The sequence below is a fragment of the Dunckerocampus dactyliophorus genome, chromosome 2, assembly GCF_027744805.1.
Source record: "Dunckerocampus dactyliophorus isolate RoL2022-P2 chromosome 2, RoL_Ddac_1.1, whole genome shotgun sequence".
In the NCBI taxonomy this organism is placed as follows: Eukaryota; Metazoa; Chordata; class Actinopteri; order Syngnathiformes; family Syngnathidae; genus Dunckerocampus; species Dunckerocampus dactyliophorus.
In genome coordinates, this window is record NC_072820.1 from 3,395,755 (window position 1) to 3,534,315 (window position 138,561).

At 42.3% G+C, this 138,561-nt stretch overlaps 9 protein-coding genes and 1 long non-coding RNA gene across 21 annotated transcripts; 7 read left to right on the forward strand and 3 right to left on the reverse strand.

The window, feature by feature from the left end:
• Window positions 1-3,344: 3,344 nt before the first annotated feature.
• LOC129177909 (1-phosphatidylinositol 4,5-bisphosphate phosphodiesterase delta-1-like) lies at window positions 3,345-26,036 on the reverse strand. Of its 5 annotated transcripts, none has more exons than XM_054769520.1 (15): window positions 25,778-26,036; window positions 21,339-21,497; window positions 19,108-19,336; window positions 16,430-16,559; window positions 16,103-16,331; window positions 13,426-13,627; window positions 11,933-12,077; window positions 11,707-11,859; window positions 11,468-11,620; window positions 11,235-11,394; window positions 9,570-9,686; window positions 7,893-8,071; window positions 7,261-7,393; window positions 5,649-5,798; window positions 3,345-3,569 (listed from the first exon to the last, which is right to left on the reverse strand). In XM_054769520.1, exons 1-15 carry the CDS (start codon window positions 25,887-25,889, stop codon window positions 3,478-3,480), a joined length of 2,343 nt encoding a protein of 780 aa, XP_054625495.1. In that variant the 5' UTR covers window positions 25,890-26,036; the 3' UTR covers window positions 3,345-3,477. The 5 variants fall into 5 exon arrangements, with proteins under 5 accessions (XP_054625495.1, XP_054625497.1, XP_054625496.1 ...); XM_054769522.1 differs by lacking the exon at window positions 25,778-26,036 and adding an exon at window positions 23,915-23,993; XM_054769521.1 differs by lacking the exon at window positions 25,778-26,036 and adding an exon at window positions 21,588-21,753.
• LOC129177912 (piggyBac transposable element-derived protein 3-like) lies at window positions 20,871-31,671 on the forward strand. Of its 2 annotated transcripts, XM_054769528.1 has the most exons (3): window positions 20,871-20,952; window positions 21,219-21,320; window positions 21,392-31,671. In XM_054769528.1, exon 3 carries the CDS (start codon window positions 26,804-26,806, stop codon window positions 27,971-27,973), a length of 1,170 nt encoding a protein of 389 aa, XP_054625503.1. In that variant the 5' UTR covers window positions 20,871-20,952; window positions 21,219-21,320; window positions 21,392-26,803; the 3' UTR covers window positions 27,974-31,671. The 2 variants fall into 2 exon arrangements, with proteins under 2 accessions (XP_054625503.1, XP_054625504.1); XM_054769529.1 differs by lacking the exon at window positions 21,219-21,320 and having other exon boundaries at window positions 20,872-20,952.
• A 2,068-nt stretch (window positions 31,672-33,739) lies between these two features.
• LOC129177914 (zinc finger protein 37-like) lies at window positions 33,740-38,202 on the forward strand. Its single transcript, XM_054769531.1, has 2 exons — window positions 33,740-34,033; window positions 36,065-38,202. The coding sequence occupies exons 1-2, from the start codon at window positions 33,838-33,840 to the stop codon at window positions 36,820-36,822; spliced, it is 954 nt and encodes a 317-aa protein (XP_054625506.1). The 5' UTR covers window positions 33,740-33,837; the 3' UTR covers window positions 36,823-38,202.
• Window positions 38,203-41,449: 3,247 nt separating this feature from the next.
• LOC129177910 (gastrula zinc finger protein XlCGF57.1-like) lies at window positions 41,450-46,164 on the forward strand. Its single transcript, XM_054769526.1, has 2 exons — window positions 41,450-41,728; window positions 43,317-46,164. The coding sequence occupies exons 1-2, from the start codon at window positions 41,533-41,535 to the stop codon at window positions 44,789-44,791; spliced, it is 1,671 nt and encodes a 556-aa protein (XP_054625501.1). The 5' UTR covers window positions 41,450-41,532; the 3' UTR covers window positions 44,792-46,164.
• Window positions 46,165-52,304: 6,140 nt separating this feature from the next.
• On the reverse strand, window positions 52,305-62,489 carry LOC129177911 (gastrula zinc finger protein XlCGF57.1-like). Of its 3 annotated transcripts, none has more exons than XR_008569700.1 (3): window positions 62,201-62,489; window positions 56,676-59,410; window positions 52,305-53,926 (listed from the first exon to the last, which is right to left on the reverse strand). XR_008569700.1 is itself a non-coding variant. In XM_054769527.1 (2 exons), the coding sequence occupies exons 1-2, from the start codon at window positions 62,394-62,396 to the stop codon at window positions 58,272-58,274; spliced, it is 1,335 nt and encodes a 444-aa protein (XP_054625502.1). In that variant the 5' UTR covers window positions 62,397-62,489; the 3' UTR covers window positions 52,305-58,271. The 3 variants fall into 3 exon arrangements, 1 of the variants encoding a protein (XP_054625502.1); XR_008569699.1 differs by having other exon boundaries at window positions 55,035-59,410; XM_054769527.1 differs by having other exon boundaries at window positions 52,305-59,410.
• A 9,147-nt stretch (window positions 62,490-71,636) lies between these two features.
• LOC129177913 (gastrula zinc finger protein XlCGF8.2DB-like) lies at window positions 71,637-74,593 on the forward strand. The gene is made up of 2 exons (XM_054769530.1): window positions 71,637-71,759; window positions 73,133-74,593. The coding sequence occupies exons 1-2, from the start codon at window positions 71,645-71,647 to the stop codon at window positions 74,185-74,187; spliced, it is 1,170 nt and encodes a 389-aa protein (XP_054625505.1). The 5' UTR covers window positions 71,637-71,644; the 3' UTR covers window positions 74,188-74,593.
• Window positions 74,594-82,392: 7,799 nt separating this feature from the next.
• LOC129177361 (zinc finger and SCAN domain-containing protein 31-like) lies at window positions 82,393-89,894 on the forward strand. 2 transcript variants are annotated; one of them, XM_054768427.1, is made up of 4 exons: window positions 82,393-82,683; window positions 84,139-84,474; window positions 85,530-85,594; window positions 87,253-89,894. In XM_054768427.1, the coding sequence occupies exons 1-4, from the start codon at window positions 82,488-82,490 to the stop codon at window positions 87,316-87,318; spliced, it is 663 nt and encodes a 220-aa protein (XP_054624402.1). In that variant the 5' UTR covers window positions 82,393-82,487; the 3' UTR covers window positions 87,319-89,894. The 2 variants fall into 2 exon arrangements, with proteins under 2 accessions (XP_054624402.1, XP_054624401.1); XM_054768426.1 differs by lacking the exons at window positions 85,530-85,594; window positions 87,253-89,894 and having other exon boundaries at window positions 84,139-85,200.
• LOC129177362 (uncharacterized) lies at window positions 84,638-105,065 on the reverse strand. The gene is made up of 3 exons (XR_008569618.1): window positions 104,892-105,065; window positions 85,523-85,583; window positions 84,638-85,402 (listed from the first exon to the last, which is right to left on the reverse strand). It is a non-coding gene; the product is annotated as an uncharacterized LOC129177362 (long non-coding RNA).
• On the forward strand, window positions 91,259-99,821 carry LOC129177360 (gastrula zinc finger protein XlCGF28.1-like). 2 transcript variants are annotated; one of them, XM_054768425.1, is made up of 2 exons: window positions 91,259-91,397; window positions 95,476-99,821. In XM_054768425.1, the coding sequence occupies exons 1-2, from the start codon at window positions 91,283-91,285 to the stop codon at window positions 96,783-96,785; spliced, it is 1,425 nt and encodes a 474-aa protein (XP_054624400.1). In that variant the 5' UTR covers window positions 91,259-91,282; the 3' UTR covers window positions 96,786-99,821. The 2 variants fall into 2 exon arrangements, with proteins under 2 accessions (XP_054624400.1, XP_054624399.1); XM_054768424.1 differs by lacking the exon at window positions 91,259-91,397 and adding an exon at window positions 92,087-93,182 and having other exon boundaries at window positions 95,476-99,819.
• A 15,001-nt stretch (window positions 105,066-120,066) lies between the features above and the next one.
• Window positions 120,067-132,830, forward strand: LOC129170266 (zinc finger protein OZF-like). Of its 3 annotated transcripts, none has more exons than XM_054757640.1 (3): window positions 120,067-120,349; window positions 121,310-121,648; window positions 131,820-132,830. In XM_054757640.1, the coding sequence occupies exons 1-3, from the start codon at window positions 120,154-120,156 to the stop codon at window positions 132,326-132,328; spliced, it is 1,044 nt and encodes a 347-aa protein (XP_054613615.1). In that variant the 5' UTR covers window positions 120,067-120,153; the 3' UTR covers window positions 132,329-132,830. The 3 variants fall into 3 exon arrangements, with proteins under 3 accessions (XP_054613615.1, XP_054613625.1, XP_054613606.1); XM_054757650.1 differs by lacking the exon at window positions 131,820-132,830 and adding an exon at window positions 122,926-123,577; XM_054757631.1 differs by lacking the exon at window positions 131,820-132,830 and having other exon boundaries at window positions 121,310-123,572.
• Window positions 132,831-138,561: the final 5,731 nt, after the last annotated feature.

A 138,561-nucleotide genomic window follows, 5' to 3' on the forward strand; every position in this document is an offset into this window, starting at 1 on the left:
ATCCGAATTAATAAAATAAGTTCACCACGAATGCAAAAGCTTGTCGACACGTGTTTCTTGCGAGTAGCAATATGGCGGCCGTGTGGCTTCACAAGTCATCGCCAATGAGCTATCCAGATAAATAATACAGAGCAGTGGGATAGGCTTTAGCATGCAAGGCTGCAGCATTTCAGTCCGGCGTCAGGTCGTTAGGGTTCGGCAGCAGGATTCGACGGCGAGTGCAGCATCGCCGGCATTCACACTCAGTTTCTCCCGAAATTGCACATTTCGAGTTTGCATATGATGTTATAAAGTGCTGTTGGAAAAATGCATAGCATCGTAGGAAAGCTATAAAAAGTGAGTAAAAACACCCGAATTACGTTTCGAACTACAAATAGACGTGATTTTTAAAAATTCTTAAAAAATAAAATAACTTTCGGATTTTATCTAGGCCAACATCTCCCGAAGTTCTCCCATCACAGGTTGGCTCTTGAACTTTTTAAAATGAGCACAATTGAACAGCTAATAACATTATGCTGTGTTTATTCTATAGTTCACATTAACACGACTCAGTGTGGTTCGTGAGTAGTACCCTCTTCTGGTGAATATATGTAATAGCAACTGAGCTTCACAATAAATACAGCAATACAGTAGGCGTATTCATTACATTTACCCAAAGAATTTTAAGATAATTCACTTCATTTTACTAACAAAGAGTAGCAATAGACGAACACTAAAATAAAAACACACCCTTCTCGTTTTAGATGTGACTGTGTAAAACATCCGCTGCTGCTCAATGAAAACACAAAATGTAGAACAATATGTGCTTTCACTAAGTGCCCAAATACCAGACAACTCCCAGGGACGCTGGGGAAAGTCGCTAGATTTGTCGCTAGTCGCTTTTGAGAAAATACTGTATGTCGTCAAGGGATGTTGGAATGTCGCCAGATCAAGCGACGGTGATGCGTCGGCCCCGAAGGAATCGGCTCCTACAGCCGGTTCCCCTATTAATGATCGACAGGAGCCGGTTTCCATCGTTGGGAGCCGATTAATTTTTTCCTCGTCTTTGTTTTTTTTTTTAAGCGAATGTCATTGATGAAGACGTGTGGCGGCGTCTCTGTGTCTACACTGAGCAGGGGGGAGGGGCGGAGGTCAAACACACGCTGTGGTGCTCTTAAAGCCGATTCCTTGGTGAGAAATCTGCATGAACACATTTCACCTATTTTGACTAAATTTGTCTAACGAGATGGGTCTTTGATTTTGTGTTTTATTTAAAATATAACATTATATAATATAACATTAGCCAAAACGAGCCAAAGGTACCGACTCTCTTAAAAGAGCAGAAATTTCCATCACTACAACAATGCAGAAATGTATTATTGAAATTGATTTATTTAAACCTCAACGAACAGCTACACAAATGTAATATGTTATATTATAAAATACAAAAAAACACCCATCTCAATAGACAAATTAGTTTATAAGAGCACCACAGCGTGTGTTTCACACCCCCGCAGCAGCAAATAAATACAACATACAACATTGTCTTCTTCAAGAAGTAGAAGCGCAAGTGTCGCCATGTTGGAAGTCAAGTATAAACAATGCCAAACTTCTTCCGCTCTATCGAGGAAAAGGCTTCTTGAGACGTCATCTGTACTTCTGTGTAGAAGGTGTCGGACGTTTCGCTCCTCATCCGAAGAGCTTCGTCAGCAAACTAATAAGTGCTGGTAGCTTAGGCCTTAAATACAGTAAGAGTGGGCGGAATTGGTGTGCCAACACCCTCCTCCTATTGGTTTGTTACACTAAGCCTACACTAAACCAATAGGAGGAGGGTGTTGGCACACCAATTCCGCCCACTCTTACTGTATTTAAGGCCTAAGCTACCAGCACTTATTAGTTTGCTGACGAAGCTCTTCGGATGAGGAGCGAAACGTCCGACACCTTCTACACAGAAGTACAGATGACGTCTCAAGAAGCCTTTTCCTCGATGGACAACTCCTGTACGACTGAGAGCCTACACAGACGCATTCTTCCGCTCTAGTTTAGTACCGCGGTAGACGCGTGTTCTTGATATACTGCCCCCTGCAGTTTGGGACAAGACGCCGCAGTATAAAGTCACACAGTCTCTATAGCGGAGTTCGGCGCGGCTCGTTCGCGCCGAGAGTATAACCCAGCCTTTAGAATTCAGTAGTCCTCGAATAGAGTATAAAATGTCACGTGATCAAGATTGTACCATTCTCACTAGATGCGGGGTGGCCGTGGCTGCGCATACATTTTTACACTGAATGTCTTTGTTTTTGTATTAAATAACCCATTTTGACACCGAAACAACCGAATTTTACTAATAAAGAATTTAATATGACGTGTTTAAAACAGAAGACGTATACTTAACGCGCATGAATAAAACAACTCGCTTCAGTGGCACAATCCAAAGGAGCTGAGCGCTAGCTTTGAAAGCTAAGACCGTCGACATCAACTGGTAGTTTAGCTTATAATGGCTACCAAAAATATCCAAAGTGTGGAAGTATTTTGAATAGGAAAATTGAAGTTGAAGTTCAACTTCTGTCAGCAGGTTCTTAATATAGCATAGCATTTAAAACAGGTAAAGCTGTTGACCAACTTCATCTTAAGTTTAAGGCAACAAACGAGGCTGCTAACAGTTTTGACAAGTTGTTTTTCAAGCCACGCTGTTCCAATTCAATGTGCACTTTTCTGATTCGTGCCGACAGCAACCATCTTCCGGGAGGTTGGTCGTCTTGCTTTCTGTGTGACTACGGAGCCCCGCAGGGAACATGGAAAACAATTTAGAATTTTTGCGAGATCTCGCAAAACTGTTGAGAGCATTGTACTTCCGGTTCTTACATGTTCAGAACGAAAACAAAACAAGACATTGGAGTGGGAGAAGTTTATTGGGTTTTATTTTGAAATGTGTCTACATTGGAGAGATAGCAAATCAGAACATGAGATGGAAAAAGTCGCAAATGAGATCTGTTTAGTTTGTCCACTTCAGCAAAGTTCGCAATAACGTCCTTGCGTAAGTTGGCCACTTGATGGCACTGTTGTCTCGCCTTACCGTCCCTTCCCTCTGCGACCAATCGGCTGTATACTGTAATTCCTCCAACAATTCAGTCATTGAATACTCACATTTACACGTTAATGTGAAATACTAGCTGTCTTTCCGAGTGTCTGTGATGGTGTCATTCATTATTTCATAGGCTCCCTACTTTGTAAAAGCTGCAAGGTGGCAGAGCTAAACAAATGCAACTTAGACGGCTGTTCTTGTTGGGTGGAAAAAAAGCCAGTTTTAGTCATAATACAAGAAAAATCCAATGTGACTGAAGGCACCCATGACAAAATAGTGTAGGTTTACCTAAAAAAATGACAATGTAATGCGTTTCGTCATAGACTTGTTATTTGCATGAAAGTACCTAAAAGTAAAAAAAAAAAAAAAAATGAACGTGTAATGTCGATTCCAGAAGATGCCGGCTGGTGGAGTCTTCACTCAGCATCAACGACCATGACGTGTACAAAGAGTGCGGCTGCGGGGACAACGTCGCCATTTTTATTGAGCAGAGGCACGTGTCTGTATCCTGTGTGGGAACACAACATGATTATTGACACTTAAAAGGACATGAGGGGCTCTTTGTGCACAGCATGACCAACAATATTGTTGGGTTTTGCGACACACACGAGCACAAGTTGAATTTATATCCTAAATGGCTTATTTTCTCTCTGATTATGTCTACTATATGGGGTGGTTGGAGTGTAAAGGTGACTATGGGGTGTTACTTCATGTCACTAGGTGGCAGTAAAGTTACATTGATGAGACAGTAGCCACTGCAGGAAGTACTCTGTGTTGTCTATGATGTCATATATGTTTTTTTTTTTATGTAATCATTTTTTTTTAATTTTTTAACTGTATTGATTATTATTTTTAATATATTTGCTTATTCATTTTGCTATTACCATGCTAACTTTCTCTATTTTACGTCTACTACAGTATATTGGGTAATACCAGGCCTGTCACAAATGTCGATAATTGTCCTACAAACTATTGCCGATAATCAATATTATTGACAACATTTTTTTAGACCATTTATTCATTAACTCTAATGGCATAATAATAAACTTTAATTTCTCAAGAGCATTTAACATTGGAATTGGTATGTCAAGAGCTTTTAAATAAATTCAACGTAATAAACAAACAAAACCTCAATGAAAATAAAATGGATTCTCAGTCTCTTTTAGCAAAAACTGCACAAAATCACAATAATAACCCAAAACAATAAAAAAAATAGACCCTGTCTCTGTTAAGAAAAAAAAACACTCCAATAAAAACCACACAAACACACACACACACACACACACAGTTATGTAGTGCATAGTTAAACTAATGTAGGGGGTCATATAGTTTGTGCTGTCCTTCAACAGGTCTTCTTTTACGGGGTTGTACAGTGGAGGAATTGCTGTTGGTGACGTGTTGCACATGTACGTTCTCCCAGGCAATTCTGTGCAACATTTCCCCAAATGTTGGCTTTTCAACCGTTTTAAAAGCTTGCATTTGTTTTGCAATGTAGCAAACGACACCGTCTGTGAGCGCGCAACATTTTGCGCCATTTTGTTTATACTGTGTTTACTTTGCCGACCAAATGCCTCAGAAGGCGCTGTTGCACCTCCAGCAGTATTTCCCACTCGCCCCCAGTTGAGGATAAGCGGCATAAAAGATGGATGGTAAAACTGCAAAGGATGGTTGTGTTTCAGGTGTGCATACAAGTCACAAGGAACAAATGCGACACCGGTTTGTCAGTGTTCATGCGTTCATTCTGTTTAAAACCCCAAATATTCCCACACTGGGGATCCATCGCTTCTGTGCCTTCATTCATGTTAGCGTATGCTGGCTCACAAGGCTAACCTGATGCTAGCACTCTGTGTGCACTCACTAGTAGCCCCGCCTCCCCAAAGAGGCTGAATGAGAGGAGGGTTTATTCCACGATGGAACCAGTGCGCACAGACAGACGCAGAGTGGACCCTCTTGTCATCCAGCCTGTGTGATACAGAGAGACGAGGAAATGACACATGTCAATTTATCAAGGGAGTTATGTCATGTTTAGAGGGTTCTAATGTTAAAAACCTGTGTTTAGAAGGTCACAAAAAGGTTTTCTATGCTCCAAATATGAAAACATCTAAAGAAGGAATAATACTTTACACGGAAATTCACTTATTATGGTCGCGTCTGGAACCAATTAGCTGCGAAATCTCAACATGTGATGAAAAAACATTATCAGCAAAGCATAAAGACAAACTTTTTTTTTGGATGCTGTACATTTTACCTGTATTTATAAATTATTCTATATACTTTGATTTTTAATATATTTTTGTCAAAAGAGGCAATTTTTCAAAATAAAAAATCTGCAAATTTGCAGGGCCATGAATGCGTGGGGATCCAAGGAAGTGCATGGTCGGATCATCCTGAAATTTCACCTGAAAGCCAAACTTTTTGTGAGCGTTGTATAACTTTGTTGCATATCACAAGGGATTAGTTTTATCCTGTCTACGAAATACATCCAAATGGCCTCAGAATCCTTTGATTTCTCAGTGTACGGCCCTCCAATGTGTCCAAATGTTGGTACATCCCCAAAGTAAGTGCAAAGCGATGCAAGAGGACTTACCCATCTTTAAAGTGTTGAGTGGAAGTGTGTACTGCGCAACAAACTCATTATCAGACGTGGAATCATGGTCCTCCACGAGGAAGCGCACCAAGGCAAGCTCTGGAACGTAGATGTCAAACTGGAAATTTTCATTCCATGCCGGGTTAAAACCTACAACAACGAGAAAAACAGAATCCATCAGTTGTGACCATGGACTAACCCTAAACCTAAACCCTGAACGCATATGGAAGGCGGCAAGAACATGGTCAGGAGAGCGAGAAGTCCAGCTAATGTATGCACTAAACATGTCTTCAAACCACAATCCTCAACCGAAGTGGTCTATTTAGGGCAGCGTGAAAGCATGCAAGGCCCACTTTGACATGATACTGACAAGTTCCATCCAGTATATTTCAAGAAAAAACTGCATGCCAGCTTTGTCATATAGTGAAATTATTATTACTGTTAACTTCTGTCTTTTTTTCCTCCCCATTTTTGCTTTTTTTATGTTATCAATATTTCAACTTTCTTAAATAATGTTGATTTTTTTTCAATATTATTATGACTTTAAATGAAATTGCATCTTCTTTGTCATTTCAATACAGCTTTTTCCTCTTAATATTTTGACTTTATTCTCATAAATTACATTTTTATCCCCATTTCTTCTACTTTTTAAATTTATTTGCCAACTGCCAACTTTCGTCTTCTAAAGTTTCTTCTACTAATATTTGTACTTTATTCCCATATCCTATCTTTTTCCGCAACCTAATTTCCCCCAAATTACCACCTTTTGTCTCTCATAACATTACCACTTTTAAAAAGTAAGATTTTGTCTTTAATATTTCAACTTTATGCTACATAAATGTTTTCCTCATAATATATACTGCTCAAAAAAATTAAAGGAACACTTGGAAAACACATCAGATCTAAACTGGGGGAAAAATGATCTTGAATATCTTTCCTGATAATAAATCAGGAAAGATATTCAAGATCATTATGAGCTTATTCTCGTAAAATTGCGACTTCGTTAGAATATTACTTTTTTCTCTTAATATTTTGACTTTATTTTCGTAAAATTACAGCTGTTATTTCCCCACTTCTGCTGTTTTTTAATTTTTCCAACTATTTCAACTTTGTTCTTGTAAAGGTTCCTCTCATAATACATATCACCATTTATTCTCATATTATTAATTTATTACAACTTAATAAAAGAACATTTTTCTTTTAATATTTCAACTCTATGCTGTTTATTCTCAGAAAATTGACTTATGTTGTCGTTAAAATACAACTTTTTGCTCTTAATATTTCTCGTAATATGTCTATATACCCATATTATTTATTTTTCTCTTATGTTTAAAAAATAACATTTTTTCTTTAATATTTCAACTCTATGCTACTAATGTTATTTTTTGTCATAATATGACAGTCTCATGAAATACATTTTTAAAAATATTTACTTTTTAAAAAAATACTTTTAGAATGAGCCATGGGTGGCTAATGGCTCCCAGTCCACACTTTGGACACCCCTGATTTAGCGGGTAAAATATTACAACCGGTTCTCTGTCTTAGTGACTAGTTAGAATAAAAACTACATTCTGTGAAGTTGTATACATTGTCAGTACAAGAAGAATACCACCATTGTTTTCTACAGTGCTGGTTTCTTTCACAGCCGTGTCAGCCGGCACGCCGTACACCTCCACCTTCACCAGCGGGTCCACGATGGAGGACTTCTTCTTGTTTACTTTCGGGAGCTGCTGAGCCGATATAACCTGGTGACAGGTAAGCATATGTCACAGTAATGTAACAGTGGGGTTGTTACAGTACGCCATCACCATGGTACAGTCAAAACAATGCACGATTATTGTCATCCAAAACTGCTATCAGGTCTCACTTCCAAATGCGCAGACCTCATTTTCTGATGCGTTAGCATCGTTTAACGCAAGAATACAACACTGTAATAACATTTATAGGTCAGACAAGAGGAAAGTCCCCTTTAAATACAATTCGTCATGAAGTGTTTGCGGAGCGTCTGGTGCGACTAGAGGTGTCTGAGGCCATGTTTGTTTATAACACGTCACATGTAGGAGAAAAGGAGCGCTTGATTTGCTCAGCCTAACCCACCTACTTACAGTGTGTGGGAACTCGGTACGCCTCTGTACCGTACCCCAAATGTTCTGGACTGGAAAAACCAGGCGATGAATCCATGTGGTGTTTCACCCGTACAATACATACTAACTCAAGGCTTCCTTCAAGCTGACAAGCACTGACCATCACATGGAGCGTCTTGTGCTTCAGCCAGTCTCCTCGGGTCAGAGTGATCGGGTCGAAGTCCGTGGCGCTGTTCCTCATGTAGGCTGGTTTTAGGATGTACCCGCTCTGTCCGTTAGTGAGGAACCGGCCCTGGTTTAAATCCATCTCTGAGCAGCTGGTCTGAAAGTTCAAAGCCACTGGGAGGGAAGCGCAACGGGCAAAGGTGAGAATTGCGTCCGCTCTAATTTGCTTTGTTTGCTCATACATGCCTGATCAAAAGGTTAAGTTGAAAAATAGCAAGAATTTACATTTAGCACTGTTGGATCTTGAGGAGGTTCTAAGGAGAGCTTCGAAATGCAAAAAGAAGAAATGGGAGAAAGATAAAACATTTTTGAAGTAAGCAAATTATTTTAAACAAGCATCAAAGTGAAATAGGCTGATCAATAATTTAATACCATAGCCTTTAAAGACCAAAATGTTGGTCAAAATGTGGATTGAATGTGATTTAGTGTCCGGTATTGACACTCATGATCTCTTGATGGCAAAGGCAAAAAAGCTTTCTCTCTTTGAACACGATGGGGTTGTTGTGCTGCATAAGCAAGGCCTCTCGCAGAGCGCCATTGCTGCTGAGGTTGGACGCAGTAAGACGGTCATTTCAAACTTCTTCAAACATCCTGAGGCTCATGGAACAAAAAAGTCAAGCGGTGGACCCAAAGAAATGTCACCGGCCCTGAGCCGGAGGATCATCTAGAGTCATCTGTCAGAATACGTATAATAAAGAATAGGAGTCATGTGGCTGTCCGTCAAGACACGGGACCATCCTCGGCCCAAATGAAGGTTGTTAATGTGCTGAGTGCAGTCCAATAATCAGACGCCATCTGCCAGAGAAGGCTTTTCAGGAGAAAAAGCCTCTTCAAAAGGCCTTGTCTTCTTCAATGCCACAAAACTAGGTGTTTGAAATTTGCAGGAGAGCCCCAAACATGGGACATTGAGAGGTGGAAGAAAGTTTTATTCTCCCTTGACGGTACTGATGGCTTCCAACGCTACTGACATGACAAGGAGATCCCACCTGAGATGTTTTCCACACGGCACAGTGGAGATCAAGATCCTTCAATGGAACAATGGAGCATCAGGTTGTGCAGGGGCGTCAAACGGCAGACAAATATGTGGAGATATTGCCGCGGGGCATCCCTCATGACTGAAGGCCCTCATCTGTGTGGGAATGACTAGCTTATCAACAGGACAACGCTGCACTTCACAAAGGACTTCTTCCAGAGGAATAAGCTCACTCTTTTGGACCATCCTGCGTGTGCCCCTCATCCAAATCCAATGGAGAACATTTGGGGGTTCCAGACAGTGGATGCCCTCCGTGAAGCCATCTTCACCACCTCATTAACAAGAATGGCACAGCTACTCATCACTCACTCCTTTTTAATAGATTTTATTTCTGTTTTAGGGGGGCTTGGGCTGTTTGTTTTTTATTTTTTAGCAATGGTCTTAAACGTTTGACAAACAGCCTATTTCACTTGAATGCTTTTTTGCAATAAATTGCTTACTCATTTTTTGTCATACTCCAGTTTCTTCTTTTGGCATTTTGAAGCTCTACTTAGAACCTCCTCAAGATCCAAAGTGCAAAATGTGCATTCTTGCTATTTGTAAACTTGTGTGAACGTTTAGATCAGGAGTGTCACGTACCCATCTGGCAGCCGGCGTTCCAGAGAGGCACGGGGTTGTAGTTGGAGGAGTCGGTCCTGGAGCCGGCTGGATAGATGCGGCTCAGCTTGTCCACGTTGTGAATGATGTAATCATTTGCTGTAGGAACACACACGCAGCTAACCAGCATAAAGAATAGTCTCATAGCAAATCTCTCCTTTTATGGAAAGCACATAAGGTACGCCTGAGCAATCTCATGACTTGGACTTTTCCTAAAAACAATAATCTTCCATTTTAGTTGCCATTGTCAGCGAGGAATGAATTTAACAGTGTTTATTATTGTGTGAATGCTGAGAGAGTTTTGGAATGTTGGACTATTTTCCTCAAGTAGCATCAATGATTATGTCATTGCCTTAGGCCAGCAGAGTCCAAAGTGTGGCCTGGAGGCCATTTTCAGCCAGCAGCTTGTTTTTATTGGCCCTTGGCATATTGTAAAAAAAAAAAAAGTCAAATGAACTTATTATTAATGAGGTATATTATTGGATAATACACTGACTTGCTTGGTCACCAATGACACAAGCATTTATTGAGCTACACAGGATTGGTTTTAGTATATTTAAAATGTAGAAAATCTATCCAAGTGGCCCACGCACATGTGGTCCTTGATTGAAAAGGTTTGTGACGTATGTAAAGGTTTTGTGGACTGGTGAATCTCAGATGCTAGGCCTATCACGATAATCGATACATCGATTAATCGAACCATAACAAAAAAAAATAAATCCAAATAAAAAAGACGTCAATCATTTTCAGCGGCCTGAATAAACTGACATTCGTGTTTGTATTCTTGGTCTCTCTTTCAGGCGGATGACAAGAGGGTCCACTCTGCGGCTGTCTGTGCACGATACAGTGGAATGAACGCAGAGAGTGAACCCTCCTGTCGTCTCCCCCCCCTTTGTGCCCTGTGCGTGGAGGCGGGGCTACCTTAGCCAGCAGCCAATTAGCGTCGTGAGCCAGCGTACGCCAACATGAACGACGGCACAAAAGCGATTTCTAAGGCGGATGCCACATCCCCAGGGTGGGAATGTTTGTGTTTTAAACAGAATGAACGGGGTGAGCGCATGAACACCGATGACAATTTTTTCCTCATATTATTGCAGTTCCAGTCCAGTCCAGTTTATTACTGCAGTTTATTCTCATAAAATTGTGACGTTTTTCCTCTTGATATTTTGACTTTATTCTTGTAAAATTAGAGAATTTTTTACCCCAACAATTTCAACTCCCTTCTTATAAATTTTCTCCTGTAATTTTGACTTAGTTCCCCACAGTATTTTTACTTTATTCTCATCAAATAAATTTTTACTCAGCGAAATTTTCAAAAAATTACAACTTGATTGGTTGTTTTGTTTGTTTCTCATAATACAGTATTAGGACTTTTAAAAAAACATGTTTTCTTTCATATTTCAACTCTATGCTACTAAAATGACATTAATTTTTCCTCATAATATTTCAACGTAATATTTAATCGTAAAATTACAGACCTTTACTTTTCATATTTTGACTTTATTCTTGTCAAATTTCTGCTGATTTTTCCATTTTTGCTGTTATTGGGTTTTCCGCAGGTTGTTGCTGATGTCACAGAGTTGTTTTAGGGCCTTTCTTTCGAGCTCTCACAATGTTTCTGTAATCAGCTGCTCATGCCTTCCTTACCCGACTCCTCTGCGAGTTCAGTGGCCTTTTTCTCTTTAAAGGACGACATCTCGTAGAAGCTCAGGTTTGTCCTGGCGTCCTCAAAGCCGTGAAAGTGGACGCTCTTGCAGTAGATCACCATGTCGGACAGCGCTTTCGCTAGCTTCAGTTTCTTTTTCTTCTGCACGTTGCATTCAAAATAATTTCAAATTCTCAATTGAATGAAACTTTTTTTGCTTCACCCCTCCACTCACCTTACTCTTTTCTTCTTCCTCCTCCTCATCATCATCATCTGATTCTTCTTCCTCTGTTACGTCAGAGTCATCAATAGCCGGCGTCTCGGGAGCAAAAGTGGCCTCTAGTTTGTTCAGCCTCTTGGCTTTGATCAAAAACTTCCTCTTCAGCTCCTAGATGGAAACACGGGGGCACAGGAGGAGCAAGTATCGTCACCTTTCCAAAAGGGAAAACTACTCCTCAGCGACTGGAAACTCACCTCAGGAGAGGGGAAGTTTGCGGGCATGCCGTCCCCGAGGGGAGACGTGAGCAGCGCGCTGCCCAAGATGGAAGTCATGTGATGGGCCATGACTTCCTGCTGCTCCACGCTGCAGTGGTTTTCCAGGGAGAGGATGACTGGGTATTCAGAAGTCTGGAGTCGACACAGGATAACAATGGTTTGATTGGGAAAGATGGTAGGATACACGTGATGATACCAAGCACACCTTAAAGGCGTAGTCCTTGATGGCTTTAATGGCGTCCTTGAAGAGGATCTTGGAGGTAAGCGTGTAGCCGTGGTAGACGACCGGCTCGTCGTCTGATCCGTCCCAGCAGTCCAGCTCCACACAGCGGCAGCCCTTCAGCAGAGCCCTGACAGAGAGAATCAAATCAAATAACATTCAAATAACTGCATCTCAGCTTTAGCTGAACAAGCCTATTACTAGTAGCAACTTTGGTCTTTTCCATTTTAGCTGTTTTAAATTTTATATATATTTTTTAACGTCGGTGCCATCTGCAGCCCACCCACGACCCTATACACAGTACACACACACACACCACTTTTTTATTATCAGTTTTCATTATAAGGAAAAACCTGATACCGACATAAACCGATATTACATTTTTATGGCATCGGAATTTTCGCACATCCCTACTTTTTAATATCAATATTTTGACTTTAGTATTGTAAAATGTCTGCAGATTTTTACATTTTTTCTGGGGTTTTTTAATTATTATGAATATTTTTACATTACAGTGTTCCCTCGGTTATCGCGAGGGACAGGTTCCCAAAATCGCTGTTGTTACAATGATTATATATGTTTTAAGGCTGTAAAACCGCTCTTCATACACTTTATATACTTTTCTCCAACAGGCATTAACATGTTCTCACATTTCTCTCTTGTTTAAACACTTTCAAAGTTCACATTTCGTTGGAATTTTAATGCTCAAACCTACTAGGTTGGACACAAGAAATCATTAATTGACAAGCGCGTATTTCACTCCTATGAGTGCCTCTCCGTACTGGCGCCGTTCCGCTGCAGTGGTTTGTATCCTTGTTAAGACATATCGCTCCTGTCGTCCTATTTTCCTCACACGGTTAGCTTCTTCTGTTTCTTCTACTGTTCACAGTATTGGCGGTTAGCAAGCAGCCCACACGGTTAGCTAGTTTGGTAGCCATGACCACAACGAGAGACGGCACGAAGGAGATTGATTGGCAATGGTCTACAGCCAATCAGGACACAGAAGACAATGAGCGGTGCAGACAGAAGAGAGAGAATAGAGAGAGACACCACTGCCTGTGTGAAAGCACATAACTCAACACTCAACTTCTCACTATGCAATTCTTCTTAAAAAGGGACAGCGTTCATACACTGTATTAAAAAAAAAAAATTAAATTAATAATAAAAAAAAAAACACTAAAATTGCACTACAAAAATTCGCAAAACGGCGAATCCACGAAAGGTGAACTGCGATGGAGCGAGGGAACACTGTATGCCGCAGTTCAATTTAAAAAAAAATAAATAAATAAAACTGCAGGCGGCACTTTGGACATCCCTGAACGTGCAGGCAACACGACAGCTCTCATTCAAAACCGAGCAATGTTGAATGGCCTCCAAGAGGGAACCAAGAACTGATATTGGCGTATTGCAGGTCCAATTTGCCTTCAAAACGAGCCAGACCGTGGAGGAGGGTCAAAAGATGTGACGGAAGGGGTCACCTGACATAAGCCTCTGTGCTGCTCGGCCCTTTCAGCTGATCCTCCGTGAGGTAGGTGTTGTGTGAGGAGGAGATGAAATAGTGGTTTAGAGGCTGGCTCATGTCCTGGTACACCTCCTTGTGCTCTGGGTTGGCGATCAAGGTGTCAGGATGGTGCAGGTACACGAGGAAGCCGTCTTTAGTCAACACGTTCTTCTCCTTGGCTGGAAAAGCACAAACATGCAACCAGTGAGGCGTGTGTGTGTTACAGTGGTTATAGTTAGCACTGCATCATTCTGAGAGGTCTTTCCTATTTTTGGTTGCCTTTTTTTCAGCTATAAAAAGGAAGATTATATTTGCGCCACTTCTCAGTACGATGCAAATTTGCATGGGATTCCATTCATCTGTACACATTATTGCACTTACTTTAATAAATGTGGACGATCACTCTTTTGCATTGCCGTACTTTGATAAAAATTAAAAGTAGTGGCGTGCACACACACTAAAGGTCAAACGTTTGAGAACACTCCAATTTCTAAGTGTGAAGACGGTCTGTCCTTCTTCTATTGTTAATGTCCTTTTTTCTCTCTTTTTTTTTTGCTCCAGCATACCCCCGCGACCCTAAACAGGAGAAGCGGCATAGAAAATGGATGGATGGATGGATGGATGGATGGATGGATGGATGGATGGATGGATGGATGGATGGATGGATGTTCTCTGGTACAATGCTGTTCAACTGATCTTCACGAGGGTATAGTACCACAGTCTGTTCCAAACACTGTCTTTATACAGACAGAGGAGGTAGTAAGTTCAGCGTCACCTCGCTCAATTGCGGTTCACCTTTCACTGATTTGTTTTAGTGCATCTTACTTTTATTTAATTTTTTTAAATTACAACTCTGAACGCTGTTACAGGCTGAGCCTGGCCGTTTAAGAAAATTTAATTTTGGCAAGTTGAGTATCTATATCTTCCATCCCTCGTCTGTCTGCACCGCCCATTGTTTTCTGCGTCCTGGTTGGCTGTAGACCATTGTCAATCAATGAATCTCCTTCGTGCCGTCCTGCCGTGTCTCCTGTGTCATCACGAGCGTGCTTGCTAGCTTGTAAATGAATCTTCGGTTTGTCTGCAGCAATATGTTTTAACAAAGATACAAAAACGCTACAGTACAGCGGAGCGGCACCAGGACGAAGAGGCACGGTCGAAGGAGTGAAATATGCGTGGGTGACTTCAGTTCTTGTGTTGATCATTAAGGTTGATCCTTAAAATTCAAAAGGAAGGTTTGAACTTTGACAGTGTTTTTCAACAAGAGAGAATATGCGAGAAAATGTTTTTGCCTGTCTGAGAAAAGAGTATAATGTGCATGGTGAGGGGTTTTACAGCCTTAAAACATCCTCTACATAATCATTGTAAAAAATAAAATTAAGTTAAATATGTGAAACACACATACGGTATATTTCCCTTTTCTGTGCGTTCCAAAGAGAGAAACAGCTAGCATGTGGAAGCTAACAGCACACTTAACGGGACAAGCCTACTTTGACTACAAAACTCCAACAATGTTGTATTTACACAAGTGAGCTGTATATAAAGCAAGCGACAGCCACAGTGTTATTGTAGCAGCCTCACGCCACTACCGAGAGGAAATGGGCCCCCTCCAAAACAATGCGATAGGATATCAGTATGTGCTAAAAGAGAACCTTTATCGCTGGTGAGAATTCCAGAGGATGAGACGCCTTCTTTAAGGAGACTTTGGATGTGAAAGGACATGCAGCAGTGTTGAAAATAGCAGCAGTCCAGTGTGACAAACCACGTTAATCCAGGGTTTCATCAAAAATGCCGTTTCCAAAGCAAAATCAAGAAACGTCCATGAATTGTGGAATGTGGTTAAAGAATCTTGGAGTGGAATAACAGACGAAAGGTGCCGCAAGTCGGTTGACTCCATGCCACACAGATGTGAAGCAAAAAAACTGTGGTCGTACAACTAAATATTAATTCAGCGATTCAAAGGATTGCTAAATCCTAGAAACTTAAGTTTGTACAAAATAGTTCCGAGTTTGTGTAGTCAACAGCAGACACTGCTATTTTTTTCAACCCAATTGCACAGCCCTAAGAGTGTGTACATCACAAATGCTGGGTCTTGTTGGCTAACCCGGTGTCTTCCACGGCCGAGAGAGGATGCTCACCTAGTCCGATGATTTCAATTATTTTTCGGGTTATTTGCTTCAGACTGCTGACAGTAAAGCGCATACGGGCAAGCGTTGTCCAGCGCTTCGGCTGCGTTAGCTGCCGTTCGACTGATGGTCACATCGAGAGCCTGGAAAACTGTTTTTGCAGGGCGCAAAATTGATATCACTCTCACAAACGGCAGGCAAGTTCCACACGGCAGACGTGTTTGCTTTGGGTTTGGCACACCCTCACGGTGTGTGAAGGACAGCGGGCAGGCGACGCTCACTACAGGCTGCAATAGCACGAGCCACAGGTGATCAGCTTTTGTGATCGGGGTTTAAAGGGCATTATCGGCATATGCCCACATGCTTTTTCACGGAAATCGGCCGATACTGATCGGTGGCATCCCTAATTTATTGATAAACTAATCGTACATTTTCTACATCAGGGCTATGGAAGAAGACCTCGTCTATTGTGGATGATGTGCAGCATCGCTAGTGACTGAAAGAAAAACATGCCGGATGAAAGCGTCTGACCTTTTTCATCGAGCTCAAACTTGTCAATAATCGTGCGTGCGTCTGCCAGTGTTGCCTTCTCTCTCTGTTCCTTCAGGAGGAACTCCACAAGGTTCTCAGGACTCATGAAGCCTGCAGACTTGGCATACTCCTGGTAGATCACGTCAATTTCCTCCCGGTAGGTCAACAGGTCGTAGAAGTCTTTGATCTCCTCTCCAGCCAGGTATCCAGACTTGGATTTGTCACATTTCTATTTGATGTCAAAGTCATACGACACACACCTCACAAATGAACATTATTGTTACTTAGGTTGTGATTATTGGGGAGAATCGGAACGATCGGTATCACCTCGAAGAGCATCTCGGCATAAGCGTCCTCCACGTCAATGTTGATGAGGCGCATGAACCTCTTGACATCCGACTTACTCAGCTTGTCATCTTTATTCTTGTCGGCTTTGCTCAGGCAGCTGAAGATCCAGCTGGAAAGGGTTTCATGTAAGGCAAGTGCAAATGTACCAAAAAGAGCAAGTCTACTGTAGATTCCGGTGTATAATTAAGAGGAAAAAACAGATGTGTACATATATAAGCCACACCGGTGTATAAGCCGCACGCGTCCACGTCATAAAGTGGCATATCGTGACACACAGTCAGCTCTTTATTTGACAGGAGCCAAACATGAGCTATGAATAACGAGCTTGCCAACCCATTGGGAATTGCAGGAGGTCATCACTCAATTTAACATTTATCAAAATGAGTTTAATAATAAAAAAAACATTTAAAGTTTGCCCATAATGCATTTCGTTTGAGAAAACCATTTAATTGGAGGAGCATAGAAAGCATAAAAAATGGCGCTGCAAGGGAAGCTGACGTCATTGCAGCACCCCAATGAATGCTTTGCTCTGACGCAAATGTTTTTTTGGTTTTTTTTTAAGTATATATTGGGACATGTTTGTATATTTGTATATACACCTTTTGAGTATTAAGTTGCTGTGTGATGAATTCAGTGCTGTTAGTAAAGTGTTCTTTGAAATATGACACTGTGAGTCAGACTGTCATGTTGTTATACTGGCATATATACACACTGACCTCCACTGACAAGCTTGTTGTGAGCCCACTGACAGCTTGTGATTGGCTCCTGCCAAAGAAAGAGCTCACGACTCACAAGCGGCACACTAAACAAGTATTAGTTCTGAAGTAAAGGAGATGTCACAAGATTAGAATTTAGCCACACCGCTGTATAAGCCGCAGGGTTCAAAGTTTATGAAAAAAATAGTGGCTGATACACCGGAATTGACGGCATCTTCCATCATAAATACAAGCTAGCACAGGTATCATTCTACCCTCAGGGCTGTATAAATATTTACACTGTGGTGCAGGAATACTGACTGTACAAACTTGTCTAGTCACACAACTGAGGCCACGTTACTTATTATGATCCCATACCGTAGCTGTTCATGCACGGATTTCACACACGGCAGACATGTAAGCTTTGGTGGAGCCTGCAGGTTTCATGAATGTGTGGCTCTTCACCTCACGATGCAAACCTTTGATGTAAGCCACGGGCGTCCAAGCTTTTTCCAGCGAGGGCCACAGAGCAGTGGCGTAACTACAGAGTGGCCACGCTTGGTCACTCTCCGGCCACCCCCACGGCTGGGGGACAATTTTGACAAATGTGGATCGGTGGTGAAGAACATTTGTTTGGGCTAACTGCCCGGTAGGCGAGTTTTCCATGATTACTTTGGTCGGCTCTGCTCAAGTTTTCTCACCATGTTGACTTTGAATTAAATTCTGAAGCGTGATTCAGCACATAAACCTGTTCATAATGGAAGCTCTCTGTCGCAGCATGAGCGGGCATGTAAACCAAGGAGTCTGGAGTTAAAGCAGGAGTGATCGGCATCCACTTCCGTATTATGATCCTCCATGAGGAGGATCCAGAAGCTATGCATTGAAAACGTGTCCTCGGCACACTGTTCCGCTATTAATTGCTCTAATTTATTTTAATTTATTGTGCATATGACAATAAAATGTACTTTAAACTTATTCATATTTTAACTTTTCTTTCAGACTTTCTTCTTGTAATATTCTTACTTTATTCCGATCCAACTTTTTCCGCAACCTAATTTTTTTTGTTTCTCGTTATGACTTTTTCTTTCTTTAATATTTCAACTCTATGCTACTAAAATTACATTTTTTTCCTCATAAAATTGCGACTTTTTTCTCATTAGAATATAATAAGGGTTAGGGTTAGTTAAGGGTTATATTAGTAATATTTATTACTTTATTCACATATTTAGACTTTATTTAACCCTATTTTATTTGTTGGTTTCTGTTCATATTAAAACTTGGGAAAAAATATTTTTTAAGAATATCTCAACATTATGCTATTACTATGCTATTATTTTTTTTATCTTGTAAAATGAGTTTTTCTTGTTAAATTGCAGCTTTTTTCTCCTAATATTTAGACTTTATTCTGTAAAATTACTACAGATTTTTCAATGTTTACTGTTCTTTTTTTTTTTTTACTTTTCTTGTTGAATTCTATTTCTAGAATGTGCTAAAAAATAGCCGCACTTGCGACACCCCTGACGTGAGCATAGCCCGCCATCATAAAAGCCCACGTTGATATATCAAACAGCACACAGGGAATCGCTTGAAAGTGGCCCTGATGGAGGTGGAATACTGTTGCAGTCGTTGGCAGTGGTGCAAAGCTATGTGGCATCATACTGAGGTGTTTGTAATATTTTGGTTGCCATATTGACTATATTGTATTAGAGATTAGATTGTGCAGAGCGAGGGCACTGTGACAATAGTTCAGAGTTGGTTTTATTGCCACTCATTCGCAACTCTAAGTTGTGTATTCCGAATGGGACAGGCTTCAACCCTTGCTTGAAGTGTGCATTGGGTGTATTGTTCTAAACGCTACCCCAACTGCGAGTCTATTTGAAATGACTGAACCATCAATGAATAAGAAGAAGAAGCGAGAACGCTACACTACCCGGGAAAGCTACAACACCACGATAAGGATACTGTTCCGTCTTCTGCTGCTGGTTGAGGTTGTTGCGGCTGGCGATCATTTTCTGCAGGCTGCTGACCCACTGCTTGGCCTCGTCCTGAGAGCTGGCGATGAGGTCCAGGTTCTTGCGATGGTCCTTGAAAACGATGGAGAAGCAGCAGTCCTCAACCTGCTGGTCTGTGTATTTTTTCAGGCCCTCCGTCTGACGACCCAGCCGCACTACCGCTATGTCGTCCAGGGAAACTGCGCACACAAAGTAAAGACCTTATTAATGCAGTGGCTCTCTATTATTTTCTATCATGCCCCTTGCCTCTCGAGGGCACAGAAAGTTTCCCGCTGTAAAAGGGACCGTATAAAGCAACTGATTCGAATATTCAAACTCCCCAGGTTGTCCGGCCAGAACAATGATGTAGACGTCCGTTACGCTCATGCCACTCCTTATTAGTATGTTTATGAAGGACGGTTATGAAGATGCCTATGGAAGATGTTTATGAAGTTGTTTATGGTTTCTATAAGACACAAATAAGATACAATCGTAATCAGGTGAACAATATAAAGCATATGCACGTCTATCAAGACATAGATAAATATATCTAAATACAAATGAAACTGACACCAAAACAGTGCAATGAAGAGAATCACTGTCATTTGTGTCTATTCTCGTTTAACACTGAAAATTATATTTGTCCTTGAATGCACCGTTGACAGGAAACGAATGAAACTTCGGATTACAGAAGATCAATGAAGGCATCACCAGCGAATTTACACAACCGCAATAAAATGGTCATATTAGGCAATTGAGATGATTTACACCTTCAAAGTGATATATACAGTCGCTCTAATGAACGTTACGTCGAAAAACACAGCAAAAAAACACACCTTAAATTCGCCCTTAAGTGCGAATCAGAAGCTAGCGAATCGGAAGCTAACTTCAACGTCGTGGGAACTTACAGTCTGACGGACGTATAAACATTGCTGAAGTGAGACGCGAGTGTCCACATAAAAAGGAAAGGACTTTAACGACCAGAAAGAGTCACTGTTCCTCTGGCGGCTGCCACCTGCAGACTGATGAGGGCGATGATCAAACTGCTTCGGAGAGCAAACTCCGCTTGATTATTGTGGGATGTCGATGCGTTCAGGGTGTCCAGGAACAAGTAAAACGTTTTTTTCCAGTCTGACAAATCCCAACACTTTTCGGACTATCCTGAGACCGAAACTTAGACCGACTGAAACCCACACTCAAGCGAGTGCCCAGCGGTTTGGCCAATTAGCCGCGAGTGCCCGCTCCCCAAATACCACACCAAACTAAAGCTTTTCAACGCGTCACCCCGGCGAGACATTTTTCGCGGCATGTTTTGCAGGGTGAAAAACTTATCAATCTCACAGCGACAGGACGTCGGAAAATACGGGAGCCCAAAGCCCTATAAACAGCATTTTTTAATGGGTTTTCATTATAGGGAAAAAACCTGATACCGATATTGACCAATATTACATTTTAATGCCAGTATTGGGCCAATAATATTGATGGGCTGGTATATATATATACACACACACACACACACACACACACACATATATCCACTTTTTTTTTCAAAGAAAATGTTATATAAAATAAATTGAATGAGTTTTTCCCTGATGTTTTGCTTAACCGGGGTGGCGTACAGGACGTGTTGGGGTATCAAAACACCGCTAATGGTGAGCGGGGTAGCTCACAGACAAACAGTATATATGTAGATGCCGCATCGAGAGCTGAGCTGTACGTCAACGTCGCCGCCATCCTGGATGTGGCAGGAGTCGGAGCGCAGAAGATGCCTCATTCATGTGCTGCAAACCAAATCTCAGGGAACAACATTTCACAGGTAAGACGTAACAATGACCTCTGATAGTATTTGGCCCATAGACGGCATAAGTTTTGAGTGGATAATTTGCCGACGTGGAAAACACTGTATTCCCGCACACAATTCACTCATTCATTCATGCCTGCGGGGGAGCGGGATGTAAAAAAACGCAGAAATAGCGGCTCAGACTGAGAATTTACGGACGTGCATCCCGCACAGTTTAACCAGGAGACGTGAACATGCAGTGTGCGAGTAATCATTGTCTCCACGATGACACACCCACACAGCATATCGCTGATCACCTGCGACGTCTGATAACACCAGCAACCGTTAGACAGAAAGGATCATCTTCACAATACGCCATGGAGAAATCCACCGCAAGAAAAGACGTTAGTTACAACACTCACACGTCCGGTGGCTCCTGAACATTCTTTTGGATTCACGCCACATTGTCTTGCAGTCCTCTTGCAGCTTGAAGTAGCGGCTTTTCTTCCAGGACGAGGAGCGGACCTTGAGGAGGTCTCCCCCCTGCAGGAGGAACTGGACATCGGCATCACCCTCCATACCTGAGAGAGAGGTGAGCGTACAGTCAGCTGCTTGAAATGTAACGTTCGTCCATTTGCCTTGCATGTGCATGCCAAGAACACACAGCCCACCTAAGAGCTTGACATTCTTTTCTACCACCTCCTGGGTTCTGGCACGGTGCAATAACTCCTGGGATCTGCTGAGTTTGGGTTGTTTACGCACACACGCCATGGTAGGTGCCCCCCCAGGCTAGGCTAATGTTGTGTGCTCAAGGCGTGAAGAGGAAGCGGTGCGTGGAAGGGGCGTGTAGTGCCGGCCCCACTCAAAGTTCACTTTTTAATATGTCTGCCAGGGCTGGGCGATACTTCACACTTTGGTATCAATCTGATACCAAGCACTTTTTTACTTGACTTTTTTTTCCCAGCTCATTGAATTTTGTGATTTTTGCCTTTTAAATTAGCTGATCATGATTATAGACACAATAAAACACAGGACAAATATTTTAGGCAGATGAAAAAATGTATTTTGTGCAAACTTATTTTAATTTAAAATTAAAATAGGGGAGGGACAATAAGTCAATAATAAGACAATAAGTCATTTTACAAGAATAGTCAAAATATTAAAAGAAAAAAGTTGTCATTTTACGAGAATAACATCACACTGTTACGAGGGACAATAACATCATTTTAGTAGCATAAAGTTGAAATATTAAAGAAAAAACATGTTTTTTAAATTGTAATATTTTGAGAAACAAAACAACAAAATATGGTTGCATTTTCTGAAACATTAAATTGTGGAAAAGGGAATAAAGTCCTAATATTATGAGAAGAAAATCTACAAAGATTATTTAAGTTTAAATTTGAAATATTTGGAAAATGTAAAACAAAAAAAAATTGTGGAAAATTGATAGTCATGGAAATAAGCTCAAAAAATGTACAACAAGAAAGTAATGGGGGGGGGCACAATTTTACGAGAAAAAACTGTTAATATTTTGAGGAAAAATCATGTCATTTTAGAGTTGAAATATTAAAGAAAAAAACATGTAATATGAGAAACAAAACAAATCAAGTGGGAATTTTTGGACAAGTAGGTTGGGGAAAAAGTTATAATATTACGGGAATAAAGTCAAATATTAATAAAAGTAAAAAGTTGTATTCAAGTAAAAAAGTCACAATTGTACAAGAATAAACTCGTAATATTGTGAGGAAAAATGTCATTTTAGAGCTGAAATATAAAAAAAACCCTTTATTTTTATGATATTATTATTATGTCTTTCATATGTCCTTCATGTGTTCTGTGGTCAGTATGAGTGACTTCCATGTTAATTTAAGACTAAGTTCCAACTTAAAACGCGCTGTAAGAAGGAATCTCGCTTGTAAACCTCCTATAATACAACTATTCCCTTTGATTGCATACATTTTATTGGAGGAAAGTACTTTTTTTAAATAATATACAGTATGTGCATGGCTCAGATCAAGGGTACCCTTTGCTGTCTTCAACTTCACTTGAGTAGTATTTGAAATTGTTGTTCTAACAACGTGTACTACCCCTATCACTCTGACGTTTATAGAGTGAGGAAGCTTACCAAACCATAAATTAAGCCTGTTCATGTTTTTATTTTGCGCTAGCACGACTATGTTGTAAAAAAGTGTCTATATTTGGACATTGAAATGTTACATGTAAAGCATGTCTACTTTTGTTGGGAAATTAACAATATTTTCTCTGATAATTTTGTCATGATTTCTACTTAGAATTAAAGAATGATGTCTGAAATTGGTTTCTAATGTGTTTTATTCAAATATTCTCAGTGTAAAAAAAAATAACTGTTGTGTAATCATTAGTGAAAAGTACATTACCTTCGTGTCCGCCTGCTGATGAAAATTTTGAAGAACATAATTCCATGGAAAAACAAACCCCATGATGATTACAATGGTATATATTCATGGAATAATTACTCAACTCTGCAACTAAAGTGATTTTTTTGTGTATAAAAGAGTAAAATAAGATTATTTGAACAACAGTCTAACACTGAGTGGACACCGAGTTATGTACTTTACATTTAAGAAAGAGTGAACTTCGGAGGGTTGCTATGGGAAATGGAAGATGTCTCAAGCTCTGGTATGATGGGGGTGTGTTTTGCAATGTTTGAAGTTTGTGTTGATAACATTACCAAGGTCTATCCACGAGTTTAAAATTTTAAATGTAACACTTGGGTACCCTTGATCTGAGCCATGTACATATGCATTTATCAGAAATGTAACCGTATGGACGACACAACAAACAAAGATGCCATTGGAAAATAATCCACCTAATCAAGCCGGTGTCGATCCGATACTACTAATATCCTTCGCATCCGTGCTCTCGACAGTTGGATCGAGCTGCTTGCATGTTGGAAAAAAAGTCATGGGCATGATTTACGCGTGGGTAAACATGATGCAGAGAAGGAAGGTAGACATACTGTGTGTCCAGGAGACCAGGTGGAAAGGTGGCAAGGCTTGAAGTTTAGGAGCAGGGTTCAAGTTGTTCTATCATGGTGTAGATAGGAAGAGAAATGGAGTAGGAGTTATCTTGAAGGAGGAGTTTGTTAGGAATGTCCTGGAGGTAAAAAGAGTGTCAGATAGAGTGATGAGTCTGAAGCGAGAAATCAAAGGTGTGATGGTCTCATGGTTTCATTCCAAAAAAAGTACTACAGACGCAGTATTTGCTTTGAGGATGTTGATAGAGAAGTACAGAGAAGGCCAGACGGAGCTGCATTGTGTTTCTGTAGATCTGGAGAAAGCTTATGACAGGGTGCCCAGAGAGGAAGTGTGCTATTGTATGAGGAAGTCTGGAGTGGCAGAGAAGTATGTTAGAGCGGTGCAGGACATGTATGAGGACTGGAAGACAGTGGTGAGGTGTGCTGTAGGTGTGACAGAGGAGTTCAAGGTGGAGGTGGGACTGCATCAGGGATCAGCTCCAAGCCCCTTCTTGTTTGCTGTGGTGATGGACAGACTGACAGACGAGGTTAGACAGGAATCTCCATGGACTATGATGTTTGCAGATGACATTGTGATCTGCAGTGAGAGCAGGGAACAGGTGGAGGAGAAGCTAGAGAGGTGGAGGTTTGCCCTGGAAAGGAGAGGAATGAAGGTTAGCCACAGTAAGACAGAGTACATGTGTGTGAATGAGAGGGACCCAAGTGGAAGAGTGAGCTTACAGGGAGAAGACATCAAGAAGGTGGAGGATTTGAAGTACTTAAGGTCAACAGTCCAGAGCAATGGAGAGTGTGGAAAAGAGGTGAAGAAGCGTGTACAGGCAGGATGGTACGGGTGGAGAACAGTGTCAGGTGTGATGTGTGATAGAAGAGTTTCAGCTAAAATGAAAAGAAAGGTGTACAAAACTGTGGTGTTGTTTGGTCTAGAGACAGTCCATGAGGAAAAGACAGGAGACAGAGCTGGAGGTAGCAGAGATGAAGATGCTGAGGTTCTCTCTGGGAGTGACCAGGAAGGATAGGATCAGGAATGAGTACATCAGAGGGACAGCACACGTTAGAGGTTTTGGAGATAAAGTCAGAGAGGCCAGACTGAGATGGTTTGGACATGTCCAGAGGAGAGATAGGGAATATATACTGTAGGTAGAAGGATGCTGAGTTTGGAACTGCCAGGCAGGAGGCCTAGAGGAAGACCAAAGAGGAGGTTTATGGATGTAGTGAAAGAGGACATGAAGGTAGTTGGTGTGAGAGAAGAGGATGCAGAAGACAAGGTTAGATGGAGGCAATTGATTCGCTGTGGCGACCCCTGAAGGGAAAAGCCAAAAGGAAACGAAGAAGAAACATCTTGTGTGTTTTTGTATATTTTCTTAAAAGAAAATGTTGATTGAGGAAAATCCCCACAAGTTCGAAATGACAATGACATGACATGATATGACAAGGTTCGAAAAGGGGAAATGTGGCGAAAATCTAGTTGATTTGCATTATTCTTGTTCGCGTCGGTGTCCCGCAGTAAAGAGTTTACGGACGCCCCTTGCGGTGAGGGGCAGGAACACCAAGCCCGCTAGCAAGATCACGAGTTAAACTCTTTCTTTCTTTCTTTTTTTAAGAGGATCGTGTTTCACCAAAAAAAGTATTGTGGGGGACTTTTCAATATGTGCTGACCGAAAACTACCCACAAGTTGGACACCTGCCACACCTTTCATGACTTAAAAAGAACGTATAAAAGGGATCAGAAGAAATCCAGCAGGCGGTCTTAATGGAATCTCCTTTCATCTCGCTAATGTAACCTCGTGTAGTTCGTCCTCAAAATAATCCACATTACGACGTGAAAAACGGATTAAACGGTCCTACCGTGCTTGGTTTCGATTCCATTTGTTTTTTTATCTTCTGCGTCGCCCTTTTCTCTCGCGGTAACACCTTGACTTAACGCGTCTTGTTCTTCTGTAAAATAGCTCGTGTCCATGTGTAGAATGGTGGTGAACAAAGGTCTCTGCTGCTGCTGGGAGGGGGTCGATGGAAAAAAAACACACACACACCCAAAGACAAGCACACAGGTAAATTTCGAAAAACGCCTCCAGCTATCAGCTCCACTCCTGCAGCCTTGACGAACCTGCCATGCAAGCTGGAGATGGGCGGATCGATCCAATTATCGATGGCGTCAATACCACGTGTAGTAGTATCACGTCGATTGAAGCGTGAGTCACAAATATCTGTTCATATTGCTACATTGCTATTTATATATTGTTATATTATTATTATTACTGGACACAGGAAGTATTTGAATTACTAGTCGTTGTAGGTCGGAGTTTCATATTCTATAGATTCACTTCACAATGTATTTCTTCATTTCTTAACCCATTTCAACCCGCCGGTCACATTTGTGAAGGACAAGAATGATTTGATTTACAGGGCTCTAAAAATTTTCTTGAGTAATCTTTCAAAATATTTTCAGTATATATTGTAAGAATACATTGTTTAGATGAAATGTATGCATTTACACATGTTTGGAATAAATTATCACATGACCAAAGCTGTTTACTTCCTGGTTGCACGTTGAGAAGAAGATGGCTTCCTCAACTCCTTCCAAAAAAAGGTCAGTAAAGTATGTTCAAATAAACATAAAGCAAAGATTTTTTGTACACATGATCTTTAGGTTGTATAGTAATGATATATGCATTTGCAATTACTCAAATATGTTTGATATCCTTGCAGCATGAGCAAACATTTGCATGGTCACATTAGTGACCTGTGGGATAGCGCATTGTAGCTAGGTGTACACATAGGTCTATACATACAAATTGCTAGCTATGTCTAATTCTGATCTTTTTTCTTGCTTTTAGATTCACTTTGAAGTGCTTGATATTTTGGGGGTCGGTGATGGTCCAGACAAGGCATGCAACATTGCAGTTATCCCTCAAAGTGAAAAAGATGCCATTTTCAGTGATTGTGATAGTGATGGATCTGACATGGACAATGAGGGGGAGATGGGCCATTTATATGGGTATGGATGAACTCCTCACATTCTATGGGATTCTTCTGGCATCTGGCTACAGCACTGTTCCACGAAGACACACACACTGGTCAGGTGACACCGATGTACATAATCTATGCATTTCCAATGCAATGCGGAGAAATCGATTTGACGAAATAATGGCCTCAATACATTTTGTGGACAACAAAAAGATCACTGAAGATCCATTTTTCAAGGTTAGGCCAATCTTCACCGAGCTGAACAAGTCTTACAAAGTCATTCCATTTCCAGAATGTTTGTCAGTGGATGAGAGCATGATAAGATACTATGGGCAAGGTAAACCAATCTGTTTTGGCTATAAGCTATGGAGCCTTGCATCATCCAGCAGATACATGCATCATATGGAGCCATATGGGGGACGCCACACGCTCCTCCCAAAGACTGGCTTAGGCCAGGGGCCAAGTGTTGTTCTTGGTCTTGCAGAGCAGGGTGAGATGCCTCCAGGTTGCAAATTCTACCATGACAACCTCTTTACTTCTCTATCACTCCTTGATGAGATGACAAAGGGGGGCTATGGGAGCTGTGGCACGATGAGGGAAAACCAACTCTTTGATGTTCCCTTCAAACCAAAGAGTGAATTCATGAAGTTACATCGAGGAACCTCAGAAGTTTTAACGCAAACAGAAAAGCTGTTGGTCCGCTGGAAAGACAACAATATTGTGACTATAGCAACAAACACAGGGGAGCAATATACCGAAACAATGGTCAAGCGATGGAATAAAGAGCGACATGCCTTTGACCAAGTCCATCAACCACAATGCATCAAACAGTATAATGAACACATGGGCGGTGTGGACCTTCATGACCAACAGGTCTCTAGATACAGCATCACAATCAGGTCCAAGAAGTGGTGGTGGCCCATCTTTTCATGGTCTCTCAGCAGTGCACTCGTAAATAGTCAATACTTTTACAGATTTGTTATGGGAGGGAACATTGAATGTATGTTGTCGATTGAATTTTGTACTGTGATTGATGAAACTGTAAGATTGTCAACTTGTATAAAATATGCAACGTGACAAAATATGTTATTTTCAAATAAAACAAAACTACCTGTTGACATATCTGCAGTTTTAGCCTGTGTTCACTTTCAGAGCTTTAAAGTGCGATTACAGCATATTATCCCACCGGTCACAATTGTGACCGATCATAAAGCATACATTTTGACCTATGTGTCGATATTTTTTTTACATTTTTGTTACTGATTACTTTAAAGGGCTACCAATGACACATGATTTTGACTTTTATATGTCTGGGAAAAATTTGGGATTAAATGGGTTAATCATTTTGATGATTATCACTGACAGCAGAGACGTCCAGAGTGCTGTTTTTTATTGAAAACATTTACCAATAAGGCAAAAAAAAACAACAACACAATAGCAGCAAAAAAAAAATACAAACATCTGGAGTAATTTTACAAGAATAGAATCAAACTATTAAAAGAAAAAAGTTGGAACCAAACAAGAAAAAGTGGTGATTTTACGAGAATAACATCATACTGTTACATTTTAGCAGCAAACATTTCAAATATTAAAAGAAAAAAACTTGTAATACTGTGAGAAACAAAACACAACTAAGTAAAGTGGTACTTTTAAAAAAATAAGTAGGGCAAATGTTAAAATATCGTGAGAATAAAGTCTAAATATGATGGGAATAAAGCCATAATATTTAAAGTGGGGGGAAAATTAAACATAAGTAGAAATGGTACAAACAGCTGTAATTATACAGGAATAAAGTCCAAATATAAAGAGTAAAAAGTTGTATTCTAGTAGGTTGGGGGTATGTTATGATATTATGCAAATAAAGTCAAATAAAAATTTACAAAGATTATTTAAGCAGAAAGTTTAAATATTGTGACTTTTTAAATTGTAGTTTGTTTGTTTTTTTAATTAGGTTGGGGGAAAAGTTATAACATGATGGGAATATAGTCATAATATTACACTGCAAGCCTCTTTCCACCTCTCGTCATTCATGGCCAGCAGGTGGAGCAGGTTGACTGTTTTAAACACCTGGGGATAGACATAGACAAGAACCTGTCTTTTGGACACCAGGAAGACTCTGCTTTCAAGAAGGCACAACAACGCCTCCACCTCCCGAGAAAACAGATCTTTTAATGTTAGCAAAGACATTTTAACTCTTGTGTACACTTCACTTATAGAATCCATCTTCACATATAATATCTCTTCCTGGTAAAATTTTCTCACACTCAAACATAAAACAAAACTCTCAAGAATCATAAACCAGGCCCGTAAAATCACTCAAACACCTCAGACTCCCCTCTGTGAATTGCATAGGCGATCAGTGCTGAGAAAAGCCACTCTCATCACGAGGATGCCACACACCCCTTGCACCAGTCCTTCTCTGCTGCCGTCAGGCAGACGATACAGAACCCCACTGGCCCGCAAAAACACCTACAAGAAATCCTTTATTGCAGTTGCAGTAACTATGTTAAACAGCGCCCGGTAGCACTGTTGTTCTTGTATAGTAGTATTTTTTTTGTTTTTGTTTGTGACTTTTGTTTTTGTTGTGTGTTTTATATTGTACTTCATTGTGAATGATTTTTTATAAGCCGTGTTGGAAGACAGATTTCTGTTATATACAACAGACAATCAAGTTGTATTCTATTCTATTTGAAATATTAAGAATATTAAGAAAAACACTTCAAATTGTGAGAAACACAAATTTCTAATATGATGGGAATAATATCAAAATAATATCAAATATGGCAAGAAACTCTTAATATTACAAGAAGAAAATGTAAAAGACTAGAGGTGGGCTGTGGGGGGCAACAGTAGAAATGGGGAAAACAGCTGTAATTTTACGGGAATGAAGTCCAAATATTAGGAGTAAAAAGTCATATTCTAACGAGTAAAAAAGTCGCAATTTTTATGAGAATAAACTCGTAATATTGTCGTTTTAGTAGCATAGAGTTTAAATATTAAATGTTTTTTAAAGCTGTAAGATGAGAAACTAAACAAAATAGTAATATTTTCGAAAATGATATGGGGGGGGGCAGTTATAATATTATGGGAATAAAGTCATAATATTACAAGAAGAAAATTACAAAGATTACTGAATTACTGAGGTGCACCTTATTAAAAGGAACAGTCTCAGTTATGGGTGCTATTTCTGTATTTAACACACATATAAGGCGCATATGATGTTCAGTTGCCATGCTCTCGCTCTGTTACCTTGCATACCTGGCCAAGTTTCGCTCTTGTGAGTGTCTCCAGTTCTAGACCTCCTTGCTTAGCTTTTTGACTGACTTTTGATCTACATTTCTAGTGTCGTGTCTCGAGTCCTATTTTTGTTGTACCTTGTTTTTAGCTCGACTTACCTAGTCCATGTTTTTGTACCTAGCTCTTGCTTCAGTTTTTGACCACAAGTTTTTTGCTACTTCTGTTTGTACATTTTCGTTATAGTACTTTTTCCATTGTGCTTTTCTCCTGCCTAGTCTGTGCAGCGTCATTAGTTCCGCCTTTTGCCACCTTAGTTTTTCTGCCTACCTTATTGTGCAGCTTCCTGAGTTCTCTGTGTGTATTTTCCCCGCGGCTGTGCCCGGGTCATGCTTTTGGGACTGCATAGTTCCACCACGACTAAAAGTAATAAAATTACTAAATTGACACCGGTGTGTTCTCTGCATTTTGGGATCCAATCTTTCGGCTGTAAGCCACCATGTGACAGAACAGATAAAGGTAAAACGGTTTTCTCCATTGTGTATTTTCAAATATCGAGTTTGTGCAAAACCAAAATCAGACCCTGAACATGTAAAAGGTTTCTTCTTTCTAGAAAGTCAAAATTACCCAAGTCTTGACAGCTTTTTTCACATCCTGCTACTTCATTTACTGCTGCTGTTCTCACCAACACACTTGTGCTTGTTAAGCTGGTACTTATAAGAGAATCCTTCAGCACACACACCGCAACTCACCACTTTCTCACCAGTATGTATTCTCATGTGTTCTTTCAAACGAGAAGTGTCTCTAAAATCTTTACTACACACTGAACAGGTGTGTCTTTTCAAATAATTATGCCGAACAGCCTTACCACACACTGAACAAGTAAAAGGTTTCTCACCAGTGTGTATTCTCATGTGTGCTTTCAAGTGTTCATTTTGTCTAAAACCGACTAAAAAAAAAAGACTCTTTTACGGACCTTTTATGACTCTGTGGTGGCCTCAGCCATCTTCTATGCTGTGGGCAGCACGGACAGGGACAGGAGCAGGATCAAAGGCTGATCAGGAGAGCGAGCTCTGTCCTGGACTGTCCTCTGGACTCCGTGGAGGAAGTGGGGGAGAGAAGGATGTTGGCTAAGCTGACATCCATCATGGACAACACCTCTCACTCGCTACATGACACTGTGGGTTCCCTTAGCAGCTCCTTCAGCAACAGACTGTTACACCCACGGTGTAAGAAGGAGAGGTTCCGCAGGTCCTTCATACCGACCGCTGTCAGGCTCTACAACACCTGTACCACCTGAACCATGTTGTAGTCAATATGCATTCTTTACACTGTATTCTTTACTTGCGTATCTTGCTTGCTGCTGTAACAAGTGAATTTCCCCGCTGTGGGATAAAGTACAAATACAAATACATTCTCATGTGTGCTTTTAAAGATTGACGATGTCGAAAAGCCTGACCACACACTGAACAAGTAAAAGGTTTCTCACCAGTATGTATTCTCATGTGTTTTTTCAAAGATTATGTGGAAAACCCTTTCCATACACTGAACAAGTAAAAGGTTTCTCACCAGTGTGTGTAATCTCATGTGTGTTTTCATATTACAACGGTATTTAAACACTTTGTCACAGTGAGAGCATTTAAAGTGTGTGTTGTCAGTGTGACATGTCATATCAGCTTTAGCGCCTTCATCATCAGTGTCAGGAGAGAGTGACGTTGTGTTGTCATTATCTGATAGTGGAGCTAATCGGTTGTCTGCTTGTGATCCTCCACAGTGGTCTCCATCAGCTTCTGTTGTCATGTGTTGTGTCGAGCGACTGCTTGGAGGCTCCCCCCTCTCTTCTCCTCACTTTCACCTTTGTCTTCATCATCTTCAGTCTTCACAGGGACACCAATCCCTGGAAACTCCTCCAGTCCTTCAAGATGCTCTTTCTCCTGACTGATGCTGTGATCATTCTCTTCCTCTTTAACGTGGGGGGTCTGTGGCTCCTCCTGATCAGGTGGAAGATGTTCTGCACTGACTTCTGTTGGACATAAAAAGACAAACACGCTATGGAATAGTTGTGAATCAACAGCACCTTGGCTGGTTACAGCCAGGTTGTCACGGCCGGGAGTAGCCACTAGGAAAAGGGGGCGGATCCCAACGCAGAGAGATAGTCCAAAAAGATGATAACAAAGGTGTTTATTAACAAAAGGAGTCCCAGGAGGGGAAAAAGTACAACACAGGTCAAAAAGGTATGAAGACGATGGCACAAACAGAAAACGCTGTCAGCAGAAGGCTGACAGGGAAAAATACTAGAGTAACTTAAGACACTGCAGGCAAACCTGAGCGGGAACAACCTCCGTGTAACTGAGGGTAACACGATAGCGGGAACAACACGGGAGAGCCAGAAAGCGGGGAACAGGTGAGCAGCCGGACGAAGCGGTACAGGTTACAAGGAGTACAATCTGGCAACGGGTACTAGTTGCCGCTGGGAATAAGAAGGCTGCCTGATGATATTGCCTGCAGGTGTGTGCTGGGGACTCCACCCACACCGGCTGAAGCTGCACAGAGACAAAAACACACCAGGCGGCAGCAGAGCGACAAACACCATCGTAACACAGGTAGTACACTCCATTTTGACACAATCGCTTCAAATGGCCTTATTGTTAGTCAGTGTTGGGCAAATTACTTACTTTCTAAATAACTTACTAAAGGAATTACTCCTTCATAAATGTAATTGTTTAAAGTGATCATTGTGTAACTTTTTGAAAAACCTAATATGTAAAAAAAATAAATAAAGAGTAATTATATATATATATATATATATATATATATATATATATATATATATATATATATATATATATATATATATATATATATATATATATATATATATATAATGTTTGATAGCAAATGCTAACTGGATGTAATACATTAACTGTGTGTCCTAATGAACGTTCCGTAGCTATTCTGACTGACATATTACCAGTACTCAGGTTATGTACACAACTACTGAGGAATTATGTGTGATTATTGTGGGCAAGCAAGATAGGAAGAGAGGGCCCCGATGTGTGTGTGTTTGGAGCTGCTCTCTTGCTGCCGCATTCAACAATAAAAGTTGTCAGAAGCAACAGAAGTTTCCTTCTTTGCTGAAGTCAGGTCGGCCTTACGACGTTTCGGAGCTGAATAACACTGACAAGGTAACAAAGGGTTGTGATGAGGAGGAAGCTGATAGAGTGGGAATGAAAGAAACAACACTAAAGCATGACTGAACATGGATGAAAAGACACATCAGAGGAAGTTGTTTAACTGTTGAAGGAGCAGTCTAGTTTAACGGGATGTGTGTGAAGGAATGCACCAAAGTGATTGATGCCACACACCGTTAAAAACGAACATGAAGAAGAATACTATGCTTGTTTTTCCCTCCTCTTTCTCCCCTTTGTTTGTAAATACATACTACATATATGCATACATTTATGTATGTATATACAGTACATACAAATACGTATAGATACCCAAGTACTCAACCTACGGATACACACCAGTAGATGGTGGTATGGACCTCAAACGTTGGTTGTGGCCCGCTATAAAGAAGACAAAAATTGCGCATGCGTACGACGACTAGGTAAAACGCTCCTTTGCTGCGGGTGCTTGCTAGCTGCTAACAAAGTGATCAACACATCGCTAAGCTGCGCTCAAGTGAGTGTTGTGATTGTTTGAAAATGTGTAAAGTACAAATGTTGAGAACGTTGGTGAATCGGCGACTAACTGCGGCAGTTGAAGAAATATTTGTAGTGTTGGAAAGAACGATAGCAAAGTACGAGGAGGAACTTTCTCGAACAAAAGAGGAGAACGAGCGGCAGCGTCAAATACTGGACGCTATTTTCAAGAAGCCTGGAATTGTGTTATACAGAAAAGGTTTGTCCACTTTTTAATCATTCCTAAACGGCCCGTCGCCAACTATATTATTGTTTACTTTTTGTTAGTTTGATGATTAGAATAGAAATAAGCTCTTTTCTGATATAGAAACATATTTTAACACAAAAAAAACGTATCGATTCTGGACACACATTTAATCAGAGGAATTTTACACGATCGAAAATATCTGAGAGACCGACGGTGCAAAACCCTTAAATGATCAATCATAAATCTACATTTCAATCATATTTACAGGTGAAATGTTCGTCCACAGCCTTTCAACTGGCAATTTGTGCAGTTAATAGCTGCACATGCAGGCATCTTAAGGCAAAATTTGTGTCCAATCCGAATTAATAAAAGAAGTTCACGAATGCAAAAGCTTGTCGACACGTGTTTCTTGCGAGTAGCAATATGGCGGCCGTTTGCCTTCACAAGTCATCACCAATGAGCTATCCAGATATATAATACAGATCAGTGGTAATCTACACCATCTGTCGATCCATTTTACGGCACCAATATACACGTCACTCCCCCACTCCCCAAAACGTTAAGATTTGAGAAATTACAACATAGTTTTTTTTCTTATATCCATGGTGCAAGTGGATCATTTATAAGCTGTCTTTTCTTGGTTCCATAAATTATTTCAAGTTTTTTTCGCCACTCAAAAAATACACACAAAAGCATTTGTTCAGAGCGTATGTTTGGATAGATGGGATTTCTCAATTGAGGGGAAAAAAACTGAATCCTCTAGATCAGGGGTCTCAAACTCGCGGCCCACCAAATCGTATCTTGCGGCCTGCGTCTGGACATCAAAGTATAGTGTAACTGCAGCCCGCAACATCCAGGCAAGCTCAGCGTAAACACCAACAGTGGTGTTATTACATGGAGGGGGGGGGGGGCTTTAGCGTCATTGTGAGCCATGTATTGTGAATTGGATCGTATCGTGAGGTACCCTGAGATTCCCAGCCCTACTCCCAATGCTTGATGCGACCCAGCCTCACCCAGACTCTACCTCCATTGGCCCCCACTGAAATTGAATTTGAGACCCCTGCTCTAGATTAATCCATCATTGCACTCTGCTTATGGTTTATGTTGAAATATCACTGCATTTGATATGGGAGCACTTCCTGTTTCCCAGTGTGCTTTGCGGTAGTGTTTTGGTGCAAATGCTCTCAAACTTACATGTTTGAGCTAAATAGTTGTTAGTTATTGTTCTGCAAAAGTAGCGGTTGCTGTGTGATGTTTTTAGTTGTGCACCATGACTGAGACTGTTGTGTTGAGTGATGACCTTCCTGATTTCCAGTGGGTTTGATAAACTGAATGAGAGTTCTGCTCTTAATTTATCTAAAGAAATAAAGCACTGTCGCTTCCTCACTGACTTCTGAGCATAACGGTATGTTTTAGCGTGCATACCTGCGCCCAATAATATGGTGCACCTTGTGTATGTGTTAAATACAAAAATAGCACCTGGAACTGAGACTGCGTCTTTTAATACGGTGCGCTTTATGGTGGTGAAAATACTGTAGCTTGAAACGCCACGGGAGAGTAAGACCGAATCAGGAGGGGAACTTAATGTCAGCTGACTGATGTCATATGACATCTACTTTGGGCAAGTACAACCTGTGCTGGGCCTTTTTACGTCCAGTGTCTATGTGTGCAGGGAATATGTTCCTATGTCAGGTGTCATTGGTCACAGCTGCTTGTCACCTCCCGTGTGTGGAGCCCATTAGTCCTCAGCCCTAATCTAAAGAAACATCTCTCAATGTCACACACCACCAAATAGCTAAGGGGGGGTTACATATTAGGTTTTTCAAAAAGTTACACAATGATCACTTTAAACAATTACATTAATCAAGGAGTAATTCCTTTAGTAAGTAATTAAAAAAGTAAGTAATTTGTCCAACACTGAGTAACAATAAGGCCATTTGAAGCGATTGTGTCAAAATGGAGTGTACTACCTGGCTGTAACCAGCCAAGGTGCTGTTGATTCACAACTTTTCCATAGCGTGTTTGTCTTTTTATGTCCAACAGCAGTCAGTGCAGAACATCTTGCACCTGATCAGGAGAAGCCACAGCCCCCCCACGTTAAAGAGGAAGAGAATGATCACAGCATCAGTCAGGAGAAAGAGCATCTTGAAGGACTGGAGGAGTTTCCAGGGATTGGTGTCCCTGTGAAGACTGAAGATGATGAAGACAAAGGTGAAAGTGAGGAGAAGAGAGGGGGGGAGCCTCCAAGCAGCCGCTCGACTCAACACATGACAACAGAAGCTGATGGAGACCACTGTGGAGGATCACAAGCAGACAACCGATTAGCTCCACTATCAGATAATGACAACACAACGTCACTCTCTCCTGACACTGATGATGTAGGTGCTAAAGCTGATATGACATGTCACACTGACAACACACACTTTAAATGCTCTCACTGTAACAAAGTGTTTAAATACCGTGATAATATGAAAACACACATGAGATTACACACAAGAGAGAAACGATTCATGTGCTTATTTTGTAATGCAAGATTCTTTCGGAAGGATCAATTGACAGCACACACAACAACACACACTGGTGAGAAACCTTTTACTTGTTCAGTGTGTGGTAAGGGTTTTGGACATAATCAATATTTGAAAAAACACATGAGAATACACACTGGTGAGAAACCTTTTACTTGTTCAGTGTGTGGTAAGGCTTTTAGATATAATCAATATTTGAAAAAACACATGAGAACACACACTGGTGAGAAAGTGTTGAGTTGCGGTGTGTGCGCTAAAGGATTCTCTTCTAAGTGATTGTTAAGCACCAGCTTGGTGAGAACAGCAGCAGTAAATGAAGTAGCAGGATGTGAAAAAAGCTGTCAAGACTTGGGTAATTTGGACTTTCTAGAAAGAAGAAACCTTTTACATGTTCAGGGTCTGATTTTGGTTTTGCACAAAATCGATATTTGAAAATACACAAAGAAGAAAACCATTTTACCTTTATCTGTTCAGTGTGTGGTTAAGGTTTTGCACAAAATTGCCCCCCACATGTTTATATCTAACGGGCCCCCGTCAGCTCTTTGCCTCACTGACTCTTGAGTGCCCGTATGTTTGACCATACCCGCGCCCAATAATACGGTGCGCCTTATATGTGTGTTAAATGCAGAAATGGCACCCATAATTGAGACTGTTCCTTTTAATACTGTGCACCTCAGTAATTCAGTAATCTTTGTAAGTTTTCTTCTTGTAATATTATGACTTTATTCCCATAATATTATAACTGTCCCCCCCCCATATCATTTTCGAAAATATTACTATTTTGTTTAGTTTCTCATCTTACAGCTTTAAAAAACCATTTAATATTTAAACTCTATGCTACTAAAATGACAATATTACGAGTTTATTCTCATAAAAATTGCGACTTTTTTACTTGTTAGAATATGACTTTTTACTCCTAATATTTGGACTTCATTCCCGTAAAATTACAGCTGTTTTCCCCATTTCTACTGTTGCCCCCCACAGCCCACCTCTAGTCTTTTAAATTTTCTTCTTGTAATATTAAGAGTTTCTTGCCATATTTGATATTATTTTGATATTATTCCCATCATATTAGAAACTTGTGTTTCTCACAATTTGAAAAGTGTTTTTCTTTTAATATTTCAAATAGAATAGAATACAACTTTATTGTCTGTTGTATATAACAGAAATTTGTCTTCCAACACGGCTTATAAAAATTCATTCACAATGAAGTACAATATAAAACACACAACAAAAACAAAAGTCACAAACAAAAACAAAAAAAATACTACTATACAAGAACAACAGTGCTACCGGGCGCTGTTTAACATAGTTACTGCAACTGCAATAAAGGATTTCTTGTAGGTGTTTTTGCGGGCCAGTGGGGTTCTGTATCGTCTGCCTGACGGCAGCAGAGAAGGACTGGTGCAAGGGGTGTGTGGCATCCTCAGTGATGAGAGTGGCTTTTCTCAGCACTGATCGCCTATGCAATTCACAGAGGGGAGTCTGAGGTGTTTGAGTGATTTTACGGGCCTGGTTTATGATTCTTGAGAGTTTTGTTTTATGTTTGAGTGTGAGAAAATTGTACCAGGAAGAGATATTATATGTGAAGATGGATTCTATAAGTGAAGTGTACACAAGAGTTAAAATGTCTTTGCTAACATTAAAAGATCTGTTTTCTCGGGAGGTGGAGGCGTTGTTGTGTCTTCTTGAAAGCAGAGTCTTCCTGGTGTCCAAAAGACAGGTTCTTGTCTATGTCTATCCCCAGGTGTTTAAAACAGTCAACCTGCTTCACCTGCTGGCCATGAATGACGAGAGGTGGAAAGAGGCTTGCAGTGCTTTCCCTGTGGCTCCACAGCACAACTCCTTTGTTTTAGAAATGTTAAGTTCCAATGAGCTCTGAGCAAAGCCACAGACCAGAGTGTGGACCTGCTTCTGGTACTGTGCCAGAGCCTCCATGTCCGTGATGTGTGCCACCAGAGCCATGTCGTCAGCATACTTTATTAACGACAGTCCTTCAACAGCGCATGAGATGTTGTTGGTGTACGCTGAGAAAAGAATAGGTGACAGCACACAGCCCTGGGGGAGGCCAGTCTTTAAGACAATTTGGCTGGACCTAAAACCATTTAAAAACACATGCTGTGGCCTATCACATAAGAAATCCTTGATCCATAAAATGAGCATTGTATGAACCTGGAGTGATGACAGATGTTGTAGCAGTGTGTTGTTATTTACAGTATTAAAAGCTGAGGAAAAATCCATGAATAAAATCCTTGTGTGGGGGGGTGTGGAATCCTCCTGCTTGGTGACCTGATCTAAAAGCATGAGGCTTGCATCCTCTGCGCCACGCTTAACTTTGTAAGCGAACTGGAGAGGGTACAATTTGTTGAACAATTCAGATCTGAGCTGGTCAGCTACGACCCTCTCCATGCACTTACAAAGGACAGAAGTCAGGGCTATTGGCCTGTAGTCCTGCAAGCCCTTTGGTCTCGCCTTTTTTGTTTTTTTTGTTTTGTTTTTTTGCTGTTTTTTTTTTTTTTTTACCCCTGTGCTGTCCAGCCTTTAAAGCCGATAGAATTGTACATCTAAATGCCATCAAGTGCTCAACAGATTTACTCTGCCAGGGAGAAGTGTGATATACAATTCCCCTGTTATACAGAATTTATTTGACTTTGGTGCTTGTTATTAAGCAAATTTGGAGTGACCGGACCGGAGCAGGAGGGGACAGAGAAGAAGAGAAAAGGAAACGGGGGGGCAACCTCCGCCCGACCCCCGACACAGGGCCGCCCCGCCCAGGGATGCAGGAGGCACAACCCCCACCCACCCGGCGGAGGCACGGGCAGCAGAGATGTATCACCCAGCACCCGACCAATACACACAAAAAAATACTTTTGAAAAATACTAAATACAATTTTAAATGAATGCATATCCATCCATCCATTTCCTATACCACTTAATCCTCATTAGGGTCGTAGGGACATGCTGGAGCCTATTCCAGCTGACTTCGGGCGAGAGGCGGGGTACACCCTGGACTGGTTGCCAGCCAATCGCAGGGCACATATAGACAAACAACCATTCACACTCACATTCATACCTATGGACAATTTAGAGTTGCCAATTAACCTCACCTGCATGTTTTTGGAAATATGGGGCATCATTTTATTCAAAAAATAATATAGTTTGAAGGTTTTGCATGTTTATGGTGTTTGTCGCGAGTGTTCCACTTTGTTTGACAGTCCTTGAATTTTACGTGCGCTAGCCTTCTCCCACTCTGCACAGATTGTCAACTATACTGTATTTTTATCGGGTTTTTTCACTTCATATTTGCTCCCAACTGCTGGTACTCTGTGGGAATGCATAAAGGTAAAGTTTGATGACGTTATTGAGTGCTAATGTGTATATATGTTGTGTGCACAGCTTCAAGTTAATTCATGCTAGCACACCGCCTGTTACCACACACATCAAGCAGCGGCGCTAAAATATTCTCTCTGAAAAACAAACTCCCAGCTAATACTGGTGGATGGTGGGTCTGTATTCCCTTTGTGCTTTTAATTTGATGTTGTTCCTGTCTTAGTTTTACACAATAAATACTCAATGAGATAAATTACATCGCTATATGACCCCCACCACCACCAGGTCCGCAGAGATTTGTGGGAACACGAGCCGGGCTGTGGGTCCAAAAGGGTTGTGGACCACTGGTCTAGTGGTTAGCATGTTGGCACAGGGGTCACATTTTATTGCCAAGTGGAATGCATGCCAGCCTGTGAGGCTGTGCAAGTGTACGTTGGTAAACCTCACTCCCTCTCCCTTGAGAGCTGCGCTGAACACGTGGTCGACAGTCCAGGTTTTTGGCCGTATGGTCAGCACTCTCACCTCCCATTGCGAAGGTCCTGTGTTCGAGCCCCGGTGCGGGCATTGCTAAGCAGGGCGGGTTACACAAGAACCCCCCACATGTTTATACCTAACGTCCCCGTCAGCCCTTTGCCGTGACAACATCTGGTGCTGAGAGAAAATGGCAGGAGTTTCAAAATTGATCGAGCCGGGCCGTGGGTCCAAAAAGGTTGTGGACCACTGGTCTAGTGGTTAGCATGTTGGCCACACAGTCATACACAGGCGATCGGGAAGTACTGGGCTGGAATCTCCATTGGGCATTTTCTGTGTGGATTTTGCATGTTCTCCCGTGCGTGCGTGAGTTTTCTCCAGGTACTCCGGTTTCCTCCCTTCCAAAAACATGCATGTTAGGTTCATTGGCGACTCTAAATTGTCCATAGGTATGAAAGTGAGTGTGAATGGTTGTTTGTCTATATGTGTCCTGCCATTGGCGACAGGCAGGGGGTACCCCGCCAGCATAATTAGGAGAAGCGGCATAGAAAATGGATGGATGAATGTCTGAGCTTGCACCAGTTGATCTACATTCCTATACTTCCAACAAACACCTGCTCAATGATCCGCAACTCACTGAAACTGCCAGCTGGACTAAATACTGACTGATGACCTATCAGGCTCATCAAGTCCACACAAGCGAGTAAAGTAACACTAAAACACTAAAAGCATGACTGAACATAGATGAAAAGACACATCAGAGGAAGTTGTTTAACTGTTGAAGGAGCACAGTCTAGTTTAACGGGATGTGTGCGAAGGAATGCACCAAAGTGATTGATGCCACACACCGTTAAAAACGAACATGAAGAAGAATACTATGCTTGTTTTTCCCTCCTCTTTCTCCCCTTTGTATTAAATACATACTATATATATGCATACATTTATGTATGTATATACAGTACATACAAATACGTATAGATACCCAAGTACTCAACCTACGGATACACACCAGTAGATGGTGGTATGGACCTCAAACGTTGGTTGTGACCCGCCATAAAGAAGACAAAAAATTGCGCATGCGTACTACAAAGTAAAACGGTACTGCTGCGTGTGCTTGCTAGCTGCTAACAAAGAGATCAACACATCGTTAAGCAGCGCTCAAGTGAGTGTTGTGATTGTTTGAAAATGTGTAAAGTACAAATGTTGAAAGCGTTGGTGAATCAGCGACTAACGGCGGCAGTTGAAGAAATATTTCAAGTGTTTCAAAGAACGATAGCAGAGTACGAGGAGGAACTTTCTCGAACAAAAGAGGAGAACGAGCGGCAGCGTCAAATCCTGGACGCTATTTTCAAGAAGCCTCGAGTTGTGTTATACAGAGAAGGTTTGTCCACTTTTTAATCATTATGATTACATTATTCCTAAACGGCCCATCGCCAACTATATTATTGTTTATTTTTTGTTTGTTTGATGCTTTCAAAAATAATACTTCGCCCGTGTCAGTGTCCTTGTCCGTGCATGCCCTTCATTGCTACTTGTTTTGTGTTACACTATTTCAATTACTAACACCACTGGATGTGTGTTTTATATACTGTAGGGAGTAACGACGAGAGGGTTCTCACTCTCAGGAAAACAGTGTCCCTATCATTTTGGTATAGAATTGCAAGTCACAAACTACGGCTGAATCCCAGTTTCACTCTGTCCCGACGCAACACGTACCGGAAACGCAATCGGTTCTGCGCATGTGCAGAAGGCGCCTACATCCGGTCGACCTATTTTTCGGCAGTCACTTGCTAGGCATGTGTAATCTACGCCAACTGTCGATCTATTTTACGGCACCAATATACCATATATACCATCATTGCACTCTGCTTATGGTTGTTTACGTTGAAATATCACTGCATTTGATGTGTTTTATTGTATTTATGTATGTTACACGTCACCGGATTTGATGTGTACGTCTGCGCTACGTCCATTGTGTACGTTTTGATGTACTTCTATCTTGGTGGATGTCATAAGACGATACAAACGTCCGGATGCTAACAAAGTTTTTTAGTAAGAGACACAAATAAAATGACCCCCCAATATGTGACGTATATGAAGTATGGTTATTGACCATTTATGTTCATACATTCCAAACAATATTAACTACCACAGCATGTGACGTCGCAGAAGCGCAATCGTAAAAATGTGCTAAAGGAGGAAGTACCGTAGGTCTTGCGCATGCGCAGAACCGATTGTGTTTCTGGTACGTATTGCGTAGTGACACACCCCTTAGCCCTTCCACCTCGTGTTTTACCCCCAAACTGTGACATTTATTGCCAAAGATAGACCTCTAAGAAATAACAGCTTACAACCAGCACGGTACACTTTTGTTTCCAGTGAACAGATAACTTTTGTTATAGATATAAGCTTACCGCTGAGTTAGTTTATCCGTAATCAGAATAATCAGGATAAAAGTTGCATCTTTGTGTGTAGCTTGAAACACCACGGGGGAGTAAGAGCGAATCAGGAGGGGAGCTTAATGTCAGCTGACTGATGTCATATGACATCTACCATGGGCAAGTCCAACCTGTGCTGGGCCTTTTTACGTAGAGTGCAGGGAATATGTTCATATGTCAGGTGTCACAGATCACAGCTGCTTGTCGCATCCCGTGTGTGGAGCCCATTAGTCCTCAGCCCTAATCTAAAGAAACATCTGTCAATATCAATATCAAACATATCAATATCAAATCTTACATATTAGGTTTTTCAAAAAGTTACACAATGATCACTTTAAACAATTACATTAATCAAGGAGTAATTCCTTTAGTAAGTAATTAAAAAAGTAAGTAATTTGTCCAACACTGACTAACAATAAGGCCATTTGAAGCGATTGTGTCAAAATGGAGTGTACTACCTGGCTGTAACCAGCCAAGGTGCTGTTGATTCACAACTATTCCATAGCGTGTTTGTCTTTTTATGTCCAACAGAAGTCAGTGCAGAACATCTTCCACCTGATCAGGAGGAGCCACAGCCCCCCCACGTAAAAGAGGAAGAGAATGATCACAGCATCAGTCAGGAGAAAGAGCATCTTGAAGGACTGGAGGAGTTTCCAGGGATTGGTGTCCCTGTGAAGACTGAAGATGATGAAGACAAAGGTGGAAGTGAGGAGAAGAGAGGGGGGGAGCCTCCAAGCAGCCGCTCGACTCAACACATGACAACAGAAGCTGATGGAGACCACTGTGGAGGATCACAAGCAGACAATGGATTAGCTCCACTATCAGATAATGACAACACGTCACTCTCTCCTGACACTGATGATGAAGGTGCTAAAGCTGATATGACATGTCACACTGACAACACACACTTTAAATGCTCTCACTGTGACAAAGTGTTTAAATACCGTTGGAATATGAAAACACACATGAGAATACACACAGGAGAGAAACCATTCATGTGCTTATTTTGTAATGCAAGATTTTCTCGGAAGGATCAATTGACAATACACACAAGAATACACACTGGTGAGAAACCTTTTACTTGTTCAGTGTGTAGTAAGGGTTTTGGAAATAATCAACATTTGAAAACACACATGAGAATACACACTGATGAGAAACCTTTTACTTGTTCAGTGTGTGGTCAGGGCTTTAGACATAATCAACATTTGAAAGCACACATGAGAATGCACACTGGTGAGAAACCTTTTCCCTGTTCAGTGTGTGGGATCGGTTTTAGACAAAATGAACATTTGAAAACACACATGAGAATACACACTGGTGAGAAACCTTTTCCCTGTTCAGTATGTGGGATCTGTTTTAGACAAAAGGAATATTTAAAAACACACATGAGAACACACACTGGTGAGAAACCTTTGACTTGTTCAATGTGTGGTAAGGGTTTTGGACAAAAGTGTGAGTTGAAAGCACACATGACAAAACACACTGGTGAGAAACCTTTTACTTGTTCATTGTGTGGTAAGGCTTTTCGACATAATCAATCTTTGAAAACACACATGAGATCACACACTGGTGAGAAACCTTTTACTTGTTCAGTGTGTGGTAAGGCTTTTGGACATAATAAACACTTGAAAACACACATGAGAATACACACTGGTGAGAAACCTTTTGCCTGTTCAGTGTGTGGGATCGGTTTTAGACGAAATGAACATTTGAAAACACACATGAGAATACACACTGGTGAGAAACCTTTTGCCTGTTCAGTGTGTGAAATCGGTTTTCGAAAAAATGGAAGTTTGAAAGCACACATGAGAATACACACTGGTGAGAAACCTTTGATTTGTTCAGTTTGTGGTAAGGGTTTTGGACATAATCAATGTTTGAAAACACACATGAGAACACACACTGGTGAGAAAGTGGTGAGTTGCAGTGTGTGTGCTAAAGGATTCTCTTATAAGTACCAGCTTAACAAGCACAAGTGTGCTGGTGAGAACAGCAGCAGTAAATGAAGTAGCAGGATGTGAAAAAAGCTGTCAAGACTTGGGTAATTTTGACTTTCTAGAAGAAACCTTTTACATGTTCAGGGTCTGATTTTGGTTTTGCACAAAATCGATATTTGAAAATACACAATGGAGAAAACCATTTTACCTTTATCTGTTCTGTGTGTGGTTATGGTTTTGCACAAAATCAACAAACGACCCCCACATGTTTATATGTAACGGCCCCTGTCGGCCCTTTGCCTCACTGAATCTTGAGTGCCCGTATGTTTGACCATACCCACGCCCAATAATACGGTGCACCTTATATGTGTGTTAAATACAGAAATAGCACCCATAACTGAGACTGTGCCTTTTAATACGGTGCACCTTGTGATCGCGAAAATATGGTATTTCAACTTTCTTTTTATGTAATCTTTGTGAGTTTTCTTTTAATATTATGACTTTATTCCCATAATATAACTGTCCCCCTCATATCATTTCCGAAAAAATGACTATTTTGTTTTGTTTCTCATCTTACAGCTTTAAAAAATATTTTCTTTCTTTAATATTTAAACTCTATGCTCCTAAAATGACAATAGCAGAAGGGATACGTATGACCAAATACAAATTAACGGAGTGAATTTTGAAAAAGTGGAAGAATATAAATTCCTTGGGGTTGTAATAGATGAAAAAATGAGTTGGAAATCTCATATTAAATATATACAACAAAAGGTGGCAAGAAATATCTCTATATTGAATGAAGCAAAATATGTTCTTGACCAAAAATCACTCTACACGCTGTACTGTTCCTTAGTATTAGCATATTTAATGTATTGTGTGGAGATATGGGGAAATAATTACAAAAGCAATCTTCACTCACTCACTGTACTGCAAAAAAGATCTGTGAGGATAATTCATAATGCCAAGCATAGCGAACATACAAACCCTCTATTTTTAAAATTGCAGATATTAAAATTCGCAGATTTAGTAACCTTACAAACCGCCAGAATAATGTATAAAGTTAATAACAACTCGTAACCCAAAAATCTCAAACAGTATTTCTCAATCAGAGAGGAGAAATATGATCTTAGAGGAAAATTAAACTTTAAACATTTATACGCGAGAACAACGCTGACAACCCACAGCATTTCCGTGTGTGGAATTAAACTATGGAACGGATTGAGTAAGGAACTCAAACAATGTACAGAGATGAGCAAATTCAAAAAACAAGACAAGCAGTTGATGTTTGCTAAATACAAGGCAGAAGAGTCCTGATCATCACAATGATGTTCTGTCAGGTTTTTTTATTTTTATTTTTTTGTTTATATAAAAAAGTTCTGTTCTTTATTCATATTTATTTTAAACATTTATTTATTATTATTATTAATGTGTATATATTTTTTTTCGGGGGGGGGGGGGGGGGGGGCGTGTCTTACCGTTATCTATTATGTGTTATCCTGACTATCACAGAAAACATGACATGGAATGCAGGAAGTGAACTACATGTACTGTACAAGATGTAGAATGGAAGGGGGGTAGGATTAAATAAGCTTTGCTTCTTCCTACTCCTTTTGGACATGTGGAACTGTGAAAAAAATGATTCATGAGATGTATTCCATTGTAACCTTCATGTTCAAATAAACTAAACCAAACCAAACAATATTACGAGTTTATTCTCATAAAAATTGTGACTTTATACTTGTTAGAATATGACTTTTTATTCTTGATATTTAGACTTTATTCCCGTAAAATTAAAGCTCTATTTTACCCATTTCTACTCTTGCCACCCCACGCTCCAACTGTCGTCTTTGAAATTTTCTTCTTGTAATATTAAGAATTTGCCATATTTTGATATTATTCCCATCATATTATAACTTTTTCCCCCAACCTAATTTTTCAAAAACTACAATTAAAAAAAGTCACAATATTTCAACTTTCTATTTAAATAATCTTTGTAATTTTTTTCTTTGTGTTGACTCGCATAATATTATAACATACCCCCAACCTACTAGAATACAACTTTTTACTCTTTACAGTATATTTGGACTTTATTCCCGGAAAGTTACAGTTGTTTGTACCATTTGTACTTATGTTTACTTTTACCCCACTTGAAATATTATGACTTTATTCCCATCATATTCCATTCCATTTTCCTCCGCTTATTCGGGTCCAGGTCGCCGGGGCAGCAGTCTTAGTAGGGAAGCCCAGACTTCCCGGTCCCCGACCACCTCCTCCAGCTCCACCGGGAGGACACCAAGGCGTTCCCAGGCCAGCTGTGAGACATAGTCCCTCCAGCGTGTCCTAGGACTTCCCCCGGGCCTTTTCCTGGCTGGGCATGCCCGAAACACCTCACCAGGGAGGAGTCCGGACTAGATGCCTGAGCTGGCTCCTCTCGATGTGAAGGAGCAGCGGCTCTACTCTGAGCTCCTCCGGATGACCGAGCTCCTCCCTATCTCTTAGGGTGAGTCCCGCTACCCTACGAAGAAAACTCATTTCAGCCACTTGTATCCGCGATGTCGTTCTTTTTGTCATGACCCAAAGCTCATGACCATAGGTGAGGGTGGGAACATAGATCGAACGGTAAATTGAGAGCTTTGCCTTCCGGCTCAGCTCTCTCTTCACCACGACGGTCCGGTACAGGTATTATTGCAGACGCTGCGCCGATCCGCCTATTAACCTCATGCTCCAACCTTCCCTCACTCGTGAACAAGACCCCGAGATACCCCGAGGACGTCATTCCCAACCCGGAGGGAGCAATCCACCCTTTCCCGACTGAGAACCATGGCCTCAGATTTGGAGGTGCTGTGTCTCATCCCATAAGCTTCACACTCAGATGCAAACCGTCCCAGTAAACGCTGCAGATTACAGCCCGATGAAGCCATCAGTCCGCCACATCGTCCGCAAATAGCAGAGATGAGATCCTAAGGCCCGCGAACTGGACTTCCTCGACACCTTGGCTGTGCCTAGAAATTCTGTCCATGAAAATTATGAACAGAATCGGTGACAAAGGGCAGCCTTGGTGGAGGCCAACGTTCACCGGAAACAGGCTTGACTTACTGCTGGCAATGTGAACCAGACTCCTGCTCCGGTTGTACAAGGTTGTCCTTCAGTTGAAGTCGACTATGGATTTCGCGCACTAGAGGAAGTCATTTATTATCGGCACTTCCGATTGTGGCTGACAAGACCAATGCAGGAATGGCAATCGGCTGCATCTGGAACAGATGTGGCTTGATGGCATCGCTGGAGTACATGCCTTCCGCTTGGCTCTCTTCTCCTTGGCGGCTGCGTGTATCTTTTCTTCTCCAATCTTGAGTTGCTTCTGGAGAATCGTACGCCATTTGCTGCGGTCAGCTGCTACCTCTTCCCAGTTCTCGGTGTTGATGTTCAGGGCTTTCATGTCACGCTTGCAGACATCTTTGAATCGCAGGTAGGGCCGACCAACACTTCTCTTGCCGGAGGCAAGTTCTCCATAAAGAATGTCCTTTGGAATGCGTCCCTCCTTCATCCTTTGAACATGACCAAGCCATCGGAGCCTACGTTGTCTAAGCAGAGTGAACATGGTGGGAAGTCCTGCACGCTCCAGAACCTGGGCGTTGGAAACTTTGTCACTCCAATGAATGCCGAGTATCCTACGAAGTAAGCGCATGTGAAAGCTGTTGAGTTTGCTCTCCTGACGGGAGTATGTTGTCCACGTTTCACTGCCATAGAGGAGAGTGCGGATAATGCAGGCCATGTATACTGCCTTTGTTGGAATTGTCAGCTTTTGATTCTCCCAGACGCGGGCGGTGAGATGTCCCATTGTTGTGGCAGCTTTGCCGATGCGCTTGTTGATTTCGGCATCCACAGACAGGTTGTCACAGATGGTGGATCCCAGGTATGTGAATTGATGCACGACTTCGAGTTGGTAATTGTCGATGTGGATGGCAGGTGTTGTGTCCGCATCCTGACTCAGCACGTTGGTCTTTTTCAGGCTGATTGTCAGTCCAAAGTCTTTGCAGGCCTGGGAAAACCTGTCCATGAGGCATTGAAGTTCTTGCTCAGTGTGCGAAGTTACAGCAGCGTCATCAGCAAAAAGCATGTCCTTAATAATTTTCTCCATCACTTTTGATTTTGCTTTCAGTCAAGCTAGGTTGAAAAGTTAACCATCAGATCTTGTACGCATATGAACACCTTCAGTTGTGGTTCCAAAAGCGTGATTTAGAAGCATGGCAAAGAAGATTCCAAAGAGGGTAGGCGCAAGAACACCTTCCTGTTTCACTCCGCTCTTGATGTCAAATGACTCAGACATACTGCCTTCATATTGGATTGTTGCTTTCATGTCGTCGTGAAAGGATCTGATGAGGCTGTGAAGTTTTGGAGGACAACCAATCTTTGGGAGGATGCTAAAGAGCCCTTCCCTGCTGACAAGGTCAAAGGGCTTGGTCAGGTCTATGAAGGCTATGTATAGTGGCTTGTGTTGTTCTCTGCATTTCTCCTGAAGTTGACGCAAGGAGAAAATCATGTCCATAGTTGAACGTTTGGACCGGAAGCCACACTGCGACTCGGGGTAGACACGCTCTGCAAGTTTCTGAAGGCGCACAAGAAGGACACGGGCGTAGAGTTTTCCAACAATGTTCAGGAGAGAGATACCTCTGTAGTTGTTGCAATCGCTTTTATCACCCTTGTTCTTGTAAAGGGTGACAATCTTGGCATCCCTCATGTCTTGTGGAAAAGCTCCTTCTCTCCAACATTGGCCTAGGACATCGTAAAGAGGCTGTAGTAAGGAGTCTTTGCAGCACTTTATTAAGTCAGATGGAATGCAATCGGTTGCAGGTGCTTTTCCGCAAGCCAGGCTGTCAATTGCTTTGCAGAGCTCGGCTAGGGTTGGTTCAGCATCTATTTCCTCCATGATGGGCAGAGGTTCGATGGCATCAAAGGCAGAAGCAGCAACAGTGTTCTCTCTTGAGAACACTGTTGCCGTTTGGAGCAGGGATGACGCCATGATACCTTGTGTCGAGGCTTTGTCTCGAAGAATGAGTTGGTCACGCAGAGTCCGTTATAAGAGCAAAACTCTAGCAGACGCTGTCCCTTCTCGTTGATCTTGCCAACTCCATGGTGTCCAAGACAGAAAGGCCAGGAATCATGATCGGCACCTACACGAGCGTTGAAGTCACCCAGGATGATGACATGTTCCTTTGGGGGTATGTTTGTGATGATGTTGTTCAAGCTTGCATAGAATTTGTCCTTAGCTTCTGATGAAGAGGTGAGAGCTGGGGCGTAAGCACTGACAAGAGTGACGAAGCCTTCGGAAGTGTGGAGACGGACAGTCATCAGGCGTTCAGATCCCTTATCTCCTGGTTCAACCATCTTTAACAGGGAATTTCTGACTGCAAATCCAACTCCATGCTCACGGCGGTCCTCAGCACTCTCTCCTTGCCAGGAGAAGGTGTAATCTTTCTCCTTGAGCGTTCCTGTGTCCGCAAGGCGAGTTTCTTGAAGAGCTGCGACATCTACCTTGAGTCTTGATAGTTCTTCGTTGATGACGGCTGTCTTTCTTGCATCACTGATTGCATGCAGGTCTTGGGATAGACCAGATGTCATTGTTCGGACGTTCCAGCTTCCCAGTTTTAGGACTGAGGGTCTGTTTGCTTTTGTTGTTGTTTTGCCTGTTGCGGGTCTTGCAGTCTGCTTATCGGTTTTTGTCCTAATCCCCAAGCACCCATTGAGGAAGGCAGACTGTGGCGGGATAACACCTAATTGGCTGGGGTCTCCCGGGTCTGTCCGGCATCCTCCCCCGCCATCTAATCCAACTCATCACCAGGTGGTGATCAGTTGACAGCTTAGCGCCCCCCTCTCTTTACCCGTGTGTCCAGAACATGCGGACGCAGGTCTGATGGTACGACTACAAAATCGATCACAGACCTGCGGCCTCGGGTGTCCTGGTGCCATGTGCACTTATGGACATCCTTATGTTGGAACATGGTGTTTGTGATGGACAAACTGATTCGCACAGAAGTCCAACAACAACACATCGCACGGGTTCAGATCCAGAAGGCTGTTCCTCCCAATCACGCCCCTCCAGGTCACACTGTCAGTGCCCACATTGAAGTCTCCCAGCAAAACAACGGAGTCACCAGTTGGGGTGCTCTCCAGCACCCCTCTGATGGACTCCAAGAAGGCTGGGTACTCTGAACTGCCGTTTGGCGCATATGCACAAACGACAGTCAGGACCCTTTCCCCAACCCGAAGGCGTAGGGAAATGACCCTCTCGTTAAGGTCGTTTAGGGTCTCGTCTACGGGGGGGAGATCCCATGCTGAGCCCGGCCGGGCCCCACGGGTGAGAGCCCGACCAGCAGGCGCTCGCCTGCGAGCCCCTCCCCCAGGCCTGGCTCCAGGGTGAGGCCTCGGTATCCCACGTCCAGGCGAAGTGCGGTCTCTCCTCGTGTGTTTCTTCATAAAGGTCTTCTGAATCACTCTTGGTCTTGATAACATCCGGAGTTACTAAATATATTATGCAAGACATTTTTTAAAGATAAATAAAGATAGGTTTTGCACAAAATCGATATTTGAAAACACACAATGGAGAAAACCGTTTTACCTTTATCTGTTCAGTGTGTGGTTAAGGTTTTGCACAAAATCAACATTTGAAAACACACGTGAATAAACACTGGTGAGAGACTTTCTTGTTCAATATGTGCACAATCCCATCTCATCACGTGCATGGGTGGAGTGTGCTGGACCGTGGCGCCTCCTCCCTGTTCCACGACACCTGTCCACCAGGCGGGGCTGCAAGGTTAGAGGCGTTGCGAATGAGGAGAGGAGAGACTGGCGGGGCTGGTAGACGTGATGTCAAATCCATCACTGGTAATGAAACATACCAATGATTTTATTTTCCCTAATATACACACACACACACACACACACACACCTAGAAATCATCTCTGTAATTCCGAATTCAGCTCCCCATTGGTGCAATGTCTTTTAGATGTCTTCAAGCTCTTTGTCTTCACGTTATTCGCTGATTTCAGTCTGTGATCGTTCTGCTAACCTCGTGATGGAACAAGCTTTTCTCCACCCCTTTGCCCTGAGAGCCAGCTGTAGGAAAAAGCCGTGAATCTCCAAGATGACACTTTCACGTACACACAACACGTTTAACTGTAATCATTCACATTTTATTGTTATTATTTATTATTGCACTCCAAGTTTGACCTGATCTCTTCCATATTTACTTGGTTATTTATTCTTATTGTATTTTCTTATTTCTCATGTCTTGCCTCGGTTGTTTTATTGTGTGATTAAGTTCATGATGACATTTTTGCAGAGCTGCAGGAAATGTGAAATTCTCTTGGTGATTAATAAACTACCTACTGTATCTATCTATCTGCTGTATCTAAAATCACTCCACACTCTTCACTGTTCCTTGGTATTACCATATTTAATGTATTGTGTGGAGATATGTGGTAATAATTATAAAAGCAATCTTCACTCACTCACTGTACTGCAAAAAAGATCTGTGAGGATAATTCATAATGCCAAGCATAGAGAACATACAAACCCTTTATTTTTAAAATCACAGATATTGAAATTTGCAGATTTCATACCGCCAGAATAATGCATAAAGTTAATAAGTCGTTACCAAAAAATCTCATACAGTATTTCGCTATCAGAGAGGAGAAATATCATCTTAGAGGAAAATTTAAATAAAACATTTATACACAAGAACAACGCTGAGAACCCACAGCATTTCCGTGTGTGGAATTAAACTATGGAACGGATTGAGTAAGGAACTCAAACAATGTACAGAGATGAGCAAATTCAAAAAACAAGACAAGCAGTTGATGTTTGCTAAATACAAGGCAGAAGAGTCTTGATCATCACAATGATGTTCTGTCAGGTTCGTTTTTTTGTTTTGGTTTTTTTTTAAGGAAAAAACAATTCTGTTTCTTTTTTCATATTTATTTTATATATACATTGTTTTGGTCTTACTCTCATCTATTATGTATTATTATCCTGATTATCACAGAAAACATGACATGGAATGCAGGTTCTAAAGATGGCGCCCTCCGTGGCAGATGTCTCTGTCTCACTCTATTTTTTGCTATTTTATTGTTCATTTTGGACATTCAACACAGTCACGCAGTACATTACAACAGAGAGACACTCTTGAACATCGGCAGGGTTCATCATGATCTTTCATTCAGCCTCTCAGACTTTGGCTTTCTTCTGCGCCGGGAGAACGCAGCAGCCTGCGGGCCTGGTGAGCTGTGTTCAAGGCGGGAGATGAGGACTGAGTGGTCCACAGTATCAAAAGCAGCTGGAAGGTCTAAAAGCACCAGCACTACAGAGTTTTTAGCGTCAAAGGCTGTGAGGATGTCATTATGTACTTTCAAAAATGCAGATTCTGTGCTGTGACGGGTTCTAAAGCCAGATTGAAATTTGTTAGCAATATTATGGATAGAGGGCCGCACGCTGGTCTAGTGGTTAGCACGTTGGCCAACACAGTAACAGCCTGGAGATCGGGAAGACCTGAGGGCAGTTGGTGGGGTTTAACTGTTGGACTGATTTTTTTAAGAAGAGAAGTGGAGATTGGCTCAAAGTTCTCAAAAGTGTGTTTTACAGGGGAGTCAGGCAGACTAGCAGATGACACCTTTGGGATGGATTGTCTGACTGTTGCAACCTTGTCCATAAACAATTGTTGAAATGTACTACATGTGCGTTCAGAAACATCATTAAAAACAGCAGTCACAGGGTTAATGACAGAATTAATGGTGCTAAATAACACTCTGGGGCGATGGCTATTGCTAGAAATGATGTTTGATAAATATTTTGTTTTTGCTTCCTTCACGGTTTTATAGTAAGTGGCAAGACTGTCCCTGAAGATGCCCAGTGATACAAGAAGTCCATCCTTCTTCCATTTGCGCTCAGCCTGCCTACACTGCCGTCTCAGGGCGCGAGTGGTTTCATTCAGCCATGGTTCAGGTGTGAGTCTGGTAGCTTTGTCCTTGAATGGTGCCACAGAGTCCAGGATCTGGGAGCATGTGGAATGGAAAGAGGAGAGGAAGGTGTCCGGACACATTATAGGACTTGGTTGGGGAATGCAGCAGCAAAGTCATTGGCTGTTGTGGAGTTGATAACCCGGCGGCGGGAGGTGGGAGCAGGTTGAGGTGCAACTGGAGGAGCTAGCGTCTGAAAGCAAATGAAAGAGTGATGAGAAATAGGAACATTCCGTATATTATTAACTGACACAGATAATCCACGGGACATGACAAGGTCCAGTTTGTGCCCGAGTTGATGAGTGGGCCAAGCAATAGACTGGATGAGACCCATAGATTCCAGCAAAGAATTAAAGCATTGAGCCAGCTGATCTGAGGGGGATCGGACATGGATGTTAAAGTCACCACAGATCAGTATATTATCAAACTTTAACATGATTTCTGCCAGAAACTCAGAGAAATCATTCATAAAGTCCTTGTTTAACTTGTGTGGGCGATAAACCGCAGCACATAAGATGGGACTGGACCGTGTGAGTACAAAACACCGCAGCTCAAAGCTGCCATAGGCTTTAGTGGAGAGGAGGCTGCACTTAAAGGTCTGCTTGTAAACAGTAGCAATACCCCCGCGCCTCCCAGATGGCCGCGGCGTGTTGAGGAAGAAATAGTTTGGGGGGAGGAGCTCCGAGAAAGCGCTGTTGTCACCTGGGCAAAGCCAGGTTTCCGTCAGGAAAAGCAAATCAAGTTTATCAGAGCGGATAAAATCATTGAGAATAAAAGTCTTATTATTCACTGATCTGGTGTTAAAAAGAGCCATATGAAGTGAGCTCCTGTTATCCTGCAGTGGAGTGGAGCGAGCCACCGGGCGGAGACAGTTTTGAGCGCATCGTCTGGATATCCTCTCCGGGGCTAAAACCGGTTTTAGCCACCGGTAGCTATTATCCAGCGATCACCGCAGATCAACGTTGTCCCGCGCTGGGGACTGGTTGGTATTGGTCTTACGAGAGGGCGGTAGAGCCAGGTAGGTCCTCATTCTGACGTGTGATCCACCCTGCTTTCCGGGTCTTCTGCGGCCCGATTTACCCGGAAGTGGGCCGATACAGCTTCTCAGGTGTGGTGGTATAGACGCCAGAAATGGCGGTGGAACACATTGTCCAAGCACATTGTATGTGGTGCCAATGTCAAGGAGTGTCAGACGATCATAAACAATAAACGGCGATACAACATTAAAAGCATTAAAAACCACTATGCATAGGAGCAGGCGGCAAGCCAAACACAGCGGCGCCATCTTGCTTTTCCAGTACCTGGTAGAGTAGAGTTCTGACTGGGTGGTTCAACAGGATCTTAGATCATGAAAAGATGCCTGAGGAATAAAGCTGATGAGCCATACAATGAAGTTATGGGAAAGAGTAGTTGAAGCTAGACTAAGGACAGAAGTGAGCATTTGTGAGCAGCAGTATGGTTTCATTCCAAAAAAAAGTACTACAGACGCAGTATTTGCTTTGAGGATGTTGATAGAGAAGTACAGAGAAGGCCAGACGGAGCTGCATTGTGTTTTTGTAGATCTGGAGAAAGCTTATGACAGGGTGCCCAGAGAGGAAGTGTGCTATTGTATGAGGAAGTCTGGAGTGGCAGAGAAGTATGTTAGAGCGGTGCAGGACATGTATGAGGACTGGAAGACATTGGTGAGGTGTGCTGTAGGTGTGACAGAGGAGTTCAAGGTGGAGGTGGGACTGCATCAGGGATCAGCTCCGAGCCCCTTCTTGTTTGCTGTGGTGATGGACAGACTGACAGACGAGGTTAGACAGGAATCTCCATGGACTATGATGTTTGCAGATGGCATTGTGATCTGCAGTGAGAGCAGGGAACAGGTGGAGGAGAAGCTAGAGAGGTGGAGGTTTGCCCTGGAAAGGAGAGGAATGAAGGTTAGCCGCAGTAAGACAGAGTACATGTGTGTGAATGAGAGGGACCCAAGTGGAAGAGTGAGCTTACAGGGAGAAGACATCAAGAAGGTGGAGGATTTGAAGTACTTAAGGTCAACAGTCCAGAGCAATGGAGAGTGTGGAAAAGAGGTGAAGAAGCGTGTACAGGCAGGATGGTACGGGTGGAGAACAGTGTCAGGTGTGATGTGTGATAGAAGAGTTTCAGCTAAAATGAAAGGAAAGGTGTACAAAACTGTGGTGTTGTTTGGTCTAGAGACAGTGTCCATGAGGAAAAGACAGGAGACGGAGCTGGGGGTAGCAGAGATGAAGATGCTGAGGTTCTCTCTGGGAGTGACCAGGAAGGATAGGATCAGGAATGAGTACATCAGAGGGACAGCACACGTTAGAGGTTTTGGAGATAAAGTCAGAGAGGCCAGACTGAGATGGTTTGGACATGTCCAGAGGAGAGATAGGGAATATATACTGTAGGTAGAAGGATGCTGAGTTTGGAACTGCCAGGCAGGAGGCCTAGAGGAAGACCAAAGAGGAGGTTTATGGATGTAGTGAAAGAGGACATGAAGGTAGTTGGTGTGAGAGAAGAGGACGCACAAGACAGGGTTAGATGGAGGCAATTGATTCGCTGTGGCGACCCATGAAGGGAAAAGCCAAAAGGAAACGAAGAAGAAACATCTTGTGTGTTTTTGTATATTTTCTTAAAAGAAAATGTTGATTGAGGAAAATCCCCACAAGTTTGAAATATGACAAGGTTCGAAAAGGGGAAATGTGGCGAAAATCTAGTTGAGTTGCATTATTCTTGTTCGCGTCGGTGTGCTGCAGTAAATAGTTTACGGACGCCCCTTGCGGTGAGGGGCAGGAACACCAAGCCCGCTAGCAAGATCACAAGTTAAACTCTTTCTTTCTTTCTTTTTTTAAGAGGATCGTGTTTCACCAAAAAAAGTACTCTGGGGGACTTTTCAATATGTGCTGACCGAAAACTACCCACAAGTTGGACACCTGCCACACCTTTCATGACTTAAAAAGAACGTATAAAAGGGGTCAGAAGAAATCCAGCAGGCGGTCTTAATGGAATCTCCTTTCATCTCGCTAATGTAACCTCGTGTAGTTCGTCCTCAAAATAATCCACATTACGACGTGAAAAACGGATTAAACTGTCCTCCATGCTTGGATTCGATTCCATTTGTTTCCATCTTCTGCGTCGCCATTTTCTCTCGCGGTAACACCTTGACTTCACGCGTCTTGTTCTTCTGTAAAATAGCTCGTGTCCATGTGTAGAATGGTGGTGAACAAACGTCTCTGCTGCTGCTGGGAGGGGGTCGATGGAAAAAAACACACACACACACACACACACAAAGACAAGCACGCAGGTAAGTTTCGAAAAACGCCTCCAGCTATCAGCTCCACTCCTGCAGCCTTGACGAACCTGCCATGCAAGCTGGAGATGGGCGGATCGATCCAATTATCAATGGCGTCAATACCACGTGTAGTAGTATCACGTCGATTGAAGCGTGAGTCTCAAATATCTGTTCATATTGCTACATTGCTATTGGTTGGTTGTCACTTACAGCAGAGATGTCCAGAGTGTTTTTTTATTGAAAATATTGAACAAGAAGGCAAAAAACACAACAGCAGCAAAAAATAGAAAAATTTGCAGGAATTTTACAAGAATCAAATTATTAAAAGAAAAAAGTTGGAACCAAACAAGAAAAAGTGGTGATTTTACGAGAATAACATCATACTGTTACATTTTAGCAGCAAACATTTCAAATATTAAAATAAAAAACTTGTAATATTGTGAGAACTAAAACACAACAAAATAAAGTGGTACTTTAAAAAAATTAAGTAGGGGAAATGTTAAAATATCGTGAGAATAAAGACTAAATATGATGGGAATAAAGTCATAATATTTCAAGTGGGGGGGGGGGGGGGGGGGGGAAATAAACATAAGTAGAAATGGTACAAACAGCTGTAATTATACAGGAATAAAGTCCAAATATAAAGAGTAAAAAGTTGTATTCTAGTAGGTTGGGGGTATGTTATGATATTATGCAAATTAAGTAAAAAAAAATTACAAAGATTATTAAAGCAGAAAGTTAAAGCAGAAAGTTGAAATATTGTAGTTTTTGAAAAATTAGGTTGGGGGGAAAACAGTTATAATATTATGGGAATAAAGTCATAATATTAAAAGAAAACTTACAAATATTACATAAAAAGAAAGTTGAAATACCATATTTCGCGACCACAAGGTGCACCGTATTAAAAGGCACAGTCTCAGTTATGGGTGCTATTTCTGTATTTAACACACATATAAGGTGCACCGTATTATTGGGCGTGGGTATGGTCAAACATACGGGCGCTCAAGAGTCAGTGAGGCAAAGGGCTGACGGGGGCCGTTACATATAAACATGTGGGGGGCGTTGATTTTGTGCAAAACCATAACCACACACTGAACAGATAAAGGTAAAATGGTTTTCTCCTTTGTGTTTTCAAATATCGATTTTGTGCAAAACCAGAATCAGACACTGAACATGTAAAAGGTTTCTTCTTTCTAGAAAGTCAAAATTACCCAAGTCTTGACAGCTTTTTTCACATCCTGCTACTTCATTTACTGCTGCTGTTCTCACCAACACACTTGTGCTTGTTAAGCTGGTACTTATAAGAGAATCCTTTAGCACACACACCGCAACTCACCACTTTCTCACCAGTGTGTTTTCTCATGTGTCTTTTCACATAATTATGCCGAAAAGCCTTACCACACACTGAACAGTGAAAAGGTTTCTCACCAGTGTGTATTCTCATGTGTGCTTTCAAATTTCCTTTTTGTCTAAAAGCCTTACCACATACTGAACAGGTAAAAGGTTTCTCACCAGTGTGTATTCTCATGTGTGCTTTCACATCATATCTGTCTCTCAAACTTTGACCACACACTGAACAAGTGAAAGGTTTCTCACCAGTGTGTTTTCTCATGTGTGCTTTCATACTATACTTGTCTCTAAAACCCTTACCACACACTGAACAAGTAAAAGGTTTCTCACCAGTGTGTTTTCTCATGTGTGCTTTCATACTATACTTGTCTCTAAAACCCTTACCACACACTGAACAAGTAAAAGGTTTCTCACCAGTGTGTTTTCTCATGTGTGCTTTCATATTACACTTGTCTCTAAAACCTTTACCACACACTGAACAAGTAAAAGGTTTCTCACCAGTGTGTTTTCTTGTGTGTCTTCTCAAAAGTTCCTTCGTAAAGTATCTTGTATTACACAATAAGCACATAAATGGTTTCTCTCCTGTGTGTAATCTCATGTGTGTTTTCATATTACCACGGTATTTAAACACTTTGTCACAGTGAGAGCATTTAAAGTGTGTGTTGTCAGTGTGACATGTCATATCAGCTTTAGCACCTTCATCATCAGTGTCAGGAGAGAGTGACGTTGTGTTGTCATTATCTGATAGTGGAGCTAATCCATTGTCTGCTTGTGATCCTCCACAGTGGTCTCCATCAGCTTCTGTTGTCATGTGTTGAGTCGAGCGGCTGCTTGGAGGCTCCCCCCCTCTCTTCTCCTCACTTTCACCTTTGTCTTCATCATCTTCAGTCTTCACAGGGACACCAATCCCTGGAAACTCCTCCAGTCCTTCAAGATGCTCTTTCTCCTGACTGATGCTGTGATCATTCTCTTCCTCTTTAACGTGGGGGGGCTGTGGCTCCTCCTGATCAGGTGGAAGATGTTCTGCACTGACTGCTGTTGGACATAAAAAGACAAACACGCTATGGAAAAGTTGTGAATCAACAGCACCTTGGCTGGTTACAGCCAGGTAGTACACTCCATTTTGACACAATCGCTTCAAATGGCCTTATTGTTAGTCAGTGTTGGGCAAATTACTTACTTTTTTAATTACTTACTAAAGGAATTACTCCTTCATAAATGTAATTGTTTAAAGTGATCATAATTGTGGATTATTAATAATATGCTTTTTTGCAGTACAAGGTTGAGTAAAAAAACATTATATATTAAAAAAATGATGCATGGAAAAATGGACAAACTATTGATCACAAAAAAAGATGCATCAATAATCGTTTTATCATCACATCGCAGGCAGAATCGTAATCGCATCAAATCGTGAGGTAGCCAGAGATTCCCACACCTAATGTACAGTGAGAGCTAATTTAACCAAAGTCAAATTCCTTGTTTGCTTAAGCATACTTGGCCAAAGGTGATTCTAATTGATGTTCATAAAGCTCATGTTATATTGTTATTTCTATTTTATATGTATCTTTGATACAAATGATAGTGTTACAAATGTTGTCCGTGCTGGTTGTAAGCTCTTATTTCTTAGAGGTCTATCTTTGGCAATAAATGTCACAGTTTGGGGGTAAAACACGAGGTGGAAGGGCTAAGGGGTGTGTCACTACGCAATACGTACCGGAAATGCAATCAGTTCTGCGCATGCGCACGACCTACGGTACTTCCTCCTCTAGCACATTTTTACGACAGCGCTTCTGTGACATCACATGCTGTGGTAGTTAATATTGTTTGGAATGTATGAACATAAATGGTCAATAACCATACTTCATATACGTCACATATTGGGGGGTCATTTTATTTGTGTCTCTTACTAAAAGACTTCAATTGAAGAGTTTTATTGCACATATGCATAGTAAAACAAGCAGTTATACTATGCAATGAAATTCTTGTTGTGTTCATTTTCACAAAAAAAGAAAGAAAACACAAGAAAATGAATAAGAACAAAGAAACATTAATACCAATAAATTAAGCAAAAACAACAGAAGAGACTGAATACCAATAAATAAATAAATAAAGTGCTATGAGTGTGTGTTGCGTGTGTGAGTGCTTCGCTGAGAAGCCTGATGGCCTGTGGGTAAAAGCTGTTTGCCAGCCTTGTGGTCCTGGACTTCAAACTCCTGTAGCGTCTGCCTGACGGTAGGAGTGTGAATAATGAGTGTTGTGGATGTGTGCTGTCCTTGATGAGGTTGTGTGTTCTTCGTAGGACTCTAGATGTATAAATGTCTTGCAGTGAGGGGAGGGCTGCCCCAACAATGTTCTGTGAGGTCTTGATCACCCGCTGGAGTGCCTTCCTATCACGTGTTGTACAGTTACCGTACCAAACAGTGATGGAGGCGGTAAGGACACTTTCCATAGTGCATCTGTAGAAGCAACTCAGGATTGTGGTGGACATGCCAAATTTCCTCAGTCTTCTCAGGAAGTACAGTCTCCTTTGGGACTTCTTCAGAATTTGTTGGGTGTTGTGAGACCAGGTGAGGTCCTCGCTGATGTGTGTGCCAAGGAACTTGAAGGTTCTCACCCTCTCCACCTCAGTCTCATCAATAAACAGGGGTCTATGCGGCTCCTTTTCCCTTGTTCTTGGGTCGATGATCATCTCTTTAGTCTTATCTGTATTGAGAAGGAGATTGCTATCACAACACCAAGCTATGAGGTCCGCCACCTCTCTTCTGTATGATGTTCCAACACCACCAGTGATCAGTCCGATGACTGTAGTGTCATCCGCAAATTTAATGATGCTGGTGATACTCTGTGATGTAGTGAAGCCCTGCCCACATGCGCCGAGGGTCTGAGGTGGAACATTAGCCCTCCAGCTTCTGTCTGTACTGTCTTTTGGCCTCTCTTATGGATATCCGGAACTGTGAATCATCTTATGACATCCACCAAGACAGAAGTACATCAAAAAGTACGCAATGCACGTAGCGCAGACGTACACATCATATCCGGTGACGTGTAAGATACATAAAAACAATAAAACACATCAAATGCAGTGATATTTCAACGTAAACAACCATAAGCAGAGTGCAATGATGGATTAATCGAGGATTCCGAGATTTTTTTTTCCTCAACAGAGAAATACCATCTATCCAAACATACTTCCCTAACAAATGCTTTCGTGTGTATTTTTTGAGTGGCAAAAAAACGTTAATTTATGGAACCAAGAAAAGACGGCTTATAAATGATCCACTTGCACCATGGATATAAGGAAAAAAAATATGTTGTAATTTCTCAAATCTTAACGTTTTGGGGAGTGGGGGAGTGACGTGTATTGGTGCCGTAAAATAGATCGACAGATGGCGTAGATTACACATGCCTAACAAGTGACTGCCGAAAAATACCTGTCGGTCGACCGGATGTAGGCGCCTTCTGCACATGCGCAGAACTGATTGCGTTACCGGTACTACTGCGGAGGAACAGAGTGAAACTGGGATTCAGCCGTAGTTTGTGACTTGCAATTCTATACCAAAATGATAGGGACACTGTTTTCCTGAGAGTGAGAACCCTCTCGTCGTTACTCCCTACAGTATATAAAACACACATCCAGTGGTGTTAGTAATTGAAATAGTGTAACACAAAACAAGTAGCAATGAATGGCATGCATGAGGAGACACTGACACGGGCGAAGTATTATTTTTGAAAGCATCAAACAAACGAAAAATAAACAAAAATACAGTTGGCGACGGGCCGTTTAGGAATAATGTAATAATAATGATTAAAAAGTAGACAAACCTTCTCTGTATAACACAACTCGAGGCTTCTTGAAAACAGCGTCCAGTATTTGACGCTGCCGCTCGTTCTCCTCTTTTGTTCGAGAAAGTTCCTCCTCGTACTCTGCTATCGTTCTTTCCAACACTACAAATATTTCTTCAACTGCCGTTGTTAGTCGCTGATTCACCAACGCTCTCAACATTTGTACTTTACACATTTTCAAACAATCACAACACTCACTTGAGCGCTGCTTAACGATGTGTTGATCTCTTTGTTAGCAGCGAGCAAGCACACGCAGCAAAAGTGCCGTTTTACCTTGTAGTACGCATGCGCAATTTTCGTCTTCTTTGTGGCGGGTAGCAACCAACGTTTGAGGTGCATACCGCCATCTACTGGACCGGAGTGTGTATCCGTAGGTTGAGTACTTGGGTATCTATATATATTTGTATGTACTGTATATACATACATAAATGTATGCATATATGTAGTATGTACACCACAATCCTGAGTTGCTTCTACAGATGCACTATCGAAAGTGTCCTTACCGCCTCCATCACTGTTTGGTACAGAAACTGTACAACACGTGATAGGAAGGCACTCCAGCGGGTGATCAAGACCTCACAGAACATTGTTGGGGCAGCCCTCCCCTCACTGCAAGACATTTATAAAACTAGAGTCCTACGCAGAACACACAACCTCATCAAGGACAGCACACATCCACAACACTCATTATTCACACTCCTACCGTCAGGCAGACGCTACAGGAGTTTGAAGTCCAGGACCACAAGGCTGGCAAACAGCTTTTACCCACAGGCCATCAGGCTTCTCAACGAAGCACTAACACACGCCGCACGCAACACACACTCATAGCACTTTATTTATTTAGTTATTTACTTATTTATTTGTATATTTATTTGTATTAATGTCTCTTCTTTTTGTTGTTGCTTAATTTATTGGTATATATGTTTATGTTTCTTATGTTCTTATTCCTATTCTTTCTTGTGTTTTCTTTCTTTTCTTGGGAGAATGAACAGAATAAGATTTTAATGGCATAGTATAACTGCTGTTTTACTATGCACATGACAATAAAACTCTCTTGAATCTTGAAAGAGGAGGGAAAAACAAGCATAGTATTCTTCTTCATGTTCGTTTTTAGCGGTGTGTGGCATCAATCACTTTGGTGCATTCCTTCACACACATCCCGTTAAACTAGACTGTGCTCCTTCAACAGTTAAACAACTTCCTCTGATGTGTCTTTTCATCCATGTTCAGTCATGCTTTAGTGTTGTTTCTTTCATTCCCACTCCTATCATCTTCCTCCTCATCACATCCCTTTGTGTATCAAACTTCCTGCTCCTCAGAATCACGTTCTATTGACTCCTCTTCCTGACACGCCCCACACAAGCCAGTGTCACGCTTCCCCTGCAATTTCAGTCTTTTGTTAAAGGCCACTGATCTGTATTATATATCTGGATAGCTCATTGGCAATGACTTGTGAAGCCACACGGCCGCCATATTACCACTCACACTAAACACTTCTCTGACAATGACTTATGTGAGAACTTGTGAGTTGTTAAGTCTGTTGTTAGTTTGTTACCCACTCACACTAAATGCAAGGTTAATCTTCAGACTAACCTCGCACAATCCCACCTAGCCAGCCAATCGCAGCGCACATATAGACAAACAACCATTCACACTCACATTCACACCTATGGACAATTTAGAGTCGCCAATTAACCTCACCTGCGTGCTTGAGCTTAGTCATAAGGACTCGAGTATGATAATTTGTAAAAATTCTGTCGATATCATACCATACCTGAGTCATAACGGCTTTACATAGGGGCCGTGGGGGATATGTAAACAAACAACCGCGGCTAGACTACTAAATAATTTGTGGTTGCTTGCAAATATAAAAAAATACGTTTTTTTTGTTTGTTTTTTACCCGGATTTCAAATGAACCCCCATATGGAGACAATGTTTATATATTATTACATATAATAGTATATTACATATTATTCCTGTGTTTTTTGTTAAAATATATTTCTATATCAGAAAAGAGGTTATTTCTATTTCATAACACAAACAAAAATGTTAAATGATTTTAAAACTTGTCCAAAGTCACTCTCTTTTATGATTCATATTTTGTACAGACGAGAGCATAGTGAATTGTATGAAAGTAAGAAAAAAAAGTAAAGGATCATGACCATGGATTTTATTGGAAAAAAGGGATGGGATATGCAGTTCAAATGAAAATCTCTTTCTAGAGGAGTAAAACTATCATTGCTATAGGGGAGTGCTGAGCCAGGGTGCACAGTAGAATTTTGTCCCAAAGGCAATGAGAATTGGAAGGGGAAAAAGTACATTTAATATAGCCAAAAGATAGAGAATAACGTATCAAATCGTTTTTAAGGGACGAAGGTTGCGTTACTTGAAGGAATGGGAGAATCTCCCCGCTTTTTAATGTAAAATATAGATGTTCTGCTAGCCTCTTCATCTGCTTTGTACACTATGTACGCTGTGACAATGTAGTCTGCTACTACGAGATGTGAGTGGTAAGATGGCCTCTCTGGGGCTTCAGCGGCTTGCACGGGCGGGTGCGACGTATGGTGTATCCAGATATATAATACATATCAGTGAGCTACACTCCGTTACATATAGATACCACTGAACTGTATACTACTGGAAGGGGTGTCCCTGCTGACCACATGAAGCCATTGGTCGGCCATCTTGCTCCACCCAAAAAGCGCACAGGCCACACAGTAGATCCGGGTTGATACTATAGGATCAAGCTCAAAGTACTACAGAATTGAGCACTGTTGGGCACTGTTAAGACCATGAAGAGTCTGTCTGCATTATGATAGATTGTTACGAATAAATAAAACAAGACGCGTGTATAAATCTATGCACATCAGGAGCTCCCAGTAATATTGGAATTCTGCAATCTACAAGTGTACTATTATTCAACTGTACATCGCACACACACACATCCACACACAAACACACGTGAACACATGCACACTCAAAACACGTGCAAATAACTGCACACAAATACACACCCATACCAATCCACCCCCACACACATCACAATTTAAAGGCATAAACACTTATTCGCTGCCAAGCACACAAGAAAGCAATCAGTCAATTAGTTTAAATAAATTTATGAGAATATGCTTTGGTTTTGCTGAGGTTTAGTAGGAAATATTGTAACAAATCAGTTACATGTAACATAATTGACTGTCACACTAACACTTAGAAAACCCAAGCTACTGAATGTAACATCACATCCCATGATTTGCTGAAGGTCCTTCATCTTAAATGGCATTTTCATCAAAACACTACTGTATGTAAACATTTTCAATTTGGTTGACTGGTGTCCTGACTTTTGGGGGTTTCCGACACGCAGAGTTCTGAAATATAAAATCAGACATGAATGAAATTATCTTGAAGAGACATAAGCACTTAAAGTACATATACTTGTATGGGTAACATACATACTTGTCAAATTATTTTGTTTTCAGTTTGCTACATTTAATAGCCATTACGTATTTTGGCTTAAACGATGACATGTAGCAAATCACCTAAGGCAACAATATAAAAATAATAAAAATGTCATAGTCATTACAAGATACAATGCATAACTCAATTTCAGTGTTCACAAGGTATTTGGTATGATAAGGATCTACGTAGTATCAAAGTTAAATGTTAGCATACCTTTAGAAGATGATCAGGAAAGTCAAATATTGTTGGAACTGCATTTTGTCGCAATCTGACAGTCTGGCCGGTTCTGTCGAAGTTCTCCTCGGTGAAATGACTTGAACAGAGTTGCGATCTGGCTGCAGGAATCCACCTGTCTCTCCGCATATTTACTACCCATTGCTTTAGAAGTTGAGCATTGCAGTGTGGAAATCTAAAGGAGAAGAAGGGGTAATTTACAACTACTTAGATGAAAAGATGCTTACAGATTTAAAGTATCTATTTTTTAATCTATTTTTATTATTTATAAGCATTCACCTACCTGTGAAAGGTAAGTCCCTTCTCACGATTTTCACGAGTATCACGATTTGTGCAATTAAATAGCAGCACAAGACGGCATCTCAAACTCCTTTTAGTTCTTAGGCTTTCTTGTTTTGGGTGAAACAACATGGTGACTTCTATACTTCCGGTAGTTTCAGGCCTTCAATGAGCAGCAAGAGATCGGTGCCATTACATGTACAGAGGTCAGTGATCGATACCCAAGTACTCAACCAACGGATACACACTCCGGTCCAGTAGGTGGCGGTATGCACCTCGCCACCCGCCATAAAGAAGACAATTGCGCATGCGTACGACGACTAGGTAAAACGCTCCTTTGCTGCGGGTGCTTGCTAGCTGCTAACAAAGAGATTAACACATCGCTAAGCAGCGCTCAAGTGAGTGTTGTGATTGTTTGAAAATGTGTAAAGTACAAATGTTGAGAGCGTTGGTGAATCAGCGACTAACAACGGCAGTTGAAGAAATTTGTAGTGTTGGAAAGAACGATAGCAGAGTACGAGGAGGAACTTTCTCGAACAAAAGAGGAGAACGAGCGGCAGCGTCAAATACTGGACGCTGTTTTCAAGAAGCCTCGAGTTGTGTTATACAGAGAAGGTTTGTCCACTTTTTAATCATTATTATTACATTATTCCTAAACGGCCCGTCGCCAACTATATTATTGTTTATTTTTTGTTTGTTTGATGCTTTCAAAAATACTTCGCCCGTGTCAGTGTCTCCTCATGCTTGGCCTTCATTGCTACTTGTTTTGTGTTACACTATTTCAATTACTAACACCACTGGATGTGTGTTTTCTATACTGTAGGGCAGGGGTGTCAAACTCATTTTCATTGAGTGCCACATCGCAGTTACGGCTGCCCTCAGAGGGTCAGTTTTTATGAATCTAAATATGAATATTACCTCATAATATTCTTACACAGTTGCCCATGCATTAGATTATTATTTTTACTAACAAATTGATTGCTTCGAAATGAGAAATGAAGTGAGAATGTCATGGTGACAAGCAGACATTCAAGTATTTGTTTTTGAAAAATGCTTGGAATATCTCGCTGCATGATTAGACAATGCTGACGTTTAGAAGAACCGCATGCAGTACAATTTGTCTGCCTAAATGACAGATCAAATACATTTAGAAGGGCAGAGGTGAAGTGCATTATTGACATGCATTATTCCAAGGGTTTCGCGGCCGCATAAAATAATGTGGCGGGCCACATCTGGCCCCCGGGCCTTGTGTTTGACATCTGTGCTGTTGGGAGTAACGACAAGAGGGTTCTCACTCTCAGGAAAACAGTGTCCCTATCATTTTGGTAAATAATTGCAAGCCACAAACTACGACTGAATCCCAGTTTCACTCTGTCCCGACGCAATACGTACCGGAAACGCAATCGGTTCTGCGCATGTGCAGAAGGCGCCTACATCCGGTCGACCTATTTTTTGGCAGTCACTTGTTAGGCATGTGTAATCTACGCCATCTGATCATTTATAAGCCGTCTTTTCTTGGTTCCATAAATTATTTAAAGTTTTTTTTCGCCACTCAAAAAATACACACAAAAGCATTTGTTTGGAAGTTATGTTTGGATAGATGGTATTTCTCCATTGAGAAAAAAGCAACAGTTTTTTCCCCCCTATATCCATGGTGCAAGTGGATCATGTGGGGAAAAAAAACTCTCTTAATCCTCTAGAATAATCCATCATTGCACTCTGCTTATGGTTGTTTACGTTGAAATATCACCGCATTTGATGTGTTTTATTGTATTTATGTATGTTACACGTCACCAGATATGATGTGTACGTCTGCGCTACGTGCATTGCGTACTTTCTGATGTACTTCTGTCTTGGTGGATGTCATAAGACGATACAAACGTCCGGATGCTAACAAAGTCTTTTCGTAAGAGACACAAATAAAATGACCCCCCAATATGTGACGTATATGAAGTATGGTTATTCACCATTTATGTTCATGCATTTAAAAAAATAATAACGACCACAGGATGTGATGTTGCAGAAGTGCGGCCGTAAAAATGTGTTAGAGGAGGAAGTACCGTAGGTCTTGCGCATGCGCAGAACCGATTGCGTTTCTGGTACGAATTTCGTAGTGACACACCCCTTAGCCCTTCCACCTCGTGTTTTACCCCCAAACTGTGACATTTATTGCCCAAGATAGACCTCTAAGAAATAAGAGCTGACAACCAGCACGGTACACTTTTGTTTCCTACATAACTAGCCGCTTCCAGTGAACACATAACTTTTGTTATACACTGTAAACCCGAATTAGTTAGCAGTAATTAAAATTTTTTTATGTAAACGGCTGCCTAACTTTTTTTAAGTTCAACATCTTACATTTTTTGATTTCTGTAGATACTAAAAATATTAAGTAAGTAGTACGTTGTTTTTTTTTATTCGGTGTGAATTAACAGAAAAATATAATTTCAGAAAGATAAAAAAATTACTTTGTCCAAATTAAATTTATTATTTTATTAAAGATTTCATGTACTATTGGCATACTTTTCACATTTAACAGTAATAATAAAAAAAAAGAATATAAAGTTGAAAGGTTAGGCAACCGTTAACATAAACATTTTAATGAATGATATATTTATTCTTCAAATGTTTTCCTAAGCACTTTAAGTGCATCCCACCAGAAGATTGTAATGTACCCTTGAGTGGAAAAGACTAAAATTCAGTTTTATTTCAATAAAGTTTGCAACAATTTACTTTTTTTAAAAAAAACAGTTCTTTTTCCACAAACAGTTCTTTTTTGCAAACAGTTTTTTCTTGGTCCAAACATGACCAGGAAGGCTTCTCCAAAGTTTCCCAATGTTACGATCTCTTGACGCTCCAAGACCACGTAGACCTTGTTTCCGTAGTTCACTGGACGACCTTCTCCGCAACTCACAGGCGTAGTAGACAGATCAGGCCCCTCCGCATCCTCCTGTGACAATCAACATGAATATTTTAGGAAACTCATGACTGAAAACTGCAGTAGCCTTTTTCAGTTTCAGCTTGAAGTGCTTTGTGTGCTGTGCAGACTTACATGGCAGCTGATGAAAAACCCTGATGTTTGAAAAGGTCGGTCCCGTTTAGCAGTACAATTTGTAAGATTAGGCAAGGGTGACTTTAATGTGTAAATATTAGTTATTGTGAAATAAAATTCTGTTTGAAGTTTATTTCAGACAACTTTATTACTCTAATGTAACTAATGTATAATGTCTAATGTATCTATCTAATGAGAAAGGGCCTGCTTGAAAATGTTATTCCCAAAATTGTTTCTAAGCAGCTCCTCCGAGGCTTGTGGGACTCGGTGCTAACAGACCTTGATAAGAGCAGCTGCACCCTGGCCTGCCGTTTGGCATCTTCGGCTGGAGAACTGAGCTTTCATCTTAGGATTCAGCTGAGGATGAACGGCAGGGCTCAGATGCACAAGGACAGTGCAGGTTAGCAGAGCTACGGACTAGACGCTGCAGAGCTGTGATCCGTAGCCGTCCTTAGTGCAGCTCAGGCCACGCGCAGTACCACCTGAAGACGGGCCACACCCTCGCAGAGCCACTACACTTTTACACGTAATAGCCCAGACTTGGCAAGTTAGCGTCTGGGGCTAATTTCTGTAAACCTGCAGCATCCCCGTGCATCTGTTCACCCTTGGCTGAATCCTGAGGAGCCCCGCTGAAGCTCTAGAAAACAACTGTACCTTTGTGGGGGTGTAGCAGCCCTGAGCTGTGCTGATGGCGGCCGTGGATCACAGCTCAGCAGCCTCTTGACCAAAAGCACGACTAACCCGCACCATCCTTATGCGTCTGAGCCACGCAGTTTAACCTCTGCTGAATCCTGAGATCAAAGCTGAATCTTCCAGCCGAAGCTTCTAAACGGCAGGCCAGGGTGCAGCTGCTCTAGACAGGGTCTGTTAGCATCGAGTCCCGCCGAGGCAAACAAACATGAAACATGTCAAGGTCAAGAACAACGTGTCTAATCATATTGTCTTGACAATATGAAGCCTTCACATATGAAGTTAGAAGACATCCTGTGGCCAACATCACTGAGCTTAGTAGTACACACCTGTTCATCAGGAACTTAGAAAACGGCGGCCAAGACACCAGCTGTCTTCCTGGTTTGGGAGGACTTTTGTCTGAACGGCGTCATCATACGGGAGGTGTGCATGTTGAGCTCGGCATAGAAGGAATTTGGCAGATGTTTATTGGTTATCTGCTGAAGTTCAGCATATACCTGCAATAAGAACATGTTTGTCATAATTCCAGTAGGAACAAAATAAAATGTTACCATCTGGATTACCTCAGATGGCAACTGAAGTGCAGACAAAAGCTCCAGCGAGTTCTTCACAGGTGCTTCAGAACCACAATGTTTTGTCTTTGGAGGGCAAAAGTCATTTGAATTAGTTTTAGAACCAATTTTAGATATGTACAGTGGTATGAAAAAGTATCTGAACCTTTTGGAATTTCTCACATTTCTGCATAAAATCACCATCAAATGTGATCTGATCTTTGTCAAAATCACACAGATGAAAAAACTGTGTCTGCTTTAACTAAAACCACCCAAACATTTCTAGGTTTTTATATTTTAATGAGAATAGCATGCAAACAATGACAGAAGGGGGAGGAATAAGTAACTGAACCCTCTGCCTAAGGAGACTTAAAGAGCAATTGAAACCAATTTTTACCAAACAATTCAAGTCAGGTGTGTGCCCAATCACTGATGAGTGGTTTAAAGCCGCCCTGCCCACTATAAAACACATAGAATTGGTAAGAATTGTCTTGATAATAAGCATTGTCTGATGTGCACCATGGCTCGCTCAAAAGAGCTGTCTGAATACCTGCGATCAAGAAGTGTCGATTTGTATAAAGCTGGGAAAGGATACAAAACCATCTCTAAAAGTCTGGATGTTCATCAATCGACAGTCAGAGAAGTTCTCTACAAATGGAGAGAGTTTGGCAACGTTGCTTCTCTCCCAAGGAGTGGCCGTCCACCAAAGATGACGCCAAGAGTTCAGCGCAGAATCCTCAGAGAGGTAAAAAAGAACCCTAGAGTGTCTGCTAAAGACTTACAGAAATCACTGGCACAGTCCAATATCTCTGTGCACACATCAACTACAGTGTAGGTAAAACAATGGCCAAGAATGGTGTTCATGGGAGGACTCCACGGATGAAGCCACTGCTGTCTAAAAAAACATTGTTGCTCGTTTAATGTTGGCAAAAAGGCACTTGGACACACCACAGAAGTTTTGGCAAAATATTTTGTGGACTGATGAAACCAAAGTTGAATTGTTTGGGAGGAACACACAACGTCATGTGTGGAGGAAAAATGGAACAGCTCACCAACATCAACACCTCATCCCCACCATGAAGCATGGTGGAGGGTGCATCATGGTTAGGGGCTGTTTTACTGCCTCAGGGCCTTGACAACTTGCAATCATTGATGGAAAAATGAATTCAAAAGTTTATCAGGATGTTTTGCAGGAAAACCTGAGGCCGTCTGTCAGACAGTGGAAGCTAAAAAGAGGATGGATGCTGAAACAAGACAATGATCCAAAACACAGAGGTAAATCAACTTCAGAATGGTTTCAGAAGAACAAAATACACGTTCTGGAGTGTCCAAGTCAAAGTCCACACTTGAACCCCATTGAGATGCTGTGGCATGACCTCAAGACAGCGAATCATGCCAGACATCCCAGGAATCTGACTGAACTAAAGCTGTTTTGTAGAAAAGAATGGGCCAAGGTTAGTCCTGATCGATGTGCCAGACTGATCTGCAGCTACAGGAAGTGTCTGGTTGAAGTTATTGCTGCCAAAGGGGGGGGGCCACAAAATTTTAAATGTGAGGGTTCAGTTACTTATTCCTCCCCCTTCTGTCATTGTTTGCATGCTATCCTCATTAAAATATGAAAACCTATAAATGTTTGGGTGGTTTTAGTTAAAGCAGACAGTTTTTTCATCTGTGTGATTTTGACAAATATCAGATCACATTTGATGGTGATTTTATGCAGAAATGTGAGAAATTCCAAAAGGTTCAGATACTTTTTCATACCACTGTATTTATACTTACGTTCACCCCAAAGTCTTAAGTCTGGTTTGCCCACAAACACCTGCACAGACAGAAATACAACATGCGCAATTATTTGAAAGGTTGTGAGAATGTGACCTCTTGATGCTGTGGTGCTGCTCTGAGGGCTGTGGAGTAGCATGTCCGCCATGGTCCCAACCCACTAACTTTAGCGTGGTCCGCTACATGCACTGTGGACTTACTTTACTCCTCTAAATATGTTACATTATTGCGAAATATAAATATGACAACATAACATTTGCAACAGCATAAAGTCGACTATAGCAAGGACGTGCTCTCGGTAAGAAGAAAAGTTAGCTAGCATGAGGACTGAGCTAATCAAAGCACGTAGTAAAACAAACTCTGCTTTTGAAATATCAATGAGAGAATAGCGACGTGCTTCTAACACTCATAGCGAAACTTGAAACTGCTCGGAAAGTGTGTGCATTTTGAAGATGTTACCTGTCCAGATGGATTGTTGAAAATATTAAGTAATTGTAAATTAAAAATAATACTAAAGAAAAGTATAAACTATAAGTTCTGCTTAATTAAAATTGTATGTAATTAATAATTAAAATGAATAATTTTAAGTCCAAAAAATTGGACATATGCATTAAAAAAATCTAAAAATTTAATTAGGTAGCAAGTTTAACATTTTTTAATTATACACCATTTTTTTTTAATTAAGTTGAGCGTTCGGGTTTACAGCGTAGATACAAGCTTACAGCTGAGTTAGTTTATCCGTAATCAGAATAATCAAGATAAAAGTTGCATCTTGCATCAAAATGGAGTGTACTACCTGGCTGTAACCAGCCAAGGTGCTATTGATTCACAACTATTCCATAGCGTGTTTGTCTTTTTATGTTCAACAGAAGTCAGTGCAGAACATCTTCCACCTGATCAGGAGGAGCCACAGCCCCCCCACGTTAAAGAGGAAGAGAATGATCACAGCATCAGTCAGGAGAAAGAGCATCTTGAAGGACTGGAGGAGTTTCCAGGGATTGGTGTCCCTGTGAAGACTGAAGATGATGAAGACAAAGGTGAAAGTGAGGAGAAGAGAGGGGGGGAGCCTCCAAGCAGCCGCTCGACTCAACACATGACAACAGAAGCTGATGGAGACCACCGTGGAGGATCACAAGCAGACAATGGATTAGCTCCACTATCAGATAATGACAACACGTCACTCTCTCCTGACACTGATGATGAAGGTGCTAAAGCTGATATGACATGTCACACTGACAACACACACTTTAAATGCTCTCACTGTGACAAAGTGTTTAAATACCGTTGGAATATGAAAACACACATGAGATTACACACAGGAGAGAAACCATTTATGTGCTTATTGTGTAATACAAGATTCTTTATGAAGGAACATTTCATAAGACACACAAGAAAACACACTGGTGAGAAACCTTTTACTTGTTCAGTGTGTGGTAAGTGTTTTAGATATAATCAACATTTGACATCACACATGAGAACACACACTGGTGAGAAACCTTTTACTTGTTCAACGTGTGGTAAGGGTTTTGTACGAAAGTGTGATTTGAACGCACGCATAAGAATACACACTGGTGAGAAACCTTTTACTTGTTCAGTGTGTGATAAGGCTTTTGGACATAATCTATGTTTGAGAAAACACATGAGAATACACACCGATGAGAAACCTTTTACTTGTTCAGTGTGTGGTAAGGCTTTTGGACATAATCAATATTTGAAAGAACACATGAGAATACATACTGGTGAGAAACCTTTTCACTGTTCAGTGTGTGGTAAGGCTTTTGGACATAATCAATATTTGAAAGAACACATGAGAATACATACTGGTGAGAAAGTGTTGAGTTGCGGTGTGTGTGCTGAAGGATTCTCTTATAAGTACCAGCTTAACAATCATAAGTGTGCTGGTGAGAACAGCAGCAGTAAATGAAGTAGCAGGATGTGAAAAAAGCTGTCAAGACTTGGGTAATATTATGACTTTATTCCCATCATATTTAGTCTTTATTCTCACGATATTTTAACATTTCCCCTACTTAATTTTTTTTAAGTACCACTTTATTTTGTTGTGTTTTAGTTCTCACAGTATTACAAGTTTTTTATTTTAATATTTGAAATGTTTGCTGCTAAAATGTAACAGTATGATGTTATTCTCGTAAAATCACCACTTTTTCTTGTTGGGTTACAACTTTTTTCGTTTAAAAGTTTGGTTCTATTGTAAACTTACTGCAGATTTTTTTTTTTTTTTTTGCTGCTGTTGTGTTTTTTCCCTTCTTGTTGAATGTTTTCAATAAAAAGCAGCACTCTGGACTTTGCTGGAAGCTGTATTACTGTGTCCAGTAATAATAATAATAATATATAAATAGCAATGTAGCAATATGAACAGATATTTGAGACTCACGCTACAATTGACGCGATACTACTACACGTGGTATTGACGCTGATAGCGGGAGGCGTTTTTCGAAACTTACCTGTGTGCTTGTCTTTGGGGGTGTGTGTTTTTTTCCATCGACCCCCTCCCAGCAGCAGCAGAGACGTTTGTTCACCACCATTCTACACATGGACACGAGCTATTTCACAGAAGAACAAGACGCGTTAAGTCAAGGTGTTACCGCGAGAGAAAAGGGCGGCGCAGAAGATGGAATCGAATCCAAGCATGGAGGACAGTTTAATCCGTTTTTCACGTCGTAATGTGGATTATTTTGAGGACGAACTACACGAGGTTACATTAGCGAGATGAAAGGAGATTCCATTAAGACCGCCTGCTGGATTTCTTCTGACCCCTTTTATACGTTCTTTTAAAGTCATGAAAGGTGTGGCAGGTGTCCAACTTGTGGGTAGTTTTCGGTCAGCACATATTGAAAAGTCCCCCACAATACTTTTTTTGGGGTGAAACACGATCCTCTTAAAAAAGAAAGACAGAAAGAGTTGAAGTAGTGATCTTGCGAGCGGGCTTGGTGCACTGATCTAAAAAAAAGACTGGATCGAGCTTCTATTGTTTTATTTTTGAAGCCAATGGAAATTTGCGGCGGCCATCTTGGTGAGACCACTTTGCTGTGAGACAACAGTATGGCAACGCACTGGTAAAACTTCGACTGATCGTATAGCCACCAAAATCAACTGCTAAAGGTTATAACTACTCAGATTTATACGCTTTTGTGTCATTTATCAAGCAAGTAAGATGTATTTTAGCTTCGAGACGGACGAAAAATTGGCTGTGTGGCAGCCTGCAAACATTGTTTACGTACGGAATTTAAAGTCTATCTTTGTCTAATTATTTTCCTACAGTAAACCATTATTTTTTTTAATCTCAGGATAAGGTTAAGGCAGGAAGAAAGCAGAAATTTTGTCACATGTCTTCTACCTTTGCGTGAATCATGTGTGGTATCAGAATTAATGTAACTTGGTAGTTGTGGCAGCTTTTAAAAAAGCTGTTTTTTGGTACAAAAAGACATTAGATAAGTGCAAATACTCAAAGCCTACTGTAAAAAACTGCATAGAAATAATTTTATCATTGATTGCTAGGCTAGGCACCAAAAAAAGGCCTAGTTGTTACAGGAAGGTGTAACTAGAAAATTCTTGCAAAACCACCCATCAAAGTTCATACTTTAACTTTTGGTTACATTTCGAGAACTTTTCAAAGCAAAGCCGTTCAAGTAGTGGCACATATATCAGGTCAAAAAAAGGTGCCAAGTAAAAGTACTTACGAGTGGAAGGTTCTTGGGAAGTGCTTTTTAAGTTGTGTTTCCTCATCCTCGCTTCCTTCACTGGCACTCCTGATGTTTTTGATGATTTTTCACTAATTCTGCGTTCGTATACCAGCACAATCACAAAGCTGTGGCGCGTAAGGTGGTCTCACCAAGATGGCGGTGATCGAAAAAATCTGGCTTCAAATTTTGGCGCGTGAAAACAATAGGCTGCTCGATCCAGTCTTTTTTTTAGATCAGTGGCTTGGTGTTGTCGGCCTTTACGACAAGGGGGCGTCCGTAAACTATTTACTGCAGCACCGACGCGAACAAGAATAATGCAAATCAACTAGATTTTCGCCACATTTCCCCTTTTCGAACCTTGTCATATTTCGAACTTGTGGGGATTTTCTTCAATCAACATTTTTCTTTGAAGAAAATATTGTAATGACGGCTGAATAACTACACGTCAGGATGGCGGTAATCAGTCGGCCATTTATTTTCAAAGATCGAAAAGCACTTACAGATGCAGGAGCCTTAGCTACACATGTGTAAAACAGCAACACCTCCTTAACCTCTTAATCTACGCCCTTTTTTCCAAACACTTGCTCCAACCAACATGCTGAACCCGACTGCCCCCTATAGCTCACACACCAAAACCACAGCTCGGAGCAACACAATATACCCGTCGCTACAATATACAAAAACACACAAGATGTTTACCCACACGTAAATCAAATATTATTTACAAAGTACTTTCCTCCAATAAAATGTATGCAATCAAAGGGAATAGTTGTATTATAGGAGGTTTACAAGCGAGATTCCTTCTTACAGCGCGTTTTAAGTTGGAACTTAGTCTTAAATTAACATGGAAGCCACTCATGCTGACCACAGAACACACGAAGGACATATGAAAGACATAATAATAATAATAATAATAGAAGAATAACGTTTTTTTTTAATATTTCAGCTCTAAAATGACATTATTTTTCCTCACAATATTACGAGTTTATTCTTGTACAATTGTGACTTTTTTACTTGACTACAACTTTTTACTTTCATTAATATTTGACTTTATTCCCGTAATATTATAACTTTTCCCCCAACCTACTTGTCCAAAAATTCCCACTTGATTTGTTTTGTTTCTCATATTACAAAAGTATTTTTTCCTCGATATTTCAACCCTAAAATGATATCATCTTTCCTCAAAATATTACCAATTTCTCCTCGTAAAATTGTGACTTTTTTTACTTGTTAGAATGCGACTTTTTACTCTTAAAATTTGGACATTATTTCTGTAAAATGACAGCGTTTTTTTCCCATTTCTACTGTTGGGTTCACCTTTACTTTCCTGTTGTAAATTTTTTTAGCTTATTTCCATGACTGTATCAATTTTCCCCAACCAATTTTTTTTCATTTGTTTTACATTTTCCAAATATTTCAACTTTATACCTAAATAATCTTTGTCGATTTTCTTCTCATAATATTAGACTTTATTCACTTTTCCACAATTTAATGTTTAATGTACCGTCACCATGTACCCAGGAAGATCAAGGACCTCATTCTAAATTACTACGGGAACTTCAGACTCAGAGTCACTTCTGGGAGCGCAACATCTGACTGGCACAGGCTCGAAAAGGGCATTGTAACTGGGTGCACGATCTCAGTTAGCCTTTTTGCCCTGGCATTCGGCAACCACCCATCAGAGCCTTTATGGACGATCTCACCGTCACCACGACATCTGTGCCTGGTGGGAGATGGATACTCCAGGGCCTGGAAAAGCTCATATCCTGGGCAAGAATGCGCTTCAAACCAATTAAATCCCTGGCAATGGTGTTGAAGAAGGGAAAAGTGGCAGACAAGTTTCGCTTCTTCGTGGATGGCACGGCAATCCCATCTATCACCGAGAAACCAGTCAAGAGCCTGGGCAAGATCTTCGACTGTAGTCTCAGGGTTTCTGCATCAATCCAAATCACCATCAAGGAGCTTGAGACGTGGATTTACCAGCATGGCGTCCTACCCCGGGTACTTTGGCCTCTGTTGGTGTACGAGGTGCCCTTGTCGACTGTAGAGACCCTGGAGAGGAGGATCATCACTTACCTCCGTAGATGGATGGGCTTCCCACGCAGCCTATGCAGTGCAGCACTGTATGGGAGGACCAACAAACTACAGCTCCCTTTCAGCAGCCTTGATGAGGAGTTCAGGGTCTCTCGCACAAGAGAGGCCTTGCTCTATCGCGACTCCGAGGACTCTAAAGTAGCATCAGCGGGCATCGTGGTGCGAACTGGCAGGAAATGGAGGGCTCAAGATGGTCTGGTGGTGGCTGACTCCCGGCTGAGACACAGGGCTCTGGTGGGCACGGTGGAAATGGGTCGATCTGGGCTGGGTGCGGTTCCTCAACCTTGCTATGAGAAGCCACATGGAAAGGACAAACGACAGCTAGTCCTGAAGGAGGTGAGGGCAGGGGTCGAGGAGGAACGGACCAGCAGGATGGTGGGCATGCAGCAGCAGGGAGCATGGACAAAGTGGGAGGGGGTGCTGGAGAGGAAGGTGACCTGGTCTGAGATCTGGAAGGCAGAACCCCAGCGCATCGGGTTCATGGTCCATGCTGTTTATGATGTCCTGCCCAGCCCAGCCAATCTCCATCTCTGGGGCATGGGTGACTCTCCAGCATGTGCCCTGTGCTCCAGGAAAGGCTCTCTGGAGCACATCCTAAGCAGCTGCTCAAAAGCCCTCGGGGAGACTGTTGCTGAAACCATCTCCAAGGCCGTGGCCAAAAACATCAGCCACAAGCAACAGCTTGGCAAGAGGAACATTGCCTTTGTCAGGGTTGGAGAGCAACCACTACCACAGCCCAAACCAGCTGGCTATCTCACCTCAGCAGTGGACTGGGATCTCCGAGTTGACCTAGGCAAGCAGCTCAAGTTCCCAGACCACATCACAGCAACTTCCCTGAGGCCAGACATCGTGCTAGCGTCAGTCTCTTCAAGGCAGGTGCTTCTGTTAGAACTGACAGTTCCCTGGGAGGATCGTATAGAGGAGGCAAACGAGCGGAAGCGGTCAAAGTACCAGGAGCTGGTTGAGCAATGCCTAAGAGCAGGGTGGAAGGCACGATGCGAGCCCATTGAAGTAGGGTGCAGGGGCTTTGCTGGCCACTCATTGTGCAAGGTTTTCACACTACTTGGCATCACCGGGGCTGCAAAAAGGAAAGCCATTAAGTCCACCATGGAGGCAGCAGAGAGAGCCTCCAGGTGGCTGTGGATCAGGAGGAGCGATCTGTGGGCCCATGCTACTGGGACACAAGCCAGGGAATGATCAACCCTAGGCTGGGTCACCTGAGTGAGGGCGTATGATGTTGAAAGACCCGAAACATCACTGATGATGTGTCCCAGTGCATCTCACGATGTATCTTTCATTCATTTCAGAAATTGCAACCATATTTTGTTGTTTTGTGTCTAAAAATATAGAGTGACGTTGTGTTATCATTATCTGAGAGTGGAGCTAATCGGTTGTCTGCTTGTGATCCTCCACAGTGGTCTCCATCAGCTTCTGTTGTCATGTGTTGAGTCGAGCGGCTGCTTGGAGGCTCCCCCCCTCTCTTCTCCTCACTTTCACCTTTGTCTTCATCATCTTCAGTCTTCACAGGGACACCAATCCCTGGAAACTCCTCCAGTCCTTCAAGATGCTCTTTCTCCTGACTGATGCTGTGATCATTCTCTTCCTCTTTAACGTGGGGGGGCTGTGGCTCCTCCTGATCAGGTGGAAGATGTTCTGCACTGACTGCTGTTGGACATAAAAAGACAAACACGCTATGGAAAAGTTGTGAATCAACAGCACCTTGGCTGGTTACAGCCAGGTAGTACACTCCATTTTGCCACAATCGCTTCAAATGGCCTTATTGTTAGTCAGTGTTGGGCAAATTACTTACTTTTTTAATTACTTACTAAAGGAATTACTCCTTTAGTAATGTAATTGTTTAAAGTGATCATAATTGTGGATCATTACAAATATGCTTTTTTGCAGTACAAGGTTGAGTAAAAAAACATTATATATTAAAAAAATGATGCATGTAAAAATGGAGAAACTATTGATCACAAAAAAAGATGCATCAATAATCGTTTTATCATCACATCGCAGGCAGAATCGTAATCGCATCAAATCGTGAGGTAGCCAGAGATTCCCACACCTAATGTACAGTGAGAGCTAATTTAACCAAACTCAAATTCCTTGTTTGCTTAAGCATACTTGGCCAAAGGTGATTCTAATTGATGTTCATAAAGCTCATGTTATATTGTTATTTCTATTTTATATGTATCTTTGATACAAATGATAGTGTTACAAATGTTGTCCGTGCTGGTTGTAAGCTCTTATTTCTTAGAGGTCTATCTTTGGCAATAAATGTCACAGTTTGGGGGTAAAACACGAGGTGGAAGGGCTAAGGGGTGTGTCACTACGCAATACGTACCGGAAATGCAATCGCTTTTGGGCATGTGCAAGACCTACGGTACTTCCTCCTCGAGCACATTTTTACGACAGCGCTTGTGCAACGTCACATAGTTATTATTGGTAGTTATTATTTTTAAATGTATGAACATAAATGGTCAATAACCATACTTCATACACGTCACATATTGGGGGGTCATTTTATTTGTGTCTCTTACTAAAAGACTTCGTTAGCATTTGGAAGTTTGTATCGTGTTATGACATCCACCAAGACAGAAGTACATCAAAACGTACACAATGCACATAGCACAGACGTACACATCATATCCGGTGACGTGTGACACACATAAATACAATAAAACACATCAACACATCAATGCAGCCGCACTGTGGTCGAGTGGTTAGCATGTTGGCCAACACAGTAACAGCCTGGAGATCGGGAAGACCTGGGTTCAATTGCCCCTGGCCATTTCTTTGTGGAGTTTGCATGTTCTCCCCAAAGTCAGCTGGGATAGGCTCCAGCATACCCCCGCAACCCTAAAGAGGAGACGCGGTATAGAAAATGGATGGATGAACATCAAATGCAGTGATATTTCAACGTAAACCATAATGATGGATGATGGATTAATCTAGAGGATTCAGAGAGTTTTGATCCACTTGCACCATGGATATAAGAAAATAAACTATGATGTAATTTCTCAAATCTTAACGTTTTGGGAGTGAGGGAGAGACGTATATTGGTGCCGTAAAATAGATCGACAGCAGGCGCGGATTTAGAGGGGGATGTGGGGGGTGTTTATTGCCAGGGAAACAAGTGTAACGGATGTGAGGCTGTGCAAGTGTACGTTGGTAAACCTCACTCCCTCTACCTTGAGAGCTGCGCTGAACACGTGGTCGACAGTCCAGGTTTTTGGCCGTATGGTCAGCGCTCTCACCTCCCATTGCGAAGGTCCTGTGTTCGAGCCCCGGTGCGGGCAGTGCGAAGCAGGGCGGGTTACACAAGAACTCCCCACATGTTTATACCGAACGTCCCGTCAGCCCTTTGCCGTGACAACATCTGGTGCTGAGCGAAAACAGCGGGAGTTTCAAAATTGATCTCACCGGATGATTTGTGGGAACACGAGCGAGCCGTGGGTCTAAAAAGGTTGTGGACCACTGGTCTAGTGGTTAGCATGTTGGCCACACAGTCATAGATGGGCGATCGGGAAGTACTGGGCTGGAATCTCCATTGGGCATTTTCTGTGTGGATTTTGCATGTTCTCCCGGTGCGTTCGTGAGTTTTCTCCGGGTACTCCGGTTTCCTCCCTTCCAAAAACATGCATGTTAGGTTCATTGGCGACTCTAAATTGCCCATAGGTATGAATGTGAGTGTGAATGGTTGTTTGTCTGTATGTGCCCTGCGATTGGCTGGCGACAGGCAGGGTGTACCCCGTCTGCATAATTAGGAGAAGCGGCATAGAAAATGGATGGATGAATGTCTGAGCTTGCACCAGTTGATCTACATTCCTATACTTCCAACAAACACCTGCTCAATGATCCGCAACTCACTGAAACTGCCAGCTGGACTAAATACTGACTGATGACCTATCAGGCTCATCAAGTCCACACAAGCGAGTAAAGTAACACTAAAACACTAAAAGCATGACTGAACATGGATGAAAAGACACATCAGAGGAAGTTGTTTAACTGTTGAAGGAGCACAGTCTAGTTTAACGGGATGTGTGTGAAGGAATGCACCAAAGTGATTGATGCCACACACCGTTAAAAACGAACATGAAGAAGAATACTATGCTTGTTTTTCCCTCCTCTTTCTCCCCTTTGTTTGTAAATACATACTATATATATGCATACATTTATGTATGTATATACAGTACATACAAATACGTATAGATACCCAAGTACTCAACCTACGGATACACACTCCGGTCCAGTAGATGGCGGTATGCACCTCAAACGTTGGTTGCGACCCGCCATAAGGAAGACAAAAATTGCGCATGCGTACCACTAGATAAACGGCACTTTGCTGCGTGTGCTTGCTAGCTGCTAACAAAGAGATCAACACATCGTTAAGCAGCGCTCAAGTGAGTGTTGTGATTATTTGAAAATGTGTAAAGTACAAATGTTGAGAGCGTTGGTGAATCAGCGACTAACGGCGGCAGTTGAAGAAATATTTCAAGTGTTTCAAAGAACGATAGCAGAGTACGAGGAGGAACTTTCTCGAACAAAAGAGGAGAACGAGCGGCAGCGTCAAATCCTGGACGCTATTTTCAAGAAGCCTCGAGTTGTGTTATACAGAGAAGGTTTGTCCACTTTTTAATCATTATTATTACATTATTCCTAAACGGCCCGTCGCCAACTATATTATTGTTTATTTTTTGTTTGTTTGATGCTTTCCAAATAATATTTCGCCCGTGTCAGTGTCTCCACTGTAGGGAGTAACGACGAGAGGGTTCTCACTCTCAGGAAAACAGTGTCCCTATCATTTTGGTAAATAATTGCAAGTCACAAACTACGGCTGAATCCCAGTTTCACTCTGTCCCGACGCAATACGTACCGGAAACGCAATCGGTTGTGCGCATGTGCAGAAGGCGCCTACATCCGGTCGACCTATTTTTCGGCAGTCACTTGTTAGGCATGTGTAATCTACGCCATCTGATGATCTATTTTACGGCACCAATATACGTCACTCCCTCACTCCCCAAAACGTTAAGATTTGAGAAATTACAACATAGTTTATTTTCTTATATTCATGGTGCAAGTGGATCATGTGGGGGGAAAAAAACCTCTCTCTGAATCCTCTAGATTAATTTAATTAATCATTGCACTCTGCTTATGGTTGTTTACCTTGAAATATCACTGCATTTGATGTGTTTTATTGTATTTATGTATGTTACACGTCACCGGATATGATGTGTACGTCTGTGCTACGTGCATTGCGTACGTTTTGATGTACTTCTGTCTTGGTGGATGTCATAAGACGATACAAACGTCCGGATGCTAACAAAGTCTTTTAGTAAAAGACACAAATAAAATGACCCCCCAATATGTGACGTATATGAAGTATGGTTATTGACCATTTATGTTCATGCATTTAAAAAAAATAACTACCACAGCATGTGATGTCGCAGAAGCGCAATCGGAAAAATGTGCTAGAGGAGGAAGTGTCGTAGATCTTGCGCATGCGCAGAACCGATTGCGTTTCCAGTAGGTATTGCGTAGTGACACACCCCTTAGCCCTTCCACCTCGTGTTTTACCCCCAAACTGTGACATTTATTGCCAAAGATAAACCTCTAAGAAATAACAGCTTACAACCAGCACGGTACACTTTTGTTTCCAGTGAACAGATAACTTTTGTTATAGATATAAGCTTACCGCTGAGTTAGTTTATCCGTAATCAGAATAATCAGGATAAAAGTTGCATCTTTGTGTGTAGCTTGAAACACCACGGGGGAGTAAGAGCGAATCAGGAGGGGAGCTTAATGTCAGCTGACTGATGTCGTATAACATCGACAAAGTGACATTTACGTGATTTTTTCAAAAAGTTACACAATGATCACTTTAAACAATTACATTTATGAAGGAGTAATTCCTTTAGTAAGTAATTAAAAAGTAAGTAATTTGCACAACACTGACTAACAATAAGGCCATTTGAAGCGATTGTGTCAAAATGGAGTGTACTACCTGGCTGTAACCAGCCAAGGTGCTGTTGATTCACAACTATTCCATAGCGTGTTTGTCTGTTTATGTCCAACAGAAGTCAGTGCAGAACATCTTCCACCTGATCAGGAGGAGCCACAGCCCCCCCACGTTAAAGAGGAAGAGAATGATCACAGCATCAGTCAGGAGAAAGAGCATCTTGAAGGACTAGAGAAGTTTCCAGGGATTGGTGTCCCTGTGAAGACTGAAGATGATGAAGACAAAGGTGGAAGTGAGGAGAAGAGAGGGGGGGGGCCTCCAAGCAGCCCCTCGACTCAACACATGACAACAGAAGCTGATGGAGACCACTGTGGAGGATCACAAGCAGGCAATGGATTAGCTCCACTATCAGATAATGACAACACGTCACTCTCTCCTGACACTGATGATGAAGGTGCTAAAGCTGATATGACATGTCACACTGACAACACACACTTTAAATGCTCTCACTGTGACAAAGTGTTTAAATATCGTTGGAATATGAAAACACACATGAGATTACACACAGGAGAGAAACCATTCATGTGCTTATTGTGTAATACAAGATTCTCTCGGGCGGATCAATTGACAATACACACAAGAAAACACACTGGTGAGAAACCTTTTACTTGTTCAGTGTGTCGTAAAGACTTTAGAGACAGTTATAGTGTGAAAGCACACATGAGAACACACACTGGTGAGAAACCTTTTACCTGTTCAGTGTGTGGTAAGGCTTTTGGACATAATCGAAATTTTAAAAAACACATGAGAATACACGCTGGTGAGAAACCTTTTACTTGTTCAGTGTGTAGTAAGGGTTTTGGACATAATCATTGTTTGAAAACACACATGAGAATACACACTGGTGAAAAAGTGTTGAGTTGCAGTGTGTGTGCTAAAGGATTCTCTTATAAGTACCAGCTTAACAATCACAAGTGTGCTGGTAAGAACAGCAGCAGGATGTGAAAAAAGCTGTCAAGACTTGGGTAATTTTGACTTTCTAGAAGAAAGAAGAAACCTTTTACATGTTCAGTGTCTGATTTTGGTTTTGCACAAAATCAATATTTGAAAACACACAATGGAGAAAACCGTTTTACCTTTATCTGTTCAGTGTGTGGTTAAGGGTTTACACAAAATAAACATTTGAAAACACACGTGAATAAACACTGGTGAGAGACACTTTCTTGTTCAATGTGTGCACAATCGACACAATCCCATCTCATCACGTGCATGGGTGGAGTGTGCTGGATCTTGCGCCTCCTGCCTGTTCCACGACACCTGTCCACCAGGCGGGGCTGCAAGGTTAGAGGCGTTGCGAGTGAGGAGAGGAGAGACTGGCGGGGCTGGTAGACGTGATGTCAAATCCATCACCGGAAATGAAACATACTCCAATGATTTTATTTTCCCTAATACACACACACACACCTAGAAATCATCTCTCTCTCCTCTCCCTAATTTCTCACCTCACAGACTTGCATACTCCCCCCTACAGGAGGAACTGGACGTCGGCGTCACCCTCCATACCTGAGAGAGAGGTGAGCGTGCTGTCAGCTGCTTGAAATGTAACGTTAGTCCATGTGACATTGCACGTGCATGCCAAGAACACACAGCCCACCTAAGAGCTTGACATTCTTTTCTACCACCTCCTGGGTTCTGGCACGGTGCAATAACTCCTGGGATCTGCTGAGTTTGGGTTGTTTACGCACACACGCCATGGTAGGTGCCCCCCCAGGCTAGGCTAATGTTGTGTGCTCAAGGCGTGAAGAGGAAGCGGTGCGTGGAAGGGGCGTGTAGTGCCGGCCCCGCTCAAAGTTCACTTTTTAATATGTCTGCCAGGGCTGGGCGATACTTCACACTTTGGTATCAATCTGATACCAAGCACTTTTTTACTTGACTTTTTTTTCCCAGCTCATTGAATTTTGTGATTTTTGCCTTTTAAATTAGCTGATCATGATTATAGACACAATAAAACACAGGACAAATATTTTAGGCAGATGAAAAAAAATAAAATTATTTTAAATATTAAAGTTTAAATATTAAAGAAAAAAAACATGTCATATTTTGGGAAACAAAACAACAAAATACGGTTGCAATTTCTGAAACATTAAATTGTGGAAAAGGGAATAAAGTCCAAATATTATGAGAAGAAAATCTACTCAGGTTATTTAAGTATAAAGTTGAAATATTTAGATTTTTTTTTTAATTGCTTGGGGAAAATTCATAGTCGTGAAAATAAACTAAAAGAATTTACAACAACAAAGTATTGGGGGGTGAACCCAACAGTAGAAATGGGGAAAAAACGCTGTCATTTTACAGAAATAATATCCAAATTTTAGGAGTAAAAAGGCAGATTCTAACAAGTAAAAAAGTCACAATTTTACGAGAATAAACTGGTAATATTTTGAGGAAAGATAATCTCATTTTAGAGTTGAAATATTAAAGATTTTTTTTTTTGTAATGTTATAAGGAAACAAAACAAATAAATGGGAATTTTTTGGACAAGAAGGTTGGAGAAAAAGTCATAATATTATGGGAATAAAATCAAATATTAATAAAAGTAAAAAGTTGTATTCAAGTAAAAAAGTCACAATTGTACAAGAATAAACTCGTAATATTGTGAGGAAAATTTAATTTTAGAGTTGAAATTTTAAAAAATGTGACGATGTCGAGCGGGTTTGGACCCCAGAAGCAGAGGCAGGGAGCTTTTGGAGCAGTTCAACACTTTTAATACAAGTGTGCAGGCAAATGATCCAAAGAACAACATAAGGGTTACAAATGTTGTGTTTATCGAGCAGTGTAACTCGTTTTGACAGCCGTTGTTTTTACCTCTCGTAGGTCGCCGTTCGTGTCGTGTGCACGAAGCGCCGAAAAAAACACACGAAGTGGGCAAAATTATTCATCATTACCAGTCGGATTTTACTTACTTTTATCCGTTGTATTATATGTCGTTGACATTTATCCGAAACAAATAAATCCTAGCTTGTTCGTTGATAAATTGCTCCGCATTTAACCCGGAAGCGATCGGCGTGTCCCTCATGGGAGGTCAAAGATCGCCTTGTAATTTTGTCTTTAGCATGATAATTGAAGAACCACTCACTCAGTGCATTCCACTGAATCCTGGCTCATGTTGCCACAGTGCTGCAACGATTAGCTTGTATTGTGGAGTTGATGGTCAAAATTGATGTCATTACAGTCTCAAGAACGGCTGATGGGATTTGTAGTCTTTATAGTGATACAACAATGGCATGGCAAGGACTGAAGGTCCATTTTTCAACAAAAAAAACACACACACCCAAAGACCAGTGCGCAGGTAAGTTTCGAAAAACGCCTCCCACTATCAGCTCCACTCCTGCAGCCTTGACGAACCTGCCATGCAAGCTGGAGATGGGCGGATCGACCCAATTATCGATGGCGTCAATACCACGTGTAGTAGTATCGCGTCGATTGTAGCGTGAGTCTCAAATATCTGTTCATATTGCTACATTGCTATTTATATATTACTATATTCTTATTATTACTGGACACAGGAACTGAACATGAACTGCATCAATCGGAACAACAACCACAAGTGGTGGAGTGGCGGCCGAGTATGTGGATAAAAATCTGAACTATAAAGTAGTAAAGAACATGTCATTTGCTCTTGATAACATTTCAAAATGCATAAATCAGTAAAGAGAAAAGTAAAAATGTACTAGTAAGTTGTATACTGTATATAGAACAAGTCTCGCATTGAGATATTTGAGGATTGGATCAAAGCAACATTCACAGACATTAGCCAAAAAACAATCTTTGTTTGTGGAGATTTCAACATTGACCTTCTGAATTAAAATAAGCAAAACAGAATAGATAACTTTACAGATACAAAGCACAGTTTAAGTCTTTATCCTAAAACCACCAGGCCAAGTAGAAGTACGGATCACTGCGCAACATTAATTGATAACATATTCACCAATCATTTCGATAACAACACGATTGGATTACTAATTAATGATATTACTGACCATCTTCCAGTGTTTATAATGAAAACTATAAAAAGAGAAAGAAGGACGATATCAGGACATTCAGAAGATCACATACAGAGGAAAGTATTAGCGCTTTTAGGAAAGATTTGGAAAAACAAAGATGGGAGTGCGTATATAGTGAGAATGACGTGAACGAGGCATATAAAAACTTTCTTAATAGTCATATGAAGTGCTATAACAGACATTGTCCACTGAGAGAAGTATCTAATAAGCAAAATTTTAAAAAATGAGTTACTCGCGGACAGTCAATAGGGATATAGAACTAATATTTCAACTTCCATGACACTAATTGAAATTACAGAGGAAATCTCCAATGCTATAGATCACAGAAAGTGCGCGGCTGCAGTATTTATGGATTTAACAAAAGCCTCCGACACAATTAATCATGATATCCTAATCACAAAACTAGAAACGTATGGAATCAGAGGTTTAGTCTTGAATTGGGTTAAAAGCTACTCAGCAGACAGGAGGCAATATGTGAAGCTACTGTAGGAGGTAAACATATCATGCGGCGTACCCCAGGGGTCAATCCTAGGACCAAAACTATTCAATCTATATATAAACGACATCTGTAAAGTCCCGAGAGACCTAACGCCAGTATTATTTGCAGACGATACAACCGCATTGTGTTCTGGAGATACTGTAGCCCACCCGAGCTAGTACAACAAATCACAGATGAACTAACAATACTAAAAAGATGGTTTGATAAAAACAGACTATCCCTGAACCTCAGTAAAACTAAAGTAATGCTATTTGGTAAGTGCAAAAAGGAAACGTATCAGCAAACACAAATTGATGGTGTAGACATTGACAGGGTGAACGAAAATTAATTTCTCGGGGTTATAATAGACGAGAAGATGAACTGGAAATCTCACATTAAAAATGTACAACATAAAGTGGCAAGAAACACCTCAATACTGAATAAAGCACAATTTGTCCTTGACCAAAAAGCACTACATAAGCTCTGCTGCTCACTGATATCAGCATATGTAACTTATTGTGCCGAGTTATGGGGTAATGACTACAGAAGTGCACTCCAGCCACTAACTGTGCTACAAAAAGGTCACTCGGGATCGTCCATAATGCTGCTTACAGAGAACACACAAACTCTTGATTTATAAAATCACAATTATTAAAATTTGCGGATCTAGTAAACTTTCAAACGGCTAAAATGATGCATAAAGCAAACAATAACATCCCACCCAAAAATGTAAAACAATTCTAATCAACGAGAGGAGAAATATGATCTTAGGGGAAAATTTAACCTGACACACTTCTATGCACGGACAACACTGAAAACCTTCAGCATTTCTGTACGTGGAATCAATTTGGGGAACGGACTGAGTAAGGAACGATTTAATAAGCGATTTTAAGAAAAAGTACAAGCAGTTGATGTTCACAAAATACAAAGAAGAGACCTGAACTACTGTGTACATACAATACAACATCTAACCACGACTACACTGACTACTAACTCTTCATTGTGGTGAGTACATGGTCTGTACTCACTCATTATCAACCAACCATTTTATCAATTATGAAGCCTCTAGCTTCCTTTTAGTAAGTAAAAACCTTGGCTATGATTGCACTACATTGTCATGTAGACCTACAAAGTACACTTGGAAGAACAAGAGGAGAATAAATGTATTGAAACTGATGAGGGGTAGGATTAAATAAGCTTTGCTTCTTCCTACTCCTTTTTGGACATGCAAAATTGTGAATTGTACTATGTGATGTGCTACTGTTTGACTCATGCATGTTCAGGATGAATTAAACCATTAAACAGGAAGAATTTGAATTACTAATCGTTGTAGGTCGGAGTTTCATATTCTATAGATTCACTTCACAATGTATTTCTTCATTTCTTAATCATTTTGATGGTTATCACTTACAGCAAAGATGTCCAGAGTGCTGTTTTTTTTTTTAATTGAAAACATTCAACGAGAAGGCAAAAAACACAACAGCAGCAAAAAAAAATACAAAAAAACAATAGAATCAAAGTTTTAAAAGCAAAAAGTTGGAACCTGACAAGAGAAAGTGGTGATTTCACGAGAATAACGTCATACTGTTACATTTTAGCAGCATACATTTGAAATATTAAAAGAAAAAAATTATATATTGTGAGAAACAAAACACAGCAAAATAAAGTGGTACTTTTAAAAAATGAAGTAGGGGAAATGTTAAAATATGATGGGAATAAAGTCATAATATTTCAAGTGGGGGGAAAATAAACATAAGTAGAAATGGTACAAACAGCTGTAACTATACGGGAATAAAGTCCAAATATAAAGAGTAAAAAGTCGTATTCTAGTAGGTTGGGGGTATGTTATGATATTATGCGAGTAAAGACAAATAAAAAAAATTACAAAGATTATTTAAGTAGAAAGTTGAAATATTGTGACTTTTTTCATTGTAGTTTTTGAAAAATTAGATTGGGGGAAAGATTAAGATTACTTCAGAAGAAAGTTGAAATACCGTATTTTCACGACCATAAGGTGCACCGTATTAAAAGGCACAGTCTCAGTTATGGATGCTATTTCTGTATTTAACACACATATAAGGTGCACCGTATTATTGGGCGTGGGTATGGTCAAACATACGGGCACTCAAGAGTCAGTGAGGCAAAGGGCTGACGGGGGCCGTTACATATAAACATGTGGGGGGGCGTTTGCTTCCCTAGCAATAAAATGTGAATGATTACTTTTAAACATGTGTGGTGGTGAAAAATTATAATTCCCATGTGGGAAACGTGGGGGCGTTTGTTGATTTTGTGCAAAACCTTCCTCTCCTCTAATCCTCTCCTGCTATTAAGAGGAGTAAAGGAAGCTATTTTTGTCAAACAACAGAACCCATCATTGAATCGGAATGGTGGTTTGAGGTTTAATTTGGACCCTGTGTTCAGCAGGTTACTGAGACCGAAACCCACAGCTCTTAGTCTTGCAAATGAGGTGGAGCCAGGGCCGAGCCAGAACAATAGATGCTAACGAGCCAGTATCAGAGTCGTTCATACCCAACTCAGGGTGCGTCACTTCCCTTTTATCGGAGGTCTTAATAGCAGGAGAGGATTATACCACTACTCCGCCCAGGCTTAGTGTAAGGAACCAATAGGAGGAGGGTGTTAGCACACCAATTCCGCCCACTCTTACTGTATTTAAGGCCTAGGCTACCAGCACTTATTAGTTCGCTGACGAAGCTCTTTGGATGAGGAGCGAAACGTCCGACACCTTCTTCACAGAAGTACAGATGACGTCTCAAGAAGCCTTTTCCTCAACGTTTGAGGTGCATACCGCCATCTACTGGACCGGAGTGTGTATCCGTAGGTTGAGTACTTGGGTATCTATATGTATTTGTATGTACTGTATATACATACATAAATGTATGCATATACGTCTTATGTATTTACAAACAAAGAGGAGGAAAAAAACAAGCATAGTATTCTTCTTCATGTTCGTTTTTAACGGTGTGTGGCATCAATCACTTTGGTGCATTCCTTCACACACATCCCGTTAAACTAGACCAGACCAAGGCATCATACGCCCGCGGGCGAGATGACACTAACTGGCCCGCCCTCGCTGACTCTGACCACCTTCCAGGGTCACTGGAAATTCCAAAATAAATATACGTTCTAATTTCACCTCATTCATTGACTAAAGCTGCACTGCTTTTATTCTGAAGGTGCTATTTTTTTAAGACGCGTACAGAATGACGTAATACGTATTGACGCGCAAGACGCGCGCATGAATGAACGTTATCAGAAGACGACTTGAGCCCACTGAACTCTATACATGGAATGGCCCCGATCGCTTGCTGCGCGTTGGAGGCCTGACGCCACCGGAAGTGTAGAAGTCGCCATGTTGTTTCACCCAAAACAAGAGCGCCTAAGAACTAAGAGGAGTTCGAGATGCCGTCTTGTGCTGCTATTTAATTGCACAAATCGTGATACTCGTGAAAATCGCGAGAAGGGACTTACACTTCACAGGTAGGTAAATGCTTATAAATAATAAAAATAGTTAAAAAAAATAGATAATTTAAATCTGTAAGCATCTTTTCATCTAAGTAGTTGTAAATTACCCCTTATTCTACGTTAGATTTCCACACTGCAATGCTCAACTTCTAAAGCAATGGGTAGTAAATATGCGGAGAGACAGGTGGATTCCTGCAGCCAGATCGCAACTCTGTTCAAGTCATTTCACTGAGGAGAACTTGGACAGGACCGGCCAGACTGTTAGATTGCGACAAAATGCAGTTCCAACAATATTTGACTTTCCTGATCATCTTCTTAAGGTATGCGCTGCATTTAACTTTGATGCTACGTAGATACTTATCATAACAAATACCTTGTGAACACTGAAATTGAGTTGTTATGCATTGTAATTTCACACCATAGAGGTAGGGAAAACCTTAAACTGGAGGGACATTTTTACATTTGGGTCTAGTAAATTTACTCTGTTTCAATTGAATTTTTGTGAATCCGTGTTAATTTTTATACCGAACCATAATAAATGTAGTGAATGAAGATACATGTATGTGTATGAGTAACCCGCCCTGTTTCGCACCGGGGCTTGAACATATGCAATGAGAGGCGAGAGCGCTGACCACACGGCCAAAAGCCCGGATTGTCGACCGCGTGTTCAGCGCAGCTCTTGAGGGAGAGGGAGTGAGGTTTACCAACGTACACTTGCACAGCCTCACAGGCTGGCATCTGTTACATATGCGTATGTGCTTTTTTGGGTGAAGCAAGATGGCCGACAATGGCTTCGTGCGGTCAGCCGTGACACCCATTCCAGGTAGTTTAGAGTTCAGTGCTTAAGCCCTCAAACTTCCCTGCGTGTGCCTGCTAGCTGCTAACAAAGAGATCAACACATCGCTAAGAAGCGCTCAAGTGAGTGTTGTGATTGTTTGAAAATGTGTAAAGTACAAATGTTGAGAGCGTTGGTGAATCAGCGACTAACGGCGGCAGTTGAAGAAATATTTGTAGTGTTGGAAAGAACGATAGCAGAGTACGAGGAGGAACTTTCTCGAACAAAAGAGGAGAACGAGCGGCAGCGTCAAATACTGGACGCTGTTTTCAAGAAGCCTGGGGTTGTGTTATACAGAGAAGGTTTGTCCACTTTTTAATCATTATTTTTACATTATTCCTAAATGGCCCGTCGCCAACTATATTATTATTTTTTGTTTGTTTGATGCTTTCAAAAATAATACTTCGCCTGTGTCAGTATCCTGCTGCATGCCCTTCATTGCACCTTGTTGTACTGGATGTGTGTTTTATATACTGTAGGGAGTAACGACGAGAGGGTTCTCACTCTCAGGAAAACAGTGTCCCTATCATTTTGGTATAGAATTGCAAGTCACAAACTACGAATGAATCCCAGTTTCACTCTGTCCCGACGCAATATGTACCGGAAACGCAGAACGGTTCTGCGCATGTGCAATTTTTCGGCAGTCACTTGTTAGGCATGTGTAATCTACTATCTGTCGATCTATTTTACAGCACCAATATACGTCTCCCTCACTCCCCAAAACGTTAAGATTTGAGAAATTACAACATATACTGCTCAAAAAAATTAAAGGAACACTTGGAAAACACATCAGATCTAAACTGGGGGGAAAAATGATCTTGAATATCTTTCCTGATAATAAGTGGGTGATGTATTAGTAACAAAATGATGCCACATCATTTGATAGAAATTAAAATGATCACCCTATAGAGGGGGGAAATCAAAGACACCCCAAAAATGAAAGTGAAAAAATTATGCAGCACACTGGTCCATTTCGCTAAAATGTCATTGTAGCAACTCAAAATGATTCTCAATAGTTTGTGTGGCCCCCACGTGTTTGTACGCATGCCTGACCACGTCGGGGCATGCTCCTAATGAGACTACGGATGGTGTCCTGTGGGATCTCCTCCCAGATCTGGACCAGGGCATCACTGCGGTACCTGGACGCATGGAGGAGATTCCAGGAGACAGGTAGTTACTCCAAGAGAGATGGACAGGGCCGTAGAAGGTCTTTCAACCCTCAGCAGGATCGGTATCTGCTCCTTTGTGCAAGGAGGAACAGGATGAGCACTGCCAGAGCCCTACAAAATGACCTCCAGCAGGCCACTGGTGTGAATGTTACTGACCAAACAATCAGAAACAGGCTCCATGAGGGTGGCCTGAGGGCCCGACGTCCTGTAGTGGGCCCTGTGCTCACTGCCCAGCACCGTAGAGCTGGATTGGCATTTGCCAAAGACCACCAGAATTGGCAACTACACCACTGGTGCCCTGTGCTCTTCCCTGATGAGGGCAAGTTCAACCTGAGCACATGCGACAGACGTGAAAGGGTCTGGAGATGCTGTGGAGAACGTTATGCTGCCTGCAACATCATTCAGCATGACCGGTTTGGTGGTGGGTCAGTGATGGTCTGGGGAGGCATATCCCTGGAAGGACGTACAGACCTCTACAGGTTAGATAATGGCACCCTGACTGCTATTAGGTATCGGGATGAAATCCTTGGACCCACTGTCAGAACCTACACTGGTGCAGTGGGACCTGGGTTCCTCCTGGTCCACGACAATGCCCGACCTCATGTGGCTAGTGTATGCAGGTAGTTCCTGGAGGATGAAGGAATTGATCCCATTGACTGGCCCCCACGTTCACCTGACCTAAACCCAATAGAACACCTCTGGGACATTATGTTTAGGTCCATCCAGCGCCGCCAGGTTGCTCCTCAGACTGTCCAGGAGCTCATGGATGCCCTGGTCCAGATCTGGGAGATCCCCCAGGACACCATCCGTAGTCTCATTAGGAGCATGCCCCGACGTTGTCAGGCATGCGTACAAGCACGTGGGGGCCACACAAACTACTGAGAATCATTTTGACTTGCTACAGTGACATTTTAGCCAAATTGACCAGTCTGCTGCATCATTTTTTCACTTTCATTTTTGGGGTGTCTTTGATTTCCCCCCTCTATAAGGGTGATCATTTTCATTTCTATCAAATCATGTGGCATCATTTTGTTACTAATACATCACCCACTTATTATCAGGAAAGATATTCAACATCATTTTTCCCCCCGTTTAGATCTGATGTGTTTTCCAAGTGTTCCTTTCATTTTTTTGAGCAGTATAGTTTTTTCTTATATCCATGGTGCAAGTGGATCATTTCTAAGCCGTCTTTTCTTGGTTCCAAAAATTAAAGTTTTTTTGCCACTCAAAAAATACACACGAAAGCATTTGCTTGGAAGTTTTGTTTGGATATATAGTATTTCTTCGTTGAGGAAAAATAAACTCTCTCTTAATCCTCTAGATCAGGGATCTCAAACTCGCGGGCCATTTGCGGCCCACCAAATCGCATCTTGTGGCCCGCCACTGGACATCAAAGAATACTGTACTGTAACTTTGTGTCCCACAGAAGTCAGTGCAGAACATCTTCCACCTGATCAGGAGGAGCCACAGCCCCCCCACGTTAAAGAGGAAGAGAATGATCACAGCATCAGTCAGGAGAAAGAGCATCTTGAAGGACTGGAGGAGTTTCCAGGGATTGGTGTCCCTGTGAAGACTGAAGATGATGAAGACAAAGGTGAAAGTGAGGAGAAGAGAGGGGGGGAGCCTCCAAGCAGCCGCTCGACTCAACACATGACAACAGAAGCTGATGGAGACCACTGTGGAGGATCACAAGCAGACAACCGATTAGCTCCACTATCAGATAATGACAACACAACGTCACTCTCTCCTGACACTGATGATGAAGGTGCTAAAGCTGATATGACATGTCACACTGACAACACGCACTTTAAATGCTCTCACTGTGACAAAGTGTTTAAATACCGTTGTCATATGAAAACACACATGAGATTACACACAGGAGAGAAACCATTCATGTGCTTATGGTGTAATAGAAGATACTCTCGGAAGGATCAATTGACAATACACACAAGAAAACACACTGGTGAGAAACCTTTTACTTGTTCAGTGTGTAGTAAGGGTTTTAGACATAATCAATGTTTGAAAACACACATGAGAATACACACTGGTGAGAAACCTTTTACTTGTGCAGTGTGTGGTAAGGCTTTTGGATATAATCAACATTTGAAAGCACACATGAGAATACACACTGGTGAGAAACCTTTTACTTGTTCAGTGTGTGATAAGGCTTTTGTACAAAGTCAACATTTGAAATCACACATGAGAATACACACCGGTGAGAAACCTTTTACTTGTTCAGTGTGTGGGATCAGTTTCAGACACACTGAAAAGTTTAAAGCACACATGAGAATACACACTGGTGAGAAGCCTTTTACTTGTTCAGTGTGTGGTAAGGTTTTTGGATGTAATCAACATTTGAAAGCACACATGAGAATACACACTGGTGAGAAACCTTTTACTTGTTCAGTGTGTGGTAAGGCTTTTGGATATAATACACATTTGAAAGCACACATGAGAATACACACTGGTGAGAAACCTTTTACTTGTTCAGTGTGTGGTAAGGGTTTTGGACATAATCAATGTTTGAAAACACACATGAGAGTACACACTGGTGAGAAACCTTTTACTTGTGCAGTGTGTGGGGAGGGTTTTAAATATAGTCAATATTTGAAAACACACATGAGAATACATACTGGTGAGAAAGTGTTGAGTTGCGGTGTGTGTGCTGAAGGATTCTCTTATAAGTACCAGCTTAACAATCACAAGTGTGTTGGTGAGAACAGCAGCAGTAAATGAAGTAGCAGGATGTGAAAAAAGCTGTCAAGACTTGGGTAATTTGGACTTTCTAGAAAGAAGAAACCTTTTACATGTTCAGGGTCTGATTTTGGTTTTGCACAAAATCGATATTTGAAAATACACAATGGAGAAAACCGTTTTACCTTTATCTGTTCAGTGTGTGGTTATGGTTTTGCACAAAATCAACAAACGCCCCCCAATTGTTTATATCTAACGGCCCCCGTCAGCCCTTTGCCTCACTGACTCTTGAGCGCCCGTATGTTTGACCACCCGCGCCCAATAATACGGTGCACCTTATATGTGTGTTAAATACAGAAATAGCACCCGTAAAAGAGACTGTGCTTTTTAATACGGTGCACCTTATGGTCGTGAAAATACGGTATTTCAACTTTCTTCTTAAGTAATCTTTGTAAGTTTTCCTCTTGTAATATTATGACTTTATTCCCATAATATTATAACCCCCCCCACCTCATTTTCTAAAAAAATGACTACTTTGTTTTGTTTCTCATTTTGTTAAGTGTATGCTACTAAAATGACAATATTACAAGTTTATTCTCATAAAAATTGCGACTTTTTACTCTTAATATTTGGACGTTATTCCCATAAAATTACAGCTCTGTTTTCCCCATTTCTACTGTTGCCCCCCAACTCTCATCTTTGAAATTTTGTTCTTGTAATATTAAGAATTTATTGCCATATTTTGATATTATTCCCATCATATTATAACTTTTTCCCGCAACCTAATTTTTCAAAAACTACAAATAAAAAAAGTCACAATATTGAAACTTTCTAATTAAATAATCTTTGTAGTTTTTTTTAATTTGACTTTATTCGCATAATATTAGAACATTCCCCCAACTTACTAGAATACGACTTTTTACTCTTTATATTTGGACTTTATTCCCGTATAATTACAGCTGTTTGTACCATTTCTACTTATGATTATTTTCCCCCCACTTGAAATATTATGACTTTATTCCCATCATATTGTCATGTACTGCGTATTAGAGTCCCTCCATATAGAGAGTTACGTCAACTGAGATTACGCCGCCATGTTGGGGCCAATTCAAGCGCTCGGCTTGCGTGCACAGTACGACAATGCATGGAAATTGTAATGTCTCTCCACAAAGGGACGCATGCAAAATGTCTGTTTTATAATTATTTACAGATCTATATTTTCCAATGTGTAATATGGTATAATTTTGCCATCTTTTGTTAAAACATTGAGATTTTATAATAGTCAAAATATTACCATGTTCACCTCATGATACTTGAATGAAAATAAATGACAGAGATATAAAAGCCCCAATATTTAAACATTGAAAATGATGAAAATATGTATATTTCTTCATTGTTATTTCATTATTATTTATACCTCGAACCAAGTGCAGATTTTGCAAAATGAATGCAGTTTTATAAGTTTGCTCGAGATCATGGATTACTTTATTTGCAACCAGAGGTGATTTACACAAGGATCTTCTTAACTCTAAGCATCCATGACTGCCTTATTTTTTTCGTTTTTTTATAGTATATCTTACGTTTAGGCTACTTTCTTATATCAAAACAATTAAGTAGAACACAATATTTAGGTAAACACTCTCTCCAAAACGTGCCAAGATCATCAAGAGATGCCTTAAACTTAGTAACATCGCCCCAGGTGGCTCTGTCAAGTTGTCAAAACATTGTGACATTAAACATTTTAACATATACAGACCCTACCTCGCACAGCTTTGAAGACGAGTTCGACTTCCAGCCCAAACGGTTTATATTATTTTCCCAAATTGTCCGTCTGTTGACATCTGAAGGGAATCTGTAAGGCTTGAAACCCTTCTCATGTCTATTTGTGCATCCAAATGCACAACAACCCGGCATTTTTGGGGAATAAACAATAATACGCCAAAGAATACTGTAAAGACAAGGCGAACGCAAACGCAAATTTGGCCCCAAGATGGCTCCACGAGTCACGTCACCGTATTTTTTCGACTACTTATGTCTCAACTCTCTATATAGAGGGACTCTACTGTGTATGTCGCTCTGCTGCCCCCTGTCTGCCGTCTGTTTCAGCGCATGCTGGCACTGATCGAGCTGATGAGACACACTTGTGATCAATCACTGCTACCTTTATCAGCTGCTGCCAGACAACTGAGCAGCGCCAGTTATTCCTTCGCTTACCTGTGAACCTCCAGCCCTTCCTGTTCCTCTGGTGCCTTCTAACTGGTCTACCCTTTTGCCTGTTGTTAACTTTGGACATTACCCGTGCTCACGCTAGGTATTTCTGCTACCTTTTTGTATTGCAGCTCTTTCTGTTAGCTTAGTGTTTTTTCTTGCCCTTTTAGTTACGGCAGTGTTTTGTATTTTGTATTTGGCTTTAGCCCTGAGACCCTTTGTTATCCTTTTTGTATTTTTGCTTATGTTTGAATTTATTACCTTTTTTTGAAATAAACCTTTTTTTAATAACACGCGCTGTGTGTATCAATCTGCATTCTGGAATCCAAACCTCGGCATAGCTGAAACGTGACACATATTTTTACTTTATTCTCATGATATTTTCACATTTGCCTAAATTAAATTTTTTTTAAAGTACCACTTTATTTTCTTGTTTTGTTTCACACAATATTACAAGTCATTTTCTTTTAATATTTGAAATGTATGCTGCTAAAATGTAACAGTATGACGTTATTCTCGTAAAATCACCACTTTTTCTTGTTAGGTTCCAACTTTTTTCTTTTAATCGTTTGATTCTATTCTTGTCAAATTACTGCAGATTTTTCTTTTTTTTTTTTTACATACCAGCAGAAGGATGTCTCTCCCAAAGTTCGCAGGGACAATTCTAGTGGTCCTCAATCAGAAGTACATCTACACCTTAAAGCTACCAATCACTCTTTTGAGGACAGCGAGGTAAAGATTTTGGCCAAAGAAAACAGACGGTTTGAAAGAGGAGTAAAGGAAGCTATTTTTGTCAAACAACAGAAGCCATCATTGAATCGGAATGGTGGTTTGAGGTTTAATTTGGACCCTGTGTTCAGCAGGTTGCTGAGACCAAAACCCACAGCTCTTAGTCTTGCAAATGAGGTGAAGTCAGGGCCAAGCCAGAACAATAGATGCTAACGAGCCAGTATCAGAGTCGTTCATACCCAACTCAAGGAGCGACACTTCCCTTTTATCGGAGGTCTTAATAGCAGGAGAGGATTATACCACTACTCCGCCCAGGCTTAGTGTAAGGAACCAATAGAAGGAGGGTGTTGGCACACCAATTCCGCCCACTCTTACTGTATTTAAGGCCTAAGCTACCAGCACTTATTAGTTCGCTGACGAAGCTCTTTGGATGAGGAGCGAAACGTCCGACACCTTCTTCACAGAAGTACAGATGACGTCTCAAGAAGCCTTTCCCTCGATGGACAACTCCTGTACGACTGAGAGCCTACACAGACGCTGTTCAGTGTGTGGTTAAGGTTTTGCACAAAATCAACAAACGGGCCCCACATGTTTATATCTAACGGCCCCCGTCAGCCCTTTGCCTCACTGACTCTTGAGCGCCCGTATCAAGATTCAAGATTCAAGATTCAAGAGAGTTTTATTGTCATGTGCATGGTAAAACAGCAGTTATACCATGCAATGAAAATCTTATTCTGTTCATTCTCCCAAGGAAAAGAAAGAAAAACACAAGAAAGAATAAGAACATAAGAAACATAAACACATATACATAAATACCAAGAAATTAAGCAACAACAACAGAAGAGACATTAATGCAAGTAAATAATACAAATAAATAAATAAATAAATAAAGTGCTATGAGTGTGTGTTGCGTGTGGCGTGTCTGAGTGCTTCATTGAGAAGCCTGATGGCCTGTGGGTAAAAGCTGTTTGCCAGCCTTGTGGTCCTGGACTTCAAACTCCTGTAGCGTCTGCCTGATGGTAGGAGTGTGAATAATGAGTGTTGTGGATGTGTGCTGTCCTTGATGAGGTTGTGTGTTCTGCGTAGGACTCTAGATGTATAAATGTCTTGCAGTGAGGGGAGGGCTGCCCCAACAATGTTCTGTGAGGTCTTGATCACCCGCTGGAGTGCCTTCCTATCACGTGTTGTACAGTTACCGTACCAAACAGTGATGGAGGCGGTAAGGACACTTTCGATGGTGCATCTGTAGAAGCAACTCAGGATTGTGGTGGACATGCCAAATTTCCTCAGTCTTCTCAGGAAGTACAGTCTCCTTTGGGACTTCTTCAGAATTTGTTGGGTGTTGTGAGACCAGGTGAGGTCCTCGCTGATGTGTGTGCCAAGGAACTTGAAGGTTTTCACCCTCTCCACCTCAGTCTCACCAATAAACAGGGGTCTATGTGGCTCCTTTTCCCTTGTTCTTGGGTCGATGATCATCTCTTTAGTCTTATCTGTATTGAGAAGGAGATTGTTATCACGACACCAAGCTATGAGGTCCGCCACCTCTCTTCTGTATGATGTTTCAACACCACCAGTGATCAGTCCGATGACTGTAGTGTCATCCGCAAATTTAATGATGCTGGTGTTGTTCTGGGAGGCCACGCAATCGTAGGTGAAGAGCGTGTAGAGGAGTGGACTCAGCACACACCCCTGTGGGGTCCCAGTGCTCACAATTCTTGAGCTGGATGTGCGGTTGTGGACTCTGACTGACTGGGGTCTGCCTGTGAGAAAGTTAAACACCCAGTTACAGAGGGAGGGAGACAGGCCAAGTGTGAGGAGCTTATTTGTGAGTTTGTGGGGGCTGACTGTATTAAAAGCAGAGCTATAGTCTATAAATAGCATTCTGACGTATGTGTCCTGGCCCTGTAGGTGAGAAAGGGCTGTGTGGATGGCAGTGTTGACTGCATCATCCGTGGACCGGTTCTGGCGATATGCAAACTGTAGAGGGTCCACAGTTGCCGCCGGGATGCTCTTTTTGATGTGGGTCATGACTATTCTTTCAAAGCACTTCATAACAATAGGAGTGAGTGCTATAGGGCGATAGTCATTCAAGCAGGTCACGTTGCTCTTCTTGGGTACGGGCACTATGGTGGTGGACTTAAAGCAGGTCGGTACAGATGCTTGTGCAAGCGACAGGTTAAATATGTCAGCAAGCACATCAGCTAGCTCTGATGAGCAAACCCGAAGTGCACGTCCTGAGATGTTGTCTGGGCCTGCTGCTTTTCGTGGGTTTGTTTTGTTTAGAACCCTGCGCACATCAGCTGATGTCACCATGAGAGGTGCGTCCTGTGTGCTCCCCAGGTTCAGCCACCCTCTCTGCTCATCAGAAGTTTGGGTGTCAAAGCGGGCATAGAACTCGTTCAGCTCATCTGGAAGTGTGGTTTGGCTGGACGTGGCTACGCTACTCTGCTGTCGATAGTCTGTGATGTGCTGGAGCCCCGCCCACATGCGCCGAGGGTCTGAGGTGGAATAGTAGCCCTCCAGCTTCTGTCTGTACTGTCTTTTGGCCTCCCGTATGGACCTCCTCAGGTCATATCTGGCCTTTTTGTAGTCATCAGCGGTGCCCATGACAAATGCAGTCGAACGAGCACGTAGCTTAGCCCTTACATCACAGTTCATCCACTGTTTTTGGTTAGGGTATTTTCTGTAATACTTGGTGGTGGTAACAGTCTCTATACATGTGCTAATGTAGCCAGTAACAGCAGAAGCATATTCATCCAAATCAACAGTACAATCTTCCCTCCCCGCTGCAGTTTTAAACACATCCCAGTTTGTGCAGCCAAAGCAGTCCTGAAGTACTTGATCAGTTTCTTCATTCCATACTTTAACTGCTGTACTTACAGGGGGAGCTTTTTTGAGAAGTTGTCTGTACGTTGGATAAAGGAATATAGAGATGTGGTCAGCCTTTCCAAAGTGGGGTCTTGGAACAGCCTTCAAAGCACCTTTCATGTTGCAGTAGACTTGGTCCAGGATGTTATTTTCCCTTGTGGGAAAGCTCACATACTGGTAATATTTGGGGAGGACAGTCCTGAGGTTACAGTGGTTGAAATCGCCAGATATAATGAATACAGCGTCTGGGTGTTTGGTCTCGTGTTTATCGATGATGTCATGCAGGAGGCCTAGTGCATTAGCAGTGTTAGCTCGTGGTGGGATGTAAACAGCAGTTAAATACACAGCGCTAAACTCACGAGGTAAATAAAAAGGTCTGCATTTCACCATCAGCAGCTCAATGTCCTGCGAGCAGTGCTTTTCCATCGTCTGTACGTCTGTGCACCACCGTTTGTTTACGTAAACACAGACGCCGCCACCTCTGTGTTTACCAGACGCTAAAGTCCGATCTCCCCGGTAAGCAGCAAATGATTCCAACTGGATCGCCGAGTCCGGTATATCCTCCGTCAGCCAGGTTTCTGTGAAGGTGAGGACACAGCATTCCCTGATCTCACGTTGAGCTGTAATCCTTGCTCGTAGTTCGTCCATCTTGTTTTCAAGAGAGCGGACGTTGGCTAGCAGCAGGCTTGGTAGCGGTGGCCTCGTCGCTCTAGCTTTTAGCCTAGCATGCAGGCCGGCTCGCTTGCCTCGTTTACGCCTCGGATGCTTTGCTCGCCGGGTATTCAGCTCACCGGGGCCGCAGGCTGCTGCGTTCTCCCGGCGCAGAAGAAAGGCAAAGTCTGAGAGGCTAAATGAAAGTTCATGGTGAACCCTGCCGATGTTCAAAAGTGTCTCCCTGTTGTAATGTACTGCGTGAGTGTGTTGAATGTCCAAAATGAACAATAAGATAGCAAAAAATAGAAAAACACGGGAGAGTGTCACAGAGACGTCTGCCACGGAGGGCGCCATCTTTGATCTTTTTTTCATCTGTATGTTTGACTATACCCGCGCCCAATAACACGGTGCACCTTATATGTGTGTTAAATACAGAAATAGCACCCGTAAAAGAGACTGTTCCTTTTAATACGGTGCACCTTATGGTCGCGAAAATATGGTATTTCAACTTTCTTTTTATGTAATTTTTGTAAGTTTTCCTCTTGTAATATGACTTTATTCTTATCAAAATATAACTCTTTCTCCTCCCACCTCATTTTCTTAAAAATTACTACTTTATTTTGTTTTGTTTGTTTCTCATCTTACAGCTTTAAAACAACTTTTTTTTCTTTAATATTTTAACTATGCTCCTAAAATGACAATATAAAAATTGCGACTCTTTACTCTTTTTTTTCTGGTAAAATTACAGCTCTTTTTTTCCCCCAATTTCTACTGTTGCCCCCCTCCCTCCAACTCGTCTTTTAAATTTTCTTCTTGTAATATTAAGAATTTATTGCCGTATTTCGATATTATTCCCATCATATCATAACTTTTCCCCCAACCTAATTTTTCAAAAACTACAATTAAAAAAAGTCACAATATTTCAACTTTCTACTTAAATAATCTTTGTAATTTTTTCATTTGACTTTATTTGCATAATATCATAACATACCCCCAACCTACTAGAATACGACTTTTTACTCTTTATATTTGGACTTTATTCCCGTATAATTACAGCTGTTTGTACCATTTCTACTTATGTTTATTTCCCCCCCACTTGAAATATTATGACTTTATTCCCATCATATTTAGACTTTATTCTCACGATATTTTAACATTTGCCCTACTTAATATTTTAAAAGTACCACTTTATTTTGTTGTGTTTTGGTTCTCACAGTATTACAAGTTTTCTTCTTTTAATATTTGAAATGTTTACTGCTAAAATGTAACAGTATGATGTTATTCTCGTAAAATCACCACTTTTTCTTGTTTGGTTCCAACTTTTTTCGTTTAAAAGTTTGATTCTATTGTAAAATTACTGCAGATTTTTCTGGGTTTTTTGGGGTTTTTTTTGCTGCTGTTGTGTTTTTTCCTTTCTTGTTGAATGTTTTCAATAAAAAGCAGCACTCTGGACTTTGCTGGAAGCTGTATTACTGTGTCCTGTAATACTAATAATATAACAATATATAAATAGCAATGTAGCAATATGAACAGATATTTGAGACTCAAGCTACAATCGACGTGATACTACTACACGTGGTAGTGACGCCATCGATAATTGGTTCGATCCGCCCATCTCCAGCTTGCATGGCAGGTTCGTCAAGGCTGCAGGAGTGGAGCTGATAGCGGGAGGCGTTTTTCAAAACTTACCTGCGTGCTTGTGTAGCCGGGCTGCCAGTGTATCCGCAGGTCCCAGCTATACTGCGTTGTGTTCTGGTGCACGATGGAGGGACACAGAGATGGCTTTGGAACAGAAGTTTATTCCTGCAGTGTGGTGGAATATACGAAGAGGACATGCACGTGAGCTCCTCAATGGCAACGGGCCTGTCAGCCAGCACAAACATGGACTCAAAATGTAAAGAAAGTAAAGTAAATAACAAAGGTCATGAAATGACATGAAATAAATACAATACATAACAATAATGTAATTCCATTAACTTAAATGCACATAACTGAAGCACAAGTAATGGAATAAAAGAAATAAATCATTCACAGTAAAACAATATACCTGCAGTGTGGTGGAATATACGAAGAGGACATGCACGTGAGCTCCTCAATAGCAACGGGCCTGTACAAGAATAAGGCACATTCAGCACAATGCACGATAACAAGCTCACGCACACCCCCAAGTGGAGAGAAAAACGTGGCTGCTAGCTAATTAGTTAGCTTGCTCTCCCACAGTCAAAAACACCCCCAAGACCACACTACACGACATATTATTAAAGAAACATAAATAAGTAACAACATGGGTCCCATTAGGTTAATATAAAGCAATATTTTAACCACTGAAATGTTATTACAGAACTTAGTTGCTCCCACACCAACGTACCTGTCAAGCAGCACAAACATGGACTGACTGACGACGCGAGCAACAGTATGACATCCCCTGAGCCTTCAAAATAAAAGCTCATACCATGGCAAAGGAAATACGAAAATAAAGTTACAGAATTTAGATTATAACTTAAGAAGAAACCAAAACAAATCACAAAGTAGGGATTTTGGAGAAATTAACCCATAAACAAAAACATTACAGACATGATAATACATGTTTTTTTTCCGCATCTGTTACACTTGTCTTTGTGTGTGTGTGTGTGTGTTTTTTTTCCATCGACCCCCTCCCAGCAGCAGCAGAGACGTTTGTTCACCACCATTCTACACATGGACACGAGCTATTTTACAGAAGAACAAGACGCGTTAAGTCAAGGTGTTACCGCGAGAGGAAAGGGCGACGCAGAAGATGGAAACAAATGGAATCGAATCCAAGCACGGTAGGACCGTTTAATCCGTCTTTCACGTCATAATTGGATTATTTTGAGGACGAACTACACAAAATTACATTCGCGAGATGAGAGGAGATTCCATTAAGACCGCCTGCTGGATTTCTTCTGACCCCTTTTATACGTTCTTTTAAAGTCATGAAAGGTGTGGTAGGTGTCCAACTTGTGAGTAGTTTTCGGTCAGCACATATTGAAAAGTCCCCCACAATACTTTTTTTGGGGTGAAACACGATCCTCTTAAAAAAAAAGAAAGAAAGAAAGAGTTGAACTCGTGATCTTGCGAGCGGGCTTAGTGTTGCCGGCCTTTAGCACATTTCCCCTTTTCGAACCTTGTCATATGTCGAACTTGTGGGGATTTTCCTCAATCAACATTTTCTTTGAAGAAAATATACAAAAACACACAAGATGTTTACCCACACGTAAATCAAATATTATTTACAAAGTACTTTCCTCCAATAAAATGTATGCAATCAAAGGGAATAGTTGTATTATAGGAGGTTTACAAGCGAGATTCCTTCTTACAGCGCGTTTTAAGTTGGAACTTAGTCTTAAATTAACATGGAAGTCACTCATACTGACCACAGAACACACGAAGGACATATGAAAGACATAATAATAATAATAATAATATAAGAATAACGTTTTTTTTAATATTTCAGCTCTAAAGTGACATTATTTTTCCTCACAATATTACGAGTGTATTCTTGTACAATTGTGACTTTTTTACTTGACTACAACTTTTTACTTTTATTAATATTTGACTTTATTCCCGTAATATTATAACTTTTCCCCCAACCTACTTGTCCAAAAATTCCCACTTGATTTGTTTTGTTTCTCATATTACAGAAATAACATGTTTTTTTTCTCGATATTTCAACTCTAAAATGACATGACATTTCCTCAAAAAATTACCAGTTCATTCTCGTAAAAGTGTGACTTTTTTACTTGTTCGAATAAGACTTTTGACTCTTAAAATTTGGACATTATTTCTGTAAAATGACAGCGTTCTTTCCCTTTTCTACTGTTGGGTTCACCCCCCATTACTTTCTTTCAACAAGATTTTCTTCAGCCTTGTTGCCAGGCGGCTGACAGACTTCTTCCTGAAGAACTCCTACATTGACATCTCAGTCCAGAAAGGAGGGATCCTAAAGGTCCCTGGATGTTTAGAACACATAGGCGTGGTCACCCAGCTCATCAGGGAAGCAAGGGAGAGCAAGGAAGACCTGGCTGTGCTGTGGCTGGACCTGGCAAATGCATATGGATCCATACCCCACAAGCTGGTGGAAGAGGCACTGAACCGGTACCACGTTCCGAAGAAGCTCAGAGACCTTATCCCGGACTACTATGCCAACTTCAGCCTGAGAGTCTCCTCTGGATCAACAACCTCCGAATGGCCAAGCTTGAAAGGGGGATCATCACCGGATGATCCATCTCGATTATTCTCTTTTCACTCACTATGAACATGCTGGTGAAGTCTGCAGAAGTTCAGTGTAGGGGGCCAATCACTAAGTCCGGAGTTCCGAGCCTTTATGGACCACCTAACGGTGACAACTACATCTGTCCCAGGTTGCAGGTGGATCCTAAGGGGCCTCGAAGAGGTAATCTCCTGGGCCCGCATGAGCTTCAAACTGGCAAAGTCAAGGTCTCTTGTGCTGAAGAAGGGGAAGGTGAATGACCTCTCACCTCTCTCTCAGGTATGGAGGGTGACGCCGACGTCCAGTTCCTCCTACAGGGGGGAGACCTCCTCAAGGTCCGCTCCTCGTCCTGGAAGAAAAGCCGCTACTTCAAGCTGCAAGAGGACTGCAAGACAATGTGGCGTGAATCCATACTGTAGTTGAAATATTATGGACCAGTGACCTAAGTCTACAAAAAACCCATACATACATAGATAGATAGATAGATAGATAAATAAATTGGTTTGGTTTGGTATTAGTTTATTTGAACATGAAGGTTACAATGGAATACATCTCATGAATAATTCTTTCACAGTTCCACATGTTCAAAAGGAGTAGGAAGAAGCAAAGCTTATTTAATCCTACCCCCCGTCTATTCCACATCCTACGCAGAACACACAACCTCATCAAGGACAGCACACATCCACAACACTCATTATTCACACTCCTACCGTCAGGCAGACGCTACAGGAGTTTGAAGTCCAGGACCACAAGGCTGGCAAACAGCTTTTACCCACAGGCCATCAGGCTTCTCAACGAAGCACTCGCACACGCCGCACGCAACACACGCACACACTCATAGCACTTTATTTATTTACTTATTTATTTATTCATTTATTTGTATTATTTATTTGTATTCATGTCTCTTCTGTTGTTGTTGTTGCTTAATTTATTGGTATTTATGTTTATGTGTTTATGTTTCTTATGTTCTTATTCTTTTTCTTGTGTTTTCTTTCTTTTCTTGGGAGAATGAACAGAATAAGAATTTCATTGCCTAGTATAACTGCCTGTTTTACTATGCATATGACAATAAAACTCTTGAATCTTGAATTATATTGTCAGCTAATGGCTAACTAGCTAATTGGCACAAGGAGCCCCCACACGTAGGCCTGCTGGCCCACAGCAAAGGACTTGATATGCTGTACACGATACAAGATATCAAGGTTGGGCAACTGTAATTGTTACTTGAACTTAAAAATAATTGTCAGGCATGTGTTGGAAGTGAACTACACATTTTTTGAAATATACATAGTTGAAATATTGTGACTTTTTAATTGTAGTTTTTGGAAAAAATAGGTTGGGGGGAAAAGTTATAATATGATGGGAATAATATCAAAATATGGCAATAAATTCTTAATATTACAAGAACAAAATTTAAAAGACGAGAGTTGGGGTGAGGGGGGCAATAGTAGAAATGGGGAAAATAGAGCTTTAATTTTACGGGAATAAAGTCTAAATATTAAGAGTAAAAAGTCATATTCTAACAAGTATAAAGTCACAATTTTTATGAGAATAAACTCATAATATTGTCATTTTAGTAGCGTAGCGTTAAAATATTAAAGATGTTTTTTTAAAGCTGTAAGATGAGAAACAAAACCAAATATAGTAGTCATTTTTTAGAAAATGAGGTGGGGGGGAACAGTTATAAGATTATGGGAATAAAGAAAACTTCCAAAGGTTACTTAAGAAGAACGTTGAAATACCGTATTTTCGCGACCATAAGGTGCACCGTATTAAAAGGCACAGTCTCAGTTATGGATGCTATTTCTGTATTTAACACACATATAAGGCGCACCGTATTATTGGGCGCAAGTATGGTCAAACATACGGGCACTCAAGAGTCAGTGAGGCTAAGGGCTGACGGGGGCCGTTAGATATAAACATGTGGGGGGCGTTTGTTGATTTTGTGCAAAACCTTAACCACACACTGAACAGATAAAGGTAAAACGGTTTTCTCCATTGTGTATTTTCAAATATCGATTTTGTGCAAAACCAAAATCAGACACTGAACATGTAAAAGGTTTCTTCTTTCTAGAAAGTCCAAATTACCCAAGTCTTGACAGCTTTTTTCACATCCTGCTACTTCATTTACTGCTGCTGTTCTCACCAGCACACTTGTGCTTGTTAAGCTGGTACTTATAAGAGAATCCTTTAGCACACACACTGCAACTCAACACTTTCTCACCAGTGTGTTTTCTCATGTGTGCATCCAAATTTGGATTTTGTCTAAAAGCCTTACCACACACTGAACAGGCAAAAGGTTTCTCACCAGTGTGTATTCTCATGTGTGTTTTCAAAGATTGATTATGTCCAAAACCCTTCCCACACGTTGAACAAGTAAAAGGTTTCTCACCAGTGTGTTTTCTTGTGTGTATTGTCAATTGATCCTTCCGAGAGAATCTTGTATTACACCATAAGCACATGACTGTTTTCTCTCCTGAGTGTAATCTCATGTGTGTTTTCATATTACCACGGTATTTAAACACTTTGTCACAGTGAGAGCATTTAAAGTGTGTGTTGTCAGTGTGACATGTCATATCAGCTTTAGCACCTTCATCATCAGTGTCGGGAGAGAGTGACGTTGTGTTGTCATTATCTGATAGTGGAGCTAATCGGTTGTCTGCTTGTGATCCTCCACAGTGGTCTCCATCAGCTTCTGTTGTCATGTGTTGTGTCGAGCGACTGCTTGGAGGCTCCCCCCCTCTCTTCTCCTCACTTTCACCTTGGTCTTCATCATCTTCAGTCTTCACAGGGACACCAATCCCTGGAAACTCCTCCAGTCCTTCAAGATGCTCTTTCTCCTGACTGATGCTGTGATCATTCTCTTCCTCTTTAACGTGGGGGGGCTGTGGCTCCTCCTGATCAGGTGGAAGATGTTCTGCACTGACTGCTGTTGGACATAAAAAGACAAACACGCTATGGAAAAGTTGTGAATCAACAGCACCTTGGCTGGTTACAGCCAGGTAGTACACTCCATTTTGACACAATCGCTTCAAATGGCCTTATTGTTAGTCAGTGTTGGGCAAATTACTTACTTTTTAAATTACTTACTAAAGGAATTACTCCTTCATTAATGTAATTGTTTAAAGTGATCATAATTGTGGATCATTACAAATATGCTTTTTTTGTAGTACACAGGAGGGCTGTATCGTCTCTGGAAAGAGATGTTCAGAGTAATTAGAAAAACCTCCTTGAAGTCACAAGGGATGTCAGTAATGGTGTTACAAACATTATGGAAGAAAATAGAGTACAGAACAAGTATATCAAAAAACTAAGAAAAGAAGTCAAGAAGTTTCAAGATGAAAATGCAGACCTGGGTGCTGCTCTTAAGGAGGTTAAATACCTTATGGAAGATATCAAGGCTCTGCAGGACGATATTAAGGAACTGTTGAATGACAATGCTGCCTTGCGCTCTGCTCTTCAGGAAGCGCTAAACCGTAAAGATAATACAGCATTTTGCAAGGATGTTAGGGTTCTGCAGGATGATATCAGGGCATTATTGGAAGATAACGCTGCCTTGCGCACTGCTCTCAAGGAGGCAATAAACCATATGGAAGCCATCTCATGTACTGATCTTAAGGACGCTAAAGACCCCAGGGAAGAAAATAGAGCACTATGCAATGATATCAACATTCTACAGGATGACATCAAGGCACTATTGAAGGATAATGCTGCCTTTTGCACCACACTTGAGGAAGAGAAAGAAGCAAAGGAGAATATCAAAGAGCAAATTAAAAACTTCATTGAGGAGGGGGATCAGATGGCACGAATGAATGATGTGGTCCCCACACCCAAGTCAAGAGATGTTCCTTCAATAAAGCAACAGATTGCTAACTTCCTACAATCGAAGGAGGTGGATGTCGATGTAAACACTCTTGACACCTGCGTCCCACTACATGGCAGAAACAACACCACACCTGTCATCATTAAGTTCACCAACAGGGAATTCAAAACTGCACTGCTAAAACAGGGAAAGAAGCTAAGAGGCACAAATGTCTACATGAATGAGCATCTCACAAAACGCAATGCCAACATCGTCAAGAAAGCACGAGACCTGAGGAAGCAAGGAAAGATTAAACACTTGGAGCACCAACGGGAAAATCTACATCAAACTAAAAGGAGGTCCAGGAGTTGCAAGAGTGCTTGTTGTCCAAGATATCAGCGATCTGGATAAATATTAAAGATCATATTACTTGTACTATGACAATAAGGATGATGGAGGAAACACCATACAAGACAGACCAATGCAATGAGAAGGACTACATTCCATAGCAATAACCTTGACATAGTTAATAAAAGGAACTCTTGTATACAAACCCAGCGTCACTCGCAGTGCAACACCAAAGAGGATGTGGATATCAACAGGAGAGAAAGGACAGGATAAATAGAAAGGGAAAAGGAAAGCAGAAGGAGGAAAAATGGGAACCCCCCCCCCTTTTTTTTTCAGCATTTGTGTACCTGTGTACCGTATATGTATATATGTGCGTACTTGTGTAGGTGCAGATGTATGTGTATATATATGTGTGCGCGTGTTTGTATGTACACACATGTATTAGCAATTGATGTGCTACGAAGAGGGGGTAGGATTAAATAAGCTCTGCTTCTTCCTACTCCTTTTCGGACATATGCATGTTCGAAATAAATGAACCCAAACCAAACAGTGAGTAAAAAGAAATTATATATCGCAAAAATGATGCATGTAAAAATGGAGAAACTATTGATCACAAAAAAAGATGCATCAATAATCGTTTTATCATCACATCGCAGGCAGAATCGTAATCGCATCAAATCGTGAGGTAGCCAGAGATTCCCACACCTAATGTACAGTGAGAGCTAATTTAACCAAAGTCAAATTCCTTGTTTGCTTAAGCATACTTGGCCAAAGGTGATTCTAATTGATGTTCATAAAGCTCATGTTATATTGTTATTTCTATTTTATATGTATCTTTGATACAAATGATAGTGTTACAAATGTTGTCCGTGCTGGTTGTCAGCTCTTATTTCTTAGAGGTCTATCTTTGGCAATAAATGTCACAGTTTGGGGGTAAAACACGAGGTGGAAGGGCTAAGGGGTGTGTCACTACGCAATACGTACCGGAAATGCAATCGGTTCGGTATAGGACTGTGTGGCCAACATGCTAACCACTAGATCAGTGGTCCACGACCTTTTTAGACCCACGGCTCGCTCAAGTTCCCACAAATCATCCGGTGAGATCAATTTTGAAACTCCTGCCGTTTTCTCTCAGCACCAGATGTTGTCACGGAAAAGGGCTGACGGGGCCAATAGGTATAAACATGTGGGGGGTGCTTGTGTAACCCACCCTGCTTCGCACTGCCCACACCGGGGCACGAACACAGGACCTTTGCAATGGGAGGTGAGAGCACTGACCACACGGGCAAAAACCCGGACTGTCGACCGCGTGTTCAGCGCAGCTCTCAAGGTAGAGGGAGTGACGTTTACCAACGTACACTTGCACAGCCTCACAGGCTGGCATCCGTTACTCTTGTTTCCCTGGCAATAAAATGTGACCCCCGTGCCAACATGCTAACCACGAGACCAGTGGTCCACAACCCTTTTAGACCCACGGCCCGGCTCGTGTTCCCACAAATCTCCGTGGACCTGGGGGTGGTGGTGGGGGTCGTATATATTTATCTCATTTAGTATGTATTGTGTAAAACTAAGACAGGAAAACATCAAATTAAAAGCACAAAGTGAATACAGACCCACCATCCACCACTATAAGCTTGAAGTGTGACACTCGCAACAAACAACATAAACATGCAAAACTTTAAATAAAATAACATTTTTTAAATAAAATAATGGCCCATATTTCCAGAATTGATATGCATTCATTTAAAATTGTATTAAGTTTGTTGCGCGGCGTGCGCAGGAAAGCAGTTTGTAATGGATCCCAAGATGCAAAAGACAAAAGAGGTTGTAGGACAGGCTTTAATAGTCTCTGTTACCGGTCAGAACAAAAAACAACGGTGCAATAAGAAAACTCAAAAGGGCACCGCGACAAAAAGAGAGAAACTGTACCAGGCTGGAAGGAGCTACGGGACATGTAGCAGGACTGCTCAGGAGAAGGACTTGGGAGCGTGGTGTAGCCTAGTGATCCGGAGGAATAGCTGAGTGCCGGAAACAGCAACAGGTGAGTATAAGTAGGTTAGTTAATGATGAGCAGCTGCAGCACATCCCGCAGCTCCGCCCCAGGCAGGAGGGACCAGGGTCTGAATGCAAAACATCAGCCTGAGTAAATGCACCAAAACAGTGACAGTCAACAATGACCCAAACATACCAGTATAGTCACAGCAAGGTGTGACAGTATTCCCCCCCTCCGTCAATGGACGCCCCCTGGCGGACTACCGGGCTTGTTAGGGAACCTGCGATAGAAGTCAGAAATAAGTGTTTTGTCAAGAATGAGCGACCGGGAAATCCATGACCGATCCTCTGGACCGTAACCCTCCCAGTCGATCAGAAACTGCACACCCCTGCCCCGCCTCCTGGCATCCAGGATGGTCTTCACTGAGTAAGCCGGATGGCCCTCTATCTGTTGCGCGGGAGGAGGGGGCGCAGGTGGGGGATTCAAGGCGGAGGACGCCACCGGCTTAAGGCGGGAGACGTGAAACACTGGGTGGCACTTGAGGGATGCTGGCAGTTTAAGGCGTGCTGTGACGGGGTTGATCATCCGCTCCACTTCGTAGGGCCCGATGAATCTTGGGGCCAGTTTCTTTGACTCCCCCCCCAGGGTGATCTCCTGGGCAGATAGCCAAACCCTCTGACCGGACTTGTAGTTTGGGGCTGGTTTACGACGGCGGTTAGCCAGTCTTTGGTTGCGTCTGGCGGTGCGTAGTAGTGCGTCCCTAGTGTTGCGCCAGACGCGGTGGGCGCGGCGGAGGAACGCTGCCACTGAGGGGGTTGTACAGCCCGCCTCCTGGGATGGAAAAAGTGGGGGTTGATAGCCGTGGACAACATGGAAAGGGGAAAGGCCTGTGGAGGAACAGACGAGTGTATTATGTGCATATTCGACCCATGGAAGGTAGCTGGACCAGGAAGACGGGCGCTGGTGACACACGCACCTCAGTGCCGCCCCCAAATCTTGGTTGGCCCGTTCCGACTGTCCATTCGACTGGGGGTGATGGCCGGATGATAAACTGGCTGTGGCGCCCAGCGACTTGCAGAAGGCTTTCCAGGTAGCTGACGAGAATTGTGGGCCTCTATCGGAGACCACGTCCTGGGGGATCCCGTGAAGGCGAACCACGTGTTGGACCAACAACTTGGCGGTCTCCAATGAGGAGGGAAGCTTACGGAGGGGGATAAAGTGCGTCCATTTGGAAAACCTGTCCACTATCGTCAGAATGACTGTAAATCCTCTGGAAGAAGGTAAGCCAGTGACGAAGTCTACTGCAACATGAGTCCATGGTCGGGAGGGAATGGGGAGGGGTTGGAGCAATCCCGCAGGGGCCTGATGAGAGGGCTTGCTCCTGGCACAACTGGTACAGGCCGCAACGAAGCTTCGTGTGTCCGCTTGAAAGGTCGGCCACCAGAAACGCTGGGCCAGAAGGAAGGCCGTCCGCTTGGCTCCCGGATGACAGGCAATCTTGGAGGCGTGGGCCCACATCAGCACCTCGGAACGAAGCGCCGCCGGCACAAACAGTCGGTTGGGAGGGCAACCTGCTGGGGGAGGGGAACCCTTGCAAGCCTCTGCGACGCGTCTTTCTACCTCCCATCGGAGGGCCCCCAGGATCCGGGACTGGGGGAGGATGGTCTCCGGAGAGGAGTCCTCTACGGCGGGCGCAAACATCCTCGATAGTGCATCGGGCTTCCCGTTGCGTGACCCTGGGCGAAAGGTGATGCAGAAGTTGAATCTGGTTAAGAAGAGTGCCCACCGTGCCTGTCGGGGGTTCAAGCGGTGGGCAGCGCGGATGTAGGCCAGGTTCTGGTGGTCCGTGTAGATGGTGAATGGCTGCGTAGCGCCCTCCAGCCAATGTCTCCATTCCTGAAGGGCTAGTATCACCGCCAGGAGCTCCCGGTTGCCGATGTCATAGTTCCTCTCTGCTGGGGACAGGCGTCGGGAGAAGAAGGCGCAGGGGTGCAGTTTCTGATCAATGCTGGAGTGCTGGGAGAGCACGGCCCCTACCCCTGAGTCGGACGCATCTACCTCAACAAAAAAAGGGATAGAAGGATTAGGATGTATCAACACCGGAGCAGAAGTAAACGCTGCCTTAAGACGTTTGAAAGCCCGGTCCGCCTCCAGCGACCACACAAAGGGTAGCTTGGAGGATGTAAGCTTATTCAGAGGTTCTGCTACCTTACTAAAGTTCCGTATAAAACGGCGGTAAAAATTAGCAAACCCCAGGAACCTCTGCAACAGCTTCCTTGATATAGGAGTGGGCCACTCGACCACTGCCTGGATCTTGGCAGGATCAGGCTTAAGTTGACCCTTCTCCACAATAAATCCCAGAAAAGATACTGAGGGTGCATGGAACGTACACTTCTGGGGCTTAACAAATAACTGGTTCTCCAGGAGTCTTTGAAGGACCATTCGCACCTGCTGAATGTGTAAGGACATGGAAGGGGAAAAAATTAAGATGTCGTCCAAGTAAACGAATACGAAACGGCCAATAAAGTCCCGTAAAATGTCGTTAATAAGGCACTGGAAGACGGCCGGGGCATTGGTAAGCCCAAACGGCATCACCAAATACTCAAAATGCCCGAGTGGTGTATTAAAGGCCGTCTTCCATTCATCCCCCTCTCTCACGCGCACCAAATGATAGGCGTTGCGCAGATCTAATTTTGTGAAAATTACGGCGTCATGCAGTGAAGTAAAAGCAGAATTGAGAAGGGGAAGGGGGTACTTATTCCTAACTGTGATCTTATTGAGGGCGCGGAAGTCGATGCATGGCCGCAACGACCCGTCTTTCTTTTTAACAAAAAAAAATCCGGCCGCGAGAGGGGAGGAAGAAGGGCGGATATGGCCAGCGGCCAGGGCGGTGGAAATGTACTCCTCCAGGGCTCGGTGTTCGGGTTGAGAGATATTGTACAACCGGGACGAAGGTAGTGGTGAACCAGGTAATAAGTCTATGGTACAGTCATATGGGCGGTGAGGTGGAAGTGTCATGGCTCGGTCAATAGAAAAGACATCGCTAATGGAGTGGTACTCCCTAGGAACCAAGGACAGGTCAGGAGGGGTAACAGGTAGAGACTTAACCGGAGGAGCGGGAGAAGATGCGGTGCGAAGGCAGTGACTATGGCAGAATGTACTCCAATTCGAAATCATTAATGTTTTCCAGTCTATGCCGGGACCATGCTGGCGAAGCCATGGTAGCCCGAGTACAAGCGGTGCTGAGCGCGAAGGCATGAGAAAGAAATTAATAACCTCGCGATGGTTACCCGAAAGAAGCAACGATAGGGTGCGGGTTTGATGGGTGATATTAGCCAGGAGACGTCCATCGAGCGAACGGACATTCTTGTGATTCATTAGCTCTATAGTGGGAATATTCCAAGTCTTTACAAAATCACAGTCAATAAAATTCTCGTCCGCTCCTGAGTCAATAAACGCACTAACCGGGCATGCTCCCCCTGACCATGATAGCATACCTTCCACCTGAAGTCGACCCACCATAGCCGAAGGAGCAGCAGACGCTGGTGACACCGATGGCGACTGTTGAGGAATGTCCCCGGTGGAAGAGGAGCGCTGTCTGGCGGGTCGAACCGGGCAGTGGGAGATGAGGTGTGCTGCGCTCCCGCAATACAGGCACAGCCGCAGACGAAGCCGTCGACTCCTCTCAGCTGAAGAAAGGCGACTGCCTCCCAGCTGCATGGGTACAGCGACATCCTCTGGTGGCAATCCACAACTGGAGGAGGGGGGAAGGAGCGGTGCAGGGAGGCCCCCTGGAGGTGGAAGAGGGAGCTGACGTGTCGATTCGGAAGGCTCCGCCCTCCGCTGAGCGCTGCGTTCCCGTAACCGGTTGTCCAGGCGAATGGACAGCATGATGAGCTCCTCCAACGTCTGGGTCTCGTCCCGGGAGGCCAGCTCATCCTGTAGGCGCGAGCTGAGGCTTGCCCGGTACGCGCTTCTTAGTGCCTTGTCATTCCAGCCGCTTTCAGCCGCCAAAATGCGGAAGGAGATGGAGTGATCCGCCACTGACGAGGAGCCTTGACGTGTCACGAGAAGGCGGCTTCCTGCTTCTCGTTCTCTCAACGGGTGATCGAAGACACTCCGAAGTTCAGTGACGAAGAGAGGCATACTGGAACACAATTCCGGCTTGGAGTCGCACACCGCCATTGCCCATCTGGCCGCCCGGCCGGAGAGTAGGCTGAGCATGTACGCCACCCTGGCTGCATCTGTTGTGTAGGTGTGCGGCTGCTGTGAAAAGACTAGGGAGCACTGGTGAATGAAGAGCTGGCACTGTCCAAAATCCCCTTCATAGCGCATTGGATGGGGAATGCTGGGCTCCCGTGATGAATAAGTGGCCGGTACGGCGATGTCCGTGCCTCCGGCGGCGAGCGGCGTGTGGTCGGCAGAGACGGCGGGAGGTGCACCTGCCAGCTGGGCGTGCAGCTCCCGGACGAGTGTGGTTAGCTCGTTAAGGGTTTGCTCGTGGTGGCTGATACGCTGGCCATGAGCTCGGAGCGCCATTCTCACACTTTCATCCTCCGCGGGATCCATAGTATTGACTCAGCTATTCTGTTGCGCGGCGTGCGCAGGAAAGCAGTTTGTAATGGATCCCAAGATGCAAAAGACAAAAGAGGTTGTAGGACAGGCTTTAATAGTCTCTGTTACCGGTCAGAACAAAAAACAACGGTGCAATAAGAAAACTCAAAAGGGCACCGCGACAAAAAGAGAGAAACTGTACCAGGCTGGAAGGAGCTACGGGACATGTAGCAGGACTGCTCAGGAGAAGGACTTGGGAGCGTGGTGTAGCCTAGTGATCCGGAGGAATAGCTGAGTGCCGGAAACAGCAACAGGTGAGTATAAGTAGGTTAGTTAATGATGAGCAGCTGCAGCACATCCCGCAGCTCCGCCCCAGGCAGGAGGGACCAGGGTCTGAATGCAAAACATCAGCCTGAGTAAATGCACCAAAACAGTGACAGTCAACAATGACCCAAACATACCAGTATAGTCACAGCAAGGTGTGACAAAGTTATGTACAAAGTTTCTTTTTTGTGTGTGTATTTTTTTATCGCTGCGCCTGAAAGGTTTCCTCGGCTCAGTTTGGCCCCGCCCACGAACCGGTACTGGTCCCCGGCTCGGTGGTTGGGGACCCCTGCACTAGACCACCTTTTGGCCGCTCAGACATTCAGTTTACTCAAACTCATATTTGGCAGTCAAATTACTTTTTTCCATACATATTCCTTGAAAGTAATTTGGACAAATGCAAACTATAATTATAAATATGGAGCGATCGAGTCACCCTGCTTAATTTCCCTGTAAATGCCAAAACCACATTTTATTGCTCAGGAAACAAGCGCCCCCCCACATGTTTATACCTAACGGCTGTCAGCCCTTTGCCATGACAACATCTGGTGCTGAGAGAAAACGGCGTGAGTTTCAAAATTGATCTCACCGGATGATTTGTGGGAACACGAGCCGAGTCGTGGGTCACAAAAGGTTGTAGACCACTGGTCTAGTGGTTAGCATGTTGGCCACACAGTCATAGACGGGCAATCGGGAAGTACTGGGCTGGAATCTCCATTGGGCATTTTCTGTGTGGATTTTGCATGTTCTCCCGGTGCACGCGTGAGTTTTCTCCAGGTACTCCGGTTTCCTCCCTTCCAAAAACATGCATGTTCGGTTCATTGGCGACTCTAAATTGTTCATAGGTATGAATGTGAGTGTGAATGGTTGTTTGTCTATATGTGCCCTGCGATTGGCTGGCGACAGGCAGGGTGTACCCCGCCAGCATAATCAGGAGAAGCGGCATAGAAAATGGATGGATGAATGTCTGAGCTTGCACCAGTTGATCTACATTCCTATACTTCCAACAAACACCTGCTCAATGATGCGCAACTCACTGAAACTGCCAGCTGGAATAAATACTGATTGATGACCTATCAGGCTCATCAAGTCCACACAAGCGAGTAAAGTAACACTAAAACACTAAAAGCATGACTGAACATGGATGAAAAGACACATCAGAGGAAGTTGTTTAACTGTTGAAGGAGCAGTCTAGTTTAACGGGATGTGTGTGAAGGAATGCACCAAAGTGATTGATGCCACACACTGTTAAAAACGAACACGAAGAAGAATACTATGCTTGTTTTTCCCTCCTCTTTCTCCCCTTTGTTTGTAAATAGATACTACGTATGTGCAGATGTAACCCAGCTGTGTTATTTGTGTGATTTCATTCATTCAAATCATTAAATCTGGATTGATAGTAAACTACTATCAGGACTCAGTTTGAATTACTCATTGGTTACACATACATTTATGTATGTATATACACTACATACAAATACGTAGAGATACCCAAGTACTCAACCTACGGATACACACCCCGGTCCAGTAGATGGCGGTATGCACCTCAAACGTTGGTTGAGACCTGCCAAAAAGAAGAAAATTGCGCATGCGTACTACTAGGTAAAACGGTCCTTTGCTGCGGGTGCTTGCTAGCTGCTAACAAAGTGATCAACACATCGCTAAGCAGCGCTCAAGTGAGTGTTGTGATTGTTTGAAAATGTGTAAAGTACAAATGTTGAGAGCGTTGGTGAATCAGCGACTAACAACGGCAGTTGAAGAAATATTTGTAGTGTTGGAAAGAACGATAGCAGAGTACGAGGAGGAACTTTCTCGAACAAAAGAGGAGAACGAGCGGCAGCGTCAAATACTGGACGCTGTTTTCAAGAAGCCTCGAGTTGTGTTATACAGAGAAGGTTTGTCCACTTTTTAATCATTATTATTACATTATTCCTAAACGACCCGTCGCCAACTATATTATTGTTTACTTTTTGTTTTGTTGGATGCTTTCAAAAATAATACGTCGCCCGTGTCAGTGTCTCCTCATGCATGCCCTTCATTGCTACTTGTTTTGTGTCACACTATTTCAATTACTAACACCACTGGATGTGTGTTTTATATACTGTAGGGGGTAACGACGCGAGGGTTCTCGCTTTCAGGAAAACAGTGTCCCTATCATTTTGGTATAGAATTGCAAGCCACAAACTACGACTGAATCCCACTTTCAGGCTGTCCCTACGCACCGGAAACGCAATCAGCGACAAACCTTAGCCCTTCCACCTCGTGTTTTACCACCAAACTGTGACATTTATTGCCAAAGATAGACCTCTAAGAAATAACAGCTTACAACCAGCACGGTACACTTTTGTTTCCAGTGAACAGATAACTTTTGTTATAGATATAAGCTTACCGCTGAGTTAGTTTATTCATAATCAGAATAATCAAGACAAAAGTTGTATCTGTGTGTAGCTTGAAACACCACGGGGGAGTAAGAGCGAATCAGGAGGGGAGCTTAATGTCAGCTGACTGATGTCATATGACATCGACAAAGTGACGTTTACGTGATCTACCGGTAGCTTGCGATTGACGTAATGGGCAAGTCTAACCTGTGCTGGGCTTTTTTACGTCCAGTGTCTATGTGTACAGGGAATATGTGCATATGTCAGGTGTCATTGGTCACAGCTGCTTGTCGCCTCCCGTGTGTGGAGCCCATTAGTCCTCAGCCCTAATCTAAAGAAACATCTCTCAATGGCACACACCACCAAATAGCTAATTCTGGGGAGTGTAAAATGGAGTGTACTACCTGGCTGTAACCAGCCAAGGTGCTGTTGATTCACAACTATTCCATAGTGTGTTTGTGTTTTTATGTCCAACAGAAGTCAGTGCAGAACATCTTCCACCTGATCACGAGGAGCCACAGCCCCCCCACGTTAAAGAGGAAGAGAATGATCACAGCATCAGTCAGGAGAAAGAGCATCTTGAAGGACTGGAGGAGTTTCCAGGGATTGGTGTCCCTGTGAAGACTGAAGATGATGAAGACAAAGGTGAAAGTGAGGAGAAGAGAGGAGGGGAGTCTCCAAGCAGCCTCTCGACTCAACACATGACAACAGAAGCTGATGGAGACCACCGTGGAGGATCACAAGCAGACAACCGATTAGCACCACTATCAGATAATGACAACACAACGTCACTCTCTCCTGACACTGATGATGAAGGTGCTAAAGCTGATATGACATGTCACACTGACAACACACACTTTAAATGCTCTCACTGTGACAAAGTGTTTAAATACCATTGTCATATGAAAACACACATGAGATTACACACAGGAGAGAAACCATTCATGTGCTTATTGTGTAATACAAGATTCTCTCGGAAGGATCTATTGACAATACACACAAGAAAACACACTGGTGAGAAACCTTTTACTTGTTCAGTGTGTAGTAAGGGTTTTGGAAATAATCAATATTTGAAAACACACATGAGAGTACACACTGGTGAGAAACCTTTTACTTGTTCAACGTGTGGTAAGGCTTTTGGACGTAATCAACATTTGAAAACACACATGAGAATACACACTGGTGAGAAACCTTTTACTTGTTCAGTGTGTGGTAAGGTTTTTGGACAACAGTGTGATTTGAAAGTACACATGAGAATACACACTGGTGAGAAACCTTTTACTTGTTCAGTGTGTGGTAAGGTTTTTGGAAATCATCGACCTCTGAAAGTACACATGAGAGTACACACTGGTGAGAAACCTTTTACTTGTTCAACGTGTGGTAAGGCTTTTGGATATAATCACTATTTGAAAACACACATGAGAATACACACTGATGAGAAACCCTTTCCCTGTTCAGTGTGTGGGATCGGTTTTAGACAAAATGGACATTTGAAAGAACACATGAGAATACACACTGGTGCAAAACCTTTTGCCTGTTCAGTGTGTGGGATCGGTTTTAGACAAAATGGACATTTGAAAGAACACATGAAAATACACACTGGTGAGAAACCTTTTGCCTGTTCAGTCTGTGGGATCGGTTTTAGAAAAAATGGACTTTTGAAAGCACACATGAGAAAACACACTGGTGAGAAACCCTTTACCTGTTCAGTGTGTAGTAAAGATTTTAGAGACAGGTATACTGGGAAAAACACATGAGAATACACACTGGTGAGAAACCTTTTACTTGTTCAGTGTGTGGTAAAGCTTTTGGACAAAATGAACGTTTGAAAACACATGAGAATACACACTGGTAAAGTGTTGAGTTGTAGTGTGTGTGCTGAAGGATTCTCTTATAAGTACCAGCTTAACAATCACAAGTGTGCTGGTGAGAACAGCAGCAGTAAATGAAGTAGCAGGATGTGTAAAAAGCTGTCAAGATTTGGGTAATTTGGACTTTCTAGAAAGAAGAAACATTTTACATGTTCATGGTCTGATTTTGTTTTTGCACAAAATCCATCCATCCATCCATTTTCTGTACTGCTTCTCTTTAAGGTCGCGGGGGCATGCTGGAGCCTATCCCAGCTGACTTTGGGCGACAGGCGGGGTACACCCTTGACTGGTGGCCAGCCAATCGCAGGGCACATATAGACAAACAACCATTCACACTCACATTCATACCTATGGACAATTTAGAGTCTGCAATTAACCTCACCTGCATGTTTTTGGGAATGTGGGAGGAAGCCGGAGTACCCAGAGAAAACCCACACACGCATGGGGAGAACATGCAAACTCCACACAGAAATGCCCTAGGGAGAATCTAACCCAGGGCTTCCCGATCTCCAGGCTGTTCCTGTGTTGGCCAACATGCTAACCACTAGACCACCGTGCGGGCCTTTGCACAAAATCGATATTTGAAAATACACAATGGAGAAAACCGTTTTACCTTTATCTGTTCAGTGTGTGGTTAAGGGTTTGGACAAAATAAACATTTGAAAACACACGTGAATAAACACTGGTGAGAGACTTCTTGTTCAATGTGTGCACAATCGACACAATCCCATCTCATCACATGCATGGGTGGAGTGTGCTGGATCGTGGCGCCTCCTGCCTGTTCCACGACACCTGTCCACCAGGCGGGGCTGCAAGGTTAGAGGCGTTGCGAATGAGGAGAGGAGAGACTGGCGGGGCTGGTAGACGTGATGTCAAGTCCATCACTGGAAATGAAACATACTCCAATGATTTTATTTTCCCTAATACACACACACACACACACCTAGAAATCATCTCTCGCTCCTCTCCCTAATTCCTCACCTCACAGACATGCATACCCCCCACCCCCCATCAGTTTCTCTCACACACACAGCCTCTGCTACAGAGAAACATATTGAACTTTCTGCAGGAAATGTGAAATTCTCTTGGTGATTAATTATCCGTCTGTCCGTCCGTCTATCTAAGAGACCTCTCAGTCAGGGGCGACAGGAACTCACCCAGGTATTCACAGCCTCGGTAGTGCAGAGGCGGCCCCGCTGCATCCGAGTCGCACACGATTAGAGTAACCGCAGGTTGGTCGTACGAATAAGTTATGGGCAAGTTTTGTATATGTTTTGTATATGTGTGGGTTTCATCCCTGGTGTGTCTTTCTTCCCATGCCTGTAGAACTCCTTTCATAGTTCCATTCTTCAACAGTTCTCCACAATCATAGATCCACTTGGGGATTATGCCATCTTGGACTTCGTCCAATGTGCAACGAGGTGACGCTCCATTGTTCCACCACTCGGTTCCATTCGGGCTCTGGTATGCTTTCTTGACCACACATTGATCAATCCGGTTGAACTCGTCATTCCCCACACTGTGTAGGTCATCCGGGGTTCGGCAACAGTTGCACCAGAAAGTCGCTGTTGACCGGTCCATACGCTCCTGTCATGTTGAGGAACTGCTCACTCCAGGCCCCACGTAATGCCGTAGATTCTTCTTCCAGACCCATGGCAGTGAGTCGTTTAGCCACGTGTCGACTTGCACGCCTCCTGTCTTACCTGTTACTGCAGTTCGGGTCAGCACCAGGTGGTTCTTGGCACAGGTCTTACCGAGACTCCAATAGCACCTATCTAGGTTAGCTACGGCTCCCAGGCAGGCTATCGTCAGTGGGTCCTGGCGTCGTATCTTCTGCAGTCCTTTGTCCACTTGTGTGTCTTTTGACAAGTTCTTTTGCAGGAGAGTCAGCATGCCATCTATCTGAGGCGTCCAATTCGCCACTTTGGTGACATCTACTGCTTTTGTAGAGCCCATGGTTGATCCGATTGGTGAGTTCACCTCTCTCGTGTAATGGCGTTTGGGGACGATATAGATGAGAGGGAAAGGCTTGATGTACCTTCTGAACCTCATATGCCTTTACAGCTTAAAGCGGGATGTTGTAGCCCTGGGTCTCGTCCAGTTTCTGGCCGGCGTCCATATCAGCTCAGGCCTTGGGGCTTCTTCAGAAGGGGTAGACTCTATGCAAACCCCGGATGCAGTGGCCCGTGCCTCCGTTGTGGGAGCTGGTGTCGCTGTGTTGTCCCCCGTGCTCAGGTCACACGTTAGGTTCAAACAGCTCCAGCAGGGCTCCCACTGTGGTCTCAGGCTCTCGCATGTCTCTTCACCCGGATGGTATGGAGCATCAAGCACCAGGTCCTTCTTCCACATCCCGTTGTTGGCTTGCCTCGGCACTGGTACACATACGTAGTTACAGTGCCAAGTCGGAGCTTCACTTTCTTTCCAGAGCCAGTTACAGGACATGTTTCTGGTCGTCTCTCGTATCCATTGTTGCACTGTTACTTGTACTTTGTCACTTGAGGATTCCCAGCACGCTTGACTTACAGTCCAGTCTGTGCCACTGAGCCCTAACTCCTCAATTTGTTTATTGAAGGCAGTGTTGCTTATTATTTGGGTTTCTCCCACCAGGGCTGTGAGATTGTGTTCGCTGTTCACTTTCTTGACAGCCTCGTACCTTTCCCCCGCTGAGGCTGGATCCCAGGCCACGTACTTGGGTCTCCATGTAAGGCTTAGTTGGTGTTCTTCCACCTCCCAGCATCTCTGGGTGAACCTTTTGGTGGTTCTGTATCGGACCTCGATCAAGTCCAACGCTGGCTGCTCTCTTCCTGGCTGTGGCGTTGCTATTTGTAGGGCAGTGGCATCCTCACTCTCTCCATAGAGTGAGGCGGCCACTATGCCCAATACTCCTGCGGCTACGAACATCGCCGCATCAATCTTTTCTGTTTGGCGTAACTTGTACAACTTCTTCATACAGAGGTTGGTCTTTGTTCTCTCCGAAGAGTGTCTGTCTCCACCACCCTTGTCTACCAAATGGATGGTTGTATAGACAAGTGCCTACTTTGTGTAAATTGGTGATCATTTCTACTTTCCTGCCAGTGGTTCTTAGGTTCAGCTTGGTGTTTTCAATGATCCATGTTCTTGGGTTTCGAATTCTTGATTCCAACTCCAGGTACATAGCCCTGCTGGTTGTCCAGAGCAGCATTCCGGCCAGCTGAAGGTCCACGTATTCCTGCTGAAGTGGGTCTGCATAGTTGGGACCCCATCTTATTTTAAGGGGTTTCCCGCTGATCGTCATCTGGCAGGTGTTGAGGATCCATGGGGCCCACTCAGGACGGTCTATGTCATAACTTGGTCGGTCATAGTCTGGCGGCCAGGGTGTGAGTCGGCATTCTATTGTTCCTCCTCGGTGGGCCAAACTTGTGTTTAGGTAGTAGAGTCTAAGTTTCTTTATTTTTGCTGGGTCTTCTAAGTTACCATTTCTTAGCCATATACAACGGTGGGCCCAATAATTATCTGATGCTCTTGAGCAACAATTAAGGTGGTAATTTCTTTTGGGTAGTACGTCTATCGGTCCTCTTTCAGTCGGGTTGTCTTTGGTTCGTTCCCATGCTTCTTTTATGAATAAGGGCATCATTGTCGCTCACCAGTGGGTGGCCGTTTGTACCACATCCACCACTTCTTCTCGTCTTCTGCTGTCCGCTTCTTAGGTCTTTGTTGTTTTCTGGCGACCCTGCGGTACTCAGGCTTTACTGCAGCTTCAGCTCCTTCCTCTTCAACGATCTCCTCGTTTTTGATGACAAATCTCACTGTCTGAGCGCCTTTTTCCTTGACTGGAGAAGGTCCCTCCTCCATTGGGCCACCCCCTCCATGGGGGTATTGCTTTCCACAGGAGGCGTGTTTCCTCCTCCCAGCTTTATTGACTCATCTATCACTAGCTCCTCCTCTGAGCCAGAATGGTCCATTGCTGACTCAGCACGGTTTAGACGTGGTCTGGTTTGTATCTCCACTTCCAGTCCCACACCGTAGAGTCCTTGGTATGGCACTAATGCCATGTTCACTCTCACCGTGACCTCGGTGATTTGCTCTATGTGACTTGGGGCCAGGCTCCATGAAGCCCTGGACCCTGGTATCTGTAACATCCCATCCACTTCAGGATCCTCGGGTGTTATCATGTACTTGGTTTCCTTGTACTGGTATATCGTCTGCCTCTTCCATCTGTCTAGAGCAGTGATGTATCTAAACAGGTTGCAGCCTTGCAGGCTCTTGGCTTGCACCGGCGCTGCTTCTCTCAGTGGCAGATCTGGTCTGTTGATGACTTCAGACACGAGCTTGGCCCTTTTTATAAGCTCCCAATGGCCCGGTCCTTCCTGACTGTTGAGCCTTGTATTTGCCCAGCGCCAGTCGAGTGGTCGGTACACTCTCATGACTTGAGGAGCTCCTTCCGATCCTTCGACCACTGGATGCTGTCTGACCGGCCATACATGGAGCGGCCACATAGCTTGCAATGAAGCGTTGAACCCTCTCCAGTGCTGGCGCATCTTGTCTTGGCCTTCTACTGTCATGGTAGTTTCAAGCTCCCAGCCCCCTCTGAAGGGCATCGATAGAGCCAAAGGGCTTACGGCTCGTGTCACTCTCCATCCTCCAGATCGCCCTGCATCGATCAGTCGTCCATTCCCGAGGCCTCCCAGGCATATCGGGCAGTACCACAGGATCTTCCCGTTCCAGGTGCACGTACATTGATCAAGGTTCTCTGTGCCGGGGAACCCGACATCCCATTGCTCCTGAAATTGCATTCTCAGAAGTTGTGTTCCTCTACAGCAGGAACAGACGTAGGTGTCCATCACCTTGGCAGGGTGATGTCTCACCAGGTTTCTCATTCTCCCTATGTCCTGGTCGGGAGGACTGAGCGGTTGCATGAAGCTTGGTCCGCTCCATACGGTTGGTAACTCTTTTTCTGTTCCACAGATGGCACAGTCGTAGTCGGCTTTGTACCATCTCACTCTCTCCACCTGATCCGTCAGGCATCCTCTTCTAGCGTTTTCCAGCAAGGTAAACGCTCGTCCGGCCCAAATGCCATTCATGGTTCTTCTTGTGATAACCAGTCCTTTGATGATGGCCAGTTCAATAAAGGGTGGTTCTGCAGTGTGTTTGCTGGCCATTTCTTCCTCTAGTTATTCCTTGGTATGAGCTGGAGTCCTGGGTATGGGCTTCAACTGCTCCACTCCTTGGATCCATTTTTTCTTCAACCGTACTGTGTTTCGGTCTAACACTTCTTCCACTATGTCAGTCCTCTCGTACTTTGCTTTCACTGCAGTGCTGCCGGGTGTTTCTCTTGCCTTGATCCACACTGGCTGTCCAACACTCAGTGGTCCCATGGGCTTCTGGTCTTCCCTTTTTGTTGGGTTCCACCCACTTTCTGGCGTTACAAAGGGGCGTTAGTTCAACTCCTCTGAGGGGGGGGGGGATCTATCTTGTCTCCAGCTCCCATTGAGTTGAGCCGCAATCTCTAAGGTCTTAGTGCTCCACTCTTTGCCGTTGACGTTCTTCCCTAACCAGTTCTTGATTAGGCCAATGGTTCTTTCGGCGACCCCGTTGGCTTGTGGAGTATAAGGGGGTGAGTAGATTCGCTCTATTCCCCACTTCTGGCACCATTTGTCCACCAAAGCATTCTTGAATAGTGTCCCATTGTCTGTCCTCAGCTCCTTTGGTACACCGAGCCACATACACCCTTCGTCCAGGGTGCGTAGCACACTGTTGGCGTTGGCACATCTCACTGCCTTTAGCCCCACATGTCCCGACATAGTGTCCACAAGCACAATCAGGTATTTTTCTCCTTTCATACCCTTGACTCCCATGGGCCGAGCGATGTCCATGCAGACTGACCCCCAGGGGATTATGCTCTTGATGGTTAGGCCATCCGCTCGTTTCCCTCTGCAGCCTGCATTGTATCTTCCGCACGCCTCACAGTTCCTTAGAGCAGCACGTATGGCTCTATCCGTGATCCAAAGATCCAGTCTATCCAACTCCTTCCGTGTAGGTAGTGGGCCAACATGGCCAAGCGCTTTGTGTACGGCCTGCACCACTCTCCCCACGGACTCCTGTGGGACTATCCTTCCCTTAGGCGTTGCATCCCACTTCTCACATCCTACAACTACAACTCTTCTTTCTTGCACGAAACGATCCACCTGATCGTTCCCTTGCCAGTGGGCCCCCTCCTTGGTATGGGCCCTTTGATGGATGACTTCTATTTCCATACTCAGACGTAGCTCGGCTATCTTCTTCCATAGCTCGCTGTGAGCCACTGGCTTTCCTTTTGCTCCTTCATAGCCATTCTCTTCCCAAATAGCTAGATCTTCTTTGAGCGCTTGGGCACAGTAGTAACTGTCTGTTACCAGCTGTATTCTTGTCACATGTTGGTTCATGGTTTCTAGCAGTCCTTCCAGTACTGCTGTGACTTCTCCCACTTGTGCACTTCCGACTGTCTTTCCTCGTCGACGTACTCGTTCTATACCATCTTGTCGTAGAATGAAGCCCCAATAGGCATATCTGTCATCACCTTTCTAGGACCCATCACTGTAGAGGATCTACTCGATCGGTTGTTCCTTCGCTTGCTGGGGTTCCTTAGGCTTCTTGGAGGCTGTTGCTGGCCCAATCTCGAGGTCTGGATCCAGTAGGATGTCCTCCCACCTTCCCCATCTCATGTTGGTTGCTTTAGTGCTTTCAATGGTTTCCTTCCTTAGGAACCTGTGCACGTTGCTCTGTGTTGTGACTTTGATGCATTGTCCTTGGGCCATTGTCCTTGGGCTATCCTGGCTTGTTCGGCCACTTGGGTTCTTTTTCTTTCAACCACTCGTGTTGCTTGTATAGGCCTGGCCAATTCTTCTCTGGCTTGTTGTGCCGGCTGATTGTCTGGCCTTATATCTGGTGTGCGTGGGCTTGGTAGCGATTGCCAGTCCAATTGTTCATCTTCTTCTGGCCCTTCTGGGCTCGAGATGACTATAGGGAGGTCATCTGTGTTACAATAGGATTGTAATGGGAATGTTTATACTTAGCACACGTTGCAAGGGGAATGTTTGGTGTGAGGAACACGGTACAGGAAGTCAGTCGGGCTATGTACATGTGCGAATGGTGACTGCTGTAAGTTTGGAATAAAGTTCAAGTGAGCAAGTGTACTGCTCTAACCGTCCACTCTTTATGGTTCAGGAAGTAACGGACTAGAGTGAAACATGGTGACAGCGGTAGTTGTACTTTAAGGCAGCTGACAGCGAACGAGGTGACGCTGCAACCAAGCTAGCGAGGCTAATGGAAGCTAACGGCAAGAGACCGCAACAGTGTGTGCAGAGGAGGAATCACACAAGATGGAGCAGCTTCGACCTCCGCCGATACTTTGTTTGGACTCTACCAACTTGGCGAAGACGTGGAAATGTTGGAAAGAGGAGTTTATTCTGTACATGGACATGACTATGCCGGACGCAGAGGAGTCTACAAAAGTCAAGCTTTTCTATTACCTCATCGGCGAGAGCGGGAGGGAGTTGCTAAAAACACGCTCGAGAGCGGCAGTGCATCCGCGAGGAGGAGCGTGAGTGCAATGATGTTGCTGTTTGATGGACACTGCTACCCTAAACTGAATGAGACAGTGGAAAGGTACAGATTTTTTGTACGGAATCAGGGACTGGAAGAAAATATTGACAAGTATGTCACTGAATTGAAAGTTTTGGCCAGCACCTGCAATTTTGGAGACATAAAAGACTCTTTAATAAGAGATCGGATAGTGTGTGGCACGAACAGCTCAGCAATGAGAGAGAGGCTGCTCAGGGAGGAGAATTTAACCCTGGAAAAGTGCCTACAAATATGCAGGGCCACAGAGCTGTCAAAAGAAAACAGTAGAACTTTGCAAGGCCAGAACTGTGAAGAAATACATGCAGTGACAGCAGACGCATATTCATCCAAATCAACAGTACAATCTTCCCTCCCCGCTGTAGTTTTAAACACATCCCAGTTTTGCAGCCAAAGCAGTCCTGAAGTACTTGATCAGTTTCTTCATTCCACACTTTAACAGCTGTACTTACAGGGGGAGCTTGCTTTAGGAGTTGTCTGTAGGTTGGATATAGGAATATGGAGATGTGGTCGGCTTTTCCAAAATGGAGTCTTGGAACAGCCTTCAAAGCACCTTTCATGTTGATTGTAGACTTGTAGACTTGTAGATATATGTTCATACATAAAAAAAAAAAAAACTACCACAGCATGTGACGTCGCAGAAGCGCGGTCGTAAAAATGTGCTAGAGGAGGAAGTGCCGTAGGTCTTGCGCATGCGCAGAACCAATTGCGTTTTCGGTACGTATTGCGTAGTGACACACCCCTTAGCCCTTCCACCTCGTGTTTTACCCCCAAACTGTGACATTTATTGCCAAAGATAGACCTCTAAGAAATAAGAGCTGACAACCAGCACGGTACACTTTTGTTTCCTACATAACTAGCCGCTTCCAGTGAACAGATAACTTTTGTTATAGATATAAGCTTACCGCTGAGTTAGTTCATCCGTAATCAGAATAATCAAGATAAAAGTTGCATCTTTGTGTGTAGCTTGAAACGCCACGGGGGAGTAAGAACGAATCAGGAGGGGAGCTTAATGTCAGGTGACTGATGTTATATGACATCTACAAAGTGACGTTTACGCGATCTACCAGTAGCTTGCGATCGACTTAATGGACAAGTACAACCTGTGCTGGGCCTTTTTACGTCCAGTGTCTATGTGTGCAGGGAATATGTGCATATGTCAGGTGTCACTGGTCACAGCTGCTTGTCGCCTCCCGTGTGTGAAGCCCATTAGTCCTCAGCCCTAATCTAAAGAAACATCTCTCAATGGCACACACCACCAAATAGCTAATTCTGGGGGGGGGTTACATATTAGGTTTTTCAAAAAGTTACACAATGATCACTTTAACCAATTACATTTATGAAGGAGTAATTCCTTTAGTAAGTAATTAAAAAAGTAAGTAATTTGCCCAACACTGACTAACAATAAGGCCATTTGAAGCGATTGTGTCAAAATGGAGTGTACTACCTGGCTGTAACCAGCCAAGGTGCTGTTGATTCACAACTATTCCATAGCGTGTTTGTCTTTTTATGTCCAACAGCAGTCAGTGCAGAACATCTTCCACTTGATCAGAACGAGCCACAGCCCCCCCACGTTAAAGAGGAAGAGAATGATCACAGCATCAGTCAGGAGAAAGAGCATCTTGAAGGACTGGAGGAGTTTCCAGGGATTGGTGTCCCTGTGAAGACTGAAGATGATGAAGACAAAGGTGAAAGTGAGGAGAAGAGAGGGGCGGAGCCTCCAAGCAGCCGCTTGACTCAACCCATGACAAAAGAAGCTGACAACCGATTAACTCCACTATCAGATAATGACAACACAACGTCACTCTCTCCTGACACTGATGATGAAGGTGCTAAAGCTGATATGACATGTCACACTGACAACACACACTTTAAATGCTCTCACTGTGACAAAGTGTTTAAATACCGTTGCAATATGAAAACACACATGAGATTACACACAGGAGAGAAACCATTCATGTGCTTATTGTGTAATACAAGACTCTCGGAAGGATCAATTGACAATACACACAACAATACACACTGGTGAGAAACCTTATACTTGTTCAGTGTGTGGTAAGGGTTTTAGAAAAAATGGACATTTAAAAGCACACATGAGAATACACACTGGTGAGAAAGTGTTGAGTTGCGGTGTGTGTGCTGAAGGATTCTCTTATAAGTACCAGCTTAACAATCACAAGTGTGTTGGTGAGAACAGCAGCAGTAAATGAAGTAGCAGGATGTGAAAAAAGCTGTCAAGACTTGGGTAATTTTGACTTTCTAGAAAGAAGAAATCTTTTACATGTTCAGTGTCTGATTTTGGTTTTGCACAAAATCGATATTTGAAAATACACAATGGATAAAACCGTTTTACCTTTATCTGTTCAGTGTGTGGTTAAGGTTTTCCATCCATCCATTTTCTATACCGCTTCTCCTCATTAGGGTCACGGGGGCATGCTGGAGCCTATCCCAGCTGACTTCGGGCGACAGGTGGGGTACACCCTGGACTGGTCGCCAGCCAATGGCAGGGTGGTTAAGGTTTTGCACAAAACAAACAAACAAATGTTTGACCATACTTGCGCCCAATAATACGGTGCACCTTATATGTGTGTTAAATACAGAAATAGCACCCATAACTGAGACTGTGCCTTTTAATACGGTGCACCTTATGGTCGCGAAAATACGGTATTTCAACTTTCTTCTTAAGTAACCTTTTTAAGTTTTGTTCCCCCCCCACACACACACACCCCATTTTCTAAAAAATTACTACTTCTATATGTATTATATAATATTTTAACTCTATGCTACTAAAATGACAATATTACGAGTTTATTCTCATAAAATTGCAACTTTTTACTTGTTAGAATATGACTTTTTACTCTGAATATTTGGACTTTATTCTTTACAATTACTTTAAAAATACAGCTCTGTTTTCCCCATTTCTACTGTTGCCCCCCACCCCCTCAACTCTCATCTTTGAAATTTTCTTCTTGTAATATTAAGAGTTTATTGCCATATTTTGATATTATTCCCATCATATTATAACTTTTTCCCGCAACCTATTTTTTCAAAAACTACAATAAAAAAAGTCACAATATTTCAATTTTCTACTTAAAAAATCTTTTTTTTATTTGTCTTTACTCGCATAATATCATAACATACCCCCAACCTACTAGAATACGACTTTTTACTCTTTATATTTGGACTTTATTCCCGTATAATTACAGCTGTTTGTACCATTTCTACTTGTGTTTATTTTCCCCCCACTTGAAATATTCTGACTTTATTCCCATCATATTTTTATTCTCATGATATTTTAACATTTACCCTACTTAATTTTTTTTTTTTTTACCACAAGTACCACTTTATTTTGTTGTGTTTTGTTTCTCACCATATTATCTCACCATAAGTTTTTTTCTTTTAATATTTCAATAAATACAAATTAATGGAGCGGATATTGAAAAAGTGGAAGAATATAAATTCCTTGGGGTTGTAATAGATGAAAAAATGAGTTGGAAATCTCATATTAAATATATACAACAAAAGGTGGCGAGAAATATCTCTATATTGAATGAAGCAAAATATGTTCTTGACCAAAAATCACTCTACACGCTGTACTGTTCCTTAGTATTAGCATATTTAATGTATTGTGTGGAGATATGGGGAAATAATTACAAAAGCAATCTTCACTCACTCACTGTACTGCAAAAAAGATCTGTGAGGATAATTCATAATGCCAAGCATAGAGAACATACAAACCCTTTATTTTTAAAATCACAGATATTGAAATTTGCAGATTTAGTATACTTTCATACCGCCAGAATAATGCATAAAGTTAATAACTCGTTACCAAAAAACCTCATACAGTATTTCTCAATCAGAGAGGAGAAATATGATCTTAGAGGAAAATTAAACTTAAAACATTTATATGCGAGAACCACGCTGAGAACCCACAGCATTTCCGTGTGTGGAATTAAACTATGGAACGGATTGAGTAAGGAACTCAAACAATGTACAGAGATGAGCAAATTCAAAAAACAAGACAAGCAGTTGATGTTTGCTAAATACAAGGCAGAAGAGTCCTGATTGTTCTGTCAGGTTTGTTATTTTATTTTTATTTATTTATTTATTTATTTATTATTTTATTTTATTTTTTATTTTTTATTTTTTTATTTTTTTTTTTTTATAATTTTCTTTGTTGTGTTTAAAAAAAAAGAAAAAAGCTTTGTTCTTTTTTATTTATTTATTTAGTATTGTCATCATTATTATTATTATTATTAATGTATGTATATATATATATATAAATTTCTTCTTTCTTTTTTTGGGGGGGAGGGCTGTCTTACCGTTATCTATTATGTGTTATCCTGACTATCACTGAAAACATGACATGGAATGCAGGAAGTGAACTACATGTACTGTACAAGATGTAGAATGGATGGGGGGATAGGATTAAATAAGCTTTGCTTCTTCCTACTCCTTTTGGACATGTGGAACTGTCAAAGAATGATTCATGAGATGTATTCCATTGTAACCTTCATGTTCAAATAAACTAAATCAAATCAAAATCAAATCAAATCAAATGTATGCTGTGAAAATGTAACGTTATTCTCAGAAAATCACCACTTTTTCTTGTTAGGTTCCAACTTTTTTCTTTTAATAATTTGATTCTATTCTTGTAAACTTACTGCAGATTTTTTGCTGCTGTTGTTTTTTATTTCATGTTAAATTATATTTTAAATATAAAAAACACAGCACTCTGGACATCTTTGCTGTAAGCGAAAAAAGGAGGGACTTCTAATATTCACCTATTATTTTTAGTGATTAAATTTATATGACACCATTACGTTTTGTCACTTTGTGGGTTATGTTCTCTATGGTGCACAACTAAAAACATCACACAGCAACGCAGCAGAAAGACAAAAACAGACAAGACACTACCGCTATTTGCACGGTAGTAAAACTATGTCGCTCAAACATGTAAGAGCATTTGCACCAAAACAGTACCGCAAAGCCCACTGGGGAACAGGAAGTGCTCCCAGCGATGCTACAATACGCTAGTATGCATGCACGCTAAAATATATGCTAGCATGCATGATAGCATATGTTTTTAAAAAGGCGGCAGGAGCAAAACTGATTCGGTTGCATTTTATTGAAGTATTTAACAATGTACTCACAAATCCATCAAAGTCCTCATCTTCTGTATCCGAAATGAAGAGCGGGGCATGTTCTCCATCAACCACGCCAGGTTCCCTCTCGTCGTTGCCGTGCGACTCCTCAGAAATGATGCGGCTTTTTCTTCGCCATCTGTGAAGCATCGCAACTTCCCTTAAAGGCCGTGTTTACACCGATGTCCAGCGGTTGGAGTTCCTTCATCAAGCCCCCCGGAATGACGGCAAGCTCCGAGTTCATTTGCTGCACTTGGTTTTTCACAGTGGCTGTGAGATGGGCACGCATGGAGTCAGATCAGCAGGGACGGTGACTTTCCGTACACGTCACTCAGCCATTTTCTCCTCGTCCTTCCAGCCCTTTTGATTGGTCTTAACGATGACTCCGGCTGGAATCTTTTCTTCATGGTGACAGTTTCTGTCCATTACCATGGCAACCAAGCACAACAGAGTCGACCTCTCGCGCCCCGTTGTGTGTATCGCTACCATGCTGGTCCCCTTTTTCTCTACAGTGTGGTTCACCGTGATGTCGAAAGTGAGCGGCACGTCGTCCATGGTGGTGATGTGGTTGGGCTGGATGTGTTTGTCTGCAATTTTTTTTACTGCAGTAGGAGTGGCTGCGCCACGGTAGTCCTTGCCCGGATGGATAGATGGCGCTGTTTCGTTGATCTTGAATTCTCTTGCGGCTGCTTGATTCCCACGTTCCTCCGCGTAACAGACAGCTGTCAGTTTAAACTGTGCTTCATAAGCCTGTCTCTTTGTAGGTGGGATTTTCGAGGGTCATTAGCCAAACTGATGTTTTGCACAATGCACATACTGGCACTATGTACTGCCTACTGGGGGCGTACCTTTAGCGTCTTCTTTCACACCCACCTTTCCCCCTTTAACATCAGCATGCTGTCCTCAGTCACGTCCGCCTTTCCTCTATATAAGCAGCGTGTTGGCAGGAAATGCTTCCAGTCAGTCAAGCAGAGCGCTTATCAAAGTCGCACAAAAAGATTAACAGATTTTGGAACTCGGTGCACACATAAGGCGTGCCACATTATAAGGCGCCCTGTCCATTTTGGAGGAAATTTAAGACTTTTAAGTGCATCTTATGGTTGTGAAAATACGGTATTTGGAAAAAGGACAGCAAAATAATGCAATAATACACATGTAAAACAATAAAAACCTTCTTTTAAAAAAAAAATCATAACCCACAAGACATGCTGGGTAACTTCCAGATGGGGGCAAATATGTGTGGAGCCACAGTATTCTAAACTAGTGGTTCACACTCTCATCAGCAAATGAACTGTAAAAACTTCCTGAACCTTTCATTGGTGTCTTAGCCTGAATGAATGGAACTCCTGAGACTCCGGGGGTGGTGTTGGGGTCCTCCAGGCCGTGTTCAATCGTTTCAAAAAGCCACAAACTTGAGGGACACTAGACTTGAGATGGCCAGGAAACTTCGTGGCAGGCTGTGTGAAACGTGCATACGATGCCTGTAAGAAAGGAGACTTTCAAGACGAGATGAAGAGGATGAGGAAAATAACTTGTCTCGTCTTTGCTTGTTCTCAATATGCGCTCAGCAAGCAGGAACAAGCCCTGCTGCTCCCTCACATACCTCTGACACATCCATTGCTTGGCTTGTGTTTACACCAAAACATCTTTTATGTGTCAGGAACAAGAAATGTATGCTATAATAGAAATGCATGCAAATAAATGGGCCTCGATTTTAACAGTGTGCTGTTAATACTACAGCTAATATACTAATACTACTACTAATAATCATCTTCGCAATCAAGCGTTTGTGATAACTTGCAATGAGTCTCTTACAGCGCTGGGGAGGAATTTTGGCCCACTCATCTTTGCAGAATTGTTGTCATTCAGCCACATTGGAGGCTTTTCCAGCATGAAGCGCCTTTTTAAGGTCATGTCACAGCATCTCAATAGGATTCAGGTCAGGACTTTGACTAGACCACTCCAAAGTCTTCATTTTGTTTTTCTTCAGCCATTCAGAGGTGGAATTGCTGGTGTGTTTTGGATCATTGTCCTGCTGCAGAACCCAAGTTGGTTTCAGCTTGAGGTCACCAACAGATGGCCGGACATTCTCCTTCAGGATTTTTTGGTAGACAGCAGAATTCATGGTTCCATTTATTACAGCAAGTCTTCCAGGTCCTGAAGCAGCAAAACATCCCCAGACCACCACACTACCACCACCTTATTTTACTGTTGGAATTATCTTCTTTATCTGAAATGCAGCGTTAGTTTTACGGCAGATGTAATGGGACACACACCTTCCAAAAAGTTAAACTTTCGTCTCGTCAGACCAAGGTCTTGGGGATCATCAAGATGTTTTCTGGCAAAATTGAGACGAGCCTTAATGTTCTTTTTGTTCAGCAGTGGTTTTGGTTTTGGAACTCTGCCATGCAGGCCGTTTTTGCCCAGTGTCTTTGTTATGGTGGAGTCATGAACACTGACCTTCACTGAGGCAAGTGAGGCCTGCAGTTCTTTGGACGTTGTTGTGGGGTCTTTTGTGAAAGATGAACCGCGATGTCGCGAGAGAACACTATATTATTAAATATATGCAACATTATGACAATACATCATGTGTCTTATTTTTCAACCGCACACATAGGCTACTTATTTAAAACGGTGAGGGTTTTAGAGGTGTAAGATATCTGCTGGCATGTTTGTCTTTGCTGTAAAACAAAAAAAGATCAGACGTAATTTAGCACACAATATCAATCATCTGGAAAAATCTTCAAGATGAAAGACTTGTAATACACAACGTCATCATCAAACTTACTTATTTGTTATCTAACACAAACACACAACAATCAACAACGTCATGCCGTCACCTTTCTTCTGCAACGTGCTACCTGCTGTGGCTGTTCGCATGAGCCTTTTGGGTAAATCTCAAAGTTCAGCGCGATTGTAGTCCATCCATCCATTTTCTATACCGCTTCTCCTCATTAGGGTCGTGGGGGCATGCTGGAGCCTATCCCAGCTGACTTCGAGCGACAGGCGGGGTACGGTACACCCTGGACTGGTCGCCAGCCAATCGCAGGGCACATATAGACAAACAACCATTCACACTCACATTCATACCTATGGGCAATTTAGAGTCGCCAATTAA

Excerpts from the sequence above, each read along its gene's own strand:
- LOC129177361 (XM_054768426.1), top strand. The coding sequence starts at position 82,488 with ATGTGTAAAGTACAAATGTTGAGAGCGTTGGTGAATCAGCGACTAACG. Across the intron at positions 82,684-84,138 it reads AGTTGTGTTATACAGAGAAG|AAGTCAGTGCAGAACATCTT; the intron begins GTTTGTCCACTT and ends TATGTCCAACAG.
- LOC129177914 (XM_054769531.1), top strand. The coding sequence starts at position 33,838 with ATGTGTAAAGTACAAATGTTGAGAACGTTGGTGAATCGGCGACTAACT. Across the intron at positions 34,034-36,064 it reads AATTGTGTTATACAGAAAAG|CAGTCAGTGCAGAACATCTT; the intron begins GTTTGTCCACTT and ends TATGTCCAACAG.
- LOC129177912 (XM_054769528.1), top strand. The coding sequence starts at position 26,804 with ATGGTCCAGACAAGGCATGCAACATTGCAGTTATCCCTCAAAGTGAAA.
- LOC129177910 (XM_054769526.1), top strand. The coding sequence starts at position 41,533 with ATGTGTAAAGTACAAATGTTGAAAGCGTTGGTGAATCAGCGACTAACG. Across the intron at positions 41,729-43,316 it reads AGTTGTGTTATACAGAGAAG|AAGTCAGTGCAGAACATCTT; the intron begins GTTTGTCCACTT and ends TATGTCCAACAG.
- LOC129177909 (XM_054769520.1), bottom strand. The coding sequence starts at position 25,889 with ATGGACACGAGCTATTTTACAGAAGAACAAGACGCGTTAAGTCAAGGT. Across the intron at positions 12,078-13,425 it reads AGCACAGAGGCTTATGTCAG|GGCTCTGCTGAAGGGCTGCC; the intron begins GTGACCCCTTCC and ends TCTCTCTGTCAG. Across the intron at positions 7,394-7,892 it reads ACAAGACGCTCCATGTGATG|GTTATATCGGCTCAGCAGCT; the intron begins GTCAGTGCTTGT and ends ACCTGTCACCAG.
- LOC129177360 (XM_054768424.1), top strand. The coding sequence starts at position 92,987 with ATGTGTAAAGTACAAATGTTGAGAGCGTTGGTGAATCAGCGACTAACG. Across the intron at positions 93,183-95,475 it reads GGTTGTGTTATACAGAGAAG|AAGTCAGTGCAGAACATCTT; the intron begins GTTTGTCCACTT and ends TGTGTCCCACAG.
- LOC129177911 (XM_054769527.1), bottom strand. The coding sequence starts at position 62,396 with ATGTGTAAAGTACAAATGTTGAGAGCGTTGGTGAATCAGCGACTAACA. Across the intron at positions 59,411-62,200 it reads AGTTGTGTTATACAGAGAAG|CAGTCAGTGCAGAACATCTT; the intron begins GTTTGTCTACTT and ends TATGTCCAACAG.
- LOC129170266 (XM_054757631.1), top strand. The coding sequence starts at position 120,154 with ATGTGTAAAGTACAAATGTTGAGAGCGTTGGTGAATCAGCGACTAACA. Across the intron at positions 120,350-121,309 it reads AGTTGTGTTATACAGAGAAG|AAGTCAGTGCAGAACATCTT; the intron begins GTTTGTCCACTT and ends TATGTCCAACAG.
- LOC129177913 (XM_054769530.1), top strand. The coding sequence starts at position 71,645 with ATGAATTCAAAAGTTTATCAGGATGTTTTGCAGGAAAACCTGAGGCCG. Across the intron at positions 71,760-73,132 it reads CAATGATCCAAAACACAGAG|AAGTCAGTGCAGAACATCTT; the intron begins GTAAATCAACTT and ends TATGTTCAACAG.